The following is a 144,179-nucleotide window of genomic DNA, read 5'->3' as shown; positions in this document are numbered from 1 at the left end:
CTCAAGCGCAGCGACCGAACAGGCAGCTCGTTTAGCCGGAACAGATGCTTTGAGCGTGCCTGTATTGCTGTTAATTAAATGTGTGATCACTTAACTGCTGTCATCACTCCGGTCATAAAGTATGGAGTTAATACGCAGAGCGACATTTGGGCGGCGGCCACAGGTGCGACGAAGCCGTCCCGCTCGGCTAGCGATGTCTGATGACGAAGGAAGGTAAATATGTAAATTTGAAGCACTGGATTAATGACGATGATGCTCTTATAATCTTGATTATGTTCTCAAGCTTTTTTTAAACGGATAATAAGCACCTTCTCTAATCTTGTTGGTCTCCAGCCTCCGTCTTAAACATTTTGGGTCTTGTTGAGCATTCTAATCCCCGCTAACACCTGCTAAGGCTTTATATGTGTGTGTGTGTGTGTGTGTGTGTGTGTGTGTGTGTGTGAGTGAGCTCATACATGTACTGTAGGGCCGGCTTCACACAGGGCTTAAAGGTCCGATCCTCCCGTTGGGATTTCATTAAGCGATGCTAGTGTGGAGATGAGGAGATCAAGCCGACTCCTGGGACTTGTGACACGTTAGCGCTCCCACAGAGCTGGAAAAACAGAGCCGGGGGAAGTGTGTTATTATCCCGCTTCTCTGCGCAGGACTGATGCCCAGAAGTGTTATTTACTGTCATTATGGAGACGAGAGAGAAATGGCAGAGTGTTGTTGGCACTACACATCATCGTGGAGACAGGGTATAGTTTTAATACAATAGCTTCCTTCTTTCCCAAAAACAACCACACGACTACTGCTACTAGTGTCACCTTGCACACGCACACACACACACACACACACACACACACACACACACACACACACACACAATAAGAATGCTATCACTTGTTGCAAATCAGTAATTCCCCAACAATACAAAGTAAATTAATCACAGTTCGGTCCAATAAAAGCCAACTGAATCTGTAGGCCGTGTCTCATCTTCAAAGCCGATAACAGTCACTGAAACTTGCAACGAGATCATCACCAAGATAAATGTTTCAAAGTATGACTGATATTTGGGGCTTCCCAGGTTTACTTGTTTGACCGCCATTGCCGTCATGCACATTCATGCAGCAACAGCTCCCCCTACCAGCGGACGACAACACTGCACGTGCTGCCTTTCTGCCTTTCATCCATCCATCCATTATCAACTGTATACCGCTTGTCCTTACGCCGGAGTCTATCCCAGGTGACTTTGAGCGAGAGGCGATCGGCAGCCAATCGCAGAGCACATATAAACAAACAACGATTTGACTCATTCATTCACGCCAATGGACAATTTCGATTCTCCAATTAACCAAACATGCATATTTTTGGAATGTGGGAAGAAGCCAGAGTACCTGGAGAAACCCCGCACACGCACGGGTAGGACATGTAAACTCCACACAGAGATGACCAAACAGGGATTTGTTCAGAAGCCTCGATCTCTGTGCTGCTAGCATGCTAAAGCACAACCACTAGGCCTTCGTACGACCCCGCCATCCAGTCTTTTCTTCACAAATTGCGACTTCTGTCTTGACTCCTTTTTTAGCGCGTGGACTTTGAGACAAAGAGGTCGTACACGCTGAAAGTGGAGGGCTTCAACCTTCATGTGGACCCCCAGTACCTGGCCTGGGGGCCGTACAAGGACGAGGCCACCATCAAGGTGCGTAGGAGATTTTCTAGATCACCTGCAGATGGGTGAGAACTTTATCAATAACAAGTGTGTTTAACATTTGCAGATATCAGTGGAGGACGCAGACGAGCCACCCGTCTTTGTGGCGCCCTCGTACACTTTCGAGGTGGAGGAGAACGCCCCAGAGGGTACTCAGGTGGGACGCGTCCACGCCAAGGACACAGACGTTGCCAACAACCCAGTCAGGTAACACAACACATGTCTCCCTTTGTAAGACCCAGAATCAACAAACGCTCCTTCATGACAGCTAGCAACCTGTTTTTTTGTGCAAACATTTCTCAGGAATTGTGGTGTGTTTGCACAACCTTACAGCTCTAAAAGTTTGCTAAAGTTGGTGTTCTGGACACAGGTACATGATTCCTCGCTACACGGACGTGGAGCAGTTCTTCAGTATTAACGCAGAGGACGGCATGATTACTACCACCAGACCATTGGACCGGGAGACTCAGGCCTGGCACAACATATCAGTGTCAGCCACAGAGATAGGTGAGATCTTTACATCTTTGGTTAAGTCGAATGGAGTGCTTGGCATTCCAGATATTTCCATCCACAGGTGAAAAAAGTCCTGGTCTTCCTGGTCTTGCATTTTGGCTGTGAGACATGAGTGACTTTAGTCCCTGGGGAAAACGACTTCAGTGTCAATCGGTTTCCTGAGAAGACACAAATGGATGAGACTGTGAGGGATATTACTGGATGGACTTGAATGTTGCCCTGGGCCAGGGGTCGGCAACCCGTGGCTCCCGAGCCACATGCGGCTCATCAGCCTCCTTGTTGCGGCGCCCTTGGCCGAGCGTGGTGATTTCTTTAACACCAAAGTGCATTTTCCAAAACAATGTGGAATATCCGACTTACCGCAAGTCTGTGAATGCATCTAGACTGCATTCTGACTGCTGATTGGATGAGCAAGGGAAGGGGAGGTATGCTAGTGTATGCAGTGAGCCTCACTGGAGAGAAAAAACGGTGAGGGAGTTGTGAGTTGAGTCTGAAGCAAGTTACTGCGCAGTAAAATAAAACTATGTAATTAACGAGGAAATAGCAATATGTTTTATAACGAGAAGCGCGCTGTAGCTACGTGTTTGCAGCCCATGACATGCTAATTGCTGAGGTGGTGACTCCGGGAGAGGCAGCTAGTGTGCCACGGGAGCTGACTGTGCATTGACCGCTTGTGACTGCTGTGAGGCGGGGCGGACCTCTCAGCAGCAACCGCAGAACAATACGTGCTTTCACTTAGCCTAACAAAAACCAATGCTTTCACTAAGTCTCCCAATACCAGTCCCTACATTTGTCGCTACTTGCTTTTGGGAAAATAAGTCACCAAGAGGACTTGGAAAGTCGCCAAATTTCGTGACAAAATGGCCAAGTTGGCAACAGTGGGCTGCACATGAGATGGGAAGGAGGGGGAAGCCATTCACAGATGGAGAATACATGAAAGAATCCTTCATCAAAATCTGAGCATCTACTCTCCCAATTAAAAAATAAACAAGAAATGACTCAGAAAATGAAAGAATGGCTCTCTCGGCAAAGACAGTCAAGGACAGGACCAACAGAATGGTCACTGATGACAATTCAGCACAGGCGTAAAAGCTACTGAGCAAACAGCACTGATATGCAGAAAGGTGAACTCTGATGAGCTTTTTCATGTTAAAGTTGGCTACGTTTTGTTTTCATTTTAAACAAATACGGCAACCACTCAAAAAGGCTTTCAGAGTTCAGTTTCGAAATGGTTTCAAAATAGGCCTACACGTGCTCGCTGCAAATCTGTTTGTTGAATTTTGTTATTCTAACAGGTAACATGGAAAAATAAAATTTGAATTTTTACAAGTTTATAAGCTGTGTAATGTTTTGTGGCTCCACACTATTTTTTTTTTTTACTGGAAAAAGCAGCAAAATAGATCTTTTGATGCAAAAGCTTGCTGACCCCTGGCCTGGGCGGTCCCTGGATCGAGTTCTGTGACATCTTGGTTCACGGTTGACGCTGCTTTTGCATGTGCTGCTTGACCTGCCACTGTTAATATTTGTCTATGCTTTTTGGTCTTTCTGTCCATCTCTCCACTTTGTTATGCAGAACTCCAGCCAGGGTACATATTTTCCCCAACTTTTTCCCAACGGTTTTGAGAAGTCTGAAATGTTATCATTTCCTCGGATGACATGTTTTTAATGTTCAAGTCTGTCTTCACGTATGAGTTCCATTTTTCTGCATTCATCATTGCTGTTTTTGCACCTTTTTCAGCATAACTTCCTTCAGACTTCTGAGAGTTAATGGTAATAGCGCCACCTGTTGCTTTGGCATGCGTTTTAAAGCCTGAAAATGTATTTTAATGTGGACTTTTTCAATAATTGAACTGTAATCCGTTTAGATGTGACTTTAAATAAAGATGGTGGAGGCAGTACCAGAGTGGTCGCCAAAAACAGTGCAGAAAATCCCAAAAAAAGGAATGCAAGCTGACCCACGGGTCCTCTCATGGGCTGTAGCCCCCCAAAGCAAGCAAGCCACAAGGGCCCCACCCTGGCATTCTGTGGCTGGAGCCAGAGCTCGCCAAGTGCCGCGCGGTTTCCCTGCGGCGGCGCTCGACGCCAGACGTCCAGATGGAAACAAGCTCCGAGCCCACAGTTAGGAGCGAGGCAGGCTACGCTAACCACTAACGGGCCCCGGGAAGATAAGTAGAAGGCTCGTAATGACAGGGTGGTGGAAAAAAAATCACATGGAGTCGAGTCGCAAAATATGCGAGGAGGCGCAGCGGAGAAATTGAGCTGCAGTTTCCGTTCCTAAAGAAAACAAATACGCTTTTTTAAGTATCGACGCAAGGCTTGTTGTGAGACCATTTGTATTTATGTGATATGCGTGTGTAGATTGTGTGGATGTTGTTCCATATCACATCCCGTTTGTCTTCCTTTTGATACCCAGCGAGCGTTGCGTAACCTGAGTTTTTTTGCGCTGCAAAATGGTTAGTGTGATGCGCGTGGGAGCTGGCTAGCATGGCGGCTCACTTTGATGCCTCACAGACGCGGGACGCCGAAAATAACACAACGTCAAGACTTGATTGACAGGCAGTGTTGTTGGGAATTTATCTTAAATGTGTTCAGTCGATGGATTGACACACACACACGCTGCCTAACACAATCTGGTGATTAATGACTGACCATGCGTGTGTGTGTGCGCAGGAGGACACCACCAGGACACTAAAGTACGCGTCAACATTAAAGTGAAAGACAAAAACGACAACGCTCCAGAGTTTGCTACCAACAATGAAGTCCTCATGTGTGAAAATGTCGTGCCAGGAAAGGTACGTGTGTGTGTGTGTGTGTGTGTGTGTGTGTGTGTGTGTGTGTGTGTGTGTGTGTGTGTGTTTCTGTGCCTGTCTTTCTGTGTTTGTGTGCCGCATGTAACGTGCGGACATTCTTGCAGGTGATTGAAACCATCAGTGCAGTGGACAAAGATGAGATGGGCCACAGACAACACTTCATCTTCAGCCTAGCTCCAGACGTGGCCCACAACCACAACTTCTCCCTCAAAGATAACAGAGGTGGGCCGAGTTGGCGTTAACCTTCATATCCTAATCTTCCTTGCCCTGCTTTTAATTCCTTTCTTGCATTTGTGGCCTCTTTCTGGCCAATTTTACCTCGTAGAAAGCAGCACAAGCATGGCCACATATCCTGCGGGCCACATTAATTGCATTGTGGTCTCGATCCATCTGTCCATACATCTTCGGGGGCTGAGATGATTGAATTAAGCTCTCACAGAAGTTTAAAGACAGGAAAGCGGCAGCCAGAGTGGTGTGGAAGTAGTTATAGAGATGGAAAAGGAATTTAGCATGTAGATAATGAAATAGACAGACATACTGGCAGTCGCCACGAGTGTTGGCAGGAGGCTCTGGGCAACAGATGACACTCACATCTGACAAAGATGCTGGTTTGGTCCCTTGGGTCGAATCGTCAAGTTTTATCTAAAAATAGCTTCCATTTTGCTTCCAAGCGATCTTTTTTTCAGCTGCTTGTTATTGACAGAATGCATCAACACGTAGACATACAATATAATGATCCAAATGGGAAGTATACTGCATGTTTAGCATATTTGTAAAGTAAAATCATGATAAAATATTAAAAAAAAAACATGTAGCCACCATTGCAGCTAATTTGTTGCATGCGACAGTCCTCAGTCATGCTTACTGTTTGTATATGATGGTATATCACCAATTAAAGCCACAGAATCCCAAATGATCATTTAAGCAATGATTTCCCTTGTACAAACGTACTATAATAGTAATAATAATAATAATAATAATAATAATAACACCAAGCACTTCTAAGAACATATTTTTTCACTTGAAAACAACGGCTGTCAAATGTACTCTTAAGCGACATGTGGCGCGATAACCCCAAACAAGAAGGCCGTGTCAGCCAGTCAAAAAACCTGAAGGAAAAACAAATACAGCGGACGTTTGGTTACCATCATTAATCCATTACAGAAGGTCCGACTGAAACCGAAACATACTCTAACAAAGTAGATGTTTCCTATAGGAAATAATGTAAATCCAGTTTTACATGCTGAAAACAATGCATAGAAATGCTGAATGAAAAAGATAAATAAACATTTAACGTCACTTTCACCTTGATTGAAGATTTTTGTTGACAAAGATGGCAATGACGAGCAGGGAGGAGGAGAAGAGAACTCCACAGAGATGCCACCTTCATACGTATTTCATACTTATATCGTTATTTCTTGAATTCAGTCGTGTTTCTCGCCTCCTTTATCAAAGTGCCGGCACTCGCAACTTTGTTTGGCTCCATTGTGGGTCATTTTGCGGCCATGATCAATAGGAAAAGCAGAGACTTGTGTTGTAACTGTGTTGGTTAGCAAACAACTACAGAGTCAGCCGCTGACGACGTCATGGACAGGCGGCGGAGCTGGGGTGGATACATGCACGCCGCTAGCAGGGACGTTTTGTGATAAAAATACATTATTAATACGTTAAAATACGCTGAATGTGTTATACTTGTATCTTAGTTCATTTATTCATTTTTATGCTTGAAATGCTTAATTTAGACCACAAGTACATAAAATCTGCTTAAATGTGCATATTTTTTCACTAATAAACAACCGTAGTCAACCATGAAAGAGTGATGATGAGCGAAGCGGCGAAATTCTAAGTGTGATGGAAAAATGTGGTAACCGGGGCATACGCTAGTCAAGGTTCCACTGTAGATCAGAACTGGAATGCAGACTTTGGCCAAGGCCACAGCGTAAACGTAACTAGTTTCTGGTTATCTAGGGTTGACGTTTACATTGAATGCTCATTGAATGGGTCCTTCTTTCACTCAAACTTGGTTGTGTAGTTTTTGTGTTACCAACCAAGTTAGCTGCCAGTGTACCAACCTGAAACTTTAGAATGACAAAGTGTGACGTCACACTGTCACAGAGACAGACAGGGAACAAAACAAACAAAACAAATTTTCATGTAATTGGAAAAAAAGGCAAATCTCTGACCAACAAATGTCTTTTGCGTCCAACAGACAGCACGGCCAACATCTATGTGCTGCGTAAAGGATTCAGTCGCCTGACGCAGGACGTCTACTTCCTCCCCATCGAGATCAACGACAACGGCCTTCCGTCCATGAGCAGCACCAACACACTGACCATCCGGGTGTGCTCGTGCGACAGCAAGGACATCATCTTGTCCTGCAACGTGGAGCCCTACGTGTTGCCCGCTGGCCTGAGCACGGGCGCGCTCATCGCCATCCTCGCCTGCATCGTCATCCTGCTGGGTAGGAGCCTGGAGAAAATTTCCTGGGTGTTTTTGCCTTCAGGAATATTTTTGTCCTCAACCTATTTAGTAAACGACATTACAGATTTTGTCATTCTTAAAAAAAACCCACTGCTTTCATTACCATTTCCATGTCTGCAGCCGCTCTGTTAACTCCCCAACGGAGAACATTCCACAATAACCACTTGCAATTAAATGCGCACGAAGCAACACAATATGGATCCTAATTAAACTGTCTAAGGTTTCATTGCACGGTGCACGCTCAAGTCACAGGGAACGATTGTTTAATTTCCTTTAATTGCGCGTTTGCAGCCATCGTGGTGTTGTTTGTGGCGTTGAGGCGTCAGAAGAAGGAGCCGCTGATCGTGTTCGAGGAGGAGGACATCCGCGAGAACATCATCACGTACGACGATGAGGGAGGCGGCGAGGAGGACACGGAGGCTTTTGACATTGCGACGCTGCAGGTACAAGGAGGGTCAGGGGTGACATGCTTTTAGGGGTTTTTTCAACGAACTTTGTGGGAGGTCTTTTTCTATTGGCAGTGCTCAAAGCAAAGTCTACAGTCCGGCAACTCTGATGTCACAAATGGACAAAAAAAACCACAAATGTTGTAGAAAGTCTTCCCAGAAGAGTGGAAGCTGCCATAAGCCGTACTTTGTAAGAACTGTGCAGATCTGTTTAGTTTCCAAAGTGACACCAATGCTGTGTCTATCTTCAGAATCCCGATGGCGCCAACGGTTTCCTGCCAAGAAAGGACATCAAGCCGGAGCTCCAGTTTCCCCTCAGGCCCGGCGTCGGCCGCCCGGCTGCCAACAGCGTAGACGTTGACGACTTCATCAAGACTCGCATCGCTGAGGCAGACAGTGACCCGACGGCACCCCCGTACGATTCCATCCAGATCTATGGCTACGAGGGCCGGGGGTCTCTGGCGGGGTCGCTGAGCTCATTGGAGTCGGTGACCACGGAGTCTGACTTGGATTATGACTATCTGCAGAGTTGGGGCCCCAGATTCAAGAAGCTGGCGGATTTGTACGGGACCAAAGACTGCTGCATTAATGACGCTGACGATGGCGAGGACTCTTAACAACTGGACGCACCCCCTTCCCAGTCTCCCCGGCCCCAAATTCTGACGTGATTCTGTGAGGATACGAGGGCTTAATCGCCTCAACTCTTCCCAACTGATCAGTTCACCTTGTCAACTTTCTCCAATTTTCTCCAAGATGATTTGTTAGCGATTATGAATGCAGTCCGCTTACTTTTGCAGTATAGGGCTGGGTATACCTGTCACCAGTGTGTCTGAATAAAAAATGTTCCTGTATGAGCAAGATGATGCTTAGCGCAGAGTGTTTAGTTTAAATTAGAGGTTCTGGACACTTTGTGGACTGGATTCACAAACTTCTTCACCGGTTCCTGAGAGAGCTTTTACTCCCTTTACAGGTTCCCGACCTGCTCTCTTTGAGGGGCCACTATTGAAGACTAAGTTAGTAAAAGGAGCAAGCAGCTGTCCGGTGGTCCTGAAAGTCCAGACAGTTGAAACAAAAAAAAGGCTTTTTCACATTTGAAATGAAGCGGTACAGCGTCGCTGACACGCCGAAGGACTCCGGGTTGTTGATACTGTGAAGATGCGGCGAGTGTCTTTACAGTATGGTGGCCTTAAAATAAAAAAACAACTCCAGGGGTGACTAACAGACGAACAATGTAGAGACCGCTAGCTTCAGTAGCTTCCTGCGGACAAAGCAAAGACTGAGGCTCTGTGAAGATGCCAGTCTAGTACATTTCCCCCCCCCCCTCGACTCCCACAACGTGACGGACTGGATTCTACGTAAAAAAACTGGATTATTTGTTTTCAAGTCAGAAGAGAGAAGCCGCCCTTTCCTGCTATCAATCACTTCCACCGCTGATGATCAGTCATAACGAGTAAAAACCTGTGAGTTCTAAAAATAGCCTTAAACTCAATGGACACTCTCGCAACGCAGTGCATTCTCCTTGTTCTGCCTCCTTTTGTTTCATTTTTATTCAAACTCAAAAAGCAAACTAGCCTCCATGCTTGGTCCGTGCGGAGAATGTGCAAACGAGTGGTGAAAACGGGAAGTGATGTTTCAGCGTTCAGTGTCCACGAGGAAAACGTGCAGGGTGTCATTTCCCGCCGCGAGCTTTGCGGGACAGCAACATCTGTTGCATCAACACGTGTTGCAAAAAATTCCAAAACGCTGAAGCCAGGACGTCATTTTTAAGTGCAAAAGTTCTTTAAACTCATTTTTTAATGATTATATTATAATTATTACCATTGTTTTTTTAATCAGTATTATCATTATTATGACTGTTGTTATTTCTTTGGCTACACAGGAACAAGCTTATGTTGACCTCTGCATTTTACTGCTAAGAGTTGAACAAGTTCCGCCTGTGAAAATTCAATCTCACTTGTTTTGCTTTTGTTTTTTCTTCTGCTGCTTGTTTTCTTTCCCCTCATTATTTGGCGTTCCATCGTTCTTTCTCCCCGGTCAAGAGGAACACGAGCAATCTGTGTTTGTTTGCCGCGAGAGAGACCTCCTTTTTATTCTTCTTCTGTCAAGTTTTATGGTACCGATTTGTACAATTTTAAAAGTTCTTATTTTAGTATACATTCCAGAATATTCCAGTATTACAACAAAAACATGTTTAGAAGATTTAAAAAGAAAATGATTCAGCATCACACTTATATTTTCTGAACATTGTATCGTTGCTTTACTATGTGCTTCAATCTCTGAAGCAAAAAAAAAAAAAACGAACTTTGAAATAAACGCTCTTTTTATAAAATGATACTGGACTGTGTGGACGACTACGCTTACTTTGCCTTTGAAACAGAGGGTACAAGACTTTGCAATCACTTTTATAATATAGACGGTTGGGCTATTGACTGTGAACTTGTTAGCATTCTAGCGTGTTAACAAAAGCTTTGTTTTAGCCATGATTTGATCTTCCTTGAATATTTCTACATTCTTTTAGACAGTTCTTGTTCTATGCCTCTCAGCCTCTTCATCTAATTACACTTCCTTGTGTGCAGCTGTAGAGAGGAGATCCCAGGCCGACTGAAGCCTGATTACTTTTTAATCATGAAGTGGCACTCGAGTAAACAGGGAAATATTCTTGCCATCACTTCAGTGCTTGTGTGTGTGTGTCTGTGTGTGTGTGTGTGTGTGTGTGTGTGTGTGTGTGTGTGTGTGAGCTGGGTGCACGTCCTTGGGTGAACCACAAGCAGCAGCCACTAAGTTAATTAAGCATCCAGACACTTCGAATTGAGTGCGTAGGCTGCTTGCACACATGGAGAACATGTGTGTGTTGTCCGTGATGTCCTTGAACACAACACTAGATGTGATCAATTCACCTGCTAACGCTCTTTCGTGAAAAAATGTCATGAAAACACGGTGAGCTCATCCTTCATATTTTTGTACCACGTTAGTCATTCATTCAGGGGTGCCGCCAGGAATTCTGGACACCATGAAAAAAAACCACCTTGGGTCACCCCCTACCTTTTTTGGGGGCCCCTGACTGGAATTGTTCCAACGTTTCCCCCGTATATGCCGCCCCTGCATTCATTCATTCATGATCCATCCATCCATTCAGAACATCCACACATACAACCAGACATGAATCCTTGAGCCACACATCAACCTGCTCATGAATTCATCTACCGGTTATGCTTCATCCACCAGTCAATCCATTACTCAGATAATCCATCCACTCATTCATGCATCCCACTCATCATCCATCCATTATTTTAATCAACCCATTCATCCACTATCTATCCATCCATCCAGCCACGCACCGATCCATTCACTCTGTTAGAGATGGGAAAATCTTCTGCTCTGTTGTGGGAGTAGAGATGCAAGTAGGCTTTATCTCCAACAGAGAGATAACACATGCCAAGGCTTCTCTTGGAACAATAGCACCCTGTTCTTCTTTAATGAACTTCACACACATACACATAGATTTAATATGACTCATTTCCTGTCTGCTATCCAACAATTGGCTGAAATTTGTATTTAATATGAGTCATCCTTCTTGTCTCTTATCAAAGAATTGGCTGAAGTCAGATCGGGCCAATATACCAACAAACAGTTAACGGGACGTTTCCTGAGCACCGGGACCGCCTCCAAAGCAGACCTAATGTATGATGAAGAGGAAGTCAGTTTGACTTTAGAAAGCGTTTGGACCTCCCAATATCTCGGTTGGTGGGCTGACTCCATAATTGCTTGTATCACTCCTTTTTAATATTGCACTGGTAAACTTGACTTCAGACTCATAGCCTTATTCCGAAGGTTGTTAGAACAAAAGAATCTGGGTGGGCAGTGCCCTGTAAAAGGACCAATTCGAACAACCCGCTCATTATTCATCCATTCATCCAACAATCAATCCATCACCCACATCAACCCTCCAGACTTCATCCATTCATTCATTCATCCATCATTTCATCCAGTCATCCTCAAGTCATCCATCCAGCTATCCATCAATCATCCTGACCCTGCATTAATCCATCAATGGATTACCTTCAGTATATCATCTATCGACACTTCACCCACCCGTCCAATCATCTGTCCATGGATCCATCATTCATCCATCCGTCATTCCTCTATCCACCTGCTGATTCTGCCATCCTTCAATCAATCCATTACAGATATCATCCACCCCGTCTTCCATTCAATCCACCCTTGAATTTATCCAAACGTTCACCCGACCTTCATCCCTCCACCCACATTACACACCCAATGATACACCTGCCCATTCATTCATCCATCAGTCAATCCATTACTCATATAATACATCCAGTCCTCCATGCAACCCCCCGTCATCCATCCTTCCAGCTATTAATCAAACCATCCATCAACTATCTAATCTCCCACTCATTATTCATCCATCCATACACTCATTCACCCACTCAATATTCATCCATTCACCTTCTCATCCATCCATCTAACCAGTCATCCATACATTCAACCAATCCACGCATCATCCATCCAACCATTACTCGTCTCTGCACCTATCCATTATTCATTCCTCTAGTCATCAATCCATCCATCCACCCTCACATCATCCATCTGTCCATCCATAAACCAGCCATATATCCAGATTTCATCCATTATTTGCCCAATGATTCCAATCATCTATCCATCTATCCATCCATCTTCACTCCATTCATCCATCCATTAATCACCCACATAATCCATCTTTCATCCATTCATATCTATCCATCAGTCCAACCATCTTCACTTGATTTATGGTTTGTCACACTCGGTCACAGTCAGATATGGAGTAAAAAAAAAAAAAAAAAAAAAAGATTTAAAAAATATGTCTGCCTTCACGGGGCCAAACACAAAGTGATAGAGGGGACCTCCAGTAGGCAAAGAAACAAAGTGGTGCTCTGTGTGTTGTCTGTCTGTGTCTGTGTGTGTGTGTCTGTGTGTGTGTGTGTGTGTGTAAGCAAGGAGAGGTCAGAGAGAGGCCACCTTTGCAGCAGGCAGACAACACATAGAGCAGTATGTGTGTGTGCAAGTGTAGGTTATGTAAAAGCAATCAGAGGCCTGTTTAATCTTTCAGAAAAAGATCCTGCTCATTTCCATAATCATCATCTCCCTTTCAGCAGCAGTCCAACACTGACACAAGCGAGTGTAGGATGAATGCCTCCCCTTTCCTCACGTCCTCATCATCATCCCTCTCCTCCTGATTTGTCCTGGGAATAATCACCAGGACACATTTAAACGTTTAAATGCAGGGCTAACGTTCCTTCCATCTGCAAGCAAAGCTCCTCAAGTGTGGACATCACACTTGGCAAACAGCCTCTGTTGGAATGTGTTCGAAGTGTTGCACCAGAGAAGACAAGTGACAGGAAAAGTTGTGTCAAGACACAGGGAATTCTAAATTAAAACCAAAACAAAGAGTAAGCTTGAGGGAAGTGGCCATTGGATGCAATTCAAATGATTGTCCCCTTCCATGCAATGGCTTTGCCCTCTGAAAAGATGGACTATGTTCACTAATTACTGTGATTTTGCACACTTGTCATGAAAGCCCTTGTAGATGTTCCAAGACATGTGTTCCAAAAGTATAGATGGGTGCCTATGCAGAACCATCCATCCTTTTGTTTTCTGTACCACTTTCCTCACCTGAAATGGAGCCTATCCCTGCTACCTCTGGACCGGTCGCCAGTCAATCACAGGACATATGCAGGGTGTCCCAAAAAAAAAAAACGTATACACACTTAAAATAATTGTAAACCGGTTGTTGATTATAATTTGTTCTATTTTCAAAATGTAATAGAATTTGCAAACATCATTTTGTTGTTTTGTCACTGCCTTTTCTGAAACTGACATCCCTTCTGGTCCCGAAACTGCTGACAAAGTGAAGCAATGGAATTGCACACATCACAAGACGATTCCGTTGGTATTGGCGCGCATTCACGTTCAATGGCTACTCTCAATTCAGCGACCGTAGGTATTCCCATTCAAAAAAAAAACTAGACTACTGTAGTGGTGTGAGCTCTGGTGAACGCGAAAGATATTCAATGAAACCCCTCCCTTCAATCCACCGGTTTGTCAAGATGTCATCAAGGAAGGATGTAACACTGCGATGGTAGTGTGGGGATGCCCCATCTTGCTGAAAATAAAACTCCTCATCTTCAAAGTCTTCTCTAATACTTGGCATGACAGACTGTTGCAGCAAGTGTGTACATTTTTTTGGGACACCCTGTACAGATGAACAACCATTCCCACTCACAGTCACACCTATGAACAAGTTAGGGCACACTTGACGCTTGGGTTTGTGTCATGGAACGCAAAGCTTCACAGTATTCACACGTGCATAAAGTAAAGATTTGATCGGGCAGCTTTCGTGACATAACTGAAATATCCCAAACCAAAGTCCCTTTTATAGGCTGATCAAAGTGTCGACAGCCTCCAGAGCCTCATGGAATATGACACTTTTTTTTTTTTTCTTTTTTAGCTTGAGGCAGCAATGAGACTAAAAAGACAGTCTTATCAATTAGTGAGATATTCTCACACGAGGTTTGCATCAGTATCAGTGGTTTGCTGTTAGCTCCCCATGCTTAATCAGCAACGATAGCTTCTGTCTGGCTTGTTTTTTTTTTTAAATGCATCATGGTGAGCGATGCCGTGGCGTCTGGCCCTTCCCTCCATGTCCACTCGGCGTGTCCGAGCCATCTGGCGGCGCCAGGCCCGGCGTGCCTAAACAACCGTCACGCACACACACGTACACAACTAGCTTTTTAGCGCCTGGGCTAACCGGCAAAGAGGATTCCTAATACAGCAAATTAGCTGTAGATTTGAAATGAAGGATCAGTTCATTAAAAATGCATTAAATATGAACGGGTTCAGTTGATGCTAAATGGAAGGAAGAGGAGGAGGATGGGAGATGAATCTGGAAAGCCTCTCCTTGTCATTCCCGATATTCCCATGGCGCTGGCTGTGTCACATTTATAAATTCTGTAAGATTGTCTTTAATGTCCTCCATGGCTTTTTATGAAGACATTAAGAAAAAAACCTCCTTCCTCATGGACATGATACCGCCTCTGACCCCCTTTCTTTGTATATGTGCCCGCCACTTTGTAAAACAGCAGGCTTCGCTTCACATCTAAAAATGAAGAATAAATCAGTCAGCTATAGACGTGGCAGCTGTAAGTTTGATCATTTTGCTTCTCTTCAGCAAGTAGGCTAACCTAGCACAATGTTGCTGTTAAAATGTGACGATAATGTCAGCACTGTAGCTCACAAAGCTATGCAAATGTTGACAACATGCTAACATTTGTGTCCTCCTGTCCCACTACTTAATGTTACGCTGTTGTATGCGATATAAGGCATGTATTCCGTTGGACGCGTGCAGAGTTACGGTGTACAGTGGGACCTCGGTTTTCATAGTACTCGGCCTTCAACAGAAATTATTGCCAAAAATATGTCTGAGTTTTCGTTCACTGTCTAGGTTATCTTATAGGCAAACATCCACGCTTTGATGACTCAGTCTCTGTGAAGAATGGATAGTGGTTCTTCTAAAGTGGTTTATTTGCTCATAGAACACACACAAAGCAATAAACAACTCAGTTTCTGTCTCCTTTCTTCCTCCTAATAAGCTCTATGTGCCCTGCGCCAATGAGACGTTGACACGCACTGTGTATTTCTGGGTGTACTGGGGGCTTTTTTTTTTTTTTTTTAAACTACGGCTGCAAAATAACCCACTATGATGCCAAAGAATGTTGCAAGTGCCTTTGATAGATACAGTAAGGTGAGAAACATTATTGAACTCAAGAAAGAACCTAAAGGCTCCTAGTTTACACAGGTTGCAGTGGGAATGGTTTAAGGGAGACACATTACAGAAAGTGAACCGGGCCAGTGTGTGTCATGATGACTTTACGTGCTGCTGAGGTTTAGAACAAACTTCAACTGAGCAAGTATACACCATCCACTCTTTAAAGTTATGTTTTTACACACTCATGGACAAACACAGCTCATTAGCATTAAAGCTACAGACGCACAGAAAGGCGTGTTCCCAGTAAGGCTTACGGAAAGCACTTTTTAACTGTCTTAAATTCCAACATCAAGGCTAGATTGCGGACAACATACTTCCAAGATACAGTGTGTGACCTCTGACACTTAAATTGTTGAAAAACACTATAATACAGTCGTCCCTCGCCATAGTGCAGTTTGAATTTCGCGGCTTCACTCTATTGCAGTTTTTCAAGCATATGTTCATGAATGAATCATGCTCTTTCGTGGTTGAATACGGCCTATTATTAGTAAAAAAAAGATGCATATTGAAGCAAATGTAACACTACAGAGAATGATGGGCCAACTGGTACAGGACATTTAAACTCCAAAAAAGTGTCCGTCATGCTGTGTCCTGCTGTCAACATAATTATTTTTTTCCTTTCCGTCTTTAGTGTCTTCATTTAGAAAAGACGAGTGCCTGTCTCCAGAGGTTTTGAAGTTACAGGTTACAACAGAGGTGCGTAATTGAAGCTGGAGGCGCTCGCTAACTGCAGTCAACACGTCTCTAATTGATTTGTCAGAGCAAGGGTGAGACGAGCCAACATGGCGGGAATGTTACGACTTGATTGGGATTCAAGTTGGGTTTGCTGGTCACATTTATGCTTAAACCTGAGAGTCAAATCTACAACAAAGTTCACTCAAAGGTAGGAGAGGGAAGCACGTGAAGCACGTCACAAGACGAAGGATGCTGTGATTTAAAATAGGGAACCAATTTTACACATCAATGTTGGGAGTTTTAAAAAAAGGAACGTATTTTGTGGTTGCACAATGAGATGATGTCACCTCCAGAAATGTATGCTGGGGGAAGACATGGACAACTTTTGGACATCTTAAAAAAGTGTGAAGGTGTTACACCACGTTCTATATGCACGTTTGCCTGCCTGTTTTAATCGATGAATCACTTTATTTTGTCTTCATTATTACAACTGGCTTATCATATCTTCTCTAAGTTTATCTCGCCTCTGCTCCCTCTTTGGCCAGCTTCCTCGCTCCCCTCCATCCTCTCTCCTCCACCTTTTCTCATTCTCCCCTCCTCTTCCTCTTCTGACAGCACTATGAATAATAATTAGAGGATATACAAGTCACAGAGAAACCATTTAAAAGTTTGAAATCACTTCTGTGTAAAGTAGCAGCCAGAAGGATGAGGGAGGAGGAGCAGGAGGAGATGCGGGCTCGTTGCCGAGGATACCGGCTGAAAGGAGGGACGTGGGAGGTGGATTATTATTTTGTGCCGCTGTCCTGCCGCCTGCCAGCGGTGGCTGAAGAGATTATTTATCAGCCATTCCTGTCTGATGTCCAAAGTGTTGTACATATCACGGCAGAGGAGGATGAAGAGCGTCACAAAGGAGCTCTGATTGTCGTCGTCATGCCGCTGTGCCTTTAATAACAAGGTGCTAACAAAGACGCACCCTTGGCTTGTTCCTTATTACACAGGCTGCTTTCAGCCGGCGTTTATTTTATTTGGAGAATAGCATCTGTGCTGCTCATGCGGCGCGTGAGCGAAATACTAAAGCTCACTGAAACCATCATCATTGAAAGCGCGTCATTGGCTAAGTCTTCCACAGGGTCATTACGAATATAAAAGCCGCTTACATTTCAATTAATAACCTCGCAGGTGAATGTCAATGTACATTTTATAGTGTCACAGTTCTTCCTCCCAAGAAAAAAACAATCTACACACGCCAACCACTTCATGAGGCAATGGTGCGCCAGCAAAGGCTTCTCTGCTGGCCTAAACACTATCAGAAACACTGAGCTACACTGACCACAACATAAATTCTAGTGTTTGTTCCCAGTGTTGCCAACTTGGCGACTTTGGCAACAATCCAAACCCTCTTGGATTTTCTCAAAAGGGACTAGAGACAAGTCTAGTGAATTTTGATGCCGTCATTGGAGCGTTTTCTAGTATTTTCTGCCAACTTAAAAGTGAAAGCCCGTATTGATCTGCAGTTTCTGTTCCCACTGAGCAGTAGCGGGTGCTGCTGAGAGGTCCGCCCCGCCCCAAAGCAGTCAGAAGCGGTGGGCACACTGAGAGCATAGTAGGGCACCACGCATCCATGAATCACACATGTGCGAGACGCGTTGCCGCCACGGTGGCTCTCACCACAGAGCAGGATCTAAAACTTAAATGTTTCTTAATCTTCATTAAAATCCTACTCATTGCTCTCAAGTCTCATTTGGACTCGGCCACTTACCTGCCAGTGTGTCAGAACGTGTGATTGGAGAACGTCGTGTGATAAATTAAACAAGTAGTCTGAACTACAAGACAAAGGGTGGAGGCTGGAGGCGAGTCCACATGTACACTGTCTCGACTTTGAGATACGCTGGCCAAGATAAAATATTAAAATTATTTTATTTTGATGAAGTGAATGCCAATTTTAAATTAACAAACCAGGAATCCCGTTTATTTGTACAGCAGTTGTAAACGTAGTTAAGGTGTTTTTACTCACTTCTGTGTCTCTCCTACGAGGTTATGTTTTTTTCCTAAGCATCTGTTCCAACATCATATGCAAATAATGTGCAAATTAGCCAATTACATCATCTAGCGACTTCCAGGAGGGCCAATAGCTACTTTTCTTACTCAAGCGTTGGCAGCAGTGTTTGTACCATGAAATTGTATTACCGTAAATTCTGGTGTATAAGCCGCACACACTAAATTCAGAGGAAAAAACAGATTTGTTCTTACAGTACATAAGCCGCACCTGTGTGTAAGTCATAAAATCGTCCACGTCATAAAATATTGTGGGGCGCAAGAGTCCATGCGGACCAGGCAGCTCTTTCTTTGACAGGAGCCAATCATGAGCTATGAAAAAACTTACAATAAGCTTGCCAACCCATTGGAAATTGCAGGAGGTCATTACTCAATAGAACAGTCTCTGACTCACGCTGTTTATTAAACTCATCACACAGCAACTTAACACTCAAAAGGCACCTAGGAAATATACATTCCAAGCTTAAAATTACATACAGCAGCTATTTTGACATCTACCCATAATGCATTACTGCCGGAAGAGCAGTTCATTGGAGGACAAGCAGCATAGAAAATGGTGGATGGCGCTGCAATACTGCCTCTGTCCACCAGAGGGAGCCAGAGGACCCAGAGGGAGGCTGACGTCATTGCAGCGCCCCAATGAATGCATTGCTCAGACACAATGAATAATGGGAAAACTTTAAAAGAGTTATTTTTTCATTTCAAAGTTGAGTTTCAGCTGGATTATGGCCACAACAGTAGCGTGTGTTATGATTTTGATATTATTGTTCCTGTTGTGAGATAATTCAAACCTGCAATAAAAGTCTGTTGTTCTGGCAATCAAGTATGGTGAATGTGTTACTAGTGACACCTAGTGGACATTGTACAATACTACATTTGATCAACATCTTAACGCCTTACAATGTATTTGTATTTTAGTTTCATTTTGCCATTATTATGCTTGAAAATGGTTAATTTAGGCCAAGTCAAATTTGCTTAAATACAATTTTTTGGGGACTAATAATAGGCCGTAGTCAACCACAAAACAGCAATCATTCATTCATTAATACATTTTTTTAAAAAAACAAGGGTGCGATGTTCGAACCGCAAAGTGGTGAGGGATGACTGTCTACGTCTGCCTGGGAAAGGGTTTGTTTCCCATATATTTTTTATACCTTTTTTCCTATTTATTTGTTTCAGTGCTGTGCATTTTAGGAAGCATCGTGTTTATTCTTCCAACAGAGCCACTTACGCGCTATATTCATCTTTCCATCAGTGTCAGTGACATTTTCACTCTTGTTGCAATTGCCACTTACAAAGCAATAAAGAAAGAATGAAGTAATTCCATCAGGAAATGAAAGATTTAATGTTTGCTTTGATATCAGCGTCATTAGATAGAAGTGTTTTAAACGGATGAGGAATTGTAAATGGACTGCATCTATCTAAGTGCAGCACGATGGTCTGGGCCAAGTCCCTCAGAGCATCTTGTTTTGGTGCATTTTAAGAGCTCACTGCTGCACTAACCTCCACTCTGTTTAATTGCTGCCCTGCTTTTATTTGGCTACAAACGCCCTCGTGCACGTTTGTTGTTAGTGCTTCTTAACCAGCTGCGAGGCGAGGCGGAAAAAAACAAGTTGAAGACGCGATCAAGTACCCAAAACAATGCGAAAATCTATATAAGCTGCATGATTGTAGGGCTGCGCGATTCCATAATACATGTGAACACACATCACGACTGAGATCGCAATTCTCTGGGACGATCCACACACGCACCATGTTCAGGGCCATGTACTTCCTGTATGTTTGGAAGAAATCATACTGGTTTTAGTATCGTTATTATTACACTCCTCATCGTCTTGACAAACTTCCAATGGTCTTCCTGCCATTTTTCATGGGATGCCCCGGACGGACTGTTAACAGGGGCTCCTTTCTTAATAGAAATGAATAGAAAAATACAAAATAATCCACAGAAGTCTCATGTCGGCCACACACGGAGGCGGCAAACGACTGCGATTGGCGAAACTCATCGCCAACGCGTAGCAAACCATGCACACGGGAGCCGACGAGCGTCTGTGACCAGCGACACCCGTGAGCGACGTGTTTACATCCACAGCAAACTGTACGAGTCTCCCGTGGTTTTGATTGGCTGTCAGATGTGGAGGGAATTTGGGCGTATCTAAGTAGTTCAGAAGAGGAAATGCGGACTGTGTTGATCGAGTACTCTTGCTAGTACTGAAGATAAACTTACATAAATGTCAGTGTAAAATGAATATATATTATGTTTACTCTGGCACCGACGAGTTCTCATGCTGCTGTTTTCGTGATATCTCTAGATTCTTTTTTAGAAATGTCAAATAACTCCGGGAAAACTGACGGCAAGTATGTAGCAAACTGATTAGCATCCTGTCTGCTCATTGGTTGACCAATGAAACTCTGATTGGTCCTCGTCTGGCACATCTGCTGACTCCACAGTACATCCATGCACGTAATAGAGACGAAAGAAAAGTCAATTAATTCAAGTGATCGCTCCTCCCACGAGGTGATGTATGATAGACGTCCAGATGAAATGATAGAGGCTCGCTGGCGGTATAACCGGGGTAGAGGAATCAACTCACCCTGGCTGCTAAGGGGGAAGTGACGACACCCTGCACCCCTTGAGTATAATGGCAGCTTTTGTGATGCAGCTCATTAAGTAAATATTTTTAAATTAATTCAGAAATTACCTCGCACGCTAGTGAGAATTGAGTTTTTTTTCGTGTCAGAGTCACGACAATAGTTTTGTTATGATGGCATTGCTGTCATCTATTACCGCTAGAGAGTTATTTTCCATTCTATTCTACTCTGAGCCCTCAGTCATCCCCGCTGATAAATGAAGTGGCCAGTCAGGTTATGCTAATTGATGTCTCTTCCTATGCTTCCTTCCTCTTTTCTCCAAAGTTCAATTACACTCATCCACGGCCATCCATCACCGGAATGAAGCTGGCTGCGGGGCTAAATTAAATGTGCCAATTTCAATTAGCCAGCGAGCGGCAGCGCGGGCGACAGAGGTGACTGTGGGTGAGATTGCCATGGCGTCGAGGTGACCAGGCGGCGGCGGCGGCGGTGGTGGTTGTGGTGAGGGTGTGTTTTTAATGGGGAGGGGGTATTTTCTGGTTGGTGTGTTTGGGAAGAAAAGCTGCTGTCATAGTGCTTATGTTTACATTCTTATTGCAGTGAAAGGCTGTTATAAATATTATCCGCAAAAAGTGACGTCCATCCGAGTGCAACAGTACCTAATGTTATGGCAGGTGAGCGTACCATTACCTGTCTATGAGCGGGTCTTGTTTTTGATTGCGATCCGGACTTGCGGGTTCCTCCAGCTGTCTAGATGGCGCCAACATTCAAACATACCACATGGATTATTCTTCCTGCTTTGAGTACGTAAGCTACACCGAAGTGACACACGCTTGTGCACTAGTTACGTTTGCTGTCAGGTAATTATAGCAATTTGGCAAAGTTTACATGTGTAGCCCAAGAGGACACATTCTGAAAAATCAAAGGATTTTTGTAAACCAACTTCTGTAAACTACTTGCTGAAGATGTAATTACAGAAAACACCGCTTGCATTTCGGCATCGTGTTAGAGGTGCCAAAGTGCATTTTTACGATAAACCTTTTATCCTTACATTAAACTTTTTTTGTTTGGTTTTGCATTTTTTTGCTGTTGTTTTTTATTTTTATTTTACAAATATATCCACCTTTGTTTATTCCTTTTTAAATTAAACTACATTTTCCAAAAATGGCAACTTTATTCTTATTTATTCTTTGTTTCTCAAATTAAAAAAATGACTTCTTTTAAAATATTTCAACATTATGCTTACGTTTTTTTAATGACTTAAAAAATTGTGCCTTTTTTTCTTTTAAAATTACAACTTTTTTCTCATAAAATGACACCTTTTTTCTCTTAACATTATGACTTTATTCTCTGAATATTGTGACTCTATTCTCGTGAAATTACAACTTTTTTCTTGTACAATTCCACATTTTTTTTCTCTTAACTTTATGAATTTATTCTCCTAATATTTTGACTTTATTCTTGTGAAATTACTTTTTTGTTGTAAAATGACAATTTTTTTCTCATAAAATGACAACTTTTTTCTCCTAAGATTACAACTTTTTTCTCTTAACATTATGACTTTATTCTAGTAATTTTTTTTCTGTTGTTTTTTTTTTTTTTTGGTTAATTGTATTTTTAGAATGTGCCAAGGTCAGAAAAGGTAAAAAAAATCAGCCACGGGCTGCAGATGGACCCCAAGCCGCACTTTGGACACCCCTGGTACAGCCTATTGTAAAAACAACATGAATGTAAATTGCTGGTGGCTTCTCCGAGACTGCTTTTACAGTATGTATAGAGTATGTACGCACTACATGTACGTGCAAACCAACAGCCAACAACGGCAGGTCAAACAAATATTTCCGACAATTTATAGACATTTTTTGTACAATCTGCTCCTTTAAAACACTATTGGTAAGATATGCTAGCCGGCTGTGTTGTTCTTATATGTTTTGGTTTCAAAAAATGTCATTCGGAGCGAGTTGCATGCAGTCCCTTAAAAGGAGGAAGTGTTGAGAAGCAGGCAAGCAACAAAGAAGTTTTGCGAGCCACCAGAGACGTAGCCTACATACAAATGTCGTATGTGCACGCAAAAGGCGCATCCCATGAACAAGCGATGCACAGGAAGCGGCAAAGACGCAAGAAATGTGCAAAAAGTGCAGCGTGACGAGTGTTTACAAAGCTGGAGGGCCAAACACAACCTCCGCGTGTCTCATGACGCCTTCTCTTTTCTGTGTAACCTTTTTTACTTTTCTTTATTTGATTTTTTTTCTTGTTGTTTTCCCTCTCACGCTGTGTTCCCTCTCTCTCGCCTTCCGCCTTCCTCTTCCTCCCGCTCAGCTCGGGCTAATTAGATCAAGACATATAGTGGTGGTGTGACAGTATTCTCCATAGAGCACAGGGGCAATATGAATAATTGAGACACAATTATCCCCCGCTATTACACCACCAACAGAGCACTCTGGTTGGCATACATGCACTGTTATTTGTCACTGTGGGTGTCCACTGCTTCAGAACAGAAGACTATAATGGACGCTTGGAATTCCAACACAGGTCCAGGAGGCTGGTAGACCAAACACTGTGTGCATTTCTAATTCATTTTGAACTTTGAGATGATTGTGGTATTATGGTGAAACAAGGACTGCAAGGATTTTGATTTTTTTTGTCGTTGTTGTTTCTTTGTCAGCAATGAAGAGGTTGGGACATTCAACAGATGTTCCTCACTGCTAGTAAGTCTGACGTCTACATTTATTTCTTCATCAGATGTTTCTAATTTTAACAGTCTGACATTTCAAAATAAGGCGATAAACAAAAACATTGGAATTTCGCTCAGATAGATCATCTGCATCTTCCGAACATTTGTTCTGGTGGAAACCTTTTGGTTTTATATGTGAAGAAAACACACACACACACACACACACACACACACACACACACACACACACACACGTACACCAGTGGTGCTGAAAGAAATCCAATCAGAAATATTTATTTTGTGTAATGAGGGCAAAGCAGAGTCAGACTGCATTCTCTCTCTCTCTCTACGTTCTTTCGTTCTTTTTAAACAATATTATTCTTTATTACTTTCTCTCGTTTCCACGCAGCTTCTCTGTACTGGCGTCCCTCGTCACATATTTACGCTCCCTCAGCCGGGGATGCTAATCTTCCCTCGGACAAGCAGAACAAAAAATGAATGGATGGATGGATGGCAAGTCATAATTATGAAATGAAAGGTCAAAATTGTGAGATAAAAAGTTGAAATTATGAGATAAAAAGTCATAATTATGTCGAAAGTCCATGTGTCATGCGATGAAGGCTCCAGTGAAGAAGGCGGCAGATTCAACTTTTTACTGTATCTCAATTATGACTTTTTATATCGTGATTTCGATTTTTTATTATTTGGAAATTTTATCTCATCATGATGACTTTCTTATCCCATAATTATGACTTTTTACCTCAAAATTTCGACTTTTTATCTCATAATTATGACTTACCACTGGGACATTTTGGTTTTCTTTCAGTGGCGAACACGGGCTTCCAAATAAATCTGTATGTTTAGTTTGTCTGTTTTTGGAATCGCCGTTACGAGAACCAGTGAAACTTAAAAACCTGACAGATCTGACACATCTGCAGCATTGCTAGCTAAGCTGCAAAAACAGCAAGGCTTTTTGAAGACGTGCCATACATTCAGGAAAGCAGCAGCCAAGACCGGCTTGATGATGTCATACAAACAGCTAAAAACAGTAAGTTACTGGCAGTTCCAGCTCAGATATTCAGCCTGACATGGATGCACCTGTTGGGTTAAATGGCTATAAGAATTGGTATACAGGATTCCCTCGTTTATCGTGGGGGATAGCTTCCCAAAATAGCCCGCAACAGGTGAAATCCGCAAAGTAGCCAACTTCATTTTTTTACAATTATTATATATGTTTTACGGCCGCAAAACCTCTCATCATACACTTGATACACTTTTCTCAGACAGGCATTTTCTCACATTTCTCTTTTGTTTAAACACTCTCAAAAAAGTTCCAACCTTTGTTTGCATTGTAATGATCAACACAAGAAATTATTAAGTCACTCACGCACATTTCACTCCTGCCTTTTCGTCCTGGCGCCGTTCCGCTGTGCTGTCGCGTTTTTGTATCCTTGTTAAAACATATTGCTGCAGACGAACCGAAGATTCATTGACAATCTAGCGATGACACAGGAGACACACGGGGCGGCACGAAGGGGATTGAGTGACAATGGTCTACAGCCAATCAGGATGCAGAAAACAATGGGCGGTGAAGACAGACGACTGAGGGAAGAGATAGACACTCAACTTCCCTACAAGTATTCTTAAAGGGCCAGGCTCAGCCTGTAACCAAAAAGTGAACCGCGATAGAGCGAGGCAACACGGTAAAGCTGATTTTATTCTGGTCTTTCAAAAATCTGACCTTGCACTGCTGTTTTGTCGAACTTACAATGAAATTTTCCATTACATACTTTACTCGGCCCTCCACAATAGTTTCTTTTTCTCGTGCAGCCTCTTGGGTAAACTAAATGGCTATTCACAAGTAGTTGATAATGAATTGAAAATTCTTTGATCGCTCTTCTAATACGTATTCATAAAATGCAGGTTCGGGGTGTGCAGCAATAGTTGTTGCAGGTTTTGGAAGCTGGAGATGAAAGCACCTGCACACCTGCAGCGAGCTCCCAGGTCACTGGGGAACACACAAAAGTAGGTCAGTTTCGGTTATTTATTTATTTATTTATTTATTCCTCAATCCAAACGTACTGAAACCCCAAGAAAATGTCCGACCCGTGCTGGGATTCTTGCTGTCATGCCACCAGAGAGAAGTCCAGTGAAAACAATTAGTCTCATTTGATTAACACTCTACCTAGTGTTTAAACCTGGAGGCCCCGGGGCCACAGGAGACGCTGCTAATTGAAACATATATCCTCAGCCTTCTATGGCGGCCTAATTAAAACATATAGCAACTTCAATTGTCAGAAATAGCTAATTTAATCCTACATTGCTCTCTCTCTCTCTGTTGATTTCTATCTAATGAGAACATATTACCTTCAGTCGTCTTTGCGAACTAATTAACACACACACAGTACCTTTGTTCATGTGAGTGCAGGTACCCGTGCGGCGCTAATATTGTAATGCAACACCCTATATTACCTTTTTAAATTGGTCGCACCGCTAAGTAACTGTGCACATTCTCAATATGAAGTCACCTGGAGACAAGGAACATTATGTGGTACCTAAGTGCCTAAAAATAATCACTGCAACGGCTTTTAATAAGGTGAGCGTGCCGTTGCCATGACAACCACAAATCACCTACTTTAAGGGTGTTTGGAATGGCCCACTGAAATGGTAATAGTATAGTTGGGTGCTGCCAAGCACACACACTCATCGGACAAAGCGCGGATTTGTCCACAAGCACAAAGTTGAAGCTGATGGTGCTGATAATGCACTTGCATTTTGCAGTACGTCTCAGTGTGAACGCACTCATGTAGCCAACAGACTAAAGCCTCCTTTACGCTTGTAAGCAGGCGTGATGTACTGTATGTGTAAACTGTGCAGGGCTGCGTGTCATTGCGCAAAGAAAATGTTGAAAAGTGTGAAATTTGTGGTACGCATAATTTCCGAGGACTACTGTAGGCGGTGCGTATCAAAGTGCGTCTCATTCACATGAATGGGTTAACTTTTCCACCACCTCTTGGAGCAAGTTGGGGGAATTTTCAAGTCATTTCTATAGCCCTTTGAATCTTCCTTGTGAATTCCTGGTAATCATAATGCCCGAAGCGATGTCTTCTAGTCAGCAATTCCCTCTCCCACACTGTCCGTGCATCTTTTTTTTTTTTTAGTTTATTGCCTCCTTCCTGCTCTTTCCGCATTATCTTCCCACAGCTGTGAGGTAATATAGATTTACCTTCCTTTTTTGTATGAGCTTATTCCCTAGAATTCAATATCTTGTAGGACCCTTGCAAATAAAGGACACAGCGGGACCAAATAATGCCACGACTGCTTCACGGATACAGGAAGTGATGGTGACAATGCATACCCATGTACTTGACATAAACAGTACTTGACAAGATGTATACAAGTCGTGTGAGAGTGTGGTCATTTCATGTCGATGTGCGCCATTTTCGGTCACAAATTGTGTTCCAAGTGCATAATTTATCAAACTAGTCTTCATGCTTTTCGGGCGTGCTGTAAATAAATAAATAAATAAATGACGCACATTGCCGCCGCAAATTTCGGGACAATGCAGAGGCAAAATAAACACCGCTTACGTGTACTGCAAGTGTGTGAAGTGAGACACAGGAGCCTATCCCAGTTGGCTTTGTGCGAGAGGCCAATCGCAGGGCACATATAAACAAACAAGCATTCACACTCACATTCACGCCTAAGGGCAATTTTTTTCTCCAATTATGCATGTTTTTGGGATGTGGGAGGAAGCCGGAGTACCCACAGAAAACCCACAGGAGAACATGCAAACTCCACACAGAGATGTTCCGACAGAGATTCAAACCTGGATCTCCTGACTATGAGGCAGACGTGCTAACCACTCAAAGTGTACCACAGTTTTGCCACATTTGCAACACTTCAAATTCAATAACATCTATAGTTTGACATATTCTACATGTAGAACATTTCCATCGGAAACAAAAAAAAGTAAGAAAAGGTATTTTATGTTTGCTAGTGTCAAATGTGATGTGAAAGGTCCTTAACAGGATACAACTGAGGTAGTTTCATCTCTGTGCACAATATAAATGTGTTTGATAGCTGCGCCCAATGGAGAAGATAGGACGAAGAGGAGGAAGAAACATCTTGAATTATTCAGTGAATTCCAACATTCGACGTCTCAAATGGCAATTCTGGCCCCCCTATTAATCATCTCTGTTTGTTTTTCCAGATGAGGAAATTCATATCCAGCATATTCCTATTAAACGGCTAAGCATGTGTGATTATTTCCACTTCTCGTAATTTGCTGGAGGGCTCCTGAGCTCGCCATTCATCAGCTAATCACGGGCAGTAAATCAGCTGGCGTAGGAGCAACAGTGGCCTCGTGCACCGTGACGGAAAAAGCTGAATGACGACTGGCGTGTCAGGTCTCACGTCTAGAAAGAGATGAATGAAACATGTGGAAGGTAAAAGTCTGACAATAAAAGCGGTCATGCTTGAATTAAGTTTAAAAAGAGGGTTTATTCAGTGTTGTGATGTAAGGGCTGCTGGCCAACACAGAAGCACTGATCTGCATTTACAAACTTAAATTCTAGTATTTGAAATTGTACATGAAATTGTATTGATGTATTCCCAGCATTGGCTGCACTGTTTCCGGTGTGTGTGTATGTGTGTATGTGTTAGTTTTCAGCTTTTGTGTGTTGCCATGTCAATCTAATCTGGCCAGGGCCTTCAGAATCAGTAGTGCTGGCGGATGTCACTTCAGCACTATTAGCAACAGGGCTGTTTCTTTAACCAATTACATTTCAGATTTGCCCCACAATAACGACAGCATTTTCCCATCCTCTGATTGGTTGATGAGAGAAAAACAAAGCTAGTCTGTAGCGATTTAGACATAATACCGCCCACGATGGCTGACTTTCTTAAACATCCATTTTCAAAGTGGACTTTTCCAGACACCATAAGGAGATTTTGGCCAACCCCAAAGCTAGCTAGCTTGTCTCAGCCCAGAAAAGGGTTTGTTCACCACTGACGATCAGTGCTTACGAGTGGTAGAACCGGCTTACAGCCTCTAAGGAGAATACACGGGTGAGTTTTTATGTTTTGCCATATTATTAGATAAATATTGATTCTGAACTGCTCGAGATGATTTTGTAGTGTGGAGGTTTAAACTTGTCTGATGCTTGCTGACCGTACTGTCTTTGCGCGCTTCCCGGAAATGATGATGGCAATATTTCACATCTTTTTCTTCTTATGTTCTGAACAGTTCTTTTTTCAGATGAGAGTTAGTTACTTTTTCATATCTGACAGTTTCTTTTTCTTCTACGTGTAAGTACTTACAGTATAAGCGTGTGTAAAAATTGCAAAGTCACTATCAAGCTAGCTATTCCAGTTCTCAACAATTCATGTCACCTGCATTTGCATTTTCTCCCAAGCAACACTGCTTATGTTGTTTTATGAACATTGTTGGACAGACACCTTGGAGACCTTGTCCAGTTGTAAAATACTTTTAACAGTGCTGGGGTGTCAATAAGAACATGAACAGGATATATGCCTCTGTCCAACAAATACCACCATCACCACCAAAATGTCACTTTTTAAAACATTGCATTAAAAGGGAAAAAAAATCATTTGTTAAATTAATGACCTGGGCCATCCGCGCCAATGTTTTTTAGCCGACTTTATGGACTGTCGGGCAGAAAGGCTGACTCGGCACATTCCACCTGCGGGTAAACTTTTAATTCAATTACAAAGCTAATCAAAACGAGACAAAAAGTTGCGTTAATGCGCTTTTCATCCGAGGCAACAACGTACCCTTTAGTAAAGGTCGAGGTGGCTATTGGCGCTAATTATCGCGGGGTGGCGCGGCTTTCCAGGAGCGTGCGTCCTGTTTAATGGCCAGTGATGCTAACGAGGTTAACGAGGAGCTGGCAAGCGACCGTGATAGACAGCAGCGGGTCGGTCCACTCTATCAGACTTGGTTATATACTTGATATTAGACTAACAAATAGAATCCATAGACACGACAGCCTGTACTGAGTCTGTTCGGGGTTTCTTGGAAGGAGTTTTTCCTTGCCTCTGTCAGCAAAGAGCTCGGTTATTCATAGGGTTATTTATTTCTAGCCTTTCTAGGGTCAAAGTGAGTAGAAGCCTCATTAATTAATGTATGATTGTTTCCAAAAGTTGTTTTTTTTAGTAAAGTACAGTAGCAACTGTTTTGAACAGTGTAAACAATCGCTACTGGACAATGGGGGCACACTGCTTTCGTGTAATAAGCCACCTGTCTATATCTGTTGACATATTTCACCGGAAAGGACAAGTGTGCCCAAACAGGAGACGACAGAAGAGGGTTTTCAAGCTCTGGCTTCTCCTTGGGTCTATCACTAGCCATGACTCTCTCCAGCCAAAAGCTGGATGCACTGTGTTTGTTTATCGGGTAGACGCGTGACTATATCGAGAGTTACACTTCCTGTCCCTCACTTAACGTGTATTGTGTGGGAATTCGTACGCCTCGGTACCATATCGACTGTATCTGTATCTGTATCTGTATCTGTATCTGTACCTGTATCTGTACAGGGCATAAACCGAAAGTGAGCGTGGTTTGACCGGAACATTGGTGGGTCTTAAATCGGTACATTATTTTAAGTCCAACATTGACATGGATTGATCAGAAGTTGCTATATTTATTGTTTATTATTCAGCTAGATGTGTACTGTGTATGTGTGTGAGTGATCTGTACGAATTCATTATTTATTTATTTTTTATTTTTTATTTTAATGATTTCATGATGTGAAGCTGGTGATTCATGCAAACATCCAGTGATGGCAAACAGGGAAATAATCTGTCAGCCTTGTTCACTGTAGTTGTCTCAAAAGCACCACGTTCAGTACTACAAGCGAAGTTTTCCAACTAACTTTATATCACCAGCCAAATTAGAAGCAAGCAGATAAAAAAAACAACGACAGTGACCGATCAACACGAGCCGCTTACAGCTCTGTCTTGTCAAATGCACCGCGTACGTACCGAAACAAGTTTATCAAGTAACTTTAGATACGAGCTGAGCTGCAGGAAACCAAAAAAAAACCATCCGGAGTGGAGGCAGTGACCAACGCGACACAAATTGTTTTCAACTCTGTCTTGCCAAATGCACCGCATACGTGAGCGAGGCACGGCTCCCCTCTGACTGCAGCCTACAGCAAGTCTGTCTAGAGAGGGGCGGTCGCTGTTTATGACTGGCCAATCACAGACCGTGAAGAGTGAATACATAAGTAGTAGTAGTAGTAGTAGTAGGATTTTTCTTCATCAAGATTATGGATAATTATCAGCTGTACTCGTTTCATGCTCGTACTCTGCAAAAATGCATCATTCGGATACTTGTTTTAGACGAGTATATTATGAATACAAGTACTGTTATTCTGTGTATTATGTACAGTATATGAACCACAATGGTTGGTCAACCAAACACTTTTGGTTCCGATAAAAATAGTGTCTGGACTCCAATGGACACCAAATACGACATTTTGTAATTATTAATTGTCCAACATCATGAAGCTATACATGGGGAGTGCAATTAGCATGTACAGTATGATATGAAGAAGCATCAACCACTTCATTAAGCTCCAGTGAAGGACGAGGTATATCTTTAAGAGTCCATCATACGGCCTTAAAGTGGCCGCCAGCCATGGATGCTGAGAGTTTGAAGCATTGGATGCTTTGATATGGACGTGGAGTCATTCATCACTCGTCTCACTCTGCTGCCTCACTGTGCACTTGTCAAATGACTCCACTCGATTGTGCTCTTTTTTATTTTACTTGAAACAAGTTCAGGCTGGAGCCGCTGCCTTTTTGAACAAGGCAATCGATCTTCTTTGTTTACTTGAGAACGGACAAAGTTTTAACAACTTATTTGACTTACTTGTTTTATTTAATGACAATGTGGCACTGTGGTTACTGGCACTGTACGATCCAAATGTGTTGTTATTGTTGTCATACATCATGTATTGCAAGCACAGCGCATGCAACGGTGCCGCTTTTAATCCCCCCACCCCTCCCCCCGCCATAATTAACTTCGGTAAACACATTCGTGATAAAATGAGTCAACATTAAAGTCATTTCAATATGATCAATGTTTAATTTCTCGTTTGTAATCAACACGCTTGATGCCTCAGGCTCAGGGTTTGTTTGTTACGATGTGTTATGTTGTTGTCGATGTTTGTATGCTTTTAAATATTCACTAACAAGCCCACATAATTGCACATGCATATGCATAAAAAAATTCGAAATTAGAATTTGAAAGAAATGAAATGAAATGATCTATGTAGATGCAATTTAATGGAATGACCTTTTCTCCGATAATAGCGGCTGCGTGAGCGGCACTTGCTGTAAAACATTCACTAATATGACCAACACTGGACATTCATCAGATTTGATCAACGAAGCCTCACAGTGTCTAAGAGGTGGGTGTGACGTGGGTGTGACGTCATGCCATGTTCACTTTGTCCTCTCTGCCAGACATTTTATTTTTCTATTTTGACACCGTATTTCTTTTTTCTTCTTCTACCAGGAAGCCGGCGAGCTCTTTTAATACCCTTCTGATAATAACCGCCTGTGTCTGTCTTTTGTGTTGTGTTTGTTTGTATCTGCTTTGTTTCTTTGCCGCTTTATCTGCCTGCTCCACTTCTAACTCAAACAGCATCTCTCAGCCTCAGAAATTAATCTGACGCTGCACAATGAGCTTAGACGGCATTACATATGCAAACAACAGTCAGATATTAAAAATCCAGGAAAAAAGGGGGTGGGGGGTGTACAATCAGTGATGGCCCAATGAATGATATGTGATGAATGTGATATTTATATTTGCTATGTAGGAAATTAAATATGCATGTTTACGCTTGTCATCGCATGTTCTGGTGATGTGATGCAGTGATGAACCTGAAGTCATGATCACCAACATGGCCATCCTAGGCAAGGTCGGACCTGGAGGTTAGGCAAGATTTGTTATGCTAATCCTCCTGGATTGGGGCCATCGAGAACGCCTACCGTAGATAAATCAAATACAACTGCTCAGTAAAATTCATTTGGAATGTTTTTTCAAAAAACGATGGTTGAGCGCCGAGAAGAGCTCCGTAGATCGATGCCCCCTTGTGGAAAAATGTATGCTGATGGTTTATGATCTAAAACTACTCGACATGTTTAGGACAGGTCACGTGTGTCCATCATGAAGAGGAGGTCATATGACAGGATGATGGCCTGACGTGCTAACATGGTCATCATGTCTCTGTGGTCACTCTCCCAAACAGTCGAGCCAGTCAGAAGGCCGACACGCCACTTAACTTGCAATAAAAAGCACACATGTACGCGTAAATTACAGCCAGCGCATCATCATACATCTTGTTAAAAACAAGGTTAGCAGACAAGGAGGACATCCTTCTCCACGCGTCATTACGCGGATAGAGCGGCCTTGTGATGAGTGCAGGCTGAGGAAACATGGCTGACCATCAATTTGACACGTGTCCATTGTTGTTGTCTGTTGGCGCCGCGTTGATTAATTATGGTTCACGGGGTATTTTTAAACGAGAGCGGAACAGAGCTTTGGTGTCTGCCTGGAATGTGATGGAATGGTGACACGTGACCGTAAACATGGCGGCTCATGACTTAGTAATGACGGCAAATTGAATCGGAAGGGCGCGCCGTGCCCTCTCTGAAACACATTATGCTCGTGTGTGTGTGTGTGTGTGTGTGTGTGTGCGTGACCGTCTGATTTGAGCTAATGCATTTCTAACCATTAGCCGGCATATTCATCGATCACTGCCTACGTATGCAAAATTAACAGCAGAAAGTGTGTGTGTGTATGTTATGCTTAATGACTGTGCTGGGGAAAGAACAGCAACATTTATCCAGTAGCAGCATCTCAGCTCATCCCGTAATCAATCAGTATATTTGCTCATTAATTGTCGTGCTGTTGTTGTTGTCCTGCATTGCTACAGCCAGGACAATTTTTACATGTCAAACTGCGAGTAAACCAATATGCCTCGAAGGGCCTACAATTTGGAATTTCATAGAAAACCTGAGGGGCTAATTTCGGAGTTTTAACCACCAAACCATGCATGACGTCACATGAGAGGTCAGCGTGCTCCAGCGTCAGCGTGCATCGTCAAAGCTAACATTGGCTGTCTTTTACACTTGCATTACAGGCAAGGATAGAAATGAGGCACGTGAGGCACATCTGTGACATAAATCCCATTCACATCACACTTTGTCGTCACAGTTCAAACTGAATGTTTTTTGTTTTTACACTTTGATATTAGGAGCTAGCTAGTTAGCTTATTTTCACACTGGCATGACATTTAGGAGTGTCAAACTGGCAAAATAGGTCAGTTTGAAATCCAACCATCAGTCCATCTCGTATTTACAGTGGCACCTCGGTTAGTGTTTTTTCGGTTAATGTAAAAAATTTACGGCGCAATTTTGCCTCGGTTTGCATGCATTCTCCGGTTAGCGTACAATATGTGCGTGTTATTAATCCACTGCGTGAGTCCAACTGCGTTCTTAACTCATTCAATCTCCAAAAGAAAGATGAGACTCCTGTCTTTCATCAGGAATTTTTTTTTCCTTTTCTCCGTTCTTTAGTAATCCGCAGTAGAACGTAAGTAAGTTTCAGGAAAATATCAGTTCCTGACTATGTATGTATGTATGTATGTATGTATAGTACTTTATTAATCCCACAGCAGGGAAATTCACTTGTTACAGCAGCAAGCAAGATACGCAAGTAAAGAATACATAGTGACACATGGTTCAGGTGGTGCAGGTGTTGTAGAGCCTGACAGCGGTCGGTATGAAGGACCTGCGGAACCTCTCCTTCTTACACCGTGGGTGTAACAGTCTGCACGCTGCACTCCTCCACACTCTTCCACTTCCTCCTACCTGTCATGTGTGATTTTTCTGTTCACATGATACCTGCCCAGCTCTTATCAAATGCACCTCTGCCACCGTGTGGCTGTTTTTATGGCTTAAAATTGCTCTGAAGTGAAATGCATTAGTGGAGAGTTGCATCATCGCCTCTCTCTGTCTCTTGTGCAAAAAAACGCAAAAGACGTATAAATACGTTGCTGGGATCGGGCGTTCAGGATTATAAAAAGGTATAAATACATCTTTTTGGTATTGAATGAGGGTTTTTTTGTTATTGCAAAACGTCCTTCTTTGTTAGCATCCTATTAGCAAGCAAAACAAAATGGCAGCCAGGACCAGAAGTTACGTCGCCTGTATATGATGTCATTAGCAGGTGACTCAAAAAATGTTAACACAATACACGTTTTGATAGTGTTACATGCATGAATTCAGTCTAAATGCATATAAATGTCAAATTAAAGGGGTAAATGAACATTTCAGGTTACTTTTACCCTCACTGAAGATGAGATTCTTGGTGTGACTGTTCCCAAAGACACCACGTGGCAGCAAGATCAACCACAACTTTCCTCTTTTCAGTCATGTCAAGAATCACGTCTTTATTGAAGGTAAAAAGTAATCATAAATGTTTGTTTATCTTTTTCATTCATCGTTTGTACGAAGGTGTGTGCATTACTTTGTTTTGTGTTAACATCGTGGGCTTTCTGGAGCGGAGTAATTGGATTTATGCTGAAAAATGTATTCAGTTAACATCCATTTACGTTTGAGTCAGACCTTGTGGAACGAATGACAGACGCTAACCAAGGCTTCACTGTATTAAACAAAACAAAAAAAACCCACACTTCTACTCCTGAACCGCTGCACATAAAAGGGTGGAAATATGCACCTCTACTGTGTTCCCTGTGCTATTATTTTTCTGACAATACACCACAGGGTGGCGCTGTTAGAACTCCAAAAGTTGTACTGACTTGAGATTTCTCACACACCTCAATGCACTTTACAAACACACTCTGTGGTAACTTTAGGGACAGAATCACCACAAAACTTGGTACACACCTTTTTGAGCAAGATTGGTTGAAAAACATGGGCGCCATGAAGGGATGTCGGTGGGTCTTTGCAACTAATTTTCCCTAAATCTTTGACAATTTGTCTAATGATTATAAAACGTCAAGGATATCTGTATGAAATGTATGCTAGCATGTCTTCCGAAGCCTTTTTCAATTATTCACATGACTGTATGTGACAACATTGTCATGTTGCGCCGTAGGCTCGACTTTAGGTCAGACAAAGTCCACATTAATTAAGGCTTAGATGGACTCTAAGAGTCAACAAAAAGCACCGGGCCTCCTCTCTTAGTCCAACAATCCACCAGCGAGGGATTATTCCCCGACGGGAGGGACAGAGACAGAGTGAAAGAAAATGAGATCGTGCCAAAAGAAAAAGCAATGGAGTGCGAAAAGGGGATCGGCATGGAGTGAGGTGGAGGTCCGTGCAGGTAATCCTTGAGATTGAAGGCTTTGTAAAACCCATCACAGACGCATAGACAGAGGTCAAAGGATGGATGGATGCGGGATAAAGTCCTGGATGAGTGGAGGGATGGACGGTGTTGTAAAGGACGGTAGGAGGGAAAGATGGATGGATAGAAGAGGCTGTATTAAAGAGTGCTTTGGGGCAAAGTCTATTGGGGACCAGGGGGCGCTAACGGTATTGGGTCCAGCGTGGAATGACATATTGATCACAGCTGGCTAATTCTTCTTTGACGTGCTCTCTATGGAGCGTCGCCATAAGAAAACTATGATATTGCCAAAGTACATTTTAATCCATCTGAATCAAACTCAAACTAGTTGGCTTTGTCCCTTTGATCTAGTGTGAACACAGTATTCAACCCCATCCATCCATCCATTTTCTATGCCGCTGGTCCTTATGAGGGTCGCGGGGGCATGCTGGAGCCTATCCCGGCTGACTGCGGGCGACAGGCTGGGTACAGCCTGGACTGGTCGCTGGCCAATCTCAGGGCACATATAGACAAACAACCATTCACACTCACGTTCATACCTATGGACAATTTAGGGTCGCCAATTACCCAGTCCGGACCAAATCAAAAAGGTGCTAGGAACGAGCTTCGATTGATTTGGGGAAAGTGAATCAATCAATAAATAGGTTAATTGTCCTATCAAAGGAACAAAGTGGTATTGCGTTACATCAGTTTTGTGTGACTTGAGGGGCATTTTGTTCCTGAATTTTTTGTCTAATTGGACTAGCGACACATCCAGCCACTGCTAAATTACTTATATCGTCATACCGTCAGATAATATATACCGTCATTTCCAGTGTATAGGATGCATCGGTGTTTAAGATGCACCCACTAAATTTAGAGAGAAAAACAGATTTGTACATGTATGTAAGCCGCACCGGACGATAAGCCACACACATCACAAAGAGACATATTCTGGTGCGCACGAGTCCGTGACGACGAGGCAGCTCTTTATTTGGCGGGAGCCAATCACGACCTGTGAGAAAACTCACAACAATCCATCCGAAATCGCAGGACGTCATTACTCAATATAACAGTCTGACTTACGGTGCCATCTTAGAAGGCTAAAATCATCACACACATTAAGACTCAAAAGGTAGCTAAGAACTATCCAAGACAAGTACCAATATGAGTTTAATTTCAAAAGCAGAAACTATTTTAACTTCTTCCCATAATGCATTATTCCCAGCAGAGCAGTTCATTGGCCAATGGCTGCCATGGCCACCAGAGGGAGCTCATGAGCTTGGGATTTAAAATAGTGGCTGTTTTTTATTTTAAACTCGTATTGGTACTTGTCTTGTATATTTCTTAGCTACCTTTTGAGTGTTAAGTTGCTGTGAGATGAGTTTAAGATGACCGTGAGTCAGACTGTTATATTGAGTAATGACCTCCTGCGATTTCCCATGGGTTGACAAGCTCGTCGTGCGTTCCCTTACAGCTCGTGTTTTTTGCCATTTGTCATTTTGTCATTGTCATTAAACATTGTCAAAGTTTAAATTTTGTTTGAATTTTAATGCTCAAACTACAAGGTTGGACAGAAGAAATTATAAAGTGACTCCCGCGTATTCACTCCTCTGACCGTGCCTCGTCCTGGCGCCGTTTGGCTGTAGCGTTTTTGTATCCTTGTTGAAACATATTGCTCCAGTCGTGGTATTTTCCTCACACGGTTAGCTTATTTTGTTTCTTTTATCGTTACAGTATTGGCCGCTAGCAAGCAGCTCACACGGTTGGCTAGTTTGGTAGCTACGTCCACAACAGGAGACGGCACGAACGAGATTGACGGACAACGGAGAATAGAGAGACACCGCCGCCTACAACACTCAACTTCCCACAATGCCAGTGTCATATTGATCAGGCATAATGAAGAGCTGTGCCATAGCAGACCTTCTGACCATAGTCCAGGGTGCGAAATCAACGTCGGAGTATTTTAAATCACCTTGAAGAAAGCTCCTAAGATGGAAAGAAGCATCTTTTTTCAAAACGCTAGGATATAAAGGAGTTCAAAGAGTTTGTCTTTAAAAATACCAAAAAACATTAAAAGCTGAATGGGGGATTTTCACCAAGCAGTTTCAGTTATGGGTCAGGAGTTTTTAATCACGTAATTATTGTTGTCTTAGTGTACAGTGGTGTACAACTCGTAACGCAGCATGATCTCATTGGGAGAAGCGTTAAGGAAAGGATTTGTCTAGGTTTGTTCAAGTTGATCAAAACAGCCCTAAATCACTGTCTTGTTTTTCACATTCTGGCTGTTTACTCAACCATTGTTTACCAGCAGAAACAACATCTACATCATTGCTTTGCTTTATAGTGTCGGAAACGTAATCTGAGCAAAATGTGGTGGCAACTGGGGGGTGGGGTTAAAAAAAAAAGTTGAAATCAGCACAAATCATTCCTCAGCCTTGTAACTTGTTTAGACAGCCATGAAAAGACCAGAGCGGCGCCACAAAGAGAGAAAAAGAATGTTTTTACTCTCCCAAATGCAAATGTGGCCTCACAGCACAGTTGTTTTTTTTTTCCTCTTTCCTCCGCTTCCCTGTGATTGTAATTAGGGTTGCAAGATGTCCCCTTTCTTGTCAGGGTTAAAATGATTTGTCCACTGGCAAATCTCTGCTCATTTACTTGTATTGGAAGTCGTCCATCTATGGCTAATTAGATGGCTTCGCCGTGCGTCTGCTGCTCAAATTCCCATCAGAAGGAAAATCCCCGCATAATAGGACAGAAGAGACACTAAAAGGAGAGATTACCAGGGTTGTGTGTATGTGCGTGCCTGTGTGTGTACACTAGTACAGCTATCTTTGCGGCGATCGTCATGAGTTTAATCTACCTCCCATTCATGTTTCAGCCTCACTGGTAGGCAAAAGGATTTTTTGGGATTCACAATTCAATTCCCAAAACGCATAAAAATGACAATATTGCAGAAAATAGGGTCATTCCAATCAAGGTTTGCATCTGAAGGTAAAAGCTGAGTTGATTCGTGCTGCTATACTCACAGGCCCCTGCAAAGGAATAAGGTGGTACTACGTCACGTCATGTGGAATGACGTTTCGACAGCTTTGAGGGTTTGTTGATTTAAAGCGGGAGTCACATCCCGATGTGCGCGCACAGGCTCTGCAATTTTTGGGGGAAATTTGTTGGCCGTGCTCAGCACGTAGAGGAAGTAGGGTACCAGAGGGGTTGCAAGTGTTGCAAGTGTGACACACACGTGTTTGCTCTGTTGGTAGCGTTTAAAATTGTGAGCGTGGCGTGCAACTCTGGGGAACTACCGTGTGTGGGCATCGCACGAGGCTGGTGAAGCCCACGCACTTCAATTGGAAGATGGGTGTACTGGCTTCCTACGGCACCTAAGGCTATCGTGATCTGAAGAACCAGAGTGTACAGCGGGAAGAGCCAGCCGCAATGTTCGGGCAAGGTGCATCAATGGCAGATACGCTATGTGAGCAGCTGCCGTGCGTCCACGGAGGTTGAGTGTACAGCTCCTCAGTCCTCAAAACACTATTTGTGTGTTGTGGTTTAATGAACATAAACACATAGTGTGTTCATCCTTATGATGGTGATACTGTCACAGGGTCTCCTATCTCGCCAGCTAATTCTGAGTAGCTGATCAAAGACTCAAAGAATATCTGCTTCAACTATTAGTAGTATTATTATAACTGTTGAATTCAGACTTTATGCTTTTATATAATGACAAATGACCACAAAATAGCATGAAGACAATGGCCACACTGTTTGAGTGGAGATGTGCTTGGTAAATAAAGTAGTGTACAATTCAAGTGTACCACTCATCATAAATACATTGAAAAACGTACAGTTAATCCATGTGGTCGGTATCGGTATCCAGGGTTTCTGCTACATGTAATTGATCGTGGCGCACCACCACAACAAAATAAAAGCCGCCAAATTTTAAAAACAAATTTAAAAAAAACAACCTAAAATTGTTAATATATGTTAATATATTGTATGAATGGAATTACTGTATATGCTATATAGATCCATATTTGTATTTGTACTTTATTTATCCCACAGTGGGGAAATTCACTTGTTACAGCAGCTCGCTCTCCTGATCAGTCTATTGATCCTGCTCCTGTCCCTCAAGCAGCCCACAGCATAGAAGATGGCTGAGGCCACCACAGAGTCATAAAAGGTCCGTAAAAGAGTCCTGCACACACCAAAGGACCTCAGTCTCCTCAGCAGGTGGAGGCGACTCTGGCCCTTCTTGTAGAGGGCGTGGGTGTTGATGGACCAGTCCAGCTTGTTGTTAAGGTGAACACCCAGGAATTTGTAGCTGTCTACCAACTCTATGTCCGCTCCCTGGATGTTCATATATATCTTATTATTTACGCACATATTGACCACAATTAGTTTGAAAACAATTAAACATATCATAAAAATGTTTCACTGCCCTTTATTTTGATAAACATGCACAGGAATCGCCTGTCTGCCCTGTTGCCACTTGCGCCACCAGATAAAGTACACGATGCATCCTCTGCTGACGTTCACTTTGTTCCTTATTAACATGAGAATGAACAATAGTCCGTAAAACGTGGAGTCTGTTGACGACAGCTTGTCACAGGCTAAGCGTATCTATGCCAGTGTGTGTGATTGTTCACGTTTCAATCAAATTGGACTTTCTGGCATCTTTGTTTACACATTTTGCCCATCTCTCACTGCCTCACTGGCGGCAGCTAGCTAGCTTGTTTTTGTCCCTCGTTTTTGTCATCATAAAAAATATATATATATATTGCAGACACAGCAGCAGCACAACACAGCTGCGGCAGTCCGCCCTCCCATGCAGCCCACCACCACAGCTTTAAAAAATCCTAGGGGAAACCCTGGTAGCAGTATCGGCCAATCTCACTCATGGATGATCGGTATTAGTATCGGTAGCATAAAACCCTGATCGGAGCGTCCTTACTAATGACTGACCTTGTGCTTGTGTTGGATTGCTACCTGAGTTGCAACAAGTAAACACTATGCGTTATGACCACAGATGATTTATCTCTGTGTATGTGTATCAGGTGGGCACAAGGGCGACATGTTGCTTGGCGGAACAAAACGGTGCATAATTAGACAAGCTTTTGTGCAGAAATGTAGCAAAGATCCCACCCCGCCCCACCCGAAAAGACATTTATTTAGCTGTTGACCTTGCGGCTCGGCTGATGGCTTTGAGAGGCGCAAACAACACGATAAGAGCTTTTTATTCAGATAAGATCCGTGTGTCGACGCTTCAAAGTGCCACACAGTGATTTTGCAGCTCTCCAGCCGGAATAATAACCCCAGCGACCGCCTGTCAGTGAAAAACACCCCTAATTACAGCAACCTTGGGGTGCGGGAGAAAAAGGGGCAAATAAAGACTTGCTTTGCCGTGAGGAAGCGCTCTCGACTTGAGCGTGCGCACGCCTCTGTATCCTTAATCTTTTAATGATGCATGGAGTTGGCAGCGCCGAGACAAAAGAAGCTCTTCCATCCATTATTTTGATATTACTTTACATTTGTTAAGGCTGTTCATCATGTGCAAAGTTTGGCAAAAGAAGCTAAAAGTGAAAATCATCCAATGTTGGAAAGTAGTTGTTATTAAATAAGTGTAGAGGTTAAATGAAACACTTGTCATTGTAGAATAATGTCAGAAAATGGCTGGCTGCCACACTCAGTGACCATGTAGCATTAATTAACATTAATTAACATGCACGTTCGCCTTTGGATTATAAATATACAATTTGCTATGATTGTACTGAAGTGACACAAGAGACGGCCGCCACTTTTAGCATAGCAAGCTACCGAGCTAACTACTTAGCCTCCAATTTACAGTCTTTATTGTGAAGAATAGGTTTGAAACTGAGTGAGGAAGAAGGACGAAGTGAGCAGCCAAACACTCCTATTATTATTTGCTTACATCACATTTCGCAGGCTACGCGATCTCTGCAGGGGCATAGCCGCTAAATTCGCGCTAGCACAGCAAGCTACCAAGCTAACTAGTTAGTCTTGAATTTATTTATTCTAAACTTAAAAACGTGTTTTAAACAAAGGGGAAGAAGGACAGAGAAGCCAAAAACTTACCACTTCCACACAGAATGAGAACATACCTTTTTTTTTTTTTCCAACTCGACCTCAGCCATGGCATGTTGGCTCGGCTCTGCTGGCTCAGTAGCCAGTCTCCATGCAGTGTGAAAGGTAGTGTCATCTAACATCATGTCTCATAATATGATGCTTAGTGACTACAGTACTCTTTTTTGGCTAATAATACGCCATAGCTAACCACAAAACAGCAATCATTTATTAAGTTTGTTTGTTTTTTTTAAGTGAGGGAGCCATATTCAAACTTTTATATGCTTGTTGGTAGCTGTTGTACGCTTTGTTTCCATGGTTTTAACCTGCCACCTCTGTGCATAATATGGAATTCCGGTTACTTACTATTTTTCTCTTTTGGACAAGTTTTCATTTTTTCCTCCCCTTTCACAGCGATCCCATTAATAGTCCAAGCTGAGCTTCCTAGCCAGCCTATTTATTTTTGTGACTTTTATGCTTGTGAGCCGTGGCGCTCCTGCCAGCTCCTCCTTTTCCCCTAAATAAAAAAACTTTTTGACTGCACCTGCCAACCTGTCCTCAAATCCTGGGGTAGCGCTATACAATATCGTGGCACAATGTAAATTCCCTAAAATGGAATTTCTGTGTGGACGCACAGTTCTCCCTGTGCGTGCGTGGGTTTTCGCCGGGTACTCCGATTTCCTCCCACATTCCAAAAACATGCATGTTAGGTTCATTGGCAACTCTAAATTGTCCATAGGTATGAATGGTTGTTTGTCTATATGTGCCCTGCGATTAGCTGGCGACCAGTCTAGGGTGTACTCCACCTCTCTCCCAAAGTCAGCTGGGATAGGCTCCAGCATACCCCTGCGACCCTAATGAGGATAAGCGACATAGAAAATAAATGGATGGAATTTCTGCGTGGACAAATGTTTTGATACAATATATTATTGATACAATAAATATTTTTAGATTCATATTTATTATGTAATTAATTCATGCATGTCAGTCTTCTAATTTTACATATTTTACGTTATACAGGATACATTTTTTGGCTATGCATAATTCAAGTATTTCGTTATTGACTATTACAATATTTATAGTAAGTTGTGACCTTATTTAACTGTGAAGCTTTTTCATCTGTCTATTTTAATCAAACTCTCTTTGCTGGCCTCTCCTGTTGTTCATAGCACCGTATAATCGTTAAAATGCACGCTGCAGTAATATTTTACTTTGCGCATAATCGCGTTATACGACCGCTTCCTGCGGATGAGAGGCACGTTCAAGCTGCATTTCCACTCATCATCGGATTGAGTCACATTGCTCCGAGAGAAGAAGAACCATTCCAAGCGTGCCACTCTCTGATTCCATTCTTTCCCTCCTCCTGTCTGTCGACCCCTGCTGCCTCTCCAGATAATAAGCCGCCACACTGGGCTCATTACTGCATCAAAGGGGGTCTGCGTGCAAACAGTGATCAGTGCACAGCTCAGCTTTGATTCCCGTTAACAGCCACATGAAAACGAAACAACAAGAACAGTTCTGAGGGGGTTCTTGAAAAGAGAAATTTGGGCTGTCTTTGAGTGCAACAATTAAATCGACAAAGAATTCAAGAACGGCTAATCCGAATGCTTGTTTAAGATAGCCTGCTTCTGTTGTTCAGAGACACTTTATACTTTATTCTCCATTTGCTGTCATAGCAGTCAATATTGTAACGCCGATAGGGCTGCTTCACTCATTATAGGACTTCTGATAGTGGAGCGTCTCATAGTGAAGCACTGATTCATAATAAAGTCTGGAATTATACCGTACAGTGGAACCTCGGTTAGCGTAGGCCCCGGGTTAGCGTATTTTTAGGTATTTTTATCACAAAACGTCCCTGCTAGCATGTTGCTGTTATGTAAATCGGAACCAGCTCTGTTGTCCATCTATGACATCATCAGCAGTTGAGTCTGTAGTTAAAAGTTACACCACAAGTCGCTGCTTTTCATATTGATAACGGCTGCAAAATAACCCACAATGGAGCCAAAGAAAGTTGCAAGTGCAAGAATTTTGATTTACAAAAAAAAGGTAAAAATAAACACTTTTGAGCTCAAGAAATAAATCATGGCAAAACACGAAGGTGGTGTTCGTGTTGTCGCTGCCCCAGCCGTCTTTGTCAACAATCAAGTCTTCAGTGGAGGTAAAAGTGACGTTAAATGTTCATTTATCCCTTTCATTCATCATTTACATGCATTTCAAATTGTTTTCTGCATGAAAAACTATAATTGCAAAACTGTGAAAACGTGTTTTGTGTTAACATTTTTTGAGTTAATGGATTTACATGATTTTTTCTGGGAAAATTTTACTTGGTTAGCGTACGTTTCAGTTTGAGTCTGACCTTCTGGAATGGATTAATGATGCTGCCGAGCAACCGAGTAGGAGTATTCATGACAAACTGGCAATGAAACAAGCACAGAGACGTCCCGTCCCGACTGAGGAAAGACTTCACAAGGTGGGACATGAATGCCCGCAGACTAAAAGGAGTGGAAGTCTAGAAAAGCAGTCAAAGGGCTGAAGGGCACGAGTGTAATTAAATGGCTGAAAGGGAACAGAAGACCTTACGCATGAGGAAGATAAGTGGAGACATCACAGCCTGCGAAGATGAATAAAGAAAAAGACAGCATGTTTAGGAGCAGAGTGCTTTTCCATCCAGGAGATCAAGCCACACGTTTTGCCTGCAGCTCCACACACTGGGTGACTTTTACAGGCCGCAGCCACCAGGACCTTGATACTGATAAATGAAAAAAACAACTGAAATGTTTTGGAGACAATGAGAAAATGCTAAGTAGTGGCCGCAAAGCATCATTATTCTTACACTCACTGGCCACTTCTTTAGGTACACCTGCACAGTATACTCAGATGCATTCAAATGCAAAATCCTTTTATTGTTCCACCCCAGTCCTTTAGGTGGCAATAAGACACAAATAAAAGGGCTGCATCTGCGCCAGTGGGCGCCAATAGCAGTGGACTGTAATGACAATCAGTGAAAATGAATTCTGCAACACATTAAAAAAAGATACTGTTCCACTCCAGGACTGTAGCCGTTAATTTGTTCCAGACCCGACGGCGTTAAATGAATTTCTGCGGTATAGGGTTCAATATTAATCAATGGAATATTTTCGTAGTCACAGCATAGAAAAACTTGTTTATGGCTTTCTAAATACGTTTTTTAACATCATTAGAGCCCTGTAGACATGAAATAACACCACTATAGTGACCTTTAAACTCCCATTATTCATTGTTTACACCACATTGCAACTTTTATGCTGCAGGCACGCGAGCTAACAAGCCAGAGAGCGAACCAGTTAGTCTGACTTCATGACTCCATGCAGTGCTAAGGTAATGTAATGTAAGGTAATGTGTCAATGTTTTGCGTCATTCCTGCCGCCCAGTAACCACAATATTACACATCACTTGTATTTCAATATGTTTTGACGAGTAATGGACCATTGTCCACCACAAAATCACAACAACCATTTATCAATTAATTAATTTCTGAAAACACACGATATAAAGAGAGAGCGATACATATTGACTGTAATATCGACTGTAATGCACATTACAAAGCAGGTTCCAACACACACCAAGCTGATCTGATTTTCCACCAAAGTTCCATCTGCTGGATGGATTCTGCAATCTGCACTTTTAGCGCTGCACTAAATGTGTGCACATGTACATGTACTAAATGTAATGACTGTTTCCATGGGGAAATCTTTTTTGTTTGTTTATTATTTTGTGCATAAGCTTAGAAATGAACATTAACTTAATTAAGTTAATAAAGCTTTCTTTGTAGTGCATATTTATTATTGCGGTGGTGGTTTACTGAGATGTGGAACTGCACTAAAGCAGACTGACAGCCATTTCTAATCATTTCAGCCTCAAATGTTAATAAATAACATCATCAAAACAGTAAAAACAGCTCTTAGTATGACATAGGACAATCCTACAGCATTGTAAACGACAAACACTATAATAAACAATAAACATTTATATCACATCATTAAATGCATACTTTTTGATACAGCTTTTGTATGATATCTTATAAGATGCACTATTTGTCTAATATCTAACATGATTACTTAAATGTTTCCCCATCTGAGTCAGTGGAGTGTTCCTTCTAACCCGAATCCTGACAAGACCTTCATTTCCTTCTATTTCAATTCTGCCATCAAGTCATTATTACAAGTATAAGAGTGTTCATCTGTCAGAGCGTACTGTATGTCACTGTTCGTAAAAAAAAGGGAGGGCGGGGCAGCCAATCAACATCTTGCATGAAATGTGAAAGAAAGTGAAGTTCAAGAACATTACACTTGTAGCGGTGGTGGGGAAAAAAAGGAAGTTTTCTTTTACTCTGTGTCCTCGCCAAAGTAGCTGCAGACAGAAGTAACCCCTGAAGTGTCAAATGGAAGCGTCTGTGGCACATAATTGATTACCCTAGCAAGTAGCTATCTGCATTATGATTACGCCGCACCGCCGTTCTATTATGCATGAGCGTGATTATGTGGACGCAGATTACAAGCTGACCCCATTGCCTTTGCTTTACCTGAAGTGTAATTTGGATTCGGTGGCGACGGGACAGGGAGCGCTCGTGCCATCAATCTCTGTGATGTGTGCGGATTGAGCGCAATAGCACGGGAAGCAATGAGTAGGCCCCCCTAATGACGCCTTGATATCATTTTAAGAACAGAATAGGACAGCAACATGATGAAAATGCTTATTTTCTTCACTGACAACACAAGCAGTACAAATGATGTCCACACACACACACACACACACACACCCGACACAGACTGAGTCGGTGTGTGTACACACTCTGCAATGTGATACATTTGGAAAAGAACACCAGGGGAACACAAACTGACTGGAAACTCTTTACAAGTATCATCGTCCACCTTTAGAGTGCCCTCCAGAAGTATTCAAACAGTGAGGTTAATTCCTTTACAAACATTTGGGTTTGACATCAAAATATATTCATTAATAAATGTTTCTTGGTTGAATATAGCCTATTAGGTATTTTCAAGCATAAAAATGACTAAATGAACTAAAATGACGCTGTTAATGATATATACTATTGTATTCTGCACTGGTTCCTAGGTGTCAGTAATTGTACTGCAATGTTTGGTGAAATACACAAGGTTCAGACTTGAACATTGAACTTAAAAACACGGGCTACTGTTGCGACCGTAACCCACACCGAGTGAAAACTCAACTCTGAAGCCCCAACATAACTTCCTGTCTTCCCACTGCTCAGCTACCCTAGGGAACACATTTATAGCAACACACACAAGCACGGGTCTTATTTACCGTATGTCTTAAATGGCGTATTTACTCTTATTATATCTGCTGTATTGGGTAATACAAGAGTAAAGGTGACTATAGGGGTGTTATTTTATGTCTAGAGGGCTCTAATAATATTAAAAACCATATTTAGAAGGTCGTAAACAGGTTTTCTATGCTACAAAACTACAAAAACATTTGATTTTATAAATAAGGAATCCTACCTCATTCTATTCACTTACCACAGTTTGGGTCTGGAACCAATTAATGAACGGGGGATTACTGTACAACCACTGGGAATGAAGAATGAAGAAAGAACCCACTGGTGTACTGAACAACACACATCGAACAGCTAGACCAAGAAAAACATCAGCGGTTGATGACCGAAGCACTGAGAGCTGAAAAGAAAGATCCTAAAACAACTGTTGGGGGCATCAGCAACAACCTGCTGAGGGTAGGAGTGAAGGCATCGCTAACTACCAGGGGTGTCGTGAGATCTCGAGATTAACACGTGACGAGATTTCTCATTTGTAGAAAAGCTGTCGCGAGAGAACAGGGCAGCCAGAAGCCAATCAGACTACGAACTATGGCATGGTCATTTGTCACTTGAGGATCAAAACTTCATGCCGTCACGAGCTCACTGCTTCTCTCTGATCTTGATCAAAAGGACTCATTCTACCTGTCCTTTTATACTCTAGTGTCCCCTTTAATGTGGAATATGCACATACACACACATACGCACACATAAGGATGAATCAAAAGTCGGATGTCCAGCTTGTTCTCTTTTTCTGATCTGGCATCAAACAGCCTCATGTTGACAAGGTGAGGCAGGGCTAGAATGTTAATGTTAGAATGTCTCAATACTTTTGTCCACAAAGCGTATGTATAAAAAGCTGCCTGGGCTCGTGTTGCTAAAGGTCAAGCTTGACATCTAAATGTAAAGCAGTGTGGTGTTAAAAAAAACAAAAAAACAAGGAAATGAGAAAGACAAAGGATGTGTGTCATCTGGCGTGACAATACGGTGAAGATGAAGTGTAAAATCAGCAGCATGTCGCCGACAAGCTGCTTGTGGAGAAACACATCAGCGTGTGACGAGACTTACAGAAAGAGCCGGATAGGACTGAGCCTTTGAGGAGGTCTTTTTCAAGGACAGCCTGAGCCTGAAGAATTGGTTCGATAACCGTGAGCGCTATTAGGTAGGAGAAAAAACACAAGTAAAACACAACTAAATGGCTCCCCGGGGCGTCATTGGAAGAACGCGCCGCCGCCGCTGATTTGTACAAGGCCAATGCATAAAAGCGAAAATCATACAGACACACACTGGAAGAAGTCGGAGAGCGGAAGGAAGCGAGTGAAGAGGAGAATCTAATTTGCAGAGGTGTCATAAAGGAAAACCAGAAGGGCTTTTTAAAAACGTCTAAAAACAAGCCGTCGACATTAAGCTCAGAGAGAATCAATAGCAAAGGTTATGGCCCAAACAAGACACCGCATCGTAGGTATTGTTATTATCATCAGTAATATTAATAATACAGTAATAATAACAACAGGGATGCATTATTGACACAGTGGAGAACCGCACTCCATCCACCACCTACAACTTTTCTTTTGTTTCATGTTATGTTTCTATTTTCTGTTATGACCCCCAGCGGACACAACTTTTTTTCAAGACCCACCCCCCGATTTGAAATTGAGAACCGGATAATATTTATTTCTAGTCATCCCTCGCTACATTGCAGTTCAAACATTGCGCCCTGACTCTGTCGCAGTTTTTCAAAAATTAATAAATAAATGATCGCGGTTTCGTGGTTGAATATGGTCTATTATTAGTACAAATCTATATGCATATTTAGCAAAGTGTCCGTATTCATGGCCTAAATTAAGCATTATCAAGCATAAAAATGCCTAAATGAACGAAAATACAAATAGAAGGTGTTCAAAAGACATGTATGCCGTGTAATGCAGTATCTGTGACTTGTGTGCGCTTTTAAGAAGCGAGGCCTGGGAAGTGACGTTTGTGACTTTAGCTGAGTGCTAGCAGCAGGTTAGCAGTGTAGAGAGTGGCCGACAACAGCTCCTGTTTGAATGTTCACTGCATGCGTTCTCTGCTTGTTAATAAACTGAAGTGCATCGTTAGCACCTCTCCTTAACCATAAACAGCAGCAGTAGAGTAATATTTGACCCTAGGTGTCAGTCACGCTACATTGATGAGACAATAGCCACCAGGAATTCTTATTTATGTCTAAGATGTCTTATTTTCTATTATTATGTCGACTATACTGGGTAATACAAGTGTAAAGGGGTGTTATTGCATGTGTAGAAGGCTGTAATAACGGTAAAAAAAAATGTATTTAGAAGGTCAAGAACAGGTTTTCGATGCTCTCACTACCGAAATATTCCATTTATTAATATTGAATCCCACATCATGGAAATGCACTTATCGCAATCGGGTCTGGAACCAATTAACCACAATAGACGAGGGACGACCCTATTCTGTACAAACCACTGTATGAGTCGCTGGCACCAGCATCGTCCAAGCATGAATAAAGACACTAGAAGACCTGCTAACCTTGAAGAAAATGTACACCCCGCCCCACCGTCCCTGACATTAAAACCGGGATACGTATCAAACCAAGATTACATGTTACATTACATTACATTAATTTATTAGAAATTTTGAAGAAAAACACACTCCTTGATATAATCTGCCTAAATACTACGCACGTTTCTATGAAAATGTCAAACTCGAAGCAAGCAGGCAACATGAGGAAGGTTGAACTGTCAGAGAATCATTTTTTATCAATATTTTCTTGGCAATTTAGAAGATCTGAAGAACAAAACCTGTCAAATCTCAATAATCCACCCAAATGTTGTGCACTTTTAAATGGAAATGTCAAAGTCTAAGGAAGCCTGAAGGTGCCAGAGATCATTTCTGCTATGCTAGCCATAGCACCCATACTATGAATAAGAATCAGAGGTTGTGATCAAGATGTCAGACTTGCACATTAATCATGGGGGATAAGGAAGGCATTTTGGTGGGGAAGCCGTCCCCCTCCCTCACACTGGTGTCACCTCTAAGGATGTCCAACTCGGCCTCTTCGTCTGTCGCCTTCCTGGATGACCGCCAAGCAGAGAAGCCTGGTAATTCAGCAGGTTAGAGAGGAGCTAATGGATTCCTGGCCAAGAAATGAGGCTTTGGAACCTGAGCGACGTGATGACTGACAGCTACATTAGAGCACAGACGGAGCAGAGCCGAGGGGGAAGAAATGAGATGAGGGACAACGACGGAAGAAGATGGACGAAGACAGCAGGAGATGTCGCTCTCAAAGTTCTGAAGTTCCAATTTGAGTTATATATTCCTTATATCAGATATGCACCTTTGTCACGTCATTGGGTACACCCAAAGCAGTGGTCACCAACCTTTTTGAGCCCAAGATCGCTGGTCTCGGACGTGAACCTGTGCAAACTCTGGGATTAAATTAAATGTTTCTTCCTACACCTTTTCAGACATGTTGAATTGAGCAACTATAAACGTGATGTTCCTTGATATAAGGTAAGCACGTCCGAAACAAATAAACCATGACCGGGGGTGGTCGAAGACATTTGTATTGCAGTACAATTATCAGTCATGTTTGTTTTTAGCTTTATCCTGATCTCATTGTCAATCCAGTGTGGACAGGTTATCAAATTATTGAAAGATGCTTTCAATGATTGCTCATTTCTACTAAATGTCTTTAAACAATCGCATTGCGTGTGATTTTTCAGTTCATCCATAGAAAGGGTTAGTTATCTCTGAGGACGAAGAAGTTGCCGTGCAGGGACTGGACTATCATGCCCGTGCCTGTGAATATTCTCATTCATCCAGGTCAGTGTATTCTCAGGGCATTGAATCGATCGCAAACGGACTGTTCAGGTTGTCTTAGAAGACGTTTTGCCTTCATCCAAGCAGGCTTCATCAGTTCATGCTCACGACTAGATAGGACAGCTCTACTTTTGAGGGAATGGTGTAGGATCCAAGTATTCATATTGAAGGATAGAGGCAACCCCCCAACCAAGAACGATTTCACTCTTTGAGACGCAAACTGACAGCTAAGTTAAGCTACAGTGGCGTGAGACCTCAGTCATTTGGGTGGAATCACCCTTGTTCGTATTCAATTCGGCTGTAACAATGGTCGGGGAGGCACCTGAAATCCAAAAGTGGCTGTGAATCTCCTTCTAAGTCAACCTGAACAGTCCAGTTGCAATCGATTCAGTGCCCTGAGAATAACATGCCAGTCAGAGTGTGATCTTCCATTCAGCCATGCTACCGAGACAAGAAAATGTGACCACGTAAGGTTTTCATTCCTTCTAATACTGAATACCTTGTACAGCCACCGGGATGTATTTTACCGAACAGAAATGACAGAAATGTGATTTTCTTGCCAAGACTATTGCTGTTGGGACATGACTGCCCAGCAACAGATGGAACGAGCACTAGAGTGAGTCACAACAGGACTACGTCTGCTGTAGTCATGTTTGAGGTTTGATTGTTTGATCTCAGCAACATCAGCATGAGAGGACAGCTACAATCCGACTCACGTCTTATCAGGAAATCAAACACAGCGGCTTTCGTCTGAAACAAGTGTTTTTCTGTAATGTGGTCAGATTGGTGGTCATCCGCAGAGTATGATGGATTTTATTTGTCGCTTTAAGGGGATCCGCATAGTCTATGTGACAAAATAATCCTGATATTCATCTCATTTCTCTTCATTCTCCACTCAGTGCTCTTATTGAAGGAATAAAAGGCAATCACATCAAAGTCTTTATTCTCTTATAATTAAAAATCAGTCATTTTTTTTCCTCGAGTGGTAATTAGGAGGTGTTATTTTCCTCTGTCACAACTCAAATGACCTCCCTGGCTGAGTTAAAAACACGTGTTCTCCTCATTCCACAGAAGGCTCTCCGGATCAGATGACAAATTAGGAAAGCGAGTGCACAAAATTGGACACACTTGACCTAAATGCACAGGCAAAAATCTAAATCCCAGTCACGTTCAGCTGAACATGAAGAGAATCCATCTTTAGTCAAGCCAGCGACTTCATTTGAGGAGTGAATAGGAACAAAAAGCTTTATATTTGTTTTTCGTTTGCCACAAAAATATGGAGGCAGCATTTGCTAGCGACTCACTTTCAAGCACGTCTGTGGTGATGTGCAGGAGAGGTCCTGATGCTGCGTGGAGGTAACTGACACCGCAGATGGCTGGTGTACAAAAAATTTTGGTTCACAAAGGGAACGTTAGCTTAGATAGAAAGTGTTTGGAAAAGGGTTGTAAGGATACGTTCTCATCATGGGTTGGTACGTACGCCAATTTTCAGGTCACGGTTTAGTCCATTTTGGGTACAGTAAAGGAACAAAATGCAAAACAAAAAACTTTTGCGCAAACAGGTTGAATGATTTTTTTTTTTTTTTAATGAAACAAACTGCAAGCTGAGAATGAAATACAGCGTTTTCATGTTGTTGTGGTGCGGTTTTTATTAATATATTTTTTTTATTATGTGTTTGCGTGGCGGGCTTTTGCTGGAACACACGAGGAGATGGAGTAAGTCTGTTCATTTCCAAAAAAACAGCATTGACTGCATCAGACTCTGTTGGGCACATTTCGAGGACAGTGGATTTGATCATGTGACTGAGATGAAGGAAAATTTGGGAATGAATATGTATTACCGGAGGGTGCTTCTACCATCAGCTGTCCCAACTATCTTTCCTCGACTAAGACCGGGATCTGCAAGTGAAAAAGCAATCGGAGAAGTCTGACTGTGGAAAAGCATGCCAAGGTGGCAGGAAGTAAATCCAACTACATATATTCTGTGAATCTTAGAATAATAAGGGTTTTCATTTCAAATTTCATGGCACGGTACCGCTGCTCACTCGTCGTGTATCTCGCAGTCTCTGCATAGACCCGTCAGTGTCAATCACTGCCAGTCAAACAATACTTGTGGCGGATTTTTTTGTGTGTTGTGTTCACATGCTAAAATACGTAAAAATCCAGTGAAGACATGTACCATTAGAACTCTAGTAGGCACAATCACGTCAGTAAGGAGAGTCAAATATGTAGACAGTCAAAAGTGAGCATTATTATCTTACCAAAAGGTCAAATTTTTCATACAAAGCTGAGTATTTTCTTGTGATGTTTGTTATTTTCCATGCAAAGTGTGACTTTCAATTACAACTTTTGGCTCTTTTCTATCATCCGCTTGTCTTGAAAGTCTTCTCTTCTTGAAGATTACACAAGCTGTCTGTTTGCTGTGTCTGGGCCTAGCTTAATTCTAACGTAAACATTGTTTTATAAGTCAGCACTGTGTCACTGCTGCCTCTTCTTTCTCCTCCTCGAGCTTTGGTAAATAGGACTTTGAGGAGCGATGAGTCGGCGTGTTGTTCTCCCTCACCTCGGGGTTGTCTCTTTTCTCGTTATTTTGAGTTTGTTTCCATGCTCTGCTTGTTCTGTTTGCAAGTGGAGATGAAAAGATCACTCCCGTCTGTCTTCGTTCAGAGAGTTTTTCCCCCTCTTGTTCTTTGCCACATGCTGCTTGTCTGAAGGCTCAGGTCAAGCAGGCCGACCCGGCACACATCGCTAAAGCTATCCGGGGGAAATTACGGTTAAAATATGCTCGCCGCAGGGGCGGACAGACATGGACTAGCGGCATCAAATCCTCAAGGTCGTTGGGTGGAGGCACTGAGCCACACAACTTCCAGATGTTTGCAGGAGATGAGGCGTGTCGGTTTGTAGGTGTAGGTCATAGGTCAATGGTGGGGTCTGTTGGCCTACTGTCCTCTCATAAAGTTTACAAAAAGAGTAAACCAGGGGTATCCAAACTTTTTCCAGCGATATTGAAGAATGTGGGGTGGGGTCACTTTGATTCATTTTGTACGTTAAAGATGATAAGCTAAGATGATAAACTACCTGAACAAAACATCCACATCTTAGCATTGTGTTGAAGGTGACAAAGCAAATGTGTGATATCTAACAATACATCTTATTAATAATTTTTACAATATGCCGAGGACCAATACAGAATGAGCTGCAGGCTGAAAAAACCTGGATAAAGCATGATTTTAAAGGATATGCCTCAGTCTGCACTGTTTCCGTTTCACCACATTACTACTACTCATTTTATTTAATTTTCATTGTAAAGGGTCCCAAGATATTCTCCCACGATTCTTCATTGGCGTCACACTTTGTTACATTTGTGGAGGGTGGGGTTAGCTTCTAATTAAATTACTCAATACAAATAAAATAAAGTAAAACCACTCACCCTCTAATAGAGCGGGAACAGGAAGCTATTTGCGGAGTGATACTGTCACCTAGTGGCTGGTTTATTATAGTTGCATAGTATTACTGGCATTTATAAGTAACTGACCGTGGAAGTTCAATTCAATCTACACACATCAATTAAAAAAAAAAAAAATGTATCCAAGTAAAGACAGAGTTAACTTGCAGGTTAAATCTTATGTAAGCTGCAAATTAATCCTGCCTTTACTTGAATACTGTTCTTTTCTTTCTTTTAATTGATTTAACAGCATGTTTCTTATGCAGGGTTGAGTGTGGAGCGAGGGATTTCATGCATGAGCAGGTCAAATACAAGTTGCAAATCCTCCTTTGTGGATTAGTGAAGCACCTAAGAATAAAATAATGAAGAGTTGTTTGAGACGCGGTGGTATTTACTAGACCCTTCAGGATTTCGCAATTTTGCGATCGCGCCACTTCACACAACGTCAGCCAATCCCTGCTAGTTTTGTGCAACCTCGCAACTTTATCCAATTCCCGCAACTTCCCCACACATTTTGGCCAATGGAACTCGTCCCTGAGGAGCGCTCAAAGACGCGCGTCAACTGTCTAACCAATCACGTGTCCCCGCATCGGCCACCCGCGTCCTCACTTCCTGGTTTACACTGACAGACGTCAACGTGTGATTGTGTCAACTCTCTCATTCACCAACGAAAATCACCGCTATAGATTGCGCTCAACGGTTCCCCAATGTTCTCAACGATATTTTGATATTTGATAACGATATTACACACAATTCCATTGCAACACCTAAAAAAATAAAAAAAAAACAGGTATCTCAAAAAAGGCCCACAAGTTCCAGGGCGGACTGGTAAATTGCTTTCAATGTCCAAAAATGAGCTCTGTACTTGAGCTTAATATCCGAATAAAGCATATTTGATTAGATTTGTTGAAATCCTGTGTTTTGGGGGAATACGCCTACAAAGAACACAAGCTGATGCAATGTTACTGGAAAGAAAATTTGCCTCAAAACATTGCAACTTTTGCGCAACTTTTTGAAAAATCTGCCGCGAAATCTGGCATTTTAGGCCACAACAATCAAAACAAAACAACAAAAAAAGCCTGGAGGGACTGATTTACTCCAAGTGATGAGCTGCGCCAGCTCAGCAGACAGCATCTAAATGTGCTGGGCTTTCATATAATATAATATTGATCAGTGAATCAATGACATTTGAACAGAGCTTTATCACGTTACATTCTTAATGTGATCTGGCAAAAAAAAAAAAAAAAAAAGTGATGGCGGGATGATGAGGTTATCGATTGATCAAGGCCCACCTTGCTGCTTAAAGCTCCCCTTCTGCACACACTAAGCGCCCAGACATGACGATGGGTGCACCAACCAAAATAGATCAACAAAGCGACAAGTGAAGCCCCCCGGGGGAGACGTAGTGATGAAGAAGCGAGGAAGATCACAACGCATTCGTGTCAAACTAGCGCTTGCACAACTCTCTCTCTAGTGTCTTCTTCAGGCTCTCTGTCACATTCGGTTCCGCCACTCCCAGTCTGCCACCTTTTGTTTGCCTGTCACAAATGTCCACTTTCATCACGCAGCATCACTGCTTCTTCCTCTCGCTTCTCCAGTAAAACGTGAGAAGAAAATCTAGTCAAACACTGTTGGGGAACATGGGAGCACTGCTCCAACCACCATAGCAAGACAACATTCATGACTGTCATCCATTGATCTTACTCTAACACCATGTCTAGTAGGAGACTGCAAGGTTCAAATAAGTTGACCAGACGTCCTCTTTTGTGACAATCACGCATGCATAAATAAAGACCATACAGTCAAGAAAAAAATGAGTGGTGTAACTCTTCTACTCCTGAACCGCTGCACACAAAATTTGTCAAAACATGCACACCTAGCATGTTGCCTGTGCTATTATTTTTCTGACAAATACACCACAAGGTGTCGTTAAACCCCTACCCTACTTCGTACTGACTTGACCTTTCTCACACAGCTCAGTTCGCTATACGAAACACACCCACTGTGACTTGGCAACAGACACTCTTGGCAACTAATTGTCCATTCGTCATTCAGTATTTGTTATAATGATAATAAAACATTGCGTATATCTATATTACATGTATTCTAGCATGCCTTCCAAAGCATTTTGACAACAACATATAGGGGGCGCCACAAATGTCATTTGCAGTAAACAATTGTCAACAAAGTAGGCCTATGTACGGTTTTATTGTCCAGTGTTTTGGCATTATTGTACTTCTAAAGGAGAGTACAGTCGTTTCTCGCAACAACGCCGTTTGAATATTGCTCCGTCACTCTATGCCGTTTTTTAAAAAATGAATTAATTCATGAACGACCACTGTTTCATGGTTAAATGTGGCCCATTATTTGTCAAAAAATATTGAAATACAAGTTATATGTAGCCACTCGGTGTCAGTATTTACATTAGTGTAACATGGCATGTAATCAGCCATGGAATGTCCGACATGATAAGGTTGAAAAAAAGTTCTCCTCCCATTCTGTGTGGAAGTGGTAAGTTTTTGGCTTCTTACTTTGTCTTTCTTCCCCACTCCGCTTGAAACCGAAACCCTTTCTTTAGTTTAGAATAAATGAATTGGAGACTAACTAGTTAGCTGGCTAGCATGCTGCAGCCGTAGCCGTGTCTTGTGTCCCTGCAGTGATCCCGTAGCCTGCACATTAACAATGTAAAGTGTGAGTGTAAAGGTGTTTATAGGGGTGTTATTCATGTCCACATGGCTCTAATAATGGTAAAAAAAAAAAAGGATTTAGAAAGTCTTAAACAGGTTTTCTATGCTTTAACTACAAAAATATATATACAATTTATCAATATTGAATCCTACTTCGTGGAAATTCACTCACCGCAGTCGGGTCTGGAACTGATAACTACTCAATGAAGTATTGACTATGATACCTTAGTGGCATGATTGTATAAAGATTTAGCCAGGCTTTGCTGCCTCAATACCTTGCTACTTAAATGGACTGCAGATTATTGAAATATACAGTATTTTCTATGGGATTATCACCTCTATGTAAGACATATATATTTACTTATTAATTATGGTTACTTTTTGCAATTTCTTTCTTTTTAGTTCAGCTTTAAGGCGAACAGCATCCTTGTCTCACCTCCACACTGTCAGTAAATAGCAATAACAACCTCACCGTGCAACATCCTGTTGTTACGTGTGTGAGCGAGAATAAGCTTACTAACTATGCTCGACTGGAAGAAGACTAACAACGTAACCACTCCTCTGATGGGACAGTTTAGCACATTTTCTGTTTATTATTATTTTTTGTTTCAAACTTTGCCAAAAGCCCAGGTTGCTTTGCAGGAAGCGGACACGATTACTTTCGCTTTTCTTTGAAATTAAGATGCAACACAGATGGTGTTTTGTAAGCGCAAAGGGGGCTGCTTTCGCAGAATTATGGATTCATGTACTGTATATGCCAGAATATTATAGTTCGACTTTGAAACTGGATGTGTCTCAGCAATCAAAAATTGTACATTCATATGTCTAACAATTTCATATTACTTGATAATGAATTCTCAGAGCCCCGATCTACAACATCCTTGTTTCTCATTGCTCATGTCCATGATCTCCATTTCTATTTTGATTGAGTTTTAAGCTGAGTTTGAGCCATTAAAAATGTTGGTTTGAATTTGGATACACGCAAATCAGCCACAAGTCATTATCTTTATCGTTATGCATCAGGGACACGCACCTTCTTGTCAATGTAGGTAAATTAAAACCTCATCATCACTCTCAAGGACTACACGCAAGTAAATATAGTATCTTAACCCAGAATCTTTGCGGGCTAATTAAAATATCATTAAGGGACTTAAGTAATCGTCTCTCACCTGGAGCAAGAGTCCAAGGGGACGTCTCTGGAATTGCGTCCATCAAACACTTGAAGACACACAAAGATGGAAGGGGGCGCCAAAACTCTGAAAGCCTTCCTTTTACCGTTTACATTTGTTGCTCAAAAAGCCTCAGCATGAAACTTTAACTTCCACTGGCACAGAACTGCTGTCATTCACCACACTTCCAACACAATGTGTTCTGTTCCGTGCTAAGCTCCGCAAACTGACAGTCATGTGGGTGGCAAATGTGACACATTTCCTCTCAATAATTCTGAATCAGGCGATGATGACATGGCGATATTATCCCGTCTTTACAAACCACTTCTCTGGGACAGCATGACAACACAAAGCTGCATATAGGCCCTGAGAGGATCAGACTGATGATTTATGGACACCCACAAAACAAAATGGCTAGAAGGTCTGGTATTATTTAAGAAGGGTATACATTGTACAAATTTAACACAAGTGTTTTTTCTTTCCCCCCCATCATGATTTGAAACTCTCTTTAAGTCGGGGTGTCCAAACGTTTTCCACTGAGGGCCGCTTAAAACATTTTATTCTTCACAGACCATGATCCATCCTATGTGGGTCAAGATATGATAAGAAATGAATTCAGCTTTGTAGTATAAATGTCAGTGGAAGCCTACAAAAAGTTTGTTTCTTTGTATTATTAGTCATTCGCATTATTATCATTATTCTGGCAACTAACTCGCCTTTTTGACGCAAAAACTTACCAAATCTTGCAAGCATGTGTTTCCAGACGGAAATTCACATATTTCAGGAGCCCGGGACCCAAACCCCCACAAAATCTGCTGAGTAGGAGAGTGAGAAATGTCTGCCACCAGTGTCTGACTGATGATTTTTGTGTCTACAATTCCAATTCGATTGTAGACACAAAGGTAACCGGACATTTTGGTTTGCAGGTGCCAATTCCAGCTTTTTGTTGTTTTGAGTGTAATGTTCTAATGTTGTGTTTGGAGTTGTGTTTAACTTTATCTGTAGAATTTGCAGCAGGCCAATTAAAAAAAAAACAAAAAAAAACAAACAGATGTGGGCTGCACTTTGGACTTCTTGCTTTACTGCTTAAATTGCTGTTCCACTTAATGTCCTGTAGGTGTCAGTATTGTGTGTCAACAAACATGCCAAGGTCTTTTAAAACTGGACAGTGGCCTGCTGGTTAACAAGTCCGCCGCACAGTCCTGAAATCCAGGTTCGTATCTCTGTGTGTAGCTTGCATGTTTTCCCATTGCATGGGTTTTCTCCAGCATACTCGTGACCCCACTGAGGGCAAGTGATACAGAAAATGGATGGATGGATGGATGAAAAATTACACTGGATCCCAGTGGGACGCTATAGTACGTTTCTTTAAAAACAAACAAACTCAAAGTTGTGTGAACATGGTAAATCTGCATTCTTCTCCCTTTGGCTGAAATGCTCAGATTCTGCAGCTCCCTCCGCCAACTCTGTTGCAAATGGTCAGTGGTCGATGGTCGGCACCTGCCCCCCCTCCTTAACCCACTTCAGCTGCATAGAGAAAAGCCCCACTCTACTGGTTATACGTTAATGGTTATCCGCAAACGGTAAAAGAGAATTACAATGTTCTCCCATTTATCGCAGGGGCTAGGTTCCCAAAATAGCCAACTTTATTTTTTTAGAATTATTATATATGTTATAAGGCTGTAAAACCCCTCACCATACACTGTATACACTTTTCACAGACAGGCATGAACATTTTCTCACATTTCTCTCTTGTTTAAATACTCAAAAAAAGTTCAAACCTTTTTTTGAATTTTAATAATTAACCTACAAGGTTGGACACAAGAACTTATGAAGTGACTCACACTCCTCTGACGGTGCCTCTTTGGCATCCTGGCGCCGTTCCGCTGCACTGTAGCGTTTTTGTATCCTTGTTAAAACATATTAAGGGTTTCCGCTACATGTAATTGTTCGTGGCGGTGCGCCACTACAAAATAAAAGCCTCCACACCTTAAAAATTTGGGTTTTTTTAAGCTTGAAAAGAATTTTAAGTAATATATTGTATGAATGGATATAAATATATACTATATAGATACATATATAGCTTATTATTTACGCACATATTGACCACAATTAGTTAAAAACTATTTTAAATATCATAAAATTGTTTCTCAGTGCTTTATTTTGATAAGCATGCACCGGAATCGCCTTGTCTGCCTCGCTGGCACTTATGGCATATGGGACCAGGGACCACACGTCTTGTGTTTAATTGTGCTCCAGCTGCCACTGCGTTCCATCAGCATGGGTTACAAGCAGGAGAAGGCCCGACTTGTACTGGAGCTCAGAGAATCCACTGGCCAGCTGGTGAATGCAGCAGGAACCCAAGTGAGAACGGGGAGGAAGTGGAAAGCCCAGGAGGAAGTTGACAAGGCAGTCAGCTGGCAGAGTCCAGCAGGTCTCGGAAGAGGCAAGACACCTGTGTTCTAGTCAAAGGCCTCCAGGGAACAGCAGAGAGCCATGCTGGTGGCAGAGGTGCTAAGGGCCAAGCAGGAACGCCTGAACATCAAGGCAGTGTCTCAGAGCCGGCAAGGAGGTTGGACTTCATGGGAAGGAGTCACAGATAGGCCCATGTCGTGGTCTGATCTGTGAAAGAGCCCCCAAGCCAGGCTCAGCTTCGTGATCAGCGCAACGTATGACACCTTACCTTGTCCACGAAACCTCCACCAATATGGCGCTGAAGAGACCTGTCCCCTGTGCAACACCATCAACGTAAGCCTTCAGTACATCCTGTCGGGCTGCAAGACAGCATTTACACAGATGAGGGTCGACCTTGGAAAGCAATACTTGTATTAATTAATTAATGTTTGAAAAAACGCGATAAAGTGAGGAAGCGATGTTCGAACCGCGATGTAGCGACAGACGACTGTATTGGAGAATTCGTCAAACCCGTCAAACTGTGCTTTGTTCTCAACACGACTGTGTGAAGTTGAGAGAGCAGAGGAGCAAAGACCATGAGGTACAGTAGGTCTTTAGCTCCCCGGAAAGCAAAAAAAACGTCCGATTGCTACCTTAGTCTGGCACTTTCTTGCTGGGCACCTGTCAGGCTGTCGTATATGGACTTCCGAAAGCTGTGACGTAAGAAATTCTAACAATCTTGTTGAAATTTCATACCCGACCATTGCACAAGATTTAGGAGTGGCATAAAAATACAACTCGGATAACTTAAAAACACACCAACCTTACTATTTGGTACTTCCACATCATGTAGAACAACAGTACAACATTTGAAACATAAACAAGTCTGAAAACACTATGAATGTATGAGGTTGTTTTACAACGAGTTAGAAGCTGCTTATCACCCCTCCCTCGATGAGATTTGAATTCAGCCCGGATGCTCGTGAATAACGGTCATAATTCACATCGGGTAAGCCCATCTTAACTCTCCCTATGCCCTCATTAATAATTGATTGACGCTGTGCCGGGCTTACATTTATCATTAACCCTGAACATTGCAAAAACATGTTAACCATGTTTTTCATTTTCTCCCAATTCCTCCCACTGGAGCGCCTTTTTCACCCTACATCATTTTTTATCTGCTTTCTCTAATCCTCAACACGTTCATATTTCTCATATAATTACACGATTCCGCCTTCTTGTACAATCCAGTTTTCATGAACAGGCTGAAGATTTGCTCTCATGCTGTCAGCTTCCTGTCAACAAACAGAACAAATAAAAGCCTCGTGATGCACTAACCACGTCTGCAACGTCTTCCCCCTGCAAAAACAGAATCTTGTCCTGGCCAGTCAGAGGACATCATCTGTGCCTGATTATCTCATTCTATTCAATCAGCTAGTAGGCACATTCGATTATGCTTGTTTCTCATGTAAGGAAATTCTGCCTCAAAAAAATGTGCAAAATCATAAAACACTCGTCGTGTCCCTAATGAAACCTCCATTGTCAGCAGAGGAAAGTTTAGCCCAAAAGAGAAAATGAAGTTTTCTCTTCTATAAGATATGCATCTGCCATGTCAGAGGGGGCGCCGCTGCCAAGGAACAAAATGGCGATATTATCTGCACTATAGCACAGATGTGTTGAATGACTTTGAGGAACTATTTTAAGGCACAATGGAAATAATTAAATATGCGCATGGCATTATATTCACGGATATTAGAAGTTTCATTACTCAGATACTCAGAGGGCTTTCTTCTTTCACGTTGAATGATGGGGGATTCAAGAGCTTCTATTTTGGGCCCACACACAAACATATACACGCACGTGAGGAAAAGAGATTTAAAGGTCTGTTTGTATGTTTCCGTACAGGCAGAAAAAAAACAGACAAGGGATTATACATCAATAGCCTGGGAGTGTAGACCTCGATTTTACACACACACACAAACAAAGCCCTAGCAGTGTGCTTTCACGGTGCTACACTGCCATCTGCCGGATGAACTGTCTGCTACCAAATGAGAAAAACAAGCGAGACACTTTATTGGAAATTACTTCGATGAACGTAAAACTGATGTTAGGTCTGCCTGAGATAGCTTTTTATGTGCGTTACACCAAATTAAATGGACAAAAGATGACTTTGGTGCGAGAGGACACATGTATAAACAACCAATCAGCTTCAATTTACAGTCGCAAATTAGCCTAGCAAGCGTGTTTTAGCGCGTGTGTGCGTGTGTGGACGTGCCTCCCATTCCAGCAGTGACGGCCCTCAGCTGTCCTCCTGTCTGCCTCTTAGTCTGTCTCCCTTGTTCTCCTCCTGTTGGGGTCCTCTCTATCTGACCCATACTAGTGGTTGTGTGTGTGTGTGTGTGTATGCGTTGGGGGGAGGGGTGGAGTCAAAGCAGACAGTAAAAACACATTATTCACGCGCACCAGAAATTATGACAATGTTGAGTTGTACCCTGCACACGCGCACACACACACACACACACACACACACACACACACACACACAGCCCCAGCTGTCCCCAGCGCCTCCAAGTGTGCTGAGAGGTTGGGATGCTGGCTGAGTGGGGGGAGGAGGTTTGCCACCAGAAACCAGAGCCCATTTACTGGCTAGCCCACCTTCCCATGACTCACCCCCAAAGTGACGGCTGCTGTCTCAGTGTGGAGGCCGACCAGAGAGAGGCTGTCCATTTCTGGAGTGTTCTGACTGAAGTGGAGATATGAACCTGCACGGGGTTCACGTCCTGCTGGCTTGGATTCTCTGTGGACTGTCCGGTGAGTCCAGGGGAGTATGGAGGGTGGGAGTGTGAAATGTCAGCCTTCTTGGTTGACTTACAGGCCCTTTAATATTGTATGTAAATACATAAATGCTGTGAATGAACTGCACAGGGTACATACTATAAGATATTCTCCTTAATGTCCCTCATACTGTACAGTCTATGTATCTGGAAGTCATTTGATGCTATTACTATTCATAAGAAGGAGAATAAAACGAAACGTCATGTTGAGTAGCCTTGCCCAGAAGTACCACGTGAATTCGTTTTTAAAACAGAAACAACAGGATCAATTATGAGCATCAAAAGCGAATGTAAACAAAAAGTGTGCACCTTTACACCATGTCTCATGTCATATTTGCCCTACATAATTGTGTCAACATGGCGCACACAACTATGGGATGATATACAGTATAAGTCATAACATGGGAGAAAAGGTAAGAATTCTCCATTTAGATTTTAGTGGTCATATTTCATAGCATGTGTCAAAAATGGGGGGTGTCGGAGGGACTTCAACCTGTTGTCCTTGAGAATCCCTCAAAGAGGCAGCTCCACATTGTCAGCATTCCTCCCAGCCTCCACATTTGAGGTATTCTGTCAAGCAGGTGTCCTCTCCCGCGGTCATTTACAATCAGTCAAAACTTCGCTGTGAGTTTGCTACCTTTTGGCCAAGGACAGCAGCTCTAAACTGTAAAAACGTATTAAAATGACTTATTAAGACTCAACCTGACTTTCATTTCATAGCCATCAAAGGACATCGCCTACAGTCATCCCTTGCCACGTCATGCTTCAAAATCCGTGGCTTCATTCTATTGCGGTTTTTCAAAATATGTTGAATAAATCATCACTGAACACGGCCTGTTGCATAGATGCATAGTTAATCTGATGTATTTTTGTCCTAAATTAAGCATTTTCAAGCATGAAAATGGCTAAATGAACTAAAATACAAATGTAAAGCATTCAGAAAATGCATTGAAAGACACGTTGTCATATGTACGGTAGTATTCTATACTGGTCACTAGGTGTCAGTAATTTTACATGATTTGACATTGATGCGACAATAGCCACCCGTACTAGAAAAAACAGAAGTCAAAAAACAACAAGAAGGAACTCTCCCAATGTTAACATGTGCGAGTCTATATCTTGTCTTATTTTCTCTGATTATGTCTACTATAGGGCCGCACGGTGGTTTAGTGGCCACACAGTCACAGTCCAGAGACCGGGAAGACCTTGGTTCGAATCTCCGTTTTCTGTGTGGAGTTTGCATGTTCTCTCCGGGTACTCCGGTTTCCTCCCACATTCCAAAAACATGCATGTTAGGTTAATTGGAGACTCTAAATTGTCCATAGGTATGAATGTGAGTGGTTGTTTGTCTATATGTGCCCTGCTATTGGCTGGCGACCAGTCCAGTGGCGACCTGTCCCTGCCTGTCGCCCGAAGTCAGCTGGGATAGGCTCCAGCATACCCCCGCGACCCTAATGAGGAGAAGCAGCATACAAAATGGATGGATGGATGTCTACTATATTGGGTAATACGAGTGTAAAGCTGATTAGAGGGGTGTTATTTAATGTCGAGGGGGCTCCAATAATGTTAAAAACTGTATTTACAAAGTCGTAAACAGGTCATCTTTGTTCATGTCCAAGTCCAAAGTCATCAACATCAAGGGGTTCCACCGTACACAACGGTGAGTATGGACGGTAGCCTCACAATACTGTAGAACTTCTAAGTTCAAATGTCATAAGAGTGTAAGAAGAAGCGAGCCGCTGCAGGAGGTTTAAACACTAAAAAACAATAAAGATCACAAATTTCTTGTTGAATAACAAAGGCGATTCACATGGCAGATGCCCCTCGCACATGTCATTGTGTGTAAAAGTGGGGCATTATCATTATTCAATTATGGCATTATTTACCACATATTCTGCACTTATTTATTAGCAAAAATGTTCTTTATTCCTTTATTAGATTTTTTTAAATTTATTTATAAACCACAGATGAGAATTATGGTGGATGTGGGAATCTTACTAACTTAATAACCTCTTAAGACCCCTTATTGGTGCTAAACCTTCTACCAGAAAGCTTGAGTAATGCATGACGGAGGGTTGAACTCTCAGAGTTTTTGCGCCTTTAGAGTTGCATTTGCAGGAATATTTACAGCTGTAGTGGTTCCACTGTATCATCTGATCCTCATGTCTAAATCCAGCCCTCCTTGACAACCATCCAAGCTCCTAGACAGACTGCGATCTGTCCTTTTTCTCTAATATGATCGATAACATTCACATTTTCCAATCCATGGATTTTGAGCACTGGAGCGTTTCTCCAGACGCACGGCAGACAAATAGATGCCACGTCTAGATTGTGGCTGGTGTTCCAGGATGAACGAGCCACCAGTTGGACGTTATCTGCATCGGGGCAGATAAAGATGCAGTAAAACCCGCCCCTCGCTAAATCATTTGACGGGCTTTATCGCTGGCCGCACACTGTGAGGCCCCTCCATCCTAACAATATTTACTATCTGAGGATTGCAAATGCGTACATCAAAGGCGGATTATGTTGGGTTGAGGACATAATTGTTGTCACATTACATAACACAGGAAGTATATGGCTCTTCTCTTATGTAATAAATATAAAGAACATTTGACAATGACCAGATTCTATTCTTTGTGGTACCATCACATGCAGTCTGAAGGTAATGAATAATAACTGTTCTCAAGCTGTCTCTAAAGGATGCCTTATGCTGCAATAAAGTCACATCACTGTGGTTTATTATGGGCAGTTTGAGGGCCATTGTGTTCACGTACAATGTGTGGATCTTCACAAACATCGACAAGAAACGATGAAACATCCCGACGGCCCAGTGGATAGATTTTGGCCACAACAAAAGGCTGATGTCATTGAAATCACCTTTGGACAATAAGGCGATGCAACAATGGAATTATCCGAGTAAGCGCACCTTTTCAACTCTGTGCCAGCGAATGCATCGCTTCATTCTGTGCACATGACAAAAGGCCATTTGAAGCAAGGTGGTTTCATAGCTAGGTCTTAATTGACTTTCCTCAAAAACCTTTCCCTTTGTTATCCAAACTAGCGTCAATTGGTGAAAAGCCTCCTCGTCAGTAGTGACACTCACTAAAAGAGCACAGAGCTCCACCAAGGTTAAACTGCTCACAAAATGTTTAAAAAAACCATGATGCAAGTGGCAAAAAGAACAACAAAAATATATCGTACCTTTGTACATTTATACCTGGACCTGCACCACATTTGTATGGCTTCTTCCTTGGCACAACTCAACAAGTTTCATGGAAATCAGTTCTGTTGCTTTTGCATAATCACCAACCAACAAAAGACCATCAAAACAATACCTCTAGACTTTGTGCTTTGGCAAAGGTAACATCCCTGTTTGCTTCTTTACCAGAAAGTGTGTAAATATAGGGAAGAACTCCCATGTGCCGTTTCATTCAGGAAGGTGAGGAGGAAAACAGGAGTCCAGCGACAGACGCTGACTGACAGCTGCAAGTGTCCCGCCTCACGTCTATTTCTGTCGCTGCGCACATCAAAGGCGGCACACCAGACGAGACGCCATGTCCATCAGCGTGGAAGCGAGCGTCACGTAAGGCCTCCAAGAGGAAGAAGAAAGAGGAGGATTGCTTTAGAAGCAAACAACACATAGAGTAGCAAAAAGTGTTTTTGCAAGTGTAGCTTCATGAAAGAGGATCCACTTGAGCACAGTGTGGAGCACCGGAAGATTCCAGAAATAACACACAGGACAGAAACACTCTACGCGCCATCACTTTTCAAAGTTAACATCGTGTCTTGTATTATTTCATATTAACAGTGATTAACTTCTTTTTACACTTGTAAGCCAGTTAAGATTGTTAAAATTATGCGTGAGATACATTTGTGGTACAAACCACCTTTGCACGCAGTTTTACCCTGGAACAGACTACAGTATTTCTACATATGTACATTATTTCATCCATCCTTGTCCTCATTGGGGTTACGGGTGAGCCGGAGCCTATGCCAGCTGACTTTGGGGGTGAGAGACGGGTTACACACTGGACTAGCCACCAGTCAATCCCAATATAAACTAGCATGTTAGCATTAATAATCAGCATTATTTCATATGGAGATCATTGTTTACAAACAACGCATCATGTTTAACTTCATTTCAATGCATTAATAAGTATAAAAATAAATAGTAATTTCACTCTATATGTAAAATATATACAGTAATCCCTCATTTATCACGGTTAATTAGTTCCACACCAAACTGTGTAGTGAATTTCAGTATGATTCCTTCTTTATAAATGGAACATCTTCGTAGTTTGAGTATAGAAGATCTGTTTACGACTTTCTAAATACGTTTTTTAACATTATTAGAGCCCTCTTGACATGAAATAACACCCCTATAGTCACTTTTACTTTCATATCAGCCAATATAGTAGATACAATCTGAGAAAATGAGCCATTTAAGACAAAATAAAACTAATGCTCGTGTGTGTTGCAGTAAATGTGTTAGGTTGAGTTTTAGCTTGTAGTAGGTTACGGCCGCAATAGTAGCCCGTGTTATTATTATTATTATTATTATGTTATTATGATTGTGCATGTTATTGTGAGATTATTTAAACCTGCAAGAGAAGCCTGTTGTTGTGGCGATCAAGTCTGGTGCTTGTCTCCCCAAACAATTATTGACAGTGACCAAAGTAGAATACTATATTCACAGTTTGAATGCGTCTTTTTGATGGCTTATATTTATATTTTAGTTCATTTAGCCATTTCTATGATTGAAAATGCTTAATTTAGACAAAAATAGATACAGTATGCTTTATTAATTAATATATATTTGAAAAAACTGTGATAGAGGGAGGCCGCAAAATTTGAACCACGATATGACGAGGGACAGTGCCGACTGCAGGATTTGAGTGGGCACTACCCACCCTCAAGAAGTCAGTATGAATAAAAATGTGACAAAAGAGGTGTTAAATGCAGGTTAACTTCCAGTCAAGTGGCTCAGCCGAGGCCTCTTTGCACTCAGATTAAGTTCTATCGTCCAGAACAAGACTTGATCGCGGCGCTTACAGGCAGCTCGCCAGACATTTAGTCGGCCTGCTCGCTGATCCGTCTGCATCCGCCTGTTCCTGCGCGTCTGTCATCTGATCATTCCTCGCACTTCCTGCATTCTCAGCTTCGCCACACTGGCAAGTCAAAAGGCTCTCAGGTTGCTGGTTGGATGCCATGGGGAGGGAAGGGGGTGGGGGGTTTATTGTGTAAATTACACAGGCGAGTTCACGCGAGTCACGCGATGTCACGCGAGTTCCGGTATTTGAGGGGACGTGGACATCAGGTCAGGCGGTGAGCGCAAATAAAGTTAGTGATGACAGTGTGAGGGGTCATTGATAAAGTGAATCCTCACATAGTCGCAATTCTGCATCCATGCCCCCGCAAATCTGCCAGTTTTTGCTTTATGTTATAATTTGCTTTATGTTATTATTTGTGGGAAACCCCGCGCATTTATGCTTTTTCTCTCCAAAACAAACGGGAAAAAACACAGCTCCTTCTTCATAAGTGAGTAATAATGTATAAATACTATGTGGTAATAAAGCAAATAAAGAAAATGAATAGTATAAATAATACAGCACACATGTACGACATAACGTGACGTCAGTACAAGATGCATGCACTCAGCTGTAGCAGCCAACTTTGTTACAATCCGGCCTCAAAACATGCAGTGAGATGAATACAAGTTCATACAGGATGTTTGTAAGGTCAGTTAATAATGATCGTACTGGAATTACAACAGGCAAGCAGTGTGGATTATGTACACGAGGTTTGGAGAAACGCCTTCTCGCTCTAGCAGGGCGGCCCACTGGCTTGCAGAGCCGCGTAGCACAGCTAGCCCTTTTTAGAGGGAGATGGGCGCGGCGCCACCGCAGACGGAAGGGCGGTTGTAGAGGTAGCCTGACAGGCAGGCTGAAGGCTAGACTGGGACTCTGAGCAATCTTTCATTATCATTCATTAGTGGTGATTATACTGCACATTTAAATCTGCATCATTTCAAATGTGTTTAATATGTGTGTGAGGCATATTTAGGACCTAAGCCTGGATAGTGCTTCAGTGCATTTAGCCTGTTAGCACTCTTTTTGGGAATGTCAACAATTATTATGGGCGTTTCAATTATTGACATTTCTCCACCATTCGCAGGTGGTCCCTTACGCCTCCTCCTGGCCTCTCAGTGAAGTAAAACACTAATGGAAAAGACGTGATCCAAACATTTGTCCATCATGCTTTTGTGTGGCAGGTCCGGCCTTCTGCTCGGAAGACGAGACCCGCCTGGTCAAACACCTGTTCAGCGGTTACAACAAGGTGGTCCGTCCCGTCAACCACTTCAGCGAGGCCGTGGTGGTCACGGTGGGACTGCAGTTGATTCAGCTCATCAGCGTGGTCAGTGCAGGACATTACAGTGTATCACGTTTGACCAAGATAAATATGACATTTGCATGATTTCATTTCACCTTATTTCTCCTTCAGGATGAAGTCAACCAGATTGTGACCAGTAATGTCCGCCTCAGACAGGTAAGACTACTACAAAAAAACTGTTATTTTCACCTTAAACCACTTAAAGTGTAGTTTTTTTTCCCCAAATTTTAATGGCATACCTGCAAAAGTAACATTTGCTTCATACAGGTGCATACATTGTTAGTGTTGCAGTGTCTGTCCTATACTTGTTAGTTTGTCATTTATGTAAAACATTCAACAACATAAACGCAACACTTGTTTGTGCTGCCATTTTTCATGAGTTGAACGCAAAGATGTAAAACTTTTTTTATGTGCACAAAAGGCCTATTTCTCTCAAAAATTGTTCACAAATATCTCTAAATCTGTGTTAGCGAGCATTCATAACTAGGCTTGTCACGATAATACATTTTGCTGGGCGATAATTGTGCTAAAACTTATCGACGATAATCGATAATGTTGACCTTTTTTAAAACCATAGTATCATTTGGTTTATTATTCAGTGATAATTTTGTCATGTCACATTTGCGCCACTAGATGGCACTCAAGCATTGTGTACCTGAGGCACAGAAGCCGCCTACTCGAACACTCTCGAATCGTGAGACATCACCACTTCACATACCAATCCTACTCATGGTGACAAAAGAACTACACACAGCAACACAATAGGTGGATAAAAACAGACAAAGCAGTGAGCTAAAATGCAATGTTGCTCTAACATTTTAAAAAACTGCTCTGGGTCTGAATTTTGCTGTGCTGGTCTACCTTGAATTTCTTGGGATTTGGAAATAATGCTCCCATGGCAAATAAAGGAAACATAAATAGTCTGTTTCAGGCTCAAACTGTAACGATCAGGAAAACTTTATTCACTGTTGTGGTAGCTGTCATAGAAAGACTATCTAGGGCTATTTTTCCTGAAACGTTTTGTTAAATGATGAATTTTACTGCCTTAAAGGAGTTCAGTGTGACCAATTCCAATGTATTCTTCCAATTCCGTCATCATTTTTTATTCCAACTTTCTTCCTTTGAATGAATTCAATTTTGGGACCAACTTGACGCATTTGTGCTTATGTTTTTACCAAACGTACAAAGCATTTATCCATAATTTCACCTTCCTCTTCCACTAATGGAGCAACGTGTTTCACTGTGATGTGCAGCAATGGATCGACGTGAACCTACACTGGAATCCTGACGACTACGGTGGGATCAGGAAGATTCGCCTCCCGTCCACAGACATTTGGAAGCCCGACTTGGTGCTTTACAACAAGTAAACAAACCTTAAGCACATACAAACTGCATGTGTGTGCGTACACTAAGGCTGCAAAAAATGTGAATTAAGATTTTCTTCCTCAGAATTGACTTTTTTTTTTCCTCACACAAACTACGCTCAGGGCTTTGTGCTTATCTTTCAAAGAAATCACATTGTTTTTAATATCAAAAGACTCCTGTCTTTTCTACTTTAAAGAAACTTCTTTCTGCCGTTCTTGGTCCCGAAAAGACAGTTGACAGTGAGCCTTCTTGATTAAAAACTAATAGAAAGACTGAAAATAATATATCCTGTAAAAAACATGGCAAGCTCTCTCAATCCAGAATACTTTCATGCAGATAATAAAGACAAGTTAAAAGAAAAGTCAATAAATGAATGTGAGCACTCTTTCCATGTGCTGGGGAATGATAGCCAGCGTGCCTCGCCAGCCAGAGCAGCGCAACAACTCGCCCTGACCGGCAAAGTGAGGGCGAGTTTGTTTGTGATTGAGCGCTTTTTTTTGTTGTTGAACTCATTGTCCTTTAGAAATTACATCAGTGTGAAGCGATTTTTTTTTTTTTTTTTAGATTCTTTGTGCAGCCTTTGTACACACACTGACCCTCCACCATCTTTCCTCCCTGCCAGCGCGGACGGTGACTTTGCTATCATCCATGAAACTAAAGTCCTGCTGGAGCACACCGGAAAGATCACGTGGAACCCGCCCGCCATCTTCAAGAGTTACTGCGAGATCATCGTCCTGCATTTCCCCTTTGACCTGCAGAACTGTAGCATGAAGCTGGGAACGTGGACCTACGACGGCCGGCTGGTCGTCATCAACCCTGTGAGTCTGACTTTTAGAGAGACGCATGCGTAAACATCCGTCTGCAATGTACGTGTGCCCTGTGATTGACAAGTTGCTGTATATTTTTGTATATTTAGTTGATTTAAAGGATTAAAGGGTTAGCATGTTGGCCACACAGTCAGGAGGTCAAATCGAGGTTCGGCATCTGCTCGGGCATTTCTGTGTGGAGTTTGCATGTTCTCCCCGTGCGTGTGTGGGTTTTCTCCGGGTACTCCGGTTTCCTCCCACATTCCAAAAACATGCATGTTAGGTTAACTGGCGACTGTCCACTGCTTTTATTATACGCAGGAATAATAAAACAATAACATTAAACCCGACAACAAATGATCAATGATATATATCAACAGCAGCGGTATCTATGGAAACTATAATAAGATCAAGCAATATTTGAGTCAATTCACTGATCGCGATGCGAGAAACTTGGACTGATGCTGAGGAAGGCATGAATTCGGTGCTGCAAGGATATGAATAAAGTACATCAACAGGAACAATAAGAGTGCAGGGAGCTTTCAATTATTTCTTGATCTGCAAATCTTAACTCAACTATAGCACATTGTTATACATCCTGATCATTTACTTATGTTCCATCACATTTGGTAAATACTACATGTTGAATACAGGAAGTGAACAAATGTATTAGCAATTGATGTGAAACGGAGAAAGGAGAGAGATTAAATAAGCTCTGCTTCTTCCTACTCCTTTTCAGACATGTGGAACTAAAATGCACCTGCTTGTTTTGTGACTCAGTTAAATGAAAAAGCCTGTTTGTCCGGTCTGATTTTTTCATTGTACTTTTCTTAAAAATAATGTAAAAAATGTGTCTCGTCTCATTCTCGTGGCCCCAATCTCGGGTATCGTCTCATCCCGTTAGCTTCGTGCTTGTACTTCACATACAAATAAAAGTTTAGACCACAAATGTTTAACAAAAAAAATGGTATGTAAGCCATCCATTCATTTTCTATGCCGCTTATCCTCACTAGGGTCGCAGGGGTATGCTGGAGCCTATCCCAGCTGACTTCGGGCGAGAGGCGGGGTAGAGACCCTGGGCTGGTCGCCAGGGCACATACAGACAAGCATTCACATTCATACTTATGGACAATTTAGAGTAACCTAACATGCATGCTTATGGAATATTAGAGGAAACCGGAGTACCCGGAGAAAACCCATGCAAACTCCGTGGCGGAGATCGCCTGACTGTGTGGCCAACATGCTAACCATTCGGCCGCCGGTATGTAAGCCGCACCCACTAAACTTAAATAGAGAAAAAGTTCTGTACATATGCAGTATAGGCCACATCTGTCTATGCGCCGCAGGTGTCCACGTCGTAACATGGGATATTTAGTACAAAGAAAGATTTTAAACATTTTGGTTAAAGAAATGTTTCTTTCCCAAGAATGCCGAACAGTGCATTGTAACATACAGTAGCTAGATAGACAGTGCAGAATAGTAGCCTACCAGAAAAGTCATTCATCGCCGCCGTCCTCCTCCTCCTCGGAACTAAAACCACTCAAGTACTCTTAGCAAGCTTCACGATTGATCAGCTTCATAATTCCTTCAGCACGGTCAGTCTCTCTCTCTCTCTTTAGTTGTTCTTCACTGTCTCAAGCAAATTAGCTATTTTAGCTTGAGCTATCCTCTTCATTCAGTCCAGCATTTTGAAACCTGTTGGTGATAGTTGATGGTTGGCGGTATGAGCAGTCCAAACAGAAGATGTAGTAATTATACACTTGATCAAACTTATTTAAGATGTGTCAGAGATCGCAAAACGTGATATTAGCTCCCGCTTCAGCCGTTTACGTCACTACTTCCTGACTCTGAACGCTAAGCATCATGGGAAACGTATTTTTTTTTAGCCATAAATTATCCGCATCACTGTACAAGTCGCAGGGTTCAAAGCGTGAGAAAAAAAGTAGCAGCTTATACACCGGAAATTACAGTAAATAAATGCTACTAAGAAATATTTGAAAGCCACGTTTTTGTATTCTATATTTTTTCTTGTCATCCTCTCTCGTGAGAAACCCGTATTATCATAAAAAACACACAGGAGTCAGTGCCTCACCATACTGTACATTTCTACACTGTTTGGACTAAATTGGCCCACTTTTCAATGTATAATAACAGTAAATGTACAATATACCACATAACCCTTTCAAGCCCTTACAAGCTAGGTTAAATTGTCATTCAGTTGGCAATTCCACTTGCGTACCTGTTGTTTGGACTTGGAAAAAAATCCGAGCAGGAAGTAAGAGACATAGGAATGATCCGTTCCAGTGTAAAGCTGTGGCCATCATGAAACTTTGTTTCTGGTAGCATGCTGAGTATAATGTCCTGTGATGCAGGACAGTGACCGACCAGACTTGAGTAACTTCATGGAGTCGGGAGAGTGGGTGCTGAAGGACTACAGGAGCTGGAAACATTGGGTCTACTACACCTGCTGCCCCGACACGCCCTACCTGGACATCACCTACCACTTCCTGATGCTGCGACTGCCTCTCTACTTCATCGTCAACGTCATCATCCCCTGCATGCTCTTCTCTTTCCTCACCGGACTCGTCTTTTACCTGCCGACCGACTCCGGTAGGTGGACACGTGATGATTATTCTCAGATATCGTCAAAGTCCAACGTGTCCTCTGTGGCGTGTCTTGTCCCGTGCAGGTGAAAAGATGACTCTGTCCATCTCCGTCCTGCTCTCGCTGACCGTCTTCCTGCTGGTCATCGTGGAGCTCATCCCGTCCACATCCAGCGCCGTCCCCCTCATCGGGAAGTACATGCTCTTCACCATGGTGTTCGTCATCGCCTCCATCATCATCACCGTCATCGTCATCAACACGCACCACCGCTCGCCCAGCACACACACCATGCCCACCTGGATACGCAAGGTGGGACTGAAGTGATCAAGTGATTCATCATGAGATGAATATTCATGCTACGCTACTATAATACATGGATTCTTTCATTATTTTCAATTATCACCTTTTTTTTAGAATTAGTGTGAATTATTATTAAAAATCACAGTATGGACACTTTGTCATACAATAACATGTTAAAGTGTCTCCAAACTTTTGACCGGTAGTGTACGTGTAATGTGTACGGTGAACCCTGCTAGTCCGGCGTGCTTCTCTCTTTCAGGTGTTCATCGAAACAATCCCCAACATGATGTTCTTCTCCACCATGAAGTGTCCCAGCCAGGAGGTCCGTCAGAAGAGGTTGTTCCCCACGGACATGGACATCTCTGACATCTCAGGTCAGACTGGGAAACTCCATTACAGGCACTGAACCTCTGAAGCTTGTATCAAGACAAACTGTGGTCCACAGGTAACCCCACCCCCACCAACGTCCCCTACCAGTCTCCCATCATCAAGAACCCTGACGTCCGCAGCGCCATCGAAGGCGTGAAATACATCGCTGAAACCATGAAGTCGGACGAGGAGTCAAACAACGTAAGACTCCACCACTGACCTCTGCCAAGGCAGCCCATTATGTTAGTCTGACTTGTGTGATAGGAAAGTCCGGCACCATCTTCTGGCTCTGGTTGGGCCCCACTGCAAGTGGACTGTAACTGTGAAAAGTGAAATGAAATTATATAGAGAAGGAAGTAAGAAAAAGGTCCAAGATTCCGTACCACAAATATGTCCTCGTATCGTGACCAGGTATGTTTATTTACTCAACTAGCTTGTCCACACGGGAACGTTCCTGAGATGTTTTTTTTGGCGGGTTGAAAAAAAGTTGCGTCCCTACCGTGCCAGATTAGATTGTTGCATCCAGATGGGAACAAACTGCTGAGTGAAAACGACGTGATACACAAGCACACCTACAGCACGTGTGTTGTGGCACTGGGAACAAACACACGGGCGGAACCACGTGACACACCAAACCACAGAAGAACGAACGCATGCGCAAAAGTCCATCATCTTCCGCTTTTCAAGACTTATGAGAAGTGAAATTACTTCTGCGAGTCAGTATGCAGTATAAGTAGGGATGTCCGATGTTGACTTTTTGATGGCAATATCGGGCCGATAATATCGCTGGGCTTATATTATCGGACATCCCTAAGTATAAGACTACAAAATGTGAGTGCATGTCGATTGGGGTGATTCATATCCGGCGAAATATTCAGATATTATGTTGGTTTGTCGTCAAAGCTCACTTCTGGTCACGTGACGGTGATGGGGCGGCGGTGAGTCGGTGAAGTGTGGATAAGAGGCTGAAACGATAAAATACTTTGGCGTTTTAACGTTCCTGCGTGGATAGCCCCACAGAGTACTGGCCGTTAATTCATTAATTAGTGCTATTTATATTTTTATATTTCGTATGATGATATATTTAAAAAAAAACACATCTTATTAAATGTATCCTGTTTATTTACAATAAATATATCCCTAAATCTTGTATATTACTCCAAAGTTTATTTTATGACTGTATATTATTCCTATATTACTTATACAGTGATAACTTACTATTTTCATGAAATAATTTGAACAAATAATATTTATTTGAGGCACCCAAGTGAACGACTATGCGATTCATTGAGACACGGCGTTCAAAATTTGAGGAAAGACAGTAAAAAAACAACTTTACCCTTTCAATTTCATGGTATCATGCTATCGCAGTTTTTCCAAAATATATGAATTAGTAAATGATACCTTTTCGTGGTTGAATATGGCCTAATATTAGGAAAAAAAAACTGAGGCAAATGTTACATATTTTTTTGCCTAAAATAAGCATTTTCAAACGTAAAAATGGCGATATGAACTGAAAAACAAATATAAGGCATTCAGAAGACGCAAAGACGTGATGATATGTGATATGAAGTATTCCACACTGGCCACTAGGTGTCAGTAATGCTACTGTTATGTTCGGTGAGACACACAAGCGCCACACATTGCTAAGCTAAGCTAAGATAACAGTACGAGTGAGACATGAGTGTTGTTTTGCGTGCAGGCAGCCGAGGAGTGGAAGTTTGTCGCCATGGTTTTGGACCACATCCTGCTTTGCGTCTTCATGGCCGTGTGCCTCATCGGTACGCTCGCCGTCTTCGCAGGAAGACTCATCGAGCTCAACATGCTGTGAAGGAGCGTGCACGGAAGAGGATGCCAGCCAGCATTTTTAAAGAGTTTATTTGGAGGTGGGCTGAAAGGCCGCACGGCTCATACTTGAAACTATTCTCGTCTTTCTCTGTGATGCTCCACTGGACGTGATGATTGTGTCGTGATGTAAAATACAAAAACAGTCATGGAATTTTGTTTCATTTTTGCTTTATCTCAATGGAGATTCTTTTTCATTTTGTGTTTTCGTGTCCATTTTATACAGCTTGTTTGTTTAATGACATTTTTTCATCGAGCCAGAGCAAATTATTTCCTGTCTGGAAGTTTTATTGTTTGGGTTTGCTCGACGCTTAGCTGACATCTCATTCAGTGTACATACAATTACAATCCCCCACCCCCAATCTTCCAAGTTTTATTCTTGGCCAAGTGATGGGTAAAAAAACAAAACTAATGTGCTACTTTAGTTAAAAGAAGATACTTTTTGACCAGGCGTTCACTCAACTCCAATACTCACTAAACCCACTTTAATTAAGTTTCATTTATCAATTAAAATGTCGCCTTTTTAAACATTAATACTGCCCCAAGTGCCTTTTTGGTAAATGTTTTAGGGCATTTTATTAAATAAATGAGGGGGAACACGATAACTGCATGCATAAATTGCATAAAATAAAATTAAATATCGAAATTGCACAAAAAGTGTGCCTTAAAAATTGCCTATATTGACTATTATGGTTTTACTTCAGTCAGGCGTTGGTTGTATATTACATACTCTTAAAAAAAATGATTAGACCACCCATGTTTCTTCAGTTTCTTGTTCATTTGACTGATACAACTAAAAGGTTACCTCTGTTTGGACGACATAATAACGTAATGGAGCCGCAACCCACTTTGGGGTCCCGACCCACAAGTTGAGAATAACTGCAATAGACCAACCTCATGCAGCTTTTTGATGTAGAGGACAGAGGAAAAACATCCATTTCATTTTTTTTCCCCTTTTCATTGCAACAATACAAATATTATTTTCACTTTTGAAAAGAAAATTGTATAGATGTGTTCTTTTTCAATGCACAGCAACAATATAGTACCTTTTCACAGTTTTTAAACGCATTGCAATTGAACCGTAGTGAAGACTATATCTGACATTTTCAAAAGGATATGCGGAAAACTAAAATAAAGCAAAACTGGTTTACTCAAGTAATGGTCCAGTTAAATGAATAAGTCTTATATGGCACAAAAATGTCTCATATAAAAACTGTATTCAATTAAAAATTAAATAGCATTTATAACGAGAAGCAGCATAGAAAATGGATGGATGGAATTGTGTGCTGAGTTGTTTAATATTTACTGTAACTATGGTCAATATATTAGTGTAACATACACGTGACTTTTTTTTAGTGTGTATTTATTGCTTTGTCCCAAGTGATGTGATTGATATTGATGTTCTGATGTGAGGAGGCTGAGGTTTGATTCCAGTAGGTTACTTATGCACTATGCAAAAGGGCCCCCTGTGAATCGGGGCCCTACAGACTCTAGAATCATCTCTATACAAAGTGTCAATATTACATTGTCGCTGCAGTGTTTTTGGTTGTTGATTTTGCAGCTGCAAATGATTGAATTCAACGTGACCATGCAGTGAAGTTCATTTTGAGCTCACCATTTTTTTTTTGTACTTCCATTTGTGTGGAGAACTTGGAAATAAACCTGAATAAATATATTAACCTTGCACCTGTGTTAGTTTTTTCCCCTCAATGATTGTTTTAAAGGACAACAGTGACGCTCACTTTAGCTGAAAAGCTTTTATTTTTTTTTTGGCAACCATGACAACCAGCGCTGGGGAAATAAAATGTACCAGATGAGTCAAGCAGAAATACAGGAGGTCTTCGGGCTCCGTACGACTTCTGTTACTACGACGGCAATGTAAGTTGAGCTGGAGTGTAAGTTGAAACTTATACTTAAATTAACACGCAAGTCACACATGAAGGACATATAAAATATACCGTTGTAATAAGATGAAATATGAATGAAATTAAGAACTATTCCTTACTTATACTTGTATCACTGTGGTTGGCTTGCACACTAAAAAGGGGTGTTGCAAAGGAGGGAGAAACAGGCTTATTGGGAAGAAGAAGTAGTCTCAATAATGAGAGCACTACGCTGCGTAGTTATCCGGAGCAGATGCTTTCTTGATGATGGTTGCGGCGTTTGAGGGACTTGGACCAGGCAAGCAGCCAGTGTTGATCAGTTTCTCCACTTTCTGAACAGTTTACAACATCTAACTTCACTTCGCTTCTCGCTTTCATGCGTTGGTAGCATAGCGAAGGGCAAAAAGGTTAACTGAAAAGGAGTGAAATGACCTTGTTCCTCCTCAGCGTAGCGACGCACAACTACTTATTCTTCCGCCTGCCAATTCTGCCGTGCTTTGTATAGTGTCAATCATTTGTGGGAGTGCGTCACAACACCAAATGAATGTCGTATGTAACATGAGGACGGCCTGTATAAGAAAACTGGATGTCTTTATAAAATTAAGCCATTTTTCCTCAAACTAGCAGGCATTATGGTCTGAAAAAACTGCAATCTGACAGTAATCTCGCAGTTCAGATGAGCATCAAATTATAATCCTATAAAGCATATAAAACAGGTCTGAAGGATTTGCCTAAACCTTCACCGCTAAATCCTGCTACTCGAAATATGAACGTAAATCATTCAACGTAAAGTAACTGCATCTTCACTTAACACCATGGAATGAGTGGAAACTATGCTGAGGATCTCAAATGTATGTTTTTGCATAATACAAGTGGTTGTAAAGAGTACAATACAGGCAGGAGTGTAAAAAACAGCCGTGAGAAAGAACGTAGGGATGTCCCGATCCAATCTTCAGGATCGGGATCGGCTGCCGATCCGCTGTATTTTGAAGTTCAGATATCGGCTTCCGCCACGAGATCGGGCCGATCCGGTTGCCGTATAATGTTCGTACCTCTGGTCCACACTCTGACATTGTAGGTGTGGTAATGTGCCTCAAAAGGTGGTTGCCAATCAACTCCCGCCACCAGCAAGAAGAAAAAAACGCAACACCACCATGCAGACATATCCGGTGTACCGTGGTGAAGTTAGTTTCACGTTGGACGTCGGATATTCGGCTTCGTAGCTACAGCAGTAGTTGCCCCTCACTGTACCAGGACTGCTGTGTCATGGTGCGGGGAGCTCGCACGGGAAATGCCGCTGTAACCGCTAGTTGTTATTAGGGACGGTCAATAAATTACTATTGCGTTGAAGAGTTTGTAAAAAAAAAAAAAAAAAATCATTCTAAATCACACCACAAATTGATCTATAACCATGTCAAATGATTAATCCCACCCTAAAAGTATCTTAAACACCCATTTTTTCCAATTTTATCTTTTTTTTGGATAAGGAACCTGACTCGCAGAGGTTTGTTACAAAAGCCCAACAGTATTGTTGGTCATGCTGTCTCATAAAGTAAATTCAGCAATACCTTGGTTGTGTTATTTTCAATGCTTTGAAGAGCTATTTTCATAACCAAACTCAATTCCTCAAATTCATGGTTGTAACAAAAGCTTATTATTAAAATCAATTTTAAAAAAGAAGGATCGGTACCGGATTGGATAAAAAAAAAAAATCTAATCGGACGCCAAAAAAAAAGTGAATCGGGACATCCCTAAAAAGAAAATATTCCATTGTGCAGCTACGTGGACATCAAAGCGTGCCAATGCTAATGATATCATGTCATCTTACATTAACGTAGTGCAGCAAATGTCAGCAGCACTGTCTCATCGCCAACCATTAAGGCCAAATAAATACAAAGAAAGTCAGTGCAAATCAGTCAGAAAAGGAAGATAAAGCAAATAGTTTGAAAATTGATGGATGGCAGTTTGAACTACAACATTAACTCTTCCTGAAAAGGTCGCAATGATACTTAATGTTAACAGTCAAATGAAGTACTGCGGCAGATATGACAATCATTAAAAATAGCATCTATTTATACGACTGGAGTCAAAAGACAATATTTATGTAAGTGATAGTCAAACGGCAGTCAAATGTGGTGCTCATACGGTAGCTTTGGCGCTGCTTGTGCATCATTTTAAAACGCTACATAGTCTTTCAAAGCACAGCAAGGTACAAGTTTAATAGCGACCCACTGTGGATGTTCTGCTCTACAATCAGTGTGGATCAGGTTGTTATTTTTAGAACTTGAAGAAATTAGTGAGGCGGCAAAAGGATTGCACTGGGGTCAAGTGGTGGAAAAACCAACTTACTAAATCAAAGTTTCAATAAAGTTGTCTCATCATCTTTGTTGTGCTTTCCGGAGTCTTTTCTTCGTGGGTGTTATTGGCCAACTCTCCCTGTCCTTTCTCTGTTATGCGAGGCAGTGTAGCAGCCTATTACGATTATTACAGTGAGCAGCAGCCTTTTTTCTTAAATTGGGCTTTTGAGGAAACAGATGCTTGCACTCCATGCACTCCTAGCAACAAGTGGCCATGACTAGGAAATAAATGATTCTGTTGATCTAACAAAGATTTAATTTCAAGTATTTATAACGAATCTTGTAGCCTAAATTGTGCATTTTAGTACCTCAGTGTTGGACTTTTAAAAAGTACATCAGAACTTAAAAGTAGTTTACCTGGTATGTCGTCTACTTTAGCTGTTGCTGCCCCGCTAATCTTGGCTTCCAAATAAAAAAGCCACTACTAACTTCACGCCGTAAACAAAGAGTGTTGGTTTGCTTTCAAGGAGCACATATAATAATAAATATAAGCACATAAACAATCCTAGGGATCCTCCATGTGCCATTCAGCAAGCTTTGACTGTCAGGCAGCGGCTGCAAGCACCTTTTCTCCTGGAGGAGGCGCGGCTACGACAGCTGAGGTTCTGCATCACTGAAGGCACCGTCACCTTTCACCTCTTCCTCCTCCTTCTCTTCTTCTCCTTGTACAAGCTCTTCCGGCTCCTCCTCCATCTCCATTTCTCGTTGCTCATCATCGTGACTCACAGGCTCCACACCTTCAGGCCGAGTGTCGTCTTTGCCCTGCTCGTGCTCGTCTGAGGAGAACAACGCGGAGAGGTCAGCAGCCAATGAGGAGACAAGAGGTCAGACATGTGAGACATAACAGCCAGCATGCCAGATTGTTAGGAACCTTTTAACAGCATTGATTGTTGAGTCAGCAGCACCAGTGGGATTAAAAGTGATTTGGTGTGACACACTGTTGCTGCGTTAATGGCAAATTAATACAAAATACATTCAATTATTTACACAACTCAGGGTTGATTCAATTAAAAGAGACTCATACCAAAGTACAATTACAGAAATAAACCATATTCAGACACAATTTACATACCAGGAAGAGACATAACATCAAATTTATGTTTTTAATAAATCAATAACTTTTTTAGCTCACAGTGTCCCATTATAAGTGGATTAATAATATATATATGTATCTCAACATTTTTAAGCACTGAAGCTCCTCCCAGGAATTAAATTGTATCTCAACAGGTGATGAGGAACCATAAACACTTTGTGCACAAAATATATACACCGTACTTAAATAAAAACAATTTCAATTAAAAAAAAAAAAAACCTTTCAGGGATAAAACAGAATGCATGAGTAATGATAAATAATAAAAAATAAAAAGTAAATACTAGGAATGTTGTCCAAACAACTGATGCGATTAACATGTATTTTTTAAATATTTGGTGCACTCAGTGAATTGTGCTATTAGCAGCACCGTTCGGTCACTTTACAGATTCTACGAACATGAAGGAGATGACTGGATCAAATCAGCTGTTAAACAAGGAGGATAAGAAGGAGGAGGAGGAAGTGGGGGAACTGGGGGAACCTGGACTCTGCAGAAGTTGATTCTGAGGGTTCTGCTGCTGGATCGGGAAACTGTGGACCAAATTCCACGGCGCCGGCGCCTTGGCTAAGAGGCCAGATCACACGGTTAAATGAGCTGCTTAGAGAGGACGTGATGATTCACATACAATAACAAGCAGGTTAAACATGGACGAGAGTGAGACAAGGAGGTTAGAAGAGGGAGTGAGTAAGATACAACACAGCAGAACAACGAGCGTGTTCATGTATCCACCTCCTCTTAAATGTACTCTTAACTATTTTTCTTAAATTACCTCCAGATGGGGGTGCACTCTCCTCTGTGTCTGTGCCGGATGGTGGCGCATGCCCCGAGGTTCGGGATTCGGCCCGTAGCTTCCTCTCGTAGCTGAACTCCGGCAGCCTGGGAGCCTGAGGCCGCGTCTTCCTGGCTGGATTCAGGAAGTAGCAATACGCACAACGAAATGCTGGAGAGACAAAGGGAATATCCTAAATTGTAAACATTTTAACATCGCTGGTACTGTTACTCAATCTTCTATGCTGGAGACAGTTTTTTAATGGAACAGCTTTTTTTTTTTTTATTTCCATTGGTTCTTCAAGTCAACCGAAGCCTAAACAGATTGGAATCGACTTTAGAGGTTCCACTGTATTTGAGCTGCATGCTTTGCTTAAATATCATGTTGTTGTTCTTCTTACCAAGGTATTCAAACTCTTCTTTCAGAGCCATGCCATTGTGAGAGAAACACTGCTGACAGATTAAGGCATATCTGAGGGAGGGGAGGGGGAAAAAGAAGCATTTGCTGTAAGGAAAGTCACTGAACTGCTCCATCTTGTGTAGAAGCTTTGTATTGTTATATGACAATGTTTGCATTACCTGTTCTGTGGTCCATCTCCTACAAGGTACTCAACCACTCGGTCTAAAGCACCCCTCTCTCTGGGCAGAATGGGTCTTGTCAGTGGAGGACCAGGAGGATGCAGGCCTGCAAAAAACAACATACATGCACACACATGAAACATGAAACAGAAACATGCTGAGGTTGCACCACCTGGTCTAATAAGCATCAGTTATCATCTTTGCATGGAGTAACTGAGAAATATTAAAAAGTTAATGTTGCTTACCAACACCTGGTACAGGGGAGCAGTGCATCCTGGGTACTGCCCCCTGGTGGACAGAGCCAGACAAAGCCGCTCTCTCGGGTGGTCCCCCTGGAGCTGAGAGAAGGAAAGGACACTTTCTGGAGGGAGAGCAACACTGGATGAAGACATAAAGCTTTGTTTCTATCCAATGTAGCTGGACGTCCGGTTTCCTCTGACGCAATGCTTTTCCACCTGTACGGATGACTGACACACGTTCCTAAATGCTTGTGTCCACATACCGACAGGTGTGGCCCCAAGGCCAGGTGGCGGTCGGTCTCCGGGTTGCGTATTCATCACCATTGCAGCAGGGGTACCTGGAGTTCTCATGACCACCCCTCGCTGGCGGACGTCTGAGAGGAGGCGAGGAAGTGCAATGCGTGGCGATTAAAAGACAAAATGATCACCCTGGCTGAAGCATGATATGTGATTAAAATACAACAACAAGCAATATAAAGTGAAACCTGTTTATGTCCACGCTGATATTGACATTAGTGGTTCTTGGTGTAACCAAAAGTGAAACTGAAAGTAACCACTGCTTGTACTTTCACTTGGGATGTAAGGAGAAAGGGTATTTCAAAGTACGGACGTTTGTTGACATTAGATTCATTTAGATTCTTGTGTTTTCAAGAGAGCTGCTGCGTGTCACGATGAAGTTGACAATCCTAACATTTTCATAGAAATGACCACTTGGGATCTCACATTTTATGTTGACAAAAGCGGTTGACCATGTATGTCGACGTCGACTTAAGTAATAAAAACACAGTGGACCAGGACTTGATGAATTGGTCAACATATGCGGGATGGTTAAACAGGCTCCGCTGGAGCACATACTGTACATGAGATAACAAATGATATCAAATGCGACGATTTCTATTTCTGTTATACCTTGTCCAGGCCTTGGGGTCATCTGAGGTCGCTGTGGGGTGGACTCCAGCTCCTAAATAATAAAATGAGTCCAAACTGACAAAAAAAAACATGAAACTCACATCAATACGTAGGAAGCAGAACTTACGGCTTTCTTCTTTGCTTCAGCGTCAAAGCGTTCCAGGATGACTTTGGCGTTTTTGTACGTCTCGGTTTCCATCACTTCTTCCAGCTGGAAACACAAAGCAGGGAAACTTGATTAGCAACCTGAGACATGTCTGCAGAAACACTCGACAAAGCAAAGCTTTTGGAAGGAAACATGTGGAGGACTTACTATCTTTTTTTTGGTAGCCTTCAAGTCTTCCAGTATGTCACCTGATGGATACAACTTTTGTTGAATAGGGAAAAAAAATAAGCGTTGGCTGCAGAAAAGGGCAGAACACTTACTGTTCCTCTCGGTGCGTTTGGAAAAGAGAAAGATCAGTAACTTCCTAATGAACCACACCCTGGTGGAGAGAAAGAGAAGCACGTCTGACCCAGGAAGGATGACGCCACTAAGAGAGACTTTTCACTGTGCAACGTTTTCCGTATGTACTCACAGCACCGGGTATATGAAGAAGGGCAAGGCCATGGCTAATCTGTGCAGCCATTGTTCGGGAAGGTAGAGGCAGTAGACCACCAGGCAGGTCAGCAGGTACAAGACGGATGAGTAGAGGAGCAGTCGGCCCACCCACAGCTGCAAACCAACAAACACAAAACCACTGACGAGGGCAAAAACAATTTACATTAAAACGGTGCCTTGACAGTTCCCAGGCACGGTTGCGTCAGGAAGGGCATATATAATCTAAGCAAAAACCATTCATGCGATTGACTCGCTGTGGTGACGATCGCTGACAGGGAAAAGCCGAAAGTGAAAAAAGAAAAGTGCCTTTGCGGTTGTGACGACTTTACCTTTTGAAGTCGCTGGTTTTTGGCTTGAAATTCCTCCAACTCCTTAATCTCCTACAAGCGAAGCAAATGGAGGGCTAAGCATCATATCGAAGGAGACAGCGTTCAACTAGATTAGGTCTGGTTTGCTAAAATGTGATAAATGTGCAACTCTCTACCTCATTGCGTGGTGTATTTGCATCTTATTAGTGCCTCATCATTACTAACTGTATCATCGGAATAAACAACTAAACAATTCATTATTTATAGCCTTGACAATTCTACTGTGCATTCAAAAAAATGGGACTAATTCAAAATGAAATTCAAACCTCAGTAATCGACATGTATTTTACACATAGATAAGGTAGAGACATAATATAAGGTGTTTTCACGATACTGATATTCACAAACAAAGAAGACAAAATTGAGTCTTGAGGTGAGGACACTAGATCAATCAATCAATCAATCAATCAGTGATTAGTTATAATTTGTCGGTACCTTGTCCAGGTTCTCCAGCTGCTCCACCGTGGTTGGTTTTGTCTGCATGAAAAAACATCAAAACACTGAAACCTCATTCACCGCCACAGTAAACCCTCAGTACAGATTGCTCATTAAATAACCAAAAAGTAGGTCTGATGCGCAAATGTGTGTTTTTCAGTATTTGTGTGGTATGTTTCCTCCTTTAACTCTTTCAATACCAAAAACATAGTTATTTGTCTTTTACGTTTTTTTGCGCAAGAGGCAAAAAGAGGTGATGATGCAACTGCACACCAATGATGTCACTTTTACAGCGGTTTTAATCCGTAAAAACAGCCACAAGACGGCAGAGGTGTGTTTGATAAGAGCTCCGCACGTGATCTTGAATGGGGGGAAAAAAAAACATCCGTGAGAGAAAGGAGGACGTGAAAGAACATGGAGGAGTGTAGCGAGCAGAAGGTTACGCATTGTAGGGAAATGTTATCGCATGCACACACACAGTTCAGTTCATGGTGTTACATTTGTAAATTATATTGTTATTTTGATGTAAAACAGCCATTTTTGTGTTGCTTATGTTTCTATAGTTGTTTCGATATTTGATCTGTCAAAAAAGCAAACAATGTGTGTCCAAGTGAAAGTTATGCTGGAAATGTATCTTTTCACACAAAGCTGTTTTTCTCCCTTTAGTCGGGAACTGATATTTTCCTGAAATTACCTATGATTACTATTATTCTGTGTGCCTTGAAAGTTCAGTCAAAATCGTCTACAATGGCCGGTGGTGAACGGGTTGTCTTTAAAAAAATGGCTGGGATTGAATGAATTAATGGCTGATCTTGGCTACTCTCACTCTCCTTTCACCTTTGACTCCTATTCTCTGTCTTAACAGAGTGCTGCTTGCATTTAGCTCCAGTTCACATAACATAGTAGGACTGTGTTTAAAAAAAAAAAAAATAAAATAAAACCGTGATCTCGATTCACAGAAACATGAGGTCTCATTTCTAAATAGCAACATTTTTTAAATTTTACTGATTGAGCTGCATCACCAACACGTGCTGCCTGCCATTTTACCCAAGGACTCACACCGCAAGTCGTTGGCTTGGCGTGATAATACAATTCCTCTTTGCTTCTGAAACTTTCTTTAAAGCAGAACCAAAAAATCAAGACAACAGGGAGTCTAATAATGATAATAGTAATAAAAAGTGTGTTTTCTTTCAAATGAAAGCACATGGTGTGTGGGTGTGAAAAAAAAAATGGTTCCAGAGAATCGTGATCCGATCTCAATTCTAAGCAAGGAAACTGTGATTCAAATTTCGTGCAGCCTGAAAATACAGCATACAACTAAACTGCATACATAAATACAGCTCAATATTAATCTGGTTTTAACATATGATTTGCTTATTTTCTCACTGGTTTGAAGGCTTGCGAGTTGAAATACGGGTTAACCTTACTGATTTCTGTCTCTCCATTTGTTGACTTCATACTTTGGAAATGATTAAATGGTGATGGATTATTGTGCATGTAGTTGCTCTACAACTCCATATTAGATTCTCTTTTAAACACAGTGCCACCAAAAGAGCTTGGTTTCAGGTTTTACCTTACCTTCCATCGAGATATCACGGCCCCCATATCTGCACACCACAACGGGCGTCTTGTTGATCCTTTTGGCTCACTATGGAACAGAAAGAAAAGCTGTGTCTAGGTCTAGTTGGCGGTACATTTAGGATATAATCCTCTTCACTAAGACGACGCATGCTGCTTATGTTTAACGCCACTTTATGCTCCAAACAGGATTTTAAGCAAGCTGCCTATGGAAAAGCTGGGCACAATGGTCTCTGTTGTTGTTGGAGGTTTACAGGAAGGAGATCTGCTAGCTGCACAACACGGAGCAGGAACACTCATGTTAGTAGTTTATAAAAACACACGTTGCACATACATTTGACCATAAACAATATTTACTCCACCTTCGATGGTTGAGGTGGCGTCAAGTCAATGACGCGTGTACCTTCAATAATCAAACTAAACGTGACAACAGAGCTCACGACGCAAACAATATGCAGGGAAATTAGCCTAGCATTGCCTTATGCAATCACAATGACAGCGAGCTAATTGCTTCTGTGTTATTCCATAACTAACATACATAATGGCTGGAAACCTCTGGCTACTAGCTCCGATATAAAATAACCGCTACAATACACGACGACACTAATTAAGATATAAGGATGTACTAATGTGTAAAATCTGTCGCGAAAGACAACAGCCTACTCGAAATCAAAGCTGTTTGTCAATTAGCTTGCTAGCTTCTGCAACAACAACAGGCGTGCAGACAAGTGTCTGCATTTATTTATTTATTAAATATGCTTACTTACATTCGTTGGCGTTTGTGTGCTTCAGTTAGTCGCTCATGAGTTAAAGTGGGGTGGGGAAAAAGCAAACGGGAGACTTTTAAGCTTTACTTTTAAGATCCGAAGCCGAGTCGACAAGCGACATTTGTCGCGGGGTTATGACGTACAAAAAGTGGCGGTTGATGACTCGCTAACCCATAATGCTTTGTATTGTAGTTTTTCTTCCCAAACGTTCTGTAAATTGTCATTTTCAACATTTGTAACACATTCCAGGCTGATTTATTGAAATTATCACGATAAGCGCGACGTTTCAAATTACACATTCAAGCTTGAACAGATATTTAAGGTTGATGAGCCCACTTTTAAACTTAAATGATGTATTTTGTTTTCACAACTGTGTTCTCGGATCTGTTAAAGCAATGATCAGTTCTAAATTAGAAACAAGTGATTTAGGCAGAGCATGAACTTTAACTTACAAGAGACCACTTTCACCGCTAGAGAGCGCAATTTCACTATCTCATGCATTCTGGACTGTAGCAGTTTTTTTCTTTATTGGCGTGTAGGAATACCCTGCTTTTTAGACGTTGATTTCATTATAATTGAAGCCACTTAACTACAAGCAATAGCATATGTCTTATATGCATATTTTATATCGTGATGCGTGAGTGTCCTTGTCTTTGGTTATTGAAATTCGTGGCAGATTGCTGTTCTTCCATAAAAACAAGAACAATTTCACGTCTTCCTGGTTGTTGTTTGTGTTGAAGTGACAGCACTTGCAGTAAATCAGCCCCAAAAGAGACTAATTGACGTCACTCCCCTGTTATTGCGCTGCAGTGACATTAAACATGCTGTTAAAAGTGTGGAATATGACAGAATGTGTGCATGTGATGAGCAGCCAGAGATGTGGCCTTCAGCTTTAATGGCGGCATGCTTCCTCTGCTCTGTCAAGAATTATGGATGCGATAAAATAAGTCTTCAGACACTCTCACGTTTGTGTTTCTAATCCTGTAAGGACATCCACTGATAAAATTCACCTAATATACCCCACTTTTTTTTTTTTTTTACCCCAAATTTAATTCTAAACACACTGCACACTGCATGAAGCTGTAATAAAGCAGCAGAGCGGTCAGGAGGAGCACAGACCTCAGCCAAGGCCACTGAGTTATTATGCAAATCAGCATATATTTCCACAACTATTACCCGTGTTAAAATATGCGTGGATCCATCGTCATTATTTCAGCGAAGACATTAGGCGCAGCCCCTTTATAGCCTTGTAGTGCATGAATTAAGAGCAGCCTACTGTGAGGACATATTTTACAACGTAAGCACTTTCACTTTTATTTACATTTTTCACACAGGACGGATGAAAACGAAATATGGTCTCATACTGTTTGAAAATAAATCTGGATACAGCCCACCAATCCAGTACCGATACAAAATAATGCTATTAATCAAATAAAAAAGGTGAAAGAAGAGGGTTTTTCAAGTTAGTTCTCATCAAGAATATAAAAATGTTTAGTATTTTAAAAATAATTATTGAAAGCGTGGCTTAAGAAATCACCCAAATACAAACCTTTTTGGCTGTGAAAATGAATGCATTTGAATGCAATGTACTTTTTAGCACTGCCGTCGTATCGCAACATTTGACAGGAATAAAATATAAAAGAGAATTAAATATGAATTAATGCACGCAGTGAAATCAATGAATGGTTGTTTTTGAACATGATATTAAAATGTAAATGTTATTTAAACGCTAAAATGTCACTTGAGTGTGAATTACATTGCAATTTTGTATTTTTCTTTTCAAATGCATGATCGCACAAAACTAAAGCAGAATTGATCCCATTTTGCTCAATATCGTTCTTTAAAAAAGAATTTCAGTGCTCTCTCCTCCATTGAGACGTTTTACAGTCCACCATTTGCCTGCTTCTCTTGAAAGTGTCTGCACAGTTTGTGGCACTTGGTTCAAAGTCAATTTAGCTCGGATGGGGGATGTCGTTTATTGGACTTGGCAGTCTGTGCGTAAAAAAATAAAAAAATAAAGAAGACAACAGAGGCCGTAAGCGGGCAGATGTCCACACACTCACGTGTCCAGAGTCGGCGAGTCGTGGAGGCGCCTGGGCCTGCAGCGTGCAAGGTGAGTCTGCAGAAATATGAACACAAAATAGATATATTTTAACACATGCAATTGATTATTGTCGATAAAAATGTAAATTTATTTTTTCACTTTTTATAGAACCACGCAAACTATTCTTATAATATCGACTGTATTATACATATATCATGCACACAGCAATACAAACGCATCACGTAAATAAACTGTATTATTACATAAATATCACTAATGTCAGTGTTGTATGTATATAATTGCAGTACTAGATGCACAAGGAAACATTTTTATTGAACGATATTCTGAGAATTGTGACATTTTTCGTTAATTAAAGCCCATCGTTGCAACAGCCGGTGCCTGTCCTTTCACATGTTTATAAAATAAACATAAATAGTCATTTAAAGGCAGGTTATTATATCAAGCGTTCTGCATTAATAGGATGCTAGAATTTTTTTTTATGTGTCAAATATAAAAAATAATAATTAAAAAAACCGTGAAGCAGCAGTCTTAACATTCATCTTTTGTTTTTCACATTTGTTGTCGTTCTGAGCCTGAACGATTTAACAGTTTAGAACAGATCCGCTTTTGCATCGATTCGGGCCCAGTAGCACTGCGGGGAACCTCGGAAGAATGTCCGCATCCAGTCCACATCCCTGGATACGCTATACTAACAAGAGGGAAGTATACTTTTTATTGCTATTGTGTGCATTTTTTTGCCAGCAGGTCCACTCTCTGACCACAAAATGAGGCACACGTGCACAAACTGACGAGCCAATATAAAAATTCTGCATTGAAAATACTAACCATGTATACATAGAAAAGCACACTGTAAAAACTAAGGCAGCGTATCTATTACACAAAATGTTTATTATTGTGCTTGTACAACATTTTATATGCCTTATTAGCGGGTCAAAATATGAAAAACTGTCATTTTTGGAGAGTAACACACACACACACACACACACACACACACACACACACACACTGTGCAGAGTCCAAACCAAACAGTTTAATGGAGGTCACGGTGTGTGTTGTGTGTGGTAGGTAGTTAAACTTTAACAACAGTGTCCTGCTCAGGTAATGGGCCGTTATACGTTTTAATGTTGTGTGATGACATCAAAAACAGGTGCAGTAGTTAAAAAGCTTTGACCCTGCACAGTGATGTCATGTGTGCGTGACCTACAGTCTCCAACGTCATTTGATCGGAATACCATGCAGACCAAAAGCTTCATAAATGCACATTTGGCTTCTCCTTTGACTCGACAGGTAATTTATCCAAAAAAGATGAAGTCAGCCACCAGCATCCGTCCAAACGAGCTGTTTTATCGGACAGCATAATGCACAATATGTTGGTTTTTGGCCATGAAAGTATGTGACACCTGCACAATATTCCCTTGTTTCTTGCCATTTTTGTAGCAACAAATGACTTTCTCCAGTACAATGCTGTTCAGCTGATGTTCACAGGGGTACAGCACCACAATGTGTTCCGAACATTGTTTTTATGCAGACAGAGGAGGTAGCAAGTTCTCCAGAACTCGTGGCATTTCTGCAGAACAGCTTTAAATTGTTGACCCATTTTGTGGTCCCTGAAACAGACTTTTTTGTGTAATTCTGAAATACTGTCCACATTATTTTTCAGCTGTGGGTAACCTTACCTTTTTTTTTTTCTTTTTTTTTTTAAACCTCTTACCACTTACCTTTGTACCATTTCAAGCTATTCATTGGACTTGAACGACTTCAATATCAATAAATAACTGGAAAAATTGGGGTGTTCCAATACCGGTAGTGTATTTTCTTTGAGTATATTTACATGATAATTAATATCAGTGGAGCCACAAAGTCAATCAGCTCAAGTTATTTAGAAGGTACTTTCCTCACAGGAAAGCATGTAAAAGGAAATCATCTGTTCCAGGGTCAAGCCATCATATAAACGTGTACAGGTAATGTTTTAAGTCACATTTTCAACATTCCCAAGTGTCACACAAGTGTAAAAAGAAGCGAAGCGGCGTCAATAGTATCAAATGTTCCCCGCATCCTTGTAACCTTGTCAAGTAAGGTTGAGCTTCTCCATGCAGCTAGCATCAGCATGATGATGGAACGAGAGGGAGACAGCCTAGCATGGTGTAGCTTAACCCTAATTAGCGTACGTGTGAGAATTGCGCACATTTCACAGCGTGGACACCACGAGAAGTCGTAAAAAAAAAAAAAAGAAAAGACAACTGACGACCAGCTTTCCTGTAAGCATGACTTTGTCAGTCAGCCAGTTGTCCTCATGACGTGAGTTTATTTGTATTTTTTTTAAACAGAAGCATGTCTTCCAGGCATGACGTGTGGGGTGTGGTGGGGGGAATCCCGCATTGCACATAAAGCGGTGTTCCTAATACATGCTATAAATCATAATAAGAAGACTAAGATGTACCTTTCCTGCTGTCAGATGACCACCTTGACTAAAGATGGTGATTTACTGCATTGATGTGGCTATGGCTACACTGTGCAGAAATGTTGACAGCATGTTCTGCTTTTACCAACAACACAACCGCCACTAGCTGCTGTTAGCTGCATGCTAATCATGCATTTCCTTTCAGGGCTGTGCAAAAAAGTGCCTGTTAGCTAGCCTCAACTTCTACCCTGAAGTCCTTATCCGCCAGCTTTGTTGCCCCTGTATGACATCAACACTGGTTGGCTGTAGTTCTTTACCGACTAACACAGTTATGCCACAAGTCTTTGCCTTTTTTATTGAGTATGGCTGCCAAATAATCTACCACGAAGCCAAAGAAAGTTGCAGGTGCCAGAAATTTGATTAAGAAGGTGAGAAACACTACTGCATTCAAGAAATCAAAGTACGAAAGTGTCATCCAAGTCCTCTCTCCTCTCCATCCTCCAGCTCTGGTCCTCGCCAACAGGAGTCTTCCACCAAGGTAAGACTTACGTTAAATGTTCATTTATCCACATGCATTTCACAGTTTTTTTTGCACGTAAAACTATGAACTTTCTATTGTTAAAAGTGTTTTGTGCCAACATTATTGGGTGTGTGGAATTGATTCATTTGATTTACATTGCTTCCTATGGGAAAATCAGTTTCGGTTTTCACATGATTCAGTTTTAGTCATACTCGTTGGAACAGATCAATCACGAAAGCCAAGATAAGCTACCACTGCATCTCACTAATAGTCATTTTTAGGGGTGTCACGAGATCTCACGAGATTAAAATGTGACAAGATTTTTCGTTCAGAAAAAAACTGTCCGGTGGGCGCTGGGCCTGGTGCTGACTGAATAAAAAACCTGCAGTTTAACGTACAATTTGGAATTCAACCGTCAATGTTTGGCGATATGCGCCTCTATAAAGTCACACAAAACGCAAAAGACCTAAGTTCAGCGAGCACCAAAGGATGGGCGTATGTTGCGGTTTTTCTTTGGCTTTTTCAACACGCATTCCAAGCCGTGTTAGGAGAAGAGGAAGAATATCGACAGGAAGTTACATGACGGATCAAATTCAAAGCAGTAATCAACTCCAGCGGTGTCTCAATACTTTTGTCCAGCTTTCGTGAATGTTGTCCAAAATGCAAACTGTGTGTAAAAGAATCAATGACAACAAGGCTATAACGCATAGCAGGACTTGTAATAAGTAATTCCTATAACATCGCGCCAACAATGAGTAAACGCTTGGCTTTAAAGAAAGGAAAACTCCCTCTCAACCACAAAAAAGGTTGAGCAGAACCAGGATGAGCAGATGCCTTATTTTAGATTTACTGAAAAAAAAAAGAAAAAATGCTCTTTTTTTGAATCGAAGCTCCTGTTAGACTCATCTGGTCTTCAAATCCAAAGAGATCTGCTTTGGACATCATGGAGCTTTAGGAAGTCTTCTCCATATCAGAGCAGACTTTCCCACTGAAGGACCCAAAAGTGGACCATCAGAGATATCATCATCCTCATGAATTCTATCCTATATGCAGGCATGAAGTACCGATCCTTACATGTCCAAAATGACCGAACAATTCTCATTTTGAATGTCTTAGATGAGCTAAACCGAGAATCGTCCATTTGGCCCAGATTGTGTGCCACTCTCCACTCGAGTTTTACGGCGCACTAAAAAGATGGAATGTTTTCTCTTTGGCATAACGTTAAAAAAAAATCAAAGAAAGTTGAGATGGGGGCTGTCCAAGCCTGGATTGTCACAGTCTTACAACTACAAAAACACCACAGTGCATATATTTAATTGTACCCTGTAGACACAATGTGGGCAGGCTCAAGGTCAAAGTCTTGTATGATTTTTCCAACCTTGACAACCACTTGTTTCCATGTGTAGGTGGACTTGCATCCAATAGATGTTTATTTTAACATATTAATGACTTCATGTGGTAAAAACAACTATAGATGAGACTTTATAGAAGGTTAAGTAGTCTCCTTAATTATGTATTTACCAAGCTGTAATCATCCACCGTCTGGTTCGTGCCCTCTTCCCCCCTTTCTAAAGGAGAACGGTTCAGCTCTGTGGGATCATAGCGCGGGACTGTGCGGGTACCAGGGCCTGCGCTACCCCGAGCATCCTCCCCCGGAGAGGTGGACTTTATATCAAACGGGGCGTCCCGTCACCGCTCATCCGCCTCCTTGCATCCATTTGCCGGGAGATTTGTACCGCCAGCGCGGCACCTTCCCGGAGACCACCACAGCTGATCCCAGTTTGGGTCGTTTTGTGTACGAAAGAACCAGCCTCAGCAGCCCGGAACCGGGTTTGCATCAGCATACACTCGAACAGCAGCTACCGGAGAGATTCACGACGCTCGGCCCGGAGTCGCGTCCCCTCCCCTGGGCAGGAGGGAAGGGATCACCGCAACAAAACACGGAGGTGTCACCCGGGAGACAGCGAGGGAAACTGTGCAGTCTAGCCGAGTGGACGAGGGGGGACCGCGGGGAGAGCAGCGAGGTCAGGCCGGGCTGCCAGTGCGAGGCCGGTGATGAGGACGAGGTGGAGGCGCATTCCTGCAGCAGAACCACGGGAAGGTTCGGTCACAGCCCGAGTGAGTGGAATGAATAAATTATTCATTTTATTACCCAGACAGAACCAAAACCGTGCGGTTCCTGATAAAATCGCTTCATTAATGACAAAAAAGGTGGGGACCTTTGGCGTAACTTTTTATGTTCATCATATTTGTACATGAAATATAACTGCGCATAAATAACTCAATAAAAGGAATTGGGGGCTCTGTGGGGTTGTCACCACAGCAATTAATAAATCCACTAAACAAGGTCCTAACTGTAAAGAGTAGATGTTTGGTGAAAAAATATGTGTTATACAGCTAAAAGAGCTGGAAAAAAATATTCTTGAATGAATTACATGTGGAAATTATTTACTCAAGTTAAAAACATGATTTCAATATATCACACGTTTTTATATAATTCTAAACAAATATATACTATATATAATTATAAGACAACAACAAAGAAAGGTTATTTCAGTACACCAGAAGGCCCATGTTATATTTTAAGTAAATTAAACACATCATTATTTAAGTTAAATAAATTAAAAAACGTAATATTTTTTAATATTACAAATAATAAACAGGTAGCAAGGGTCATGTTGTGGCATAGGCTATAATGCAACAATGTTGACTGTGTATTTTTCACTAAAAGTCAAAAATTTTAGTGGCATTTTCCGCTGTGGAGTCAATTAAATGTGACCTAAATGGACTAAATGCAGTGTATTGTCCAAATATTGTGTTGTCACGCTGTGTGAATGCTGCAGGGAGAAGTAAGAAGCGTTGCCCTTACTCCAAGCAGCAGATCAGAGAGCTGGAGAAGGAGTTCCTCCTCAACATCTACATCAACAAGCAGAGACGCATGCAGCTGTCTCATCTCCTGCACCTCACTGACCGGTGTGTGCGTGCATAACACAAGGAAACGTGTGATGTAGCCTGCTGAGAAGAACATTTCAAAAGTTATTTGTATGCAAACATGTTTCCATGGCAACAGTGACACAAAACATGCAGATTATTGCAGGTGAAAGTGCTTTTTTTGTTGTTTTTTTAAGGTTTCTTGACTTATTATATTGGCACATAAATATGACTAGTAGGCTCATGTGAATGGCTCATTGCTGTGTGCATTGTGTTCCGCAGCATGGTGCCTTGTGATGTTTATGAAGTGACACCAAATCTAAATCTTTGAGCACTGACATTTGTTTGGCATGTGAGCACACCGACGTTCAATTTCCGCATTAAATCCGCTGTCTTATTTTCATTCAGATTGATGATTTTGTTTGTTTGCAGCCCAGAGCTAAATGAGTGTGCGTTGTGTTGCTGTGCAGGCAGGTGAAGATCTGGTTCCAGAACAGAAGGATGAAGGCAAAGAAGCTGGAGCGAAAACGAGTGCAGTACCGCGCTGGACTTTAACCGCATGCTCTCATAAAAACATGATGACAGAGTCTTTTAGTAATTATGTGCCTGCAGTCAAACCGCTACAGTCGGATGCTGGGTCCGTACAATTCGGGGTCGGACCAACATTTTTTAAATGCTGTACCTCACAGGAGCTCATTTTGCTTTTTCTTTGGCTTTTTGTGAGTTTGTCACCCCTTTGTACAGCAGCAATGTCCAAATACTCCAAAGAGAGAAATGATCCAAAACCAAAAATACATTTGGTTTCAATGCATTCTAAACTATTTTTTTTTATAGAGAACTGATTCACAGTTTACTATGTGTATTTTTTATGTAAACATTTTTAAAAACTTCCATTTGTAATACTAATACTGCATTGCTTTTGCCAGAGAGCTTGTGAAACTCTTTTTTGTCACTTTGAAGTGTCACTTTGTCACTCTTTGTTCAGTTCTTCAATAAAGTTGAGTATGCATTTTGACAGACTCTGCATTAATGCAGGGCAGGGGTGTCCAAACTCCTAGCGGGGGTCGCATACAAAAAAAATGTGACCAGTCCAATTGTAAAAGCTAGTATATCTCATTATTAATTAATTAATTTTATTGTTACAGTATGCTGAGGGCCAATAACAAACAAGCCAAAAATGGCCCCGTAGCCACACTTTGGACACCCACCCCTGCATGAAATGCTTTTCTACTTTACAGAGAAGCAACTCTGGGAAATGATATAAATGACATTAAAAATATTTAACAGCATTGTGTGGGCTGTGCTGTGTCTTAGTGCATTGTAATATTTATGCTTTTACTTTATAAAGGCAGTGCAAAGGCAAATTCAAAATATTTAATTGGTGTGCATTACTTTTCATAACGTGGCTTCAATTTAAAGATTAAACATGAGTGTTGACTGGGCATCTTAAAACTTCCTGCAAGATACGCTTGACCTGATGGCCTCATATTTTTGTTAGATATTCTCCTTCACATGTTCATGATGATATTTTGGCAGAGCTGCTGGAAATGTGAATTTATCTTAGAGATTAATTAAGTACCTATCTATAGAATAATTGAACAATACAAATAACATGAGATTGTTGGAGTACTGCAAAATGCCAAAGTACACATTTTCTTCTATGTGTGTATTCTATGTTTTGTCATAAATGAACTGCTTCAACATGATGTCATAAGAAAATACGAACTCAAACATGAAATTATCACTGAATGTTGTCAAACTACAGCTAAAATGTATTTCTTTCGGGGATTTCTGGAGCCAACAACAAAACAAAATCTCCTCATGGTGTGTGTGTGCGTGTGTGTGTGTGTGTTCCTTAGCAGCAGCATTAGCAGCAGCAGCAGCAGACGAGTCCAAGTCTGAAACTTGAACCGCACAGCCACCATTTCCTACACCTAATCACTTTTATTGGAGCAATACACCCTCACACTCAGAGGGTGTGTGTCTGTGTGTGATGTGAAGACACACCCACACACACACACACACACATGAAAGAGGAGATTGTGTTTCAAATGAGCGGCAATAAAGTGCAGGAGCAGCCTGTTCATCTGTGTGGGCCAACACTGATACACGTTATTGTGCATTACTGGCTCATTGTCATTGGTCAACCTTAAACTATTAAAAAATATCAGTGGTATTAGTTGTCTGAAGTGGACGTGATAAGGTTTCTATTTGAGATAAGAGCCATATTTGCATATAGCAATATTGTGATAGCAGCATATGTGATTAAAACATGGCTATCAGGTCACATTGGAGTCTATGACTTATTTCTTTTAGTCATAGATGACACAAGTAGGTCATCAAGGACAGCAGTGAGACCAGCCCAGATGTATGGTCTGGAAAGGCCAGCTCTGACCAACAGACACGAGTTTGCCTCTTGTCGGCTGGAGGTGGCAGAGCTGAGGAAGGGCAGGATTACAAACGAGCAGATCGGAGGAACAGCCCGAGTTAGACGTCTGCATGGGAGACAAGGTCAGAGAGGCCGGACTGAGATGGTTTGGCCACGTGAGAAGGAGGGATTGTGATTGTATTGGTAGAAGGATGTTGGAGATGGGGGCTGTAACGGAGGAGAAGGAGGGGGAGACCGAAGAGGAGGTGGTTACAGAGAACGTGCAGGTGGTAGGACTGACAGGGGAAGATGCCGACGGGCAGGGCAAGATGGAAACGTGATGCAAATGTACAGTAGCGGTCCCTAACGAGACAAGCCGAAAGTAGAGTTTGATGATACAAGTCACTGCAATACAAGTCAACCACACCTGTGTTGTGTGAAGCTAATTTATATGTTATATTGTTTTATATAACTAAGGACACCACATTTTTGTCATATTATTGGGCTCTAATAGCAATGCATCATTACAATGATACTTGTAAGGATCAACATTTGGTGGAATATTCATTAGTACTGACTGTTGGCATGGTTGTGATAGTAACAATAATACAGTGGAAGGGTAAAGGTCAGCCAAAATCCATTCAAAGGTGCCACTCGAGCTAAAATTCCGACCATAAAAAATGAAAGTAGCAATTATCAGTTCGAGGGTCAAACTGCCCCTATCATACAACCTTTATTGGCTGCCCAGGCAATGTCTAAAGTCACATTTTAATGTACATGTGGTCCTCGATTTAAGGTGTTCTGCGTTACGTCGTTTCGTGCCTACCTACGAAACACTACTACTCTCAACACTGGACTGTCACAACCATCGTTATGGATAAAGATTGTAGCGTAACGTCTACCGGGACATTGTAAGGATGCCGAGGAGGTGGTCCATCAACAATCTCTTTATTGCAAAAAACAAAACAGGCTACTCGCAGCTGAGCCACGACAAAACATCAGCAGCACACTCAAGTGTCCTCTCTGCACGCAGTCACACACACGGGACACGTGTCACATTCACAGATGGTCGGAAATCACAAAACTCCTTAATGCTGCACGTACCTGTCAGGCCGCTGATCCTGTAAAAGCAACGGTAATAACAAAGCAGCGCAGCGGTCTTATTATTGGTAGGAAAAGGTTGCTACTGTTTCATTTCATTCTTGTATTTAGTGTTTTATTCTACGTGTTCTGTGTACAGTGTGAGTGACTTAGGAGCTAATTGTGTAAGATCTGGCTCACACCAAAACTCGACTTACATCAGGAGGTAACGGAACTCTGACGTAACCCGAGGACCACCCGTGGTAGTCAATTTAATCCTTTTTACATAATTTTCTATTTCCGGTTCCCTGGCTGTATCGTCACACTTTTTTCCTAAAGAAAAGCTAAAAAAAAAAAAGCACACCAAAGTGTTAGGAATCGTACGACCTCGGAGGTATTCGACCTAAGACGCTGTAAAAATACAAAAGAAGGATAACACCACAAACAGGCAAGCATTGGTGTTCATAATATCTCAATCCCTATCTCAATTTAATGTGGAAAAGAAAAAAACACTTCCTCTGTGGTGATGGAGCAGCTGGAGGTTTCTCTGTGACAGCGCCCCCTGGGGGCGGCAGAGCGGCTGCGAGCCCTCCCGGGTGCAGCGAGCCAAATGACATTTTAGGAGCTGATTAATGTGTTGCTCTCTTTAATCTCAGACCTTCTGCCGGGGTTTATTCTGGCCCGATAAAGCACTGAGGACATTTAGGAGGTGAAATACGGCTGCTCTGAAGTGCTGGCTGCATGCAAGCTGCTAAATGTGTGTTTGTTTGTTTGTTTTTTAGTCTGCAGCCGGAAAACCTGCGGTTATATCTAACACAATTTTCAGTATGCACAGGACACAGTGCAGGTGTGTATTTTATGAGATTTTGGGAAACACTGTGGCACTTTTCCCTCCAGTCAATAGGTGGCGCTGTTACAGCTGTATGTGACGAAGTTCATTTTATTTTTTATGTTAATTCCTCATTATTTACTTTCAAAATCCTTAACTACCCTATTGGCAATTTTCTTTAAAACAGTAGCTGATGGCAGGTGTTAGATGAGGCAACAATTTAATTACTAATAAGTATATTTGATATTATGCAACTCATTGAAGAAATTCTGTTGACACTTGGTGCATATATTTAAGTTCCACTAAGAAAATAGTCATGTATATTGTGAATGAATCCAAGTAACCGCATTTTACATTTAAAATATGTAAATATCTATGAGTGAATATACTACTTCATACACGCGAGGTATAGGCGTAATTGAGTTGTAAAAACATTTTTAAATGTGACAAAAATGTTCTTCTGGTGAAGAAATGCGCAAAAATATTAACGCTAAAGGCAAATATGAATCCTAAAATGAGTAAAACAAATTTGCCGTCCATTGTGATTGCCACATTGGACTTATATTGCTTTAAATAAAAAACAACAAAAAAAACATTGTACTGATTGTACTGGACAAGGAAATGAAACATTTTCATGGAAAAGCAGGGAAACATAAAATAAAACAATGGACAATTGTGGTGGTCATTTTCCACTTCATGCAGATTTTATGTATGCAAAAATAAAAATGGAAAAAATGCTCCTGCGATGCAAGGCTTCGTCACTAATAACCAATAACTGGTCATTCACTTTTTCTTAATGAAAAGGCAAAACTGAAATGGACTCGTATGAATTGTTACACACACGCACACAAGCAAGTACACACGTGCGCGCGCACACACGCACACACGGGTACTTGTTAGTGGGCTTGTAAATGTCTCTGCTATTTCATTCAGCCTGTAAAACAGTTTTTTGTGCAACATCTTGCACGTCCATCTGGCATATGAGGCCTCCTATCACATTTGTGAGCACAAAAGAATGATTTGATTTATTTGCTCGGCCGGGTAAATACAGTGCAACCATGTGATCCCCGGCATAACCAATAGGCAGCTGAGGAGAAGGTACGGGCAGGAAAAAAATTACTACCATTTTAGGGGAGGATGGAAGCCACTATACTGACCCATCTAAGGTTTTACAGTCGCCTTTAAGTGTCTTTTTTATTGAAATAATAAAATAAACATGTCGCTAACAAATTATTATTCCATGATGGGGCTGCAGACTGAGGAGGCGTACGGTGCACATTTCCTCACCGCAGGCTTGCAGGCGTCGACGGCCGGCTGCGCAAAGCCATCCCGCGGCGCGGAGGAGGAGGAGGGGACCCCCGGCTCACACATTCCGGATTTTTCCCATTTTCCCAACAAGCCAACGAGCTTAAACGGCTTCTCTCCCTGGACGAACACTCCTTCCGCGCCCTCGCCCTCTTCCCCGCCACTGCAGGCCGCCCCAGGCGCCTCCATCCCGGGGCTTTTCCATCCACATCACCTCCTCAGCCACCACCAGCAGCACCTCCAGCCCCAGCAGCCCTACTACGCCCCGCAGCCGCACGCCGATCACCTCGCCGCGGCCTCGGAGAGCAGGTTCGTCCGCTGCTGGGAAGGCCCTGCTTCCACCTCGGAGGGCAGCTTCCCCGGGTGCCTCCCGGCTGCTCAGGGCTGCCCCTCCAACCCGAGCCCAAGGTTCGAGTCGGTGAAGCCGGAGAACTCGCCACCCTCGCACGGCAGCCCCGGAGAGGACTCCAGCTTCGCCAGCCCGGGCGAGGTGGTCCTCGAGCGGCTGGGGACCGCCGAGGAGCTGCGAAGGAAGCCGGAGCCCAAAAAGGAGGATGAAGATGAGAAGAGGAAAGCCCAACCGGCAGATCCAGGTAAAGATGCACGTTCGGAACCATGCAACTATATTCATGCAAGAGGCAGGCCTGAGTGCATGCGTGTGTGTGTGTGAGAGTGCAAGAATGTGACCATATGCAAGTAAGTGTGTGAGACTTTTATTGGCCTATAAATGTCCTCTAGGCCTAAACGACAATGTGTAAAACTTTATTGTCCATTAAAATAATTAGAAGGACTTTGCTGTTATTTAGCCATTTGGGACTTAAGCGCCAATACAGGTATGTTTACTCTGCACATTAAAAACCTTTTAACACACACACACACACACACACACACACACACTCACGTTATTGGGTACACTTGCACGGCCCAGAATGCAGAATTATTCCTTTACACACATAATAATTTAGATTGACACCGTAGTCATTTAACTATGGGGTTGTGGTTGGCATACTGCGTCATACGGAGAGCTGTTTCTAATATTTTGGTTGATGCAGTACAGTTGTACAACCATGATACCTCTCAAAAGTGAGCATTATTATCTTTGTGTGCGGAGGGGGGGTTGGTGCTTAATTAAGTGTCCAGTGAGTTTTATATTGTTTATGAATATTTAACTACAACCCCATGCTTTTAATAGTATAAAAGAATATAATAGGTGCTGGAATATGTAATAGCACAAAAAGAGTGCAGGGCTTAAACTAGTGGTATAGCTAAATATACAGAATATAGAAATTAAAGAAAATATTGTAATAATACAGTACATACAACACAAATACATGAAATAAAAATACAATATTGTTACACATAAGTCATTCAGCTAGTAGGAGTATTAGAAGTGAGATGTCACATGTGCGGGTTTAAGTGACCTTACAAAAAGAATGAAATCTCGAGCTCGTCAGTGCTAAATTAAAAGAAAAAGTGGGGGGAACGGCATTAAAAACAGCCAGCACCTCTGTTAGCTGGTGGTAGAGTGTGAAACAAGAGCCACATACTTGTTGCTCTCTCCTCACTGGAGGTCCACATGCAGTATTTTTACACCAGCTTTTCCAAGAGGCCAATAAAACATTGCTAGTGAGCGCTTTGGATATCTCTCCCCGAGTGCACTTTTTTAACAATGAGACCGAGCACTGCCAGAATCCTCCAGATTTACTAGCAGCTATAACGCTACGTCTTAAGAAAACCTGACAAGATGTTTTGGACTGGGAAGCAAAGGAAGGCTAAAAAAAAGTTTGAGCAACATAAAAATAAATAGATGGAACACAGATAATGTTTCTGTATCTACAATGAGCCAAAATCCAAACGCATCATAAAACGTCTTCCCGGGAATGTTTTCCTGTGGCAGGATCGTACAGAGGGAATGTAAATGTTTTGGTGAGCGTCTCCCAGTGACCATGGTCCTTTTCATGCTGCAGAGAATCCCTCAGCCAGCTGGATCCACGCCAAATCCACCCGCAAGAAGAGGTGTCCCTACACCAAGCACCAGACCCTGGAGCTGGAGAAGGAGTTCCTCTACAACATGTACCTGACACGGGATCGCCGCCTGGAGGTGGCCAGACTCTTGAACCTGACCGAGCGACAGGTCAAAATCTGGTTCCAGAACAGACGCATGAAGATGAAGAAGCTGATGATCAGGGAGAGAAGGAGCATCAGTGAATAGTGGACTTCCATTGATGGCATGGGGTCGGGTACTGCTGGGGGCACCTTTACGAGGTAAAGGGACATAAGCTGGCGTGGTCTCTCTGGTGGAGATCTTCTCAAAAACGAACATTTTTGGGAACTTTTTTTCAAAACCTCCCCGTGCAAGCTGAAGAGACGTTAGCCGACTTTTAAGTACAAGTAACATTAAGAACTACAACGACACGCTAGCTGTTTTACATGTACTGTGTGTGCCAAACATCCATACTACTTGAGTCCACATGAATGCAAACCACGTTTTCTGCCTCGTTGTCACGTTAGGGGACGCTGTCCCTCATTAGCATGCTCTCAAGAGAATTTAGTAGGATTTTGTACAAAAATGCACTTTAAGTTAATAGCAAACAAACATGTTGAGGGGTTACTTGAAAGAACGTTGTTGCCCAGTGTGCCGCATGTCAAACCCCTACACCATTTTGAAATTGTGGCTCAATAACAACTTTTGGGTCACAAAATATAGCAATTTCCGCTAAGTGTGTCTACCATTTTTGTGGAATGTATTTTTGATTTTGTTGGACTGGAGTCATTACTGGGTTGGCACGTATGTACAAATGACGCAGACCTTTATGAACACAGTACTTTTGGTATGAGTAACTACTAAATTCTCGGGAGACAAGTTGTCACTGCTAGCTTGTTTTCACCAGAATTTATACGTTTGGTAGTAATGTATTATAATAAGTAGAAGTTGAAAAAAAACTGCTGTGGCATTTAAAAAAAAAAAAAAAATGAAGCAAACTATGCCCAAAGTGTTCTGAAATTATGGCGAAATGAAGTACAACGGCATGTCGGCCATGTTTGTGGAAATGTATTATGGAAGTGGAATCACCACAGGGAAAAGTGTCCATCTAGGGACATCATTTCGTGTTTTGGTTTTATCGCCTATACTTCAGGAAATTAGGATGTGAAATTGTTCTCGTCATTCGTAGAAAAATCTATTAGAAAGTGTTAGGTTAGGAAATAAGATGCCCAAAGCGTCGGCCATGTTTGTGGAATGTATTTTGGCAGTTGCCATTTTTGTGGAGTGGAGTTGCTGGAAAACGACATTTACCAACATATCGTGCTCAACCCTTTTGTGGAATTCCCAACTAAATTCTGCCTGTTCTCACCCAAATTTTGTACGTCACGTATTGCATTGTAATGAGTAGACAACCTACTTGAAGAAGCGTCATGTTCAACGTTAGGAAATAATGTGTCCTGTTAAGTGTGAGAAATCGAGTCTAAATGTTACACTTTCGTTTGGCAAAATGTGCCCTTAGTGCTGAACTTTTTGTACGATCTCCTACTAAATTCTCGTGGGGACACGCTGCCCCGGAGACTCTGATGTCATGACGTCTGTCATATTCAGTCGTAGATTTATTTAACTGCACAGGAAAAGCAACCAAAACATGCCGAAGGTTAGAATTGTACGCGTAGATGCTGGTTTGACAGTTAAGAAATGAGTGACTAGTGTTGATTCTTATTTAAATTGGAGGAACGTGTAAATATTGACCATCGGAAATGAAAGGGGTTGTCATTTGCATGTGTGATATGTGGTATTGAGACAAAAGGGCACATTCACATTCTCACGTGTGTGCACAGCAGCGATGAGTCCAATTTATGCAACACTGAGCATGTGACTCCAACGTGAAGGTGGAGCAGAACCAAGCGGAAGACACCAACAGTAATGGTTGGTGTGTTTGTTTCACATTGTCTTCACGCTCTCTGACGCCTCCAGTGGACGTCTTGTACATGTAGGGCTACTACGAGCTAAAAGGTACGATTCACTTCCAATGCAAGGAGGCAGCCATGATGGAAAATACCTCATAGCGTTAGCATGTTGCATAAAGCTAGTGTAAAAGTGTTTGGTGAATGTTTAACACGGAGACTTAGTTTATGAAATAAGCTGGTTCTTCTTAGTGTGTCCGCCTGTAATCCTTTTATTTTAAAATTATGCAAGGGGAAAACTTTGGATGTATATGTTTAGATTCTTATATTCAGACAAGTTTCTGTAGACATGTTAGATTGAGTGTTTACAGTCACAAACGCCTCTGCTCTAGAATGATTCGGTTGGTCTGGGATAGTGATGACCAGAGCCGTTCGGGACTGGGCAAGGTAAAAACTCCATCTAACATACAGTAACTAAATCATTATCTGAATATAAGAAACTAAAACATAAACAGTGTTCCCTCGCTCCATCATGGTTCATCTTTCGCGGATTTTTGTTGGTACAATTTTAGTGCTTTCTTTTTTTTTCTTTTTTTTTTTCTTACAGTGTATGAACGCCATTACAGGCCGAGCCTGGCCCTTTAACAAGAATTGCATTGTGGGAAGTTGAGTGTGGTAGCTGTGTGCAGCAGTGTCTCTCTGTATTCTCTCTCTTCTGTCTGCACCGCCCATTGTCTTCTGCGTCCTGATTTGCTGTAGACCACTGTCAATCAATCTCTTTCCTGCCGTCTCTTGTTGTGGTCTTGGCTACCAAGCTAGCTAACCGGGTGAGATGTTTGCTAACTGCCAATACTGTCACCAATAGAATAAACAGAAGAAGCTAACCGTGTGAGGAAAATAGAACAGTAGCAATATGTCTAAACAAGGACACAAAAACGCTACAGCCGAATGCCGCCAGGACGAAGAGGCACGGTCACAGGAGTGAAATGTGTGAGTCACATAATTTATTGTGTCCAACCTAGTAGGTTGATCATTAAAATTCAAGCGAAATTTGAACTTTGAGAGAGTTTAAACAAGAGAGAAATGTGAGAACATGTTAATGACTGTCTGAGAAAAGTGTCTAAAGTGTATCGTGAAAGGTTTTACAGCCTTAAAACATATATAATAATTGTAAAAAAATATAGTTGGCTACTTTGCGGATTTCACTTATTGTGGGCGATTTTGGGAAGCTATCCCCCGCGATAAACAAGGCAACATTGTACTCAATAAGAAGACAAAATGAACCTATTTGAGCTTTTAATGGATGTGTTAACAGGCCAGCTATTGAGGGTGTTTTGTTATTATTTATTTTAAAACACAACCGTCATCTTTGCCTAAAGCCAAATCACACTTTTGTGACCCTAAACCAAACCAATGTTGACAAGCAAGTTCATTGTTTTCAACAGCGTTTGTGGTTTCGCAGTTTAGTAGTTTAGGAAGGAGGCGGTGGTCTATCAGACGGTCATGTGATCTCTGCAACGCTTCCCCGTCTTGACAAAATTATTCCTTTGACAATTGAATGACTGTTGTGATAATTATAATTAAAAGTCTCGTTTTATAAGGTGCATGTATAATCTGTGTTGTTGTTGGCATTGACTGTATATTTGTTGTTACTCCATGCACATACACACACATACACACACAGACACACACACACACACACACACACACACACACACACACAGGTTGTTGGGTGACAGCTCACACGATGACGACGACACGACTGTTTCTCTGCTGCAGACAAAATATGAATGTCGCTGCTTCTTTTCGGGTTTATTTGGTTACACAACTCAAAACAATGGACTGCGTGAGCCTCCAGTGGAACAGTTGGAGCCCAGATGTCATGAAATGTTGCTTTTGTCTGCTACTTCTGACTTTCTGTCCCGCCGCCCACTCAACGAAATAAAAGATGCATCACGTCATTGTTCAATATGCATTTTCAAATACTATTAAAAACTGTTTATTTACTCAACTGCAGAGAGTACCAGGTATTTCTTTGAGAGAGGGTCTTTACTTGTACAAACGTTGATGTAAAGTCAGGGCCCAAACCTCATAGGCGATGGGGAACTGCTAAACATGTGATGTGTGACATCACATGCCATACCAGCTATAACTATCACTTATAAACAAAGGGGTGTACATCAAAATCAATAAAATATAGGAAGAACATAAAAGAAACATAAGAGCAAATAAAAACAATGAGTCCAAAGAAAAATGAATGACTTTGTATTCTTGGTTCCAACCAACAATACATACAGTAGATGCCTGCATATTCTCAATTCAGCATTTGTGACCCCTGTTGGAGATGAAATTCTCCACAACCTACTTAAGGTCAAAGGACCACTAGTGTGGAAAATTATTTAAGCCAATTTCACCCCCCCTCCCCCCTTGCATGTTCTTTAATCTCCAGTTATGAGAAGGAAAAAAAGACTCACACACCAGCTTAGCTTTACAAAATGCATCGAAGAATAAGTCAGACATAATCATTTAAAAAGACGTCAGACAGACTATCTTTCGCAGCATTGCAAAGCCCTGGACTCCACTTTATTCACCTGTTCCCTGACCACCTGGCTGAATGACAGCGTGTCGATCGATTGTCCCATTTGTCATTTTTATATTTCTTTTGCTCAGACCATTGGCGACAGTCTCTCCAAAGATAACTTTCTCCCGGATTTAACTTTTTCTCCTGGATTCCTCGATGAACCTGTTTTGTCTGTCTGTCTGTTTTGACTATACTGTATTCTGGACCATATCTGGCTGCTGACCCCGGCTGGTGCAAGCTGTCGCAAACAATACTTAAAAAGATGTTCATCTACCCAGCTAATTAGTCAATAAAGCATTATTCCTATAAACTACTTGTAATCATTCACTAAGATATTAGATGAATTGATTAAACAGTTACATCTATACTGTACTTATTTGAAAGGCACTGAACAACAATTCAATCAATAGACATCAATGCAAACAGTTATTCTAAAATCTACTTGTAATAATTATTTACCCACTCAGTAAATTATTTTTTACCTACACCCTGCTAATGTATTCACCTTAAGCCGGTAATAATGTATAAAATACATGATAGTAAAGCATAAAATGTAAATGTGTACAGCACAGCATGATGTAATGTGATGTCAGTGCAAGATGGCGGCGCCCTGTGTGGCTATAGAGCAGCACTAACTAGCTTTGACAGACAACTTAAAACTTGCAGCGAGGTGAACACAACTTAATGTAGGAACGTAAGTCGTTATTGGAATGACATCAAGCAAACAGTGTGGATTATGCAGACACGGTTTAAAGAAACGCCTTCTCCGACAGACCTTGAGGCCTGCGGAGCCGCTTTAGAGGGGGAGACTGAAGCGCAGTTGTAGCACAAGCCTGACAACCAAGCTAAAGGCCAGACCGTGACTCCGATTCCATTTGCTCATCAATCATCTTTCATTATCATTCATCAGTGATGAGTACCGAGGCATTTTCTCATTTAAAATGTGCTTAATAAGTGTGTGAGGCATATTTAGGGATTCAACCTGGATTGTATCAGGAGTGAACAATGGCAACTGAGCAGAGATGGAGAGGGTTCTGGAACTTAATCTAATCTAATAATTCCAACAGTTTATTGGAAATAAGGTAGGAGCAAACCGTGTGAGACGTCTTATGGGTGTCTCAATTACTGGCTGTTTTGCACCTTTCGCATGTGGTTCTTGAAGCAGTTGAAGACGAGAACTACTTTTTCTTTACATCAGTTGACGTACATGCGTTATTAATTAGCTCATGGTCTCGCAAATTAGATATGCCCTTCCTCCTTCCTAAAATATACTGCCAAATATACTGCATACTGGTTATTATATATATGTATGTGAATATATGGGGGCTGTGGCATTTGGCTTTGCAATAAGCTTTTTTCCTCCTAATTCCTAGTACATTACCTTGCATTGCTCCTCACGAGGCTCTCTTGCTGTACTCTGTGTGTGTACGCTAGCAGCCCCGCCTCCCCCCCACAGAGACAAAGGGACTGTATGACTGACAAGAGGTCTCTAGCCGTTGTTTTACAGAACGCTGTTGTTCTATGAAGCGACTAGGTGTCGAATCAATGCACAGAGTGAACTCTCTTCCTTCCTGCGGGTTTGGAGGAGAGAGACGAGTAAAACAGACATGCATGCACGTGGCAATACCATATATGGAGGCCGGCAAAATTATCAAGTTCATTTTCATTTATCATTTGATTAATTAATTAATTTGTTATCACAAGACATTTTGTTCCGAATGAGAAATCTTGTCACATTTTAATCTCGTGAGATCTTACGTGCATACTTGACGACCAATGTTAGTATTTTATTCTGGCAAATGGCTACCCCATAAAAACTCTGTTTTGGATCTTCCTTCTGAGTTTGGGAAACCCTGAATTAGATGATTACTTGTCCAGCTACACTATATACATGTAGTTACTCACACGGTACACATTAAATGAGAGGAAGCGAAACTGTCTCCCGATATAGTCAACAAATACAGTGCAGTCCAGTCTTTGGCTACGGGAAGCCATCCTAGCAATCGTGCCAATCCTGGAGTAGCCAGAGCCTGAAAGTCCATTTCCTGTTTGGGAACAATCGGCCTTCCCGGTGAAATACGTAAACGCACGAAGTGGATAAGATGAAAGCAGTGTGCCGCCATTGTTCAGTAGAGATGAGGAACAGGGCTACAAGGCGGACCTATTAAAGGAATAAAATAATGACTCACGCTGTTCAAACTCTTACCGTTGCACGGTACCACGCATTGCCCTTTACCTCATCACGTTTTAATTAATTGTTCAAATAAATGTTAGACTTATACGTTGTCCTACTGCTATGGAAACCGTTGTGGTACCCAACGCTAACCAAATCGGGATATCGAACCTAATGTATGTACCGCTTTGTGAAAACATGAATATAAAGCAATTACACCCTCCTAAGCATCTATTTGTTCGAGCAGAACTAGTGGGAAAAATGGGGAGTAGAATAATTCTGAACACTGCTTCCACAAAGTAGGCTATAGACACTAGGAGACATTAGCGAATGCTCAAAGACAAACTTATCTTGTTGGTCATCAGCCATGTTTACTTCCCACCGAGGTGGGACCTTGTGAACTCCCATTGGGATTTATCACGTACAGTCTGCAGAATAGGAATGTATAGAATATTACATATTACACCATTACATATACCGTACTGTAGATGTACTGTACGTAGCCTGTAACAACTTCACCACAGTTAAATTAATTCAAGTATTTTCACTGGATCAAAAGTACTATAATGACTATTTGTAGTATTTATGCTGATGTACACATATAAAAGTGTATGTATGAGCGCCTAAGATACACTTTCGTCCTGCTTGTTTTGTCAAAATATGTGCAGGCATCTCCTCACGCCTCCCATTTATGGCCGCCATATAAGTGCGGGGCGCGCATCCTCCTGCAGGGTCATAAAGCAACAGCATGCATTTGGAGAATAAACGTGACTTTCCCCCCCTTCATCCCCATGCTCCCGCACACACACACACACGCACACACACACACTAAAAAGACGCTGCAGCTAAAACACAGAGAGAGAAAGGAACCATAAAGCAATTAAGGCCAGACAGTCGCGGTGACTATATGGTTTTATTGGACATCCTTTTCCTGCCTCGACTGCAGCGAGAAATGTTAAAGTCATTGTCTGCAGGGGGGAGCCGACGGCCTCGAACCTCGGTGCAAATGCAGGAGACCACAAAAGGAGCCGGGAAGCACAGCCAACACATCTCATGTTTGTTTGCACGTACAGACCTTTAAAGTGCACTGCATTATGATGACCGACACCTTTTAAAGGTTGTTTTTAAAGACTAAAGACCCTCGCATGGCTCACAACGGGAAAGAACGATGCAGTACTGAACATGCACAATATTATTTCCTTCTACTGTGTTTTAGTCCTTTTTTTATTATTTTTATTTCTTAACTGGAAGTCCAATACAATTTATTTTAACTGTATATGTAAATGCAAATTGAATCGTTTGGTTTTGCCCCTATATTTAATATTCTCTCTTGCACAATTACGGTTTTAGTTTTGGTTTTTGACGTTTTTTTTTTTTAAGTTTCGCACGACTTCTTTAAAATGCAAATTTACGTGTTCGCTTTGATTTTCAAAATGTATGTTATTGCCTTTTTTAACTGTGTTAAATGTAATTGTATTATTCTCGTTATTCACATTCGTTGTATTTTTTTGGAATAAATGAAGACATATTGTCTAAGATATTTGTATATATAAACATAAACGTTATTTAAAAATACTTAACATGTTAAACGCATGTCTTTGCTTTTGCTTTTTACACTGTTTATCTTTTGGCCTAATTTCTGTGCGACACACAACAAAAAATACGCGAGTCTGAGATAATTGTCATTCAAAAAAAGAATAAAAGAAAAATAATTTAGAATGAAGCGACAGGGTTTATTCCGTCAGTAACACTAAGTTATAAATTACTATATTTTTATTTCATACACAAAGAAACAACATGATGTTTTTGACGTTGAAATCATGGCCTTTTAAACATGAATAAATACAGAGAATTTATATGTGCCTATAAGAACTTGCTGTGAAACACAAGAGACTCACTAGAAGCATTTATATACAGCAAATGTGTTTTCAAATCCTTTGACAGGGGTGAAAATCAAAATGACAGAAGAACAGCAGTGTCTCCCAATTGGGAAAAAAACTGAATGTGTTACATTTTAGACGCTGTCATAAAATGAAATGAACACACTATGTGAGTGCATTAATAGTGTGAACACGGGAGTTGTTAATCTGCTGCAGAAATTAAATGGAAAAGTACAACGTTCAAGTTATTGCCCGTAATTAAAAGTTGTCTCCCGGCACACCTTTCTGCAATAATTCATAAAAATAAGTGATGTACAAGTATTTCCATTCAATAGTGGGACACGAGTATGGTATTCACATTCTGGAAATGCCCCTATTTCCGTTATTTCTATCGAATAGGAGTGAAATCGTGGATAAAGTAATATCAAGAAAACTAATTCAAAACACGTATTTTTATTATGTTCCTGGACTGATAAAAACGAAAGAAAAAAAGACGATTATTTTACGTTCACGTTTTTTTTTTACATAACGTGTTTGTGTAGTTGCATATTGTGCCCGCTAGGTGGGGGTGTTGCCTTTCATAAACCTCAGGGAAGAAAGCTGGTTGCCGTCAGCGTAAAATGCAAAAAAAAAACAACAACCAAACAAATAAAATGTTTTATGTGGTCGAAATGAAGACGTTAACGAGACACTTTGACATTCTTGCATTCTTGATTTGGAACATTCTCGTTCACCAACTATTTGTTGAGTGTGGCTCATAAATGCGTGAAGTCATCTGAAATAAAACACCTGACCGTAAAGGACACCAGTTTCCCTGATCACAGCCTCACAATGTCATTTTCTTAGTATTCTTATTTTATACAACTTGGGGAGAAAAAGACTTCAAATCAGGCGTGTCCAAAGTGTGGCCCGGGAGCCATTCAGCCAGTGGCTTTTTTTAAAATGGCCTTTGGCATATTGTAAAAATGCTATTAATTCGTTAATTATTATTAGATATTACACTAGTTTGCTTTGTCGCCTATAACACAAAGCTTGGATGTGGATATTTTGTTCAGATAGTATCATTAACCTATCCCGGATTGGTTCCGGCATCTTTAATGTTCAAAAGGTATCAAAATGCAGCGGCTTTATTGAACTAAAATGTAATCGCCTGCTTCATAGGGACAAAACAGAGTTTTGCAGGCTCTTTGACAAAAAACTAATGCAGTTATTAGAAAAGCAACTAAAGGTAAGACATCCCTGCTACACATTAGAAAATAAGGGCCCACGCATGAAACCTGCAGTCTTTCAAGTATCCAGCAGTGGGCATCTTTACTTCCTGCACTATAAACTGCTGTGTACTTGGAAGGGAGCAAGGGGGATTCACCTCTTCATTCAAATGTTTTCACTTATTCAAAGCTAATAACTGACTTATTGATTTACAAAATAGTCAAAAATACAAATGCATTCATGAAGACAGATGCTCAAATTGTAAAATGTAGTATTGGCTCTCAAGCTCTCAAACAAACGGCACTTTTAAGCCGTACGCTTGCCTCTTTCTCTTTATGTTGCAACACAGACACCGTTTTGTTTGTTGGAAAGCTCCAGGGTGTGTTCGTGTTCTTTGCCCAGTGGAATATTGGCCTCAGTGAAGTGTTTTAAGTTTTTTGATGAGCCTCTTCCTTCTTTACAATGTGAACTTCCTGCATCGTATTTCACCGTGGCAGGCCCACATTAAACAACGCATCCCCTGAGCTCCTTTAAACACATAAGAGCTGGCTCGGGGGACCGGCGTCACTTTCATACATGCAACCTTCACACACCATCAACCTTTGACAATTAAATAACCCTGACAGTATCATTTATTTCCATAAATGCAAATGGTATTAAGTACTGCTAATAAAAGAAAATGTGTTTATTTTGTTAAAACACTTGTTTGATGACACTTCCGCTTTGACCAATAGTAGCACGTTTACCTGAACCGTCTGTTGACCACAAATATCATCTAACAAAATCACTCCAGAGAAAACGCAGACATTTTAACACATCTTCTGCATGCTAATTTCCCAATGTAGTATACTGCATGCTTTATATCCCACCCCCTTCCTGCTCTGAGCACCTACTACGCCGTACGTAACACATGCACGCGCATTAGTTATGTTTGATGTCAGCTAATGAGCGGTTTGACCAACTTTACCTACTAACGTTGGCTAACCTTGAACGTATAGCCTACTGAGACAACAACATGACTGAAAATTGTTGGCCACTTGTCTGGGACGGCTTGTGTGTGTGTGTGTGTGTGTGTGTGTGTGTGTGTGTGTGTACATGCTACATTTGTGAATCCCAGACAGCCAGGTGTGACCAATCATCTTCTTCGTGCAAATGACTCCATTTTTTATGCATGTAATTGTGGAAAAAAAAGATATTTGCACAACGTGTTCTTTTCAAACACCAACATGGCAACATGTGCTCTATATACCCCCTGCCGATCTTCTTCAATCGTTGGTTGAAAATAATGGCATCTTAAGACGGTGACATACAACATGAGCTTTAATAAATAATATTTATTCTCGATGAATGCATGTTCATATTTGAAAGACCCTCTAAAAGCCAATTTTACTCCTGCTTTCGAAGTTTCATTCATTTTTTTATTGAATATGCTACTTTATTATACTTCATATAACATTTAAGTGTTTGGTTACGTGTGCTTCTTAACTATACTGTAATGTTTGATTTTACTTTGATGAACAGCATTTGTAGAAGTGGTATTAGCCAAAATGTTTTTTTGTATTGTCATATATATATATATATATATATATATATATATATATATATATATATATTTCTTGTAAATGCTTGTTTTTATTTTTTAGGTATTTTTTAAAATATGTTCTAAATGACCTTGCCCCACGGTCCTTTTAACTTCCACAATTTCGTTGTGTCAAACAGCGCTGTGACAATAAAAGCTTATTCTGTTCTATTATTGGCCTAAATGTCTTGCAATAAAACGAATTAATACAAGATGAAACACAAGGACAAACGATTTCATTTAAAAGCCTGTTTTATGCCTTAACGTGTTACTACTGACTGAATTCCTTAAAGCTTGAATTAAAGCAGAGAAAAGCCCTGCTGCATTGACTCTCAACACACACTCACACTCACACACACACACACACACACACACACACACACACTCGGCTCTATAGAAATAAAATGGCTGCATGGCAGTTATAAAAAAAAGCAGTGCAGGCAGTAGCCTAACTGCATGGAAACCAGAGCTGCAATATGCAGTGTAAAAATAAAAGCTGTATTCAAGTTGAAATGAAAAATATTTAAAACAATATTTGTGACTATCGGACGAAAATATTGATGCGATCGTTTAGTTTTTTTCCAACTAACCAACTTATAATAAAATGCCACAATGCATGGGTTTTCAAATCTAGCTTCTTCGGTTATTTCCATTCTTTAAAAAAACAAATTATTATTAAAAAACGCCATATCGAATCACTGCACTGCGTTTTTTTTTATTCTTGCAGTCATCCTCTCTGCAGACACTACGTCAGGTACAAGACGATATTCAGATAAGAACAATAGGCCTACCCAGGTCGACAAAAGCTGTGCCTTCGAGGGTTTTAGGGATACGAAATATACCAAAAAGGGAACGAATAGTTGTTGGGGGGGGGGGGAACAAAAAAAGACCAAATACCAAAACCAAAGACCAAAAAGACAAAAACACAACAAAACAAACAAACGTCGAAGAACCAAAGAAGCACACGATAAATGCCATATTATTTGCAGCTATTTAGTTTCTTACGCAGATGTGTTTGTAAATGTATGTTTGTATGATATTAGCATAGTGGTCACTGTTGATACCAAAGGGGGGGGGGTCTTATAATGTTTTCATCAATGAAGTAGCCTTTTAGTTCATTTAAGGCCGAGATACCAGGACACACTTGTGCAACTGTAAAATTATTTTCTGTTTATTTTCATTCAATGACTTCGATGTTATGGAGTGGGGTTTTTTTGTATTTCGGATTATTAAGTGTCATTTTTTAAATTAATTTTGGGTGAGCGAGCCGAAATGAAACGAGCCAACAAGTACAAGTAATATAAAAAGAATACTTTACTGTTAATAAAAAGTGTATTTTCTTTGCTCAGTGAATTTGATCTTTAAAAATAAAGTGAAGCATTCCTTGTTGGTGCAGATGCTACAAATCACACACACACAAAAAAACCTCCCTTCACGTTTTTGTTTTTTTTAGTAAGCACATGCTGGACGCCATTGGCCACTTCCGGTCACGTGTGAGCGCGGCGTACTCGTCTCTCACGCGTGAACCTCGCCCCCGCGTGTAGACTTGCCGCCTATCGCGCGCCTCGACACACGCACGGTAAAAACTCCTCTGCGTTGTTTGTTAACATTTCATGTAGTTTGAACGAATAGTTGTTGGGGTTTTCTTTCTTCCCGTGTTTCTGCACAAAACTAAGTTGTGGCTGTGACTTTTTTTTTTAGGACGCTGAATTGCAACGTGAAGGATGATCACATGATCAGGTAAGCTGAAACCTATCCATATAAATGCATGACGTTTATATTTCACCAGCATTTGCTTTTTTAGACTCGAGGTACATTTGTGCATAAAATCCTACGTTGTGGTTTGGTTACGATGACTGACTGCGGAATTCGACTTAAAGTGAAAGTGTGGTGACGTCATGAGGATCACGAGGGGGGCATGCAGTTGCAGTGCAACATGAAGGGACGTAGTTTGAGCCTCAGTGAGACTTTTGCACGACTAATGCATTGCAAGGATGATATCATAGCATCATTACATGACATCATCTTATGAATTCATATGAAGTTGGCTTTGAATATCCTTTCTGGAATATTTTTGGTTTATTACGACCTGTAGTTCGGCAACTAAGAATGTAAACACAATCAAAACTTACTTTACTCTGCAATATTTGCCTCTCTTTTTGAGATGTTTGAATATTTGGCCAGATGGACGCAAGGAGCCCCCCTTTGTGCGAGTGTTTTGTTGTTTTTATGAGGCCACTCTGGGGGTCACACATGCAGACAAAAAAACAAGAGACAGGCGAGGCTGTATTTTATGTTTTTTTCCCCCTCTTTTACAATTGTACATTTCCTTGGCTTGGGGTGGGGTAGGTAGGCTGAGGGGCCAGAGAAGATAGAGGAGAAACAAAGACAGTATTTCACTGGTGCTGCTCAGTGGAGCTCAGCTGGCACTCAGTATTTACAGCCTACTGCAATGCGGCAGTGTGTGTGTGTGTGTGTGTGTGTGTGTGTGTGTGTGTGTGTGTGTGTGTGTGAGTCAGAGAGAGAGTGAGAGACAAAGAGAAGAGACAAAAGCAGACAGCAAAGACGCCACACAAACCTGTAAATTTACACCAGGAGACAGACAGATGGACACAAGACACAGTTTGATGTTTTTGGTGCTGATTGAGGTTTTGGCTGTGTGTGTGTGTGTGTGTGTGTGTGTGTGTGTGTGTCTCATGCAGGACGGCCCATAAGTCGACGATGAAGGAGGAGAAGAAGAAGAGCAGCTGCATATTCGGCATGTAAGCCAAAAGTCTGCACTGCTTCTGTTGCACATTTGTGCACTGCAACATTTAACATCAGCAAAAGACAAACCACCACTTTTGCATACTTTCAGGAATTAGGAATCTCACATATAATCACTGAAAAACATCATTTTCACTCCCTTGTATGAATTAAATAGTGACAAAATGACAGGCATTAAGTGTTAATAGTCTTGACAAAAACATACACACTAACCAGACAAAGCAATGGCATCTAATATATGAAATGTACGAAAAAAACATCTGCCTTAACAAGGATGACTAATGCTCACATTTAATTGATACTGTCAAACATTCATTTAACAATATGTTTAGTTATGTGCATATAAGTTGCAACATACACCATGCATTATTTAAAAAAAAAGGTAGAAACAGCTCTCAGTATGGTGTCGTACATTTGTACACCATTGCAAACTACTACCACAAGAAAAAACATAAAACTAAGCATTGTTGTCTTTATAAAGTCACGATTTTTGTATTGGATTCCATTTGCCTTATCTGTAAGTAGTCTTGCGTATGTAAGTAATTTGAATAAATCAGAAATCGTGGAGAAGGAGGTGTACATTATTGCTATGGTAATGGGTGCTTGGCAACACTGCAGATGCTCAGGTAACGCCCATTTCTCAAGTGCAGTCTGTTATTACACCTCTGGCGCCGCTAGGGGGTGCTACGACACAGGAAAAAAACACGATACAGCGCAGTGAGCACTGCAGGGACAACACAAGATACTCAAATTAGTCAAGAAACCTGTCGAAAAGTTATCATTTTTCGAGCATTTCAGTCATCTTATGATGCACGTGCTGATAACAAAACATTTTAACAACGCGGTTGATATTGTAATTTAAAACGCCAGGAGGTTAAGATGTGTTTAAAGTGAAGCCAAGAAAAAGGTAAAGCTAGAAAAATAATGGCGTTAAACTCGGATGTCGTCGATATAAATCCAGTAGAAAAAACCTAGCCATTAGGTCAGCGTTCTGCTCCCTTGTGGCCACTAGATGGCGCCATAGGCTTGTGAAGCAACACTGGACCAGAGGCGCCACTGCGGCAGTTTTCTAATAACGTCATCCAGCTTTTAAAAGTCACGTCTAGACAAGGGTTCTAATCTACGAGCTACCGAGCTACACAACTCTCGCAATGGTGCGTTGACGAACATGGAGGGATTGAATGTAACACTGACGTCATAAATCACCAATACGGAACAAAAACACACAATATCAATTAAAAATATCATCTCATTTTTTAATTGGCTGTGCATTCATGATATATAATAGCTACAATTCAAATATGTATATGAAAGAAATGTACACGGTATGAAGAAGTGAGTATTTTTGTTAAGCTTTTGGTTTGACGCATTGCTGTGACTGACACACACGCGCACACACCCACACACACTCGGGGTTCTATGGTGTGTTTTCACAGCGCCACTTTATGGCTTTATTGCTCCCCGTTTACGGAAATCAAAGCAGGAAACAAATGTTCCAAACAGCATTCCATTCCAGGAGCATCCGGAAAAGTGCAAAAGAGGCGTTTGTTGAAAGTCTTGTTTGGACTGGGATCAGACGTCTGGAGGCGCGCACACAGGGGCACATTTACGTGCAAGTGCAGAGCACGCATATGCAAATCAAATCTGATAGTAATTAAATATACATTTTAAAAAGCACGTTCATTAAGGAGAAATAAGTAAATATGATAACGTTATTGCTCAACCTTAGTCTGAAAACGACCAAATTAAACTACAAAAAGATTATAATGTACGTTTTAATCTGGAACAGCGCATATTTAAAGAGATTTTTCCCCCTTGGCTGTGGAAGCTTCCCGCGCTGATAATTTATGGGCCGGAGTGGGAGACGCGAAAAAAGGAACACGTGACGGTAATAAAGTGTGTTTTATTGCCGGTGTAGTGACAGGCACCAAAATATAACTCAGCCGGGACTCGACAGGCGGCCACATCGCTAAATTGTCCCCAGAATCTGCAGCCTGCTCCCAGGGAGAGACCACTTCCACGCCAAAATCCGAGCTCAGCGGGATTTTACCGTTTTGCATTTGCAGCGAGAGAGGCGAGCGCTTTTTGATTTTTTGTTACCGTAATGAGACGATTGTGAGAGGAGGAGGGGGATGGGGGGCGGTGGTGAGGAAATCGATGGTCCGAGGACCCCGTCTTGACCCCGATGGGATGACCGAGGGGGTCCAGAGATCCACCTGTGATCCAATATGACATCCAATTAAGTCACTCAGGGTTTAGACATGTTGGTGGAAAGGACGAGTGTTCTCATGGAGGTCCACGCACACGAGCGAAGTCGTCCACTGTGAAGAAAGCCTGCAGGTGACTTTCAAGGCTGCTTCAGCCGGTAAGAACTTTATAGCTGTACAAATCATATGAGTATTATTTACTTAGTGAATTTGTTCATTCAAAAGTGCATTTAAAAATCATAATATTTACATTGTTACATTTAATGAAGCAGATAAAATGTAAAGATCTTAGTTTGGAACACGAGATAAAATTCCCAGGATAAATAATATCCATTCATTTATCAAGTAATTCTGCAAAATCGTTTCATATTGCGTTCTGTATTTTACACAGTAATAGAACTGTAAAGTACGGACCATGGTTTATCATTTGCTTTCATTATTATTGTTATTATACAATTTCTTATTTACTCTTCCTTCGCTGCAAATACTCTTGTTTAAATCTGAGACATTTGTTGCCATTATTCGGGATTTATTTGAAGGATTTGGACTAAATAATTTGGGGCGCATACGTAAAAACAACCGTTTGCTAATTATCTGTTTAAAAAAACACAACATTATTGATACTGCACGTGGCATTTTTCCAAATTAATAATTCAATTTAAAAAAACGATAATTGTGAAAATCGCCCGGTTGCTTCCTGCAAGACCAACATTTAATCAAAAAAGGCATTGAAAATATATATTTATCCATATATATTTATCCATTTGAAATATCCTAAACGTCTCCTCGTGAGCTAATCCTGGTGGATGTTTTGGTCGAAGTGTGACACGTTGGGAGTCTTCACTACTTTCATCTCACGCACATGTTTGTGTTGGCTACCAGTACAGTTACAAAAAAAACTGTAAAGTGAAGCTAAAGAACAAGCCCTGCACACGTGGTCCAGGCAGGATGGGGATTAGACGCCATAAAGTTTAAATATCTGTGACATTAACCCTTAAAATGACGTGGGATGACGGGATATTTTGCAATGCAGGTTGACTTTTTTATGACTTGTGCAACAAGATTTTACAGTAGGTCTATGTACTTATATTAACATCAATGAAAATCCACTTTTATAGCATGGAGCTTGTGCACGGAAATATTTGTTATTAAACTGTATTAAATGCTTTTTGGTTTCAAACAACACGGAGCAATATTTGTACTAACGCGAGTTATTTTTTTCTCCTAAATACATACGTAAAGTAAAAAGCTCGTTGATTTTAATTTCCCAAACTTTCCGCTCCGTTAATACAAGTTACGTTCGTGGCACACTATATTTTTCATATATACATATATATATATATATATTTACGCCAGATGAAGTGAATTTGTGGTGATACGGTGGCAATTTGGCGGCTATAATCGAGACAGTGCGGGCCACAGGTCTTGCAAGTTAATGTCTAAACCGGGTTAAAGCTGCTCTCAGCCCGGCTTTGACCCGGCCCAGGCCCGGGGGCGGAGGGGTGAGCCGGCGGTCAGCCTGTCTAAGATGAAAAAGTGAAACGACCCCAGAAAAGAAAGAAAAGCGCCCCGTCTGAATGGCTTTTAGACGACACGTATGCAGGTCGGGTTAAGAAAATCTTGCAGGGGCGACTGTGACTGCAGCCCATGCGGTGTGCAGTGTGTATAATAACTGTATGCATTCTGAAATAATCCAAATGGTGATCATGATGCATGTAGTGCAGCAAACGAATGCGGACGTTTCCCCTAAATGTTGCAATTTTACATTCATGAAGAATGTGTGAGTGTGTGAGAAGGGAGCGCTAACATTGGCTTACATCACGCTCTCACGCTTTTAACCCTTCCACCGCCGCTCTTTGCACAACAATAATGCGCGCACAGAAAAGAGACGCACAGAAGCTGCGCATGGAAACAATGGCCCCGCGACTCCCGCAGCCCCGAGTGAACTCTGCGTGGTCCCCAGCACGCAGGCCCCCGCCTGGCCCTGTCCAGCAGGACTAATGGGCCGGTGAAGCCGCGGTCAACGCTTCTGTGTGACCCTGCGGCGACCTGAGCGGCAGCTAGGCAGCATTCTCCCACAAGAATGCCCTTTCAGGACCATCGCTCCCTTGTTGTTGTTGGTAGTGTTGTCCCTATAAAAAGAAGGAGTCCTACAAAGTTCACAGCTATTCAGTCAAAAGGTGTGATGACTCTGGTGGCCCCCCCAAGCCCCCCCCAAAAAAGAGTTTTTTGGGCCAGAAGAATTGAGAAAAATGAAAATCTTCACCCCCTTTTTCCCTTTCATTGAAGACTTGGATTAATAGTTTTGTGTTGAATAGATTTGTGCTCACTTGTGTTTGCTAAACTATAGTCATTATTCAAACAGATCAATTAGGACTTTTTACTCTGTGCTTTCTGCCATTGTCTGATATTGCTTTGTTCCTTAGAATTAATCCATTAATTCAAAATGAGACTTCAACTGCATCAGCATTTCACGTCAGGATTACTGTGACCAAAATGATCAATTGTCAATGTGATCACAATATTGTTCCAATTTGATGGACACATGCTGGATCGTAGTCCTCTTTGGCGCAAAAATGTCTGGATCACCATTAACGATAACTTGACTTGCGCCATGTTTAGTTACAGCTAATTAAAAGAGGTTGTATCGTAAAACGCATGCACATCTGACTTCATACTTAAGGCTACGTTCACACTACCTCTTCCGAACAGAAGAGCAGTTTCAGTGGCAGATTACTATCACTGCCCTGCTCAACCGAAAGAATGAGCAGATCATCCCTCCCTCACGCCATGCGGCTTTTCAACACAACAGAAGGGGGGCGCTAAAAGCACACGCATTATTTACTACCTTATGAATAAATATTATGTATTATTATTATGTGTTATTGCACGACAAATTGGAAGTGAACTGTTCCGTATTATTTATTTATGTATTTTTTCTTATTCTATTTTCTTATTTTTCTTTTCTTATCTTGCCTTGATTGCTTATTATGACTATTATGATTTTTGGAGAGCTGCTCGAAACGTGAATTTCTCTGGGAGATGAATAAAGTATCTATCTATCTATCTATCTATCTATCTATCTATCTATCTATCTATCGACAGGTCAATTCCATTTGTTTTGCTCGTATGTGACCTTTATCTGATTTTTTCCATGTCAGTGTGAACAGTACAATTCAGATTTTTTCAAATGCGACTCAGGCCTCATTCGTATGTAGATATAAATCTGATATGTAGCCGATCCAATGAAGTCTGAATGGTCAGGTCGCATATATGCGACCTATACGTCATCGAAAGGCATGTTTGCTGTGCTCACCGAGACGTGGATGAAGGTACTCACCGATGTAGGTAAAAGTTATCCTTGTCATCCGAAAATTATTTCAAAAACCTGTCAGTGAAGCGGCTTACGTCAATGTCCCATCCTGGCCCTGACGTCCACAAACACGCTCCTCAGAACAGACGGTGCAGCAAGCTCTCCACAAACTACCATAACCGAAAGTCCTTGAAACTGCCACCAATGAACCGAGGAGTGCACAAAATGAGGCAATACTTACTTCTGTAAACACACGGCAGAAGGGTGTGATGTCACTTTTGCGCATGTGCGTCACTTCCCGGACGCTTTGCATGCACATCGTCAAGTCCTGTTTTTTGGGTATCAATTGGGCATCATACCCTGCAGTGTGAACGTAGCCTAAGATTCTAAACATGGTGCTGTAAACCCGACTATCAATAGACTACATTTTGAAAGGTTACGATATCATCAGATATTTTAATGCGATTTATTAATAAACCATACTGTTTCTTCTAGAGATGTTGGATATTGGCTTTTTTACCGATATCCGATATTGTCCAGCGCTTTATTACTGATATCCACCTATAAACCAATACAGATACTGACAGCAGCGCTTGCCTTTTGTCATGTAATGAACACATTATGTTCCTTTTACAGTGATGCCGCTGGCACTGGATGCATTTCACAAATAAATACTGTTTGTGCAAAATAATACAAACGCTGCAATATGGAAAAAGTGCCATATTATTGTCAACATTTAGTTGCGACAATATAGTCATAAAAAATATGACTCAACTGAAATAACATGTCCTCCTACAAACTATCAACACCAATGATACAATTTGGAAAGCTGCACATTTGCATTCTGCACAAACATCTGTATAAGAACAAAGTAAATTGCATAGTATGAAACAATGGACTATCAGTGAAATTGGGCTGATAGCACCACCGGTCACTTATTTTGTTGCTTAGCTCTACATGTGGCTTAGAGTGATTTTCAAGAGATGAGATATTCGATTACAAGTGCTGAATGAAGACGACTTATTCTACCATTGAATAAGCAGGGCTTTACAATCATTGCAAATTGCATATTTACAAAATTGGAAATAATTCCAGACTGCGGACATACCGAGCTTGCAAGGATGTTGTTCTCTGGAGCACGGTGGACTTTGAGGAGCGGTCACTCGGCAGAAAAAAACGATACTGACATGATCCGAGTTCTCATTTTCTCATTGGCCAACCGCTATTATTGAACAATGCTAGTTTCTTCCCTACTTCAGACTACGCTACGTTTACGCAACAACAAATATTACTATCTGAATACAGATGCATAATGTGCCGGAGACTGTATGCTTTGACAAAAAAATGTTGAGCCTGAAAACTCTTAGAAGACAAAATTAACAGCATACATTAACACCCAACATAATTTGCATACAGCACATTATAAACCAACAAAGGGAATTCAAAATAACAATAGTTTCAAAAAAAAGACACAACAGGACAAGCAGTTCTTACTCAAACCGACATCACAAACTGCTGGCCTGGCATGCATGTTGCACAGCAGTTGCAGCGATTTCAAAGCTATAGGAAAGCCTGTTTGGCTTTGCCTGTTTGTAATGTAAACCATCCGTATAAATGATCCAAAGCAAGAGGTGGAATTGTGCACGTTTTTCATACTACCGTTGCATTAAGTAATTCTTCTGTAATTACTGCTCCATCATTTGTACAGGAGTCAAAACACATGCATGGGAAAAGTTCCAGCGGATCATCATTATGGTCCAGTTGGGGTCATTCATGTAAGCGCCCGCAGGCTGCGCCTTCTTATTTTTTTATTTGATTTTTTTAATGTATTGGTCTGTGTTTATTAGCCACTATCACGCATAATGACACTAACGTTTGCATTGCAGCTGGAAGCTTGTTTGCGTGTCCTCAACGCCTGACAGACGACTTCCTGTGTTTAAAACAACAAAATACGACTATAGTAGCTAACGGCTCACACAGATTCAGGTCATTTATTATTTATTAGCTGACGACTTGTTGCATTGCGACACTACTATACTGTGATACACTATAACAGCCGTCGGGAACCTTTTTGGCTAAGACAGTCATGAAAGCCGTATATTTTTAAATGTATTCCCGTGAGAGCCATATCATATTTTTTAACACTGAATACAACTAAATATGTATATGTTTAAAAAATAATTGAAATAAATAAATTTTATCGTGTTAAGACATGTCTGAGAGCCAGATGCAGTCATCAAAAGAGCCACGTGTGGCTCCCGAGCCATAGGTTCCCTACCCCTGCACTATAAGAATGCACCTATGTTTGTTTCCTATGCTTTTTGTCTAACAACTAACGTCCATGTTGTTGCATGTGGCAAGAACTAACATTAAATCAACTGTGCTGATCGAATGCTTTAAATCTACAGGGATTGTTTTTTGTTTAAATTTAATCTTTAGTTTCTTCCTATTTTGTCTCAGAAGAATTTAGTAGGAATATCCACAAAAACTTCAGAAATTGATTGAACTATGCCAGTTGATTGATATGCACTTCACAATAAAATAAAAAAAAAAAAACGCTACCATGTGTCATAATATAGGGAAAGGATGTGTTGTGGCCATACAAAAACAGTATTTCAGCAACCCTGTAGTATTTTTAGTGTTTCTTTTCATAGCAAACTCTCACAAAAAAAGACTGCTCTGTATATTCGGTAAATTAGTACAAAATGAGCCAAAAAAGCTGAGCGCTCCATTATGGTAATTATTTGAGGTTTGCCTAGCAACACGGACATCATCATTTCAGAGCGAGTGAGATCTATTCCACTTAAGACAAAAAAATATGGAAATGGATTACTTTTTCTATGAAATCCTACTAAATTCTTAGGAGAACCGGAAAGTGACTCATTTTCCAACACCTTGTCTTTAACTGCACAGCATGCATGAGGATTCATTTGGGATGCTTTCACGAATTATTGAGGTGATGAAGCTACGACACACAGAAGCATTCCTGACCCTTGTAACAAGTATGTCACTGAAGCCAAGAACGGTGTTGAGATTATTTTCGTCACCCTCCGCACCCCCCAGAAAGAGGACACTGGAGTGTGAAGCTGTCACCAACAGCATGCATGCTTCGCCTATAAATACCCTGTAGAACCGAATGTGTGTGGACTCTGCTCGGTCACAGATTGGGTTCTAGGGGAGTCTATGGGCGGCGACTAACCATCGATCACACTTTGTAGATGCGTGGGGGGGGGAACCGCCGATGCCTTGCTTGAGGTGCCTCTTTTCAGAATGTTCTATTCAAGATGCTTCAGTGTGCACTCTGCAAGGAGACCCAATGTCAAAAGGGAGTTATGTAAAGTCACGTTTAGGCTATGTTTACGCAAAACAAGTAAAAACAGGAACGTTGTTGAAAAGTTTCATGTTGAAAACGATTGAAAAGACTGGAATGTGCATGCCAAGCCACTAGTTGGTGATGTCTTTTTGTAAGTAAACATGCAGCATGTGAATAAAGACTTTGGTAAGTCACGTGGTGGACTCATTAGTGGTGTATAAAGGTACACTCTGATGGAGAAGTCTTATGAATACACACGCTAATCGTCCGACACTTAAACATGCCCTCTATGTTTTAAAGGTATCGGTATCGTTTTGTCAAATGTCCACCTTGAGGCAAGATTTTCAGGCTCTGGAATCTGCATTGTCATATAAACAAACGGCCAAAACGACAATGTCTTAATCCACTTTCTGCCATGTAAACTGCCCCATTAAAGAGACTGTATGCAGCGAGTTGCCAGGTAATGACAGTGATATGACAAATTTAATTTTCTAACGTTAGCATTCATCGAAGGTACAGCCTACCGTAACAACAACATGAATGTCAATCGTTGATCGCCTCTCTTGAGACCGCTTGTGTGTGTACGTGATAGGAAATACATGAATACCAGACAGCCGTGAGTGACTGATCATCTTATTCGAGCCGAACAACTATTTTTATTCAATTTAATTCGGAATTGGGAAAAATACTGACATTTTTGTACAGTCTGTCCTTTTAAGTCACTCTTGGCAACATATGCTTTTTTGGTTGACAAAAACTTAATCCAGAGCCAGCCGCATACTGTCCCTTTAATGTAAACTACTATATTTTTCGAGATAAAATAGTCACATCTGCTTTTTGTCATCAAGGCGTGCAGAAAACAATTACTGATAATGTCACATTTACACTCATTACACCACTTTTTAAATTAAACTGGGTTTTTTCCCTTTTAATTGCTTTCACTCTTGTCTCAATTTCAACGTGTCAAATGAGATAAGAACGTTCAATCTAACAAAGCAGTCAGGCATGATTAAAACCAGCAATTAAAGCGAACTTTAGCCTCTTTATGGGCTCTTAAGGTAATTCATTAGGGGCTGGGAGCCAGATCAAACCGATACTATTAGATGGCTCACATGCACTGCAGGGTCAGCCATTGTGAAATAAAGCCTCCACTGGAGGCAAAAAGTCCTTTAATAAGGTTCTTTTGCATGCATGGATGGATACTTGGGATTATTTTGGGGGCATCTTGGAGAGCAGTGATGCAGGATGGACAACAAAAAGGCAGCATCATTTATTTTTCTTCGTGTGAGGGCTCAATTTAGCATCTTCGATTTTGTAAGGTAGTAACATCATTTTTTAAATCTCCCTGCGCTATTTTTCAGCCGCATCATTTTTTAAAGCTGTACATTTGATTTGGCCTTTAGAAGCAGAGTTGGTGATGGTGAACGGGACACCTCAAGATGACCCCTGCCTATAACAAAGCCAACTACTAGTCACTGTCTGGGGGCCTTTTTATTCCCATTCTTGTAGGGTGCTCTTTCTGGACGGTCACGTTTTGTTGTCCCTCCTTTGACTGCGGCCACAAGGCCAAATATGGCCCCCAAGTCCCCTCAATATGGGCCCGATTAATTTTTCAGCGTGGGCCATCTGTGGGGGTAAAAGTCAGTCAGCTAAAAGTCATAAATCTACTGTGCCTGTTCAATGGGATGGGGGAGGAAGGGGCACATCAACGCACAGCAGTAGAAATAGACTATATAGATAAGAGAAATTAGACACACGCAGTGTAAATCTACAAACAAACCATTTTCTAATTTACTACGGCGGTAAATCTTCATTAGCCTTCTAATTAACTTTTTCGTTTCATATGATAAAAAGAACTGTGACACGCTCCCGAAAAAGCGACGCCTCCCATTGGCTGTCCGCAGGGTCACATGGTTCTCGCGGCCGTCCGTCTATTTGACAGCCGCGGGATGGCTTGATGCCAGAGGGGGGAAAAGGGACAGAGAAGAGGGGAGAGAAAGAAAAATTAGTATTCTCCTACCAGCTTTGCTATAAATCAATCATGGAGTCCTACGTGGTGAGCTGCAAATATGCTGAGCCGCATTTCCCGCCTTGTGAAGAAGATTACAGTCATTTCACTGACCAAGGGGGGTATTATAACAGCAACCAGGACAGTGGCACGTATGGAGGGCGATACCAGGCAGCGGAGCCCCCTCCGCCTCCGTACGCACCCCAGTCAACCGCCTATGAACACTCCTTGCAGGGGCATCACCACCGGGAGGATGCCGAGCAGCTGCCCCAGCAAGGTGCGCCTTTCCCGGGCTACAGGGAGCAGGACGCGGTCGAGAAGGAGGGGTACCCCTTGGCGGCGGAGCTGCAGTGTCAAGCCTGGATGACATGCACCAATAAACCCGCTCAGGTGCAGAGGAGAGGCGCTGGAGGAGGTGGAGGAGGGTGCCAGGCTAAAGACAAGCCGCCCATTGTGGTCTACCCCTGGATGAAGAAAGTGCACGTCGCCCACGGTGAGGATTATAATCTCTCTGCTTGATGTTGTCCATTTACACTTTTTATACCTTGGACGTCATTTTATTTTATGTCTCCCTCGCTGCTGCTCCACAGCACCGACAACTCATTTGACCCCCCCTGCCTTGTAGTGTTTTGTCCATTTGGGAGCACCATTTCTTTTGGCGAGTTATTTATGATCTCAGTGAGAGTCAGGCAGAATTACAGCCGTTGTAAACTTTTATGGCTCTCTCTCTGTATGTATGTATGTACGTGTGCGTGTGCGTGTGCGTGTGTGTGTGTGTGTGTGTACCCTGCCGGTGAACAAAGAGATGGGCCTTAATAGCCGAATATAGTTTAACCAATTTACTGGTCAACCACAAATGGCGCCTGGCGTTACAAGATGTTTCCATGCATTTAAAAAATGGTTGCCTTAGAAAGATAAATATAGTTTTTTTTTTTTTTTAAAGAGAAGTCAATACCTTATCAATTAATCCGATTGGTTTTCATTTAGCTAATACACGGCTGAGGCTGTTAGTTTTGAAATTGAGAACAGACCTTTAAGATATGAATTATTGTTGTGAAATAATAAAAGAAAAAAAATTGGGCTTTTACATTTCGAAAAAGGCAACATTTTTGACAATCATTTTAATGTAGTAAATGTATTATTTAACAGCTGTCCATAAAGTCTTGGAACAAATTTGATTAATCAATTGCAATTACAATTTAAAAAAAAAATAATTAAATTATTCTCTTTTTTCTAAATGGTGCTCTTTTGGTCTGCATCAATATTAATATGTCAATATAGATCCATATATGAACATTATCTCTACGTTTTTAGATTGCAAGAGCAAAAATATGGAAGGAAAAAAATAATTTAAAAAATCTTTCTGTCCAATTCCAGTCAACCCAAACCACGTGGGCCCCGAACCGAAGCGCCTGCGGACGGCCTACACGCGTCAGCAGGTCCTGGAGCTGGAGAAGGAGTTCCACTTCAGCCGCTACCTGACGCGCCGCCGCCGCGTGGAGGTGGCCCACGCACTGTGCTTGTCAGAGCGCCAAGTCAAGGTGTGGTTCCAGAACCGGCGCATGCGCTGGAAGAAGGACAATAAGCTGCCCAACACCAAGGGACGCAGCAAGGCCAAGAAAGCCGTGGGCGGCGGAGGGGACGGCGTGGGCAAGGCGGTCATCCCGGTGTGAGTTTGGAGGCCCGAACGACGCCTGAGTGACGATCCAGGGCAACATTCCCCCTAACTATCCATTGGAGGTCCCTCATTTAGCCTTATATTATAGCCTAGCTTCTTCGTCATCTTACATTTCAGCACATCATGCCAAAAAGTTCTGGATCTCCTGGAAGAATTCCTTTCATTCTCATTTCTCTTGGGCCAGAGATGGTTTGATTTGAAGAGAACAGGGTTTTTTTATTATTAATATTAATATTATTTCTACAGGGTAAGCATAATACAGGGTTCTATATGTGAGGCTTGTATGCACATGACCAAAATGTTTCCACTTTAAGGACAAAAACAGAGGCGCCAAATGGACTGACTGTTGATTTTATTTGCAAGAGCTTCCAAAAGCAATAGGACGAGTAGCCATAGCATGCACAGCTGAGCTCCAAAAGGTGATTTTCTTGGAGGTTCTTAATGCAACCAACATATTTGTCTCAGGGTTACTTACAGGGTTTCGTCCATTCTGCACCACAGTATGCTCACTATACAAAGAATAATGTCATGTTTGGTTGTTTTATTGTTTATTATTCCAGTATAGTATGCTATTCGCCTCCGTCAGTACTTATTATTTTGTATGTGTATTGTCTTAAAGCATATTTTATTCTCGGTAGCAAATGTGTGTTCTTTTGTATGTGCTCTTTAAAAAAAAAAACGTGAAGAAATACAACAATAACCATTCGTGTATAAGTTTTTTATGTGAGAAATGTTTTTGATAAAAAAAGGTTAGATAAGTAAATAAAAATAGCTTTAAACTAGACCTTTACCTTTCCCGTTGTAGTGTATTTTACTATTTTACTATACTACATTTTTACTATTTTTACTAGACATGTCATATGGTGTATAGGCAAGAGAGGAAAACATATGAGTTTCGGGTGTTAATTTAATTGACAATACATCAGAAACTGAATCTACAGTGGTATGCAAAAGTGGTCCAGCAGCTTTTTTTTTATTGTTAAGAGCACAAAGTCAGTGACTTCATTGCTGTTGAAATTTCCAAATGCAAACCCAAAGACACACGTCACACATACATGTATTATACAGGTCACAGTGTGGACACACTTGCACGCAAGTTTAAAGCAGCGTTGGGAGGGGGAAATGAGCGCCAATTGAGAGCTGCTTTAATTGGAGGCTTCCGTTGGAGACAAATGGGCAGGAAAGAGCAAGCCAAGAGATTTATCAAACACTTGAGACTGACCGAAAACATTTGTGCAGGCCTTAAATCGGAGACTGTAGCAGCATAAGATGGATAAATATGTGCTCTTATAAAAAAAAAAATAATGCGGAAACTATCACATGATGCAAATCGCCATGTACAGTTCATCAAAGTAAAAGTATTGTTTCAATACAAACCAGCACCATATTCAATAAACTAGATACAAGCGAAAAAGGAGAAAATACAAGAAATACAGTACCTTCATTGTACTTTTTTTGTCCATCTCGCGGATGCCTGTGGTTTTTGTGGCGGCCTTCCATTTGGGTTTGTCGGGACAAGGACGCCCTCTTGTGGTATCATCGTGAATTGCAGCTAGACAGGAAAACACAATGCAACGTGAGAAGCAATACTATCCATTGGATGATAAAGCCAAAATAGAAAAAGTAAAAAACGCCATAAATAGTTACCTAGTTTAAACGTTGCTTTTGTTATGAAATCGTTATATACATCATTATTCAATAAGTCCTTAGTCAATATCATGCATTTATTTACATTATAAATTGTGCCAGTTTTCACTACTGTATTTATCAATTTATTATTGTATTTATCTATAATCTCTATTTGAGTGTGATTTATTTTTTTATGCCATATTAGAATTTTTATTATTATTTATCTACAGTTTATGATTGTTTTACATATATATACATATGTGTGTGTGTGTGTGTGTCTATACTGCATTTAGATTTTTCAGTAGGCCTATGTAGCCCTCAATGGAAAGTTTGGACACCCCTGGGATAATACAGCCATCTATCGTTTCACATTGTCTATTCTAGGCCTGTCACCGTAACAACTTTTGCTGGACGATAAATGTCCTATACAAATCAGAATCAGAATCAGCTTTATTGGCCAAGTATGCTTACACCAACAAGGAATTTGACTTTGGTTAAATTAGCTCTCACTGTACATACACACAGACACTTAAGAACTAAATAATGAAGTAATTTAAGAGTAACATTGAGATGTGCAAAGGGATAATATAATGAATTATAATTGAATATAATGCAATTCAAGTAAGTGGGTGTGTGATTAATAAATATTAAACGGGGACATTATTTGCATTTGTACAAAAAGACAGTATTTCCATAAAAGAAAACATTCACATTCAAGTGATTTTTGTTTTGGTCAACACAAATGATTGCCAATAAACTACATTATTGACAACATTATTTTGAGACCATTTTTAAATTAATGTAATGATAATATATGGCATAATAATGCGAGTACACCGTGTTGGCCTTCTCCAGACCAGGCTCAACCACAGAATAAATCTCCATGGTAATTTATACCAGAACATATCCCACTTTCCACTATCCCACTTTTGTGCAACCAGATCATGGATAAATTGAGCCAGGATAACCAAGATATCCCGTCCCAGTTTAATCCCATACTGTAGTTTTGTGCAGTGGGCCCATGGTGTTGAGACAGATGCTCACCCTCTTGTCATCTTGCCTGTTTGGTAGAGAGAGAAGAGAAAAATAAACATGCGTGCACATGTCAATTTATTGAGGCCGGCAAAATTATACAGTTTGTTTTTATTTATCGTATAATTTATTTATTTATTATTGTGACAGACCTAGTCTAATCTTCTCCCTCGCTTTTAGAAAATTGTCATATTTAAATACATGAATTGAACAAACTACCGGTTAATTGCAGCGACATGGATACGTGTTAGAATTAAATAAGGTCTGACTCTTACTCCTTTTTGGACATGTTGAACTGTGCAGTTGTGAACAGAAAATCATACAATTAGCTCTGTCACGTTTGACTAGCAAATACATTGCATATATTCTAAATGATGCTTCCTGTTACATTTGCATCACATACTTAAGTCAGGCTTTATGGAAAAACGTGTCCGACTTTGACTAAAACAATCCATCCTTTTTCATGTTACGAGCGGAACAAAGCAGTTGGCGTTAAACGTTCCTAGTCGGACACGACATCCTGGCGGACCAGTCAGTGACTGCGAAGCTTGTCCTTAAACTCACATGAAGCAGAACTGACCTTAGCTCTGTGTTAAGTTTAAACTTCCAAATACAAGGATATTAAAAAGACACGTCAGGGGCAACATGTCTCTTGCGGCGGACGCCTTCGTGTCACAAATGGCGGGTAAAGTGTTCCTCGGTGCATCAATTTAAGTGTCAGTGAACAACTAGCCCTAGCTAGCCAACACCTTTATCTGCAATAGTTGTAACGTTGCTAAGCTAAATCAATGTTTAAACACCAGAGACATACTAGGTTTTGACGGTAACAATAGTTGCCCTGCAGTAAAAATCTAGCTCGCCGGACAGTTACCCCTCAGTAAGCTAGAAAGCTAATCGAGTGTAGCACTAGCAGCTACTTACGCCATTAGCATGTTTTGACGTACCCTACGTCTTCTTCGTGGCCTAACGTAAATGAACAGGAGAGAAGTTTATCTGGCTTCCGGTGGAGTTTCAAATGTCAATATCTGCTTCGGTTGTTTTCGTCGAAAATTCGCTATCTTTAAGCAACGAATAAATATCACAATTTATGTCCCTTTCAGTAGGTTAGTAGCTTACCTTGTTTTTCCAATCTCTGCTGCTCAACGCTACTCCGTCCTGCTCTGCGTGACCCGGAAATGGCAAAAGCCCCGCCATTTTGGCGCTGCATTTATAACTTCCGGTCTGAGTCTGACCTCGTCATTGAAAACCCAAAAATGTAAATTATTAAGTACCATTAAATGTTTTGTCAGTACTTTTAACGGTTTGCAAGAAAGTTATTCTGATTTTGAAATGTTTTTTAAAGAACCACAGTAAACATGGTTCCTCCTCACAGGTCACTTCATTAGGTGCACCTGCAAACTGGAATACACTTATGAGAACCTTATGGGTCTGTAGTTTACCAGCCTGTATTTTTTCACTGTCCTTGTGTTTGTGACTTGCACAGCTGCAGAGCCTTGGCCCGAGACTGCAACTTTGTACCAGCCTCTCAAGGGTGAGTTTGTGTACAATGACTACACAATCGCTCTGATTCGAGAAATGTCATGATTAATCATTAGTGGTGAGTACTAATGCATTTTACAATTAAAAATGTGCTTAAGTGTGAGAAGGATATTTATCTAAAATAGGCTTATTATGGGTGTGTCCTTTAGTCGCAGTATTTGTCCCTTCACTGGGGGTCTTGGAACGTAATCTAAGCGAACCACTGGGATCTATTGTCCAAGAATCATTGTCACATAAATGTGGGTGTATGTGTAAAAGATGAGCACATGAACAAACAATACTAATTATGTTCTTTTTGACTGTTGCAGAGGATCAGATTCTGCTATCAGAGTGTGCCTCATCTCTTGCTGTGCAGGTCAAATAATTTCTTTTTCAGTCCTTCAGGTGTCACTAATGAATTGTGATTGTATATGATTGGTCATATAGAGAATAATGAAGCTTGTTTTGCCTCTTGTGCAGGCTTACTTGAGGATGTGTGGTCTGCCCGTGCAGGTGGTTTGCAAAGCCAATGCTGAATACATGTCGCCCTCTGGTGAGTGTGCAAGCAAATGCATGACGTTGTCAAGACTTCTGCATGATTAATTGGTCATCAAAGTCATTTCATGGTTCCCATTGTAGGGAAGATTCCTTTTATCCATGTGGGAAACCAGGTGGTGTCAGAACTGGGTCCAATAGTGCAGTTTACTAAAGCCAAGGTGGGTGACACGTCAATGTGGGAACAATCATGATTTTATTTTCTTTCTCTTGGCATTGTACGTTATATCATACACAGTGGAAACCATTTCTCTCTCAAGAAATCGGTTCCAGAGGTCAAACTGTGGCCATCATTAAAACTGTGCAGGCAAAGTTCTAACAACATCGTAACATTCTTAACTGTCATACAAGTGTATCAAGTTAGTCACTGCAATTAGAGATGCTCCGATCAGGGTTTTATGCTGCCGATTCCGATCATCCAGGACTGAAATTGACAGATATCGGTCACATGGATTAATTAGACATTTTTCAATTGATTTGTAATGAGTGCTGTTGGCCAGGGATGCCGTATAAAGGGGAAAAGTCAGGACAATTGCAAGGTCCACTGGCTGCCAGTGGGCCCAAAAACTAGGTAATTTTTAAAATTACTAATTAATTAATAAAGAGGTGCAGGGGGGCAAAATGATTTTTTTCATTGGACTCACAATTCCTGGCTGCACCCCTGCTGCTGGCTATATGATATGAAAACAGGAACCAGAAAATCACCTTCATTTAGACAAAAACATATTTTACTTACTTTTTGAAGACAAGTTCTGAGACCTCCAGAGGATGAGACGGCTTCTTTAAGGAGACTGGCCAACTTCCACCACTGAGAAAGGTTGCTCTCGTCCGATGAATTCAATTCTTTTTTGGGTTGTTAGCTTAGCTGTCTGTCACACACATACTGGTGAGTGGCTGCGTTAGCTGTCGTTTGATGTGAGCAGCCTCCAAAATTCACCTTACTCCATCAAGTGTTCTTCAAATGCCGCATGAAAGCTTTTTAGCCCAGCAAGATAGTTTTTGTGGCATGTGTTAGCAGTTAGGTTCCACACGGCAGACATGATTGCTTTTGTTTTGATGGAAAGTGGGAGGACCACACTGCCCACGATATTAGTTAGGGCAAGACGCTACACTGCACGAAAGGATCGCTGCGGGTGATTGGCGTTGAAAGGCATTTATCGGCATAAGCCGATCACACGATTTTTTTTTACGGAAATCGTCCGATACTGATAGGTGGTCGATCTATTGGAGCATCCCTAACTGCAAGCATTACACCAGTAAAAGAAATAAACACTAGTCTTACGCAACAAGTGAATATTATATTGAAATGTAGCGGTATTTTTCAAGCAGTTTATTTGAGAAGCTCACTTTTGACCTCTATTTGTTTTAGGGTCATTCTCTGAGTGACGGCTTGGATGACATTCAGAGGGCTGAAATGAAAGCATACATGGAGTTGGTCAACAACATGCTGCTGACTGCAGAGGTACACATACACAGTTACTCGGGGTGTACTCGGGTGAGTGTTAAAACGTGGCGAGATTTCTCATTTGGAGAAAAGCTGTATTGTGAGAACAGGGCAGCATTGTGTGAACTATTGCATCACTGCTATGAATGCTAATGCTAATGTGGAAGTGGAGGGGCAGTGGTGCAAGGCATTATTGGAAGTACACATTAAGTGCTTGAGGCACAACTGGCAACCCAACCTACCTTGGTGTTCACGGTGTCAGCGAGTGACATGTGGCTCTGTTTTCCATTGGAGTTAAACAGCTGTTGGCTACTTGTTGATGTCCAAGCAGAAGCTGTTGTAATTCTACATTTGATCAATTTTACTTAAAGATTTGTCAGATCAACCCACGTAGATGGGTGCAATCTTGTTCATCGTCTTGTGACAACTTTACACACACTCACACACACACACGTGCACACTCATGACAAACTGTGTCTCTTCTCCAGCTGTATGTCCAGTGGTGTGACGACGCTACTGCTGCTGAGGTGAGTCGGAGCTCTTGGGTTGTGATCCCAGCATCGTAGCTTCTGGTGGGTCACCTCCTCCTGTGTGTTCACGGCCGCGGTGTTGTGCAGATCACTCGACCCAGATACAGCAGCCCGTACTCGTGGCCTCTCAGCACCATCCTGGCTTACCAGAAGCAATGGGAGGTCCGCAGGAAGATGAACGCCATCGGCTGGGGAGGAAAAAGCCTGGAGCAGGTGAGCAACAACCTTAATTTAGCTTATTGTGGCACGAGTGCATTTGGTTGAACTTCTCTTTTGTGTGCTTCAGGTGTACGAGGACGTGAGTCAGTGCTGTCAGGCTCTCTCTCAGCGGCTTGGAACGCAACCCTTCTTTTTCAATAAACAGTATGTATTCTCTGGGTATTTGACGTACTTAACCTTTTGATAATACTATAAAGTACTATAGTACTATATACACAACTACAGTGGTTCCCAAACTTGTTACAGTCGCGTACCCCTTCAGACATTTGACTGGAAGCCATGCACCCCCTACTCCTGCACACCTAAGAAACATACACCTTTTTATCTTTATTAACTTGAAATATTGAACATAATTAATTGGTTAATTCATTTTATAGTAATTGTGGGTCAAAAATGTGTATTTTGTATGGTCACATTTTCCTAAAGTTTCATATGAGTACTGGTAAATAGATCATCCTACATCTCTTTTAGGAATATTGAACATAATTAATTGGTTAATTCATTTTATAGTAATTGCAGGTCATTATTTGGAATTTTGCATGGTTACATTATAATAAAGTTTGACATGAGCACTGATCAATAGATAAGCAATCATCCAACATGCATTTTATTCCAGTCTGATGTTGCCATCCTTCCGTTTGAATGGGAAGAATTTGAGCATCACATTTTTTGTCCACTCACGATGGCTATGGTTTAAGTCTGCATATTAATTCAATACCAAATTAAAGGGGGAGGTTTACTAATCATGATAAAGTAGTATCTGAAGTACAAAAACGTTAAACAAGCCTCATTTTCGGGAGGAATCCCAACTCACAGTGACAGCTGGTTTTCACCGCTGCGCCGTGTGGCGATTGGAACACCGATATCAACAAAATCTTCAAGATGAAACACTCTTAATGTACAAAATAATCATCAAACTTATTTGTTCATATGATGAGTAATTACCAACATCGTGCTTTCTCCTTTCTGCTCCGCTCTCCTTGCGCCGTGAGGTGTTCAGGCGCACTCGTAATTGCGAGCAGTAGGCGCCAATTGTTTTTCATTTTTATTCACGTACCCCCCTACTACAATTGGCATACCCCTGGGGGTACACGTACCCCATTTTGGGAACCTAGGCAGTACTATAAAGTAGTGAAACCTAATGTGGACAGCAACATCCAAACACACCAAGCAGAAATTATCAAAAACACACATTCAGTGGGAAAATGCTGAAAATTCCAAATGCTGCAATCACATAAAATATGTAAGTGCCAAAAAAACATGAACGAGTCACTGTATCACCTCCCTGTCCCTGTCTGTAACTGCAGACCTTACTGTGGTACACAAAAAAGAACATTCATTCAGTCTTAAAATGCACGATTGAAACTAGTCACTATTTTTAATGGAATGAATAATGTAAATGTTTAACATAACTTACTAATTGTGTGTGTTTCAGGCCGACCGAGCTGGACGCCCTCGTGTTTGGCCACCTCTTCACCATCCTGACCACCAGGCTGACCAGCACCGAGCTGGCCGAGCGGGTGAGGAGCTACAGCAACCTGCTGTCCTTCTGTAGGCGCATCGAGCTGACCTACTTTGAAGACAAGAGCTCCTGAAGCACCTGACCGGACATGATCTCTCCCGCTTGTACATAACATTAAAAGCTGATAAACTGTCATTCACACACCCGGCCCTTTATTTGCTTTCTGCTTGCACATTGCTGCATGCTTGCTGGATGTGCAGAGGAGGCTTCTGGTGACCACAGGAGTCTTCATTATCACCTCTAAGCTGTATTTATTATTATTAATTGTATCTAGTTTTTTTCTTTATTTGCTCCAGATGTCTCGGAAGCACAAGGTTGTAATGATTAAAAGGATTGATGTTTTCTTTGTGTAAATGAAGGTGCCTCCCAAATAAAAGTTATGAGTTAAACATCCACCCTGTTCCCTGTTCCTTCAATGATATATGTTTGTATACAGGCATTGGATGAGATCTGCTTTTGAGATAATAATGCTGTTTATGATTGTGGTTGCAGTTTGCAGCTGTACTGCATCATGCTGAGCACTGTTTCCAATATTTTTCTGCATTTATCCAGCCTACTGGAGGGTCAAAACATTAGAAACAGCTCTGTATGATGCCGGTCAGTTGTAAACCACAGCATTAAAACGTTTTCAACGTTTCCGGCCCGCAGAACAAGCTGAGAGTTAGCGTCTGATCACCTCTGGTTGCCCTCCTGCTGCAGTTTCTTTTGCCTGTCGTCGGGGTTTCCTCTTCAGGTCAGTGTGTGACCTTTCAACTTCCAGGGGCTGCAGCTGCCTGAGCGATGGCCGCGGGGTTCGGAGGTCGTCGGCGATGCAGCAGATGGACGGACAGGAAGAAATAAACAGACAGAAAAATGAACATCTCATTGATGACATGGGATGGTGCAAGAAGTTGTTCGGCTTGTAGCTTTGAACATGAAACACGTGATCTCATATTTCATCTTTTACATGAGGGATGCATTTTGATATATACATTTTTTTAAACTGACTAAAACAAACCCATGTAGACATACTAAGAAGTTAAATACAGCATATTTGATACAATATACAGCCTGCATGTCAGGTGACAAAAAATATTATTTGTGTTATTAATTTTGGCATTTAAACTTTATGCCTTTTTGCTCTTTTTCAACTTTTGCTGTTGTTTTTGTTAGTTTTCTTGTTTGATTGCAGTTTTAGGATGTGCCGTGGGCCAATTTAAAAACAAGATGAGGGCAGCAAATGACCCCAGAGCTGCATTTTCTGTAATACATTGCATCTATATTGTTTGGTTGCAGATTTTTGTCTTTCCTAATATAAACATAAAGCTAATGCTACAGTCAAGGAAAAAATGATTAGAACACCCTTTTTTCTTCAGTTTATTGTTCATTTTAATGTCTGATACAACTAAAGGTACCATGATAACAATGACAACTAAAATAGCTCATAAGAGTTCACATTTCTGGCAGTGCAATGCTATAGCTATTCATGTAAGAACTTGAACTTGATACCTCATTCATTTCATGGTGAGGTGGAATAGTAGCCCTCCAGTTTCTGTCTGTACTGTTCTGATTCAAGAGTTTTATTGTCATATGCATAGTAAAACAGGCAGTTATACTATAAAATGAAATTCTTATTCTGTTCATTCTCCCAAGAAAAGAAAGAAAACACAAGAAAGAATAAGAACATAAGAAACATAAACACATAAACATAAATACCAATAAAATAAGCAACAACAACAGAAGAGACATTAATACAGATAAATAATACAAATAAATGAATAAATAAATAAGTAAATAAATAAAAGTGCTATGAGTGTGTGCGTGTGTTGCGTGCGACATGTGTGAGTGATTCGTTGAGAAGCCTGATGGCCTGTGGGTAAAAGCTGTTTGCCAGCCTTGTGGTCCTGGACTTCAAACTCCTGTAGCGTCTGCCTGACGATAGGAGTGTGAATAATGAGTGTTGTGGATGTGTGCTGTCCTTGATGAGGTTGTGTGTTCTGCGTAGGACTCTAGATTTATAAATGTCTTGCAGTGAGGGGAGGGCTGCCCCAACAATGTTCTGTGAGGTCTTGATCACCCGCTGGAGTGCCTTCCTATCACGTGTTGTACAGTTACCGTACCAAACAGTGATGGAGGCGGTAAGGACACTTTCGATAGCGCATCTGTAGAAGCAACTCAGGATTTTGGTGGATATGCCAAATTTCCTCAGTCTTCTCAGGAAGTACAGTCTCCTTTGGGACTTCTTCAGAATTTGTTGAGTGTTGTGAAACCAGGTGAGGTCCTCGCTGATGTGTGTGCCAAGAAACTTGAAGGTTTTCACCCTCTCCACCTCAGTCTCATCAATAAACAGGGGTTTATGCGGCTCCTTTTCCCTTGTTCTTGGGTCGATGATCATCTCTTTAGTCTTATCTGTATTGAGAAGGAGATTGTTATCACGACACCAAGCTATGAGGCCCGCCACCTCTCTTCTGTATGATGTTTCAACACCACCAGTGATCAGGCCGATGACTGTAGCGTCATCCGCAAATTTAATAATGCTGGTGTTGTTCTGGGAGGCCACGCAGTCGTAGGTGAAGAGCGTGTAGAGGAGCGGACTCAGCACACACCCCTGTGGGGTCCCAGTGCTCACAATTCTTGAGCTGGATGTGCGATTGTGGACTCTGACTATTATGGATCTCCTCAGGTCATATCTGGTCTTTTTGTAGTCCTCAGCGGTGCCCATGACAAATGCAGACGAACGAGCACGTAGCTTAGCCCTTACATCACAGTTCATCCAGGGTTTTTGATTAGGGTATTTATTGATTTATTTATTTGTATTAATGTCTCTTCTGTTGCTGTTGCTTAATTTATTGGTATTTATGTCTCTGATGTTCTTATTCATTTCCTGTGTTTTTCTTTCTTTCTTTCTTGGGAGAATGAACAGAACTAGAATTTCATTGGATAGCAGAACCACCAGTTTTACTGTGCATATGACAATAAAACCTTTGAATCTTGAATCTTGAATTTCTCTATCCCAAGTATTAAAGAAGTTAGAGCAAATTTCATAGCGGGGAAACAGTGCCTTTGGTTCCCACGGACCTTGGCAAGTACAACCGTACTACAAAATACATAATAACGTAGCCTGTGACATTTGTTTTAAAGGTCAACAGAATAGCCGTTTAAATTTTTTTGATCATCAAAATGTCCAGGGAAGAAAATCAAGTGTCATCATTTTCATGTAAGACTCGCACCCGCAGTGCAGCAGCACACTGTATTCGTTTCCACGCTACACTACAAATTGCATGTACACGGTAATTCCAGGGCAAAATTAACGCATTTCGGACGCTTAAGATTTTAATGAAATTTCAACTCCAGATATACAGTATATAAAACTGAATTTATATCCTTGTAACATAAACCTTTTATGTTGTCCTGAAGCTCCAATCCATGCGTTTGAAAGGCTTAAAGTTGGACTTAACTTTCGATGCGACTCAATGTGGTCCAATACTATATAAAGTACATACAGTAAGCGTCATTCCAGTGAAGTTCCAGTGGACTGCATCGAGTGCAGCGTCCTAGCTGTAGGGCGTCTAGAGTCACTCTTTACAGGACAAAACCTCACAAATAGGTCCCCCTTTAATACAGGCTGCAGCCAAAAAAAGAACAATTCACACACAAAATGTTATCAAAATGTTTTCAGATACTTCTTAGACCCATTTTTTTTGTATAAACTGAAAAACATTTGTGTTCTTGCCTCTGATTTGTATGTAAAGTACATGAAGCCTTTCACATTACAACTTGCAGCACATTATAGTTCAGATCACTTAGTAAAACACAACTAAAATTGTGTCTAAAATAACTTTTCACTTAAACTTACCTCATAAACCTTGTGACTCTTATTTGTCTCATAAGACCCTATTTGTCCATTATCAATCATCCTTATTTGTCTAATTTTACATGTCTGTATCAGTATTTGTCTATTCAAATATCTATAGTTTCCTATTTTTAACTATCCACACACACAAAAAGTCCATATTTGTCTATTTTTAACGTCCCTATTTGTGTATTTTTAAAAGTCTGAGCACGGCTCACCTTGACCTCTGGGCGCCACTGTTGCAATGACAATCTGTGTCCACACGGGGGTAGCAAATACACAGAAAATGATTGTGCTGCTGCGTCAACTGTGTAAAAAGAATAACGGAATTATGCACATTCGTCAGTATTTTTCATTTATCCTGCTATTTCAAACGCTGTTCTTTATTTTAACACAATACAATTTATCACCCTGATATATATATGTATATATATATATATATATATATATATATATACATATATATTATATTATTGTATTGGGTTTTCATTGCAACATTGAGATACTGTCAGTGCAGCTGCTTGCACTGATTTACTTTCCTGATGCATTCTGCTTTATGATGTAACAAAACGCAAATCACATACACACGCACGCGCGCGCACACACACACACACACACACACACCGAGGAATTATCAAAGATG

The 144,179-nt window shown here is 41.4% G+C and overlaps 6 protein-coding genes and 2 long non-coding RNA genes across 11 annotated transcripts in view; 6 read left to right on the top strand and 2 right to left on the bottom strand.

Moving 5' to 3' along the window:
- The window catches only part of cdh11 (cadherin 11, type 2, OB-cadherin (osteoblast)), an 89,030-nt gene extending 78,761 nt beyond the window's left edge, over window positions 1-10,269 (top strand). For both annotated transcript variants that reach the window (XM_054798259.1, XM_054798258.1), the window contains 8 exons: window positions 1,568-1,681; window positions 1,758-1,897; window positions 2,061-2,197; window positions 4,874-4,995; window positions 5,118-5,235; window positions 7,223-7,474; window positions 7,786-7,937; window positions 8,192-10,269. In XM_054798259.1, the coding sequence (XP_054654234.1) occupies window positions 1,568-1,681; window positions 1,758-1,897; window positions 2,061-2,197; window positions 4,874-4,995; window positions 5,118-5,235; window positions 7,223-7,474; window positions 7,786-7,937; window positions 8,192-8,557 (1,401 nt within the window). In that variant the 3' untranslated portion in view covers window positions 8,558-10,269. The remainder of the gene's footprint in view (window positions 1-1,567; window positions 1,682-1,757; window positions 1,898-2,060; window positions 2,198-4,873; window positions 4,996-5,117; window positions 5,236-7,222; window positions 7,475-7,785; window positions 7,938-8,191) is intronic.
- A 49,638-nt stretch (window positions 10,270-59,907) lies between these two features.
- On the bottom strand, window positions 59,908-74,305 carry LOC129193721 (uncharacterized). Its single transcript, XR_008573600.1, has 3 exons — window positions 73,954-74,305; window positions 61,360-61,450; window positions 59,908-61,298 (listed from the first exon to the last, which is right to left on the bottom strand). It is a non-coding gene; the product is annotated as an uncharacterized LOC129193721 (long non-coding RNA).
- Window positions 63,551-79,244, top strand: LOC129193715 (acetylcholine receptor subunit alpha-like). The gene is made up of 10 exons (XM_054798263.1): window positions 63,551-63,881; window positions 70,176-70,318; window positions 70,406-70,450; window positions 71,548-71,657; window positions 72,282-72,477; window positions 74,838-75,075; window positions 75,155-75,378; window positions 75,629-75,743; window positions 75,815-75,939; window positions 77,441-79,244. Exons 1-10 carry the CDS (start codon window positions 63,827-63,829, stop codon window positions 77,567-77,569), a joined length of 1,380 nt encoding a protein of 459 aa, XP_054654238.1. The 5' UTR covers window positions 63,551-63,826; the 3' UTR covers window positions 77,570-79,244.
- Window positions 79,245-80,819: 1,575 nt separating this feature from the next.
- lnpk (lunapark, ER junction formation factor) lies at window positions 80,820-135,059 on the bottom strand. 3 transcript variants are annotated; one of them, XM_054798260.1, is made up of 18 exons: window positions 135,033-135,059; window positions 132,695-132,807; window positions 91,222-91,277; window positions 88,392-88,461; window positions 86,814-86,855; window positions 86,340-86,390; window positions 85,988-86,124; window positions 85,836-85,894; window positions 85,723-85,763; window positions 85,537-85,620; window positions 85,410-85,461; window positions 84,764-84,874; window positions 84,507-84,599; window positions 84,262-84,367; window positions 84,084-84,154; window positions 83,684-83,854; window positions 83,395-83,478; window positions 80,820-82,599 (listed from the first exon to the last, which is right to left on the bottom strand). In XM_054798260.1, exons 2-18 carry the CDS (start codon window positions 132,716-132,718, stop codon window positions 82,412-82,414), a joined length of 1,440 nt encoding a protein of 479 aa, XP_054654235.1. In that variant the 5' UTR covers window positions 132,719-132,807; window positions 135,033-135,059; the 3' UTR covers window positions 80,820-82,411. The 3 variants fall into 3 exon arrangements, with proteins under 3 accessions (XP_054654235.1, XP_054654236.1, XP_054654237.1); XM_054798261.1 differs by lacking the exons at window positions 83,395-83,478; window positions 135,033-135,059; XM_054798262.1 differs by lacking the exons at window positions 91,222-91,277; window positions 132,695-132,807; window positions 135,033-135,059 and adding an exon at window positions 89,159-89,305.
- On the top strand, window positions 102,491-108,510 carry LOC129193716 (homeobox protein Hox-D9b-like). Its single transcript, XM_054798264.1, has 2 exons — window positions 102,491-103,250; window positions 104,625-108,510. The coding sequence occupies exons 1-2, from the start codon at window positions 102,569-102,571 to the stop codon at window positions 104,867-104,869; spliced, it is 927 nt and encodes a 308-aa protein (XP_054654239.1). The 5' UTR covers window positions 102,491-102,568; the 3' UTR covers window positions 104,870-108,510.
- LOC129193720 (uncharacterized) lies at window positions 117,461-119,368 on the top strand. Its single transcript, XR_008573599.1, has 3 exons — window positions 117,461-117,549; window positions 117,672-117,710; window positions 118,673-119,368. It is a non-coding gene; the product is annotated as an uncharacterized LOC129193720 (long non-coding RNA).
- LOC129193717 (homeobox protein Hox-D4b-like) lies at window positions 128,814-133,065 on the top strand. The gene is made up of 2 exons (XM_054798265.1): window positions 128,814-130,070; window positions 130,955-133,065. The coding sequence occupies exons 1-2, from the start codon at window positions 129,527-129,529 to the stop codon at window positions 131,248-131,250; spliced, it is 840 nt and encodes a 279-aa protein (XP_054654240.1). The 5' UTR covers window positions 128,814-129,526; the 3' UTR covers window positions 131,251-133,065.
- On the top strand, window positions 134,434-140,092 carry mtx2 (metaxin 2). Its single transcript, XM_054798266.1, has 10 exons — window positions 134,434-134,601; window positions 135,400-135,447; window positions 135,764-135,810; window positions 135,915-135,987; window positions 136,074-136,150; window positions 137,359-137,451; window positions 137,922-137,960; window positions 138,051-138,176; window positions 138,250-138,326; window positions 139,618-140,092. The coding sequence occupies exons 1-10, from the start codon at window positions 134,562-134,564 to the stop codon at window positions 139,775-139,777; spliced, it is 780 nt and encodes a 259-aa protein (XP_054654241.1). The 5' UTR covers window positions 134,434-134,561; the 3' UTR covers window positions 139,778-140,092.
- Window positions 140,093-144,179: the final 4,087 nt, after the last annotated feature.

The sequence above is a fragment of the Dunckerocampus dactyliophorus genome, chromosome 14, assembly GCF_027744805.1.
Source record: "Dunckerocampus dactyliophorus isolate RoL2022-P2 chromosome 14, RoL_Ddac_1.1, whole genome shotgun sequence".
NCBI classification, from domain to species: domain Eukaryota; kingdom Metazoa; phylum Chordata; class Actinopteri; order Syngnathiformes; family Syngnathidae; genus Dunckerocampus; species Dunckerocampus dactyliophorus.
This window is presented reverse-complemented; position numbering and strand designations above follow the sequence as displayed.

Coding starts and splice junctions, on each gene's coding strand:
- LOC129193715 (XM_054798263.1), top strand. CDS start 63,827: ATGAACCTGCACGGGGTTCACGTCCTGCTGGCTTGGATTCTCTGTGGA. Junction 70,451..71,547: donor GTAATGTCCGCCTCAGACAG/GTAAGACTACTA, acceptor TGTGATGTGCAG/CAATGGATCGACGTGAACCT. Junction 75,744..75,814: donor GGACATCTCTGACATCTCAG/GTCAGACTGGGA, acceptor TGTGGTCCACAG/GTAACCCCACCCCCACCAAC.
- LOC129193716 (XM_054798264.1), top strand. CDS start 102,569: ATGTCGCTAACAAATTATTATTCCATGATGGGGCTGCAGACTGAGGAG. Junction 103,251..104,624: donor AGCCCAACCGGCAGATCCAG/GTAAAGATGCAC, acceptor TTCATGCTGCAG/AGAATCCCTCAGCCAGCTGG.
- LOC129193717 (XM_054798265.1), top strand. CDS start 129,527: ATGCCAGAGGGGGGAAAAGGGACAGAGAAGAGGGGAGAGAAAGAAAAA. Junction 130,071..130,954: donor GAAAGTGCACGTCGCCCACG/GTGAGGATTATA, acceptor GTCCAATTCCAG/TCAACCCAAACCACGTGGGC.
- lnpk (XM_054798260.1), bottom strand. CDS start 132,718: ATGGACAAAAAAAGTACAATGAAG. Junction 88,462..91,221: donor GACTCGCCGACTCTGGACAC/GTGAGTGTGTGG, acceptor TCTGTTCCATAG/TGAGCCAAAAGGATCAACAA. Junction 84,368..84,506: donor CTCCCCTGTACCAGGTGTTG/GTAAGCAACATT, acceptor TGTTTTTTGCAG/GCCTGCATCCTCCTGGTCCT.
- mtx2 (XM_054798266.1), top strand. CDS start 134,562: ATGTCTCTTGCGGCGGACGCCTTCGTGTCACAAATGGCGG. Junction 135,448..135,763: donor TTTGTACCAGCCTCTCAAGG/GTGAGTTTGTGT, acceptor TGACTGTTGCAG/AGGATCAGATTCTGCTATCA. Junction 136,151..137,358: donor TGCAGTTTACTAAAGCCAAG/GTGGGTGACACG, acceptor TATTTGTTTTAG/GGTCATTCTCTGAGTGACGG.